Below are 144179 nucleotides of genomic sequence, written 5' to 3' on the forward strand. Positions count from 1 at the left end.
TATCCCCTACCAAACATCTCCAGGACACTGCCCTTGAGGCGGTAGAACCAGGACTAAAGAAATAATAAAACAATCTTGAATAGTAAAAACAATAACAGTAACGTGGAATGAAATGAAGCATTTGACGCAATCATAAAATAATGTAACCAAAAAAAAAAAAAAAAAAAAAGAGTACAAAAGAAAATTTGCCAGGAAAGGGCACCGAGTGTTAAAAATAAGCAATCGGTTTAGCGCCATAAACATATCAACATTGCCTACTGTACGTTACCATGACAATAAGACTCCATTTTTCGCAACAACAGCGCCAACGTCATACTCCACCTAGATCATTAGGCCAGGGGTAGGTGGTCAGATGCCCTTTCTGACTCCAAACCCATTTGAAGGGTTGTATTCACTACTGCGTGTTTCTGTGGTGGTCAGTAATATGATATGATTTATGTAGATGAGGATGTGCATTAAGCCGATCACAGTTACCTAGTCCCCGAGTTACAGGAATTAACCAAACGCGGCTAACAACCCCAGGCTCGGCCGGGGTCGAAACCGCGGCCCTCTGAACCGAAGGCCAGTACGTTGACGATTCAACTAATGAACCAGACTACGTTACCCTTATGTTATAAGTTAAAATATACAATCAAACAATATAATACTAAAATTTGCTACCATTCGGATCAAGAATATGAGGACGCGACACCCAAATTATATAGCCAACCGTGCAATGTGTTTATTCACCTCACATTGGTAGCTTTTCGGCAGTACAACAATAATAATGAAAATGAAAAGCCACAGCCTGTTTCCAGTCATTCGACCAGGTGAGGAATGGAATGAGTGAAGCCCCATCTAGCGGCAAGGATAGGAATTGTGCCAGCTGCCGAAGCCTGTCACACTCCTCTGGAGCAATGATTGATAGATGAAATGAAATGATAGTGGAGAGTGTTGTTGGAATGAGATGTGACAGGGGAAACCGGAGTACCTAGAGAAAAAAACTGACCCAGTTCCATTTTGTCCAGCACAAATCTCACGTGGAGTAACCGGGATTTGAACCACGGAACCCAGCGGTGAGAGGCCGGCGCGCTGCCGCATTTTATTATTATTATTATTATTATTATTATTATTATTATTATTATTATTATTATTATTATTATTATTATTATTATTATTGATTTTACGTCCCATTAACTACTTTTACGGAGACGCCAAAGTGCTGGTATTTTGTCAGCCTCTGTGGTGTAGTGGTTAGTGTGATTAGCTGCCACCCCCGGAGGCCCGGGTTCGATTCCCGGCTCTGCCACAAAATTTGAAAAGTAGTACTGTGCCGTTTCCATGTGGAACGAGGGCGACAGCACCAGTGCCGACGCAGAACTCGAAACCCAAGAACAGTAACCATATGTCAGTTTGGACACCACCGAGGGGGTGCCTAGTGCGGTGCCAGTACCGGTGCGCTATGCCGCGCTCCTCACCTGGCCTGTTTGTGAAAATAAGTATAAAAAGAATAAATATATAGAAGTTGATAATAATAATAATAATAATAAAAATGGTGGAATTTTTACTGTATTGTGGGTGCGGTTATGTGTAATATGGTTAAACATCACGTTATTGACCGTATTGACCATGGCTAGGTGTTAGTAAAATTCCTAAATTGCTTTTGAGCCAGCGGTAAGGGCAAGGCCAGGGTGGTCACCCATCCAAACCTTAGCCACGCCCGGTGTTACTTTGGTTTAGCCGGGCCTTACCGCTGGATTGTTTTGCTAGAAGAAAATTTTATTCACGAGTATCGGCTGTTTGAGATACTTTAAATTTAGAAAGACAGCATATGAAGTTGCAGCTTTTTCGAAACCCAAGAACAGGACCCGTATTCATCTATACATTTCGCGAACGCAAGAAAGTAAAAGTGAAGGAATGGACTTTATATTCATTTTTGAGCGTGAGGATGTACAAATTTATGTACATAAGGTTTATTTTAAGTTGTATGTAGATTATAATGTGTATTATATGAGACGAAACCAAAGGGAATGCAAATAGTTTACTATCATGTAAAATAAAATACCGATAGTTTATAAGTGTGACGGTGGCGACACCTATGTATCGATTGGTAATGATATGAGGAGCATCGTTTCAAAACGTATTAAGTGCAGTCGAGGTCAGAATATGTTTTTTTGCAGTTTCCCACCGATTATGATATGCTCTTTAACGCTGTTGAGTTAGATCGTGTCATTTCGTATTCTTTCCCATAGGAATTCAGTGCTGAAAAACATGATTCGGAACAAATCGTATTATGTGCACCATGGCGAACGGTTCAAAACATATTAAGTTCACGATAATGTTTCCCAGCCTGTATTTATCCCGCTCTTTTGTTGGCTTTTCCCGCTATTTTTTTATATCGTACTTGACATTGTGGTATTGCTTGCATGCTCGTTTACTTTCGATCACCATGGAGAGCTACTTACCTGTAGGAGAGTGTTTCCACGGACCTGAAAGTAAAAAAGTGATTCTTCCAGAACATTTTCCGTACACAGTTCAATATTGGGTTTGGGATACCATCCACGGATGCTTGTAGTTACTGCGCTCGAATGCTCTTTCAGATTAAATATGAAAAAGATAGTGATAAAAAGAACCGTTTACTAAGCTGATGTGGGAGCACATAAAATTCGCTCACAGGCTTTTCACAAACTTATGAGGGAACGACCTGCTGACACAATGTCCTTCTCCTTTTGTTTCGCTATAGGTACAACTGCTTCCTAAATTATCAATTGGCGAAGCGTTCTATTTGCTCCAAATATAATTTTACGCACTGTGTGTTACCGATGTCAGTATTCAGAATCCGAAATTATATGTATGGAATGAGACTGTGGCTGAAAGAGGGCTAAACGAGGTCTCATCAGGTGTTACTTCGTTTTTAGATGAGGTATATTTTGATAAATCGATCACCTGTATCAGGCTGTTCGCAGACGGATGTGGAGGCCAAAACAAGAACATGCATATGATCCATGCTCTAGTTTATGGGTACAAACCAAAGCACCCGCTAACATTTCCATGATCGTTGTCATCGTTTCTGTCATAGAACATTAATTTTTACACGCAGACAAGGTTTTTGGTGTAGTAGAAAAGTTTCTTCGTAAGTGGTCTTACATCGTTACACTCGATTAATACCCAGAGATCTATCAGTCTGTGGGGACTGTAAAACATCTAGGAAAAGAATGGGTTATAAGGGACTACAAGATCCTCGCCAAGCATTTTAACAAATTGGACGGGATTACAGAAACGAAGACGGTGATTCTGAAGAAAAGCGACAAAAGTGGTCAGTACCACGTTACGTAAAGATGGAATCGACGTACAGGTTTGACGACCCCTCAAAGCGATTCGTGACCCTTCTGAAACTAGGCATAAGGCTGGGCCAGGTACATGAACCTCCCGTAATCCATAAACCGAGAGCATTAACTGACGCTAAAAACTGGATTTCGAGAACCTGCTGAAAACCACATTTGGAGACAACTGGAAGGAGTTTGACAGTTTACAATTTTATGTTTCAGCACTAAACATCGGTTCAACGTCAGATACTGGTAGGTCGATTCATGATGACGATGTGTCTGTTTGCATGAGGAAGAAGGATTAATTTCGAGACTGAAAACATCTATAACATTAACAATGTATTAATAATAACTTAATTTACTGTACATGATGCGCTGTAGCTAACAATAAAGTCAATAACAATCCTTGGAATCAAATGAACTTTACAAATCGTATTATGTGAATAAAAGTTTGTATCAAAACGTATTTTGTTTAGCGAATTGGTTCAACACGTATTAAGTGAAATTTTATAATCAGAATGACGCCTTCATGTATTGGGAAATGATTTGAATCATGACTGATTCGGGAACATAACCTCAATACCTAGATTTTGCGCTTTAGAATTTTGACATGTCTTATTTGGTTAGGGAGTAAAACGTTTTTTTAACTTCCTGTAAAATTATAATCTGTGCACTTAATACGATTTGAAACGATGCTCCTCATATGCTCTTTGAGATGAAATATATGTAAGTTAGAATACCTCTGTTCCATGTCTTTGTTATAATGAGAAGGTGGAATACAGATCATTGTTGTAACTTTTTAATAATAATAATAAATAAAATCATGAATAAAAATATATAAATAGAATTACTCAAAAACTTAATAAAATTAATAAGCATAATTAACCGAAATGTCCGTAGTATGGGCGCCAGAGTTCACCGGAGTGGATCCCTCGAATTTAGATAAGAGCATGATAAACTTTATATCCCAGGGCGTGTACATAATGCTGCGTACTGGTATATCTGCTGCAGGCCTTACCTAACCTCCTGAAAACGACTAATTAGGTAGGAACTGCACCTAGGTTCATCAATAACACTGATTCTAAAATAGCTAACTATATTCTGAACAAATTCCGTGCATGAGCACCTCATCAACATACAACATTATACATATAATACACACATAAAATATTGCTGGAAGACTCCATATTTACAACAACAACAACAATAATAATGAAAATCGTGGGAAAACGAAAGCGAGAACTAAGCTACCATTTGTAGATAGTCCGATGAACAATGTACATGTATGAAGATAAATACCCTTCACTGTCTCTATATCAATTCGACTTACCGATTCTCATAATCGGCAGTTATCACATCACACAGATACTGTACCTTGTACTACTGTGTTCACATATTTTAACACTTGTAAAGATATATACACACGTCTGTCGATCCTCAACATAAATTATGGAAAGTCTGAGATAGCTTTCACCAACATATAATGCTAGGCCGCCACAAGTGCTACACTACTTAATGCGCAAGCACTCTCCACAATCAGCCACTTTCCACAAACATAACAAGACTACGCTCCACGAACGTTTTAAGTCCAGTCCATTGCAGCCGTGTCACTCCAGTACCGTGTATCAGCACCACTTCCTTCCCGTACAGTGCGTCAGTTGTAGTTGTAGTTGTCTTCCTTCTCGTTCCTTTACAATCACCTCTACAATCACCCTTACAATGTCCCTTTACAATGTTTCTTTACAATGTCCCTGGTTGCCGCCGTATCATCAACCTTTATAGACATCAACATCCCCCTCCTCTCAGATGATACGCCTGGATTGGTGCTTGCCAGCCAATCATGGGTGGTCCTCTTCTCAAGCCCAAGCCCTGAACTACTTCTTCCTCCCAAGACAATAACAAACTCTGGGGTATATTCCATGAATCACCAAACTTTCCCTGGTACAACAACAAGCTCATCTCATCAGGCTGGGATATATACATGACTCGTGGAATTACCCGACACAAGTACATCACAACAGACACTGGGGTAGCCATATGACTCATTCAAATTACCAGAGTTATTAAAGCAATGTTTTCCCACTCGTGCAAAACAAATTACTCATACCTACATATGTGGATATCTTCCAGCTTATAAATATAAATGACAAAACATACAAATGAAATAACGATAATAATAATAATAATAATAATAATAATAATAATAATAATAATAATAATAATAATAATAATAATAAATCGAATACTGACAATAATATCTCTACCTTCTACATATAATTCGGGGGTGTGATATATGTACTATCACATTGTCATTGTTGTTGGCTTGTTGTCGGCGTGTATGAAGCTTCAAATTGTGGTTGCTGAATTAAGATCTTAAGAGAATGTTTGTGGAAAACTGAGTGTATACTGTCATAGTCTTAAAAAGGAATCATAGTACACGACGGATATTTTAAATCTGTATCATTATTGACAAATATTTAGGAAATATTGGAAGTTGTACGAAAGCCAAGCTATTACATAAAATCAACAACGCATTTAGGGATTTAATGTCTGTATCTTGTAAATAGTTATTTACCTCAAGACGTATATGTTATTGTTGAGTATAAAAATGGTAGTGTGTGAACTTGTTAAACTAATACTAGATTGTTTCAGGTCTGATCTGATTGAGAACAATATGATGGTTTGGAAAATGAATTCCTTTAACAATATGCAAGGCTAAGATGTGAAAGCGGGCTCCAGCCGTGGCAATGGCGTGAGTACAGGGAGGATTTCCTGGACCATGCGCATCCCCATACCCTGTTCTGCAAGTCAGTAAACACCTAGACGTTTGTAATGCATTTTTATGGTAGATTGTACTTCATGTCCTAGTAGTAGAATGTAATTTTGTAGTGACAAGTGATATCCTGAGGTAGTTCGTTGAAACGTGAGAGTAAGTACACAACAAGCGATTAGGTATATTGAATTATTTTGGCATGTAACGATCTATATATACGCGTCTGGCGATGTGATATTAGAATTTACACGGTATTATGTGCGTGTGTGATTTGTTTATTGAAGGGAGTCGACTTCGACGTTGTTCATATTAAGTTGTATCATAACTACTGCTTGATTAACGATTTCATGCGAGCACATGTGACACGTGTTGGTGTATAATCTAGGCATATCTATATTGTGAAGTAAATGCTAGCTACGCATGGGTAATGGTGATATGGTTTGTTGCGTGCAATGTTGTGAGTGAACATCGCGAATCAAATGGTGAATTATCAGTTGAATATTAAACACAGCATGGTTATTAACGATAAGCAAGCAATTACGGCATGTCGTGGTATTACAAGAAGATAATATGCAGGTAAGTAATGTTTTTAATGTGAAGCTACGAATGATAATAATGAGATACAAAAGTTGAAAACTAGAAAAGCGGCTGGAATTGATCAGATTTCTGGAGATATACTAAAGACATTGGGTTGGGATATAGTACCATAACTGAAGTACTTATTTGATTATTGTTGGGCCGAAGGAGCTATAACAGATGAATGGAGAGTTGCTATAGTAGCCCCTGTGTATAAAGGAAAGGGTGATAGACATAAAGCTGAAAATTACAGGCCAATAAGTTTGACATGCATTATATGTAAGCTTTGGGAAGGCATTCTTTCTGATTATATTAGACATGTTTGTGAAATTAATAACTGGTTCGATAGAAGGCAATTCGGTTTTAGGAAATGTTATTCCACTGAAGCTCAACTTGTAGGATTTCAGCAAGATATAGCAGATATCTTGGATTCTGGAGGTCAAATGGACTGTATCGCGATTGACCTGTCTAAAGCATTTGATAGGGTGGATTATGGGAGACTACTGGCAAAAATGAGTGCAATTGGACTAGACAAAAGAGTGACTGAATGGGTTGCTATATTTTCACAAATAGGAAAAGTCCTCTCAGTTTTAATTACTGCGTTGATGGGGTGAAAGTTCCTTTTGGGGATCATTGTAAGTATCTAGGTGTTAATATAAGGAAAGATGTTCATTGGGGTAATCACATAAATGGGATTGTAAATAAAGGGTACAGATCTCTGCACATGGTTATGAGGGTGTTTAGGGGTTGTAGTAAGGATGTAAAGGAGAGGGCATATAAGTCTCAGGTAAGACCCCAACTAGAGTATGCTTCTACTGTATGGGACCCTCATCAGGATTACTTGATTCAAGAACTGGAATAAATCCAAAGAAAGGCAGCTCGATTTGTTCTGGGTGGTTTCCGACAAAAGAGTAGCGTTACAAAAATGTTGCAAAGTTTGGGCTGGTAAGAACTGGGAGAAAGAAGACGAGCTTTTCGACTAAGTGGTATGTTTCGAGCTGTCAGCGGAAAGATGGCGTGGAATGACATTAGTAGACGAATAAGTTTGACTGGCGTCTTTAAAAGTAGGAGAGATCACAATATGAAGATAAAGTTGGAATTCAAGAGGAAAAACTGGGGCAAATATTCATTTACAGGAAGGGGAGTTAAGGATTGGAATAACTTACCAAGGGAGACGTTCAATAAATTTCCAATTTCATTGAAGTCATTTAGGAAAGGCTAGGAAAACAACAGATAGGGAATCTGCCACCTGGGCAACTGCCCTAAATTCAGATCAATATTGATTGATTGATTGATTGATTGATTGATTGATTGATTGATTGATTGATTGATTGATTGATTGATTGATTGATTGATTGATTGATTGATTGATTGATTGATTGATTGATTGATTGATTGATTGATTGATTGATTGATTGACGTTATATGAATATATAAGTGATAATGTGTATGCAAAGTGAATATTAAGTGCCAGTGATGTTGATAATAAGTCAGTGCTGTATGATACTGTGATATGTGATCGAAACTTGTGGTGAGTTTGAGTGTGCTTAACTGGTCCTTATACCGAAATGTGCTGTGTATTGAGAGTAATAGAGATGTGTTGGTAGTTCACTGAATAATCCGCCACGAAGCACTTACCGTTCAGGTGTGTTGTGTGTACTTTGAAGGCAAGCGGTATTTATGGATATGTATGTCACATGTGCAAGTGTATACTAGGGTTAAAATGGCGATGATTATTAACTGTCGACTATTATGGTCTGATTTACTATCACAACATCATGATTACCGTATTGGAGATTCACGTTTCGTTTGTTTATGCATTTCGGCTGGTTTTGAAGCGATATACTTGCGACATTTAGAAAATTCACCACACACATGGCTACGAGTATGTGTACCATGATATCTTGTGTAAATTAAGAGTAGCACTTCATGGACATAGTAGTTAATTAACACGTAGATTGGTTAATTTCCCTGGCACGGGGGTTGGGTGTATGTGTTGTCTTCATCATAATTTCATCCTCATCACGACGCGCACGTCGCCTACGGGTGTTAAATCAAAAGACCTGCACCTGGCGAGCCGAACCCGTCCTGGGATCTCCCGGCACTAAAAGCCATACGACATTTCAACACGTAGATTAGATATCATGTGATACTTTCATTTGATATTTGAATGTGAATATGTCTTGTTGATATTATGTCTTGTCATTTCATCATCCATTGTTTGTTAGGTTAGACAGATCCTCGAAGGTATGTGTGAGGACTGTTGTGCATTTATTTTCGCATTGATGCGACCGTATTCAGGACAACGAAATTTACTTAAGATGTAGTCGAAATCATTTAATTTCAGTTTATTTCAGTCGATCCATGAAAAAGCATTATTGTTTGGACCAAACCGACGAAAATAAATGTAAAGATTCTAAATATGTACGACATGTATGGTAATGAGTCTGACACAATGGTATCAACGACAACGCAATTAGGCAAAGAGTATTATCGTTTACGTTGTTTCGCTCAGGCAGCTTATGTTCAATGAGATCTCATAATGATTGTCAATCCTTGGGTTAATATAATCATTATTGTGAAACGGTGTCCGTATTCACGACTAGCTTTTGGAAGATAAAAATTACGCAACAATAACACTGCATTACATAGAGTTAGATAGATAAATGATTGGTTATGATTGCAATAATTATATGTTGGGGACCGACTAGCTTTTGGAAGATACAAATTACGCAACAATAACACTGCATTACATTGGGTTAGATAGATAAATGATTGGTTATGATTGCAATAATTATGTGTTGGGGACGTTAAATGCTCGCTTTGGTTTCGTCTTGATCTAGTTAGGGACCTTACCTTGAATAAACGTGATCCAATCCAGAATATCTCAATTCTTTTATTATTATTTAGCTGTAAGCAACCATATTTGTGAAGTAATTCCGATCTCATGTTTATAATAAATCATAAGGCAATTCCAACATTAGAGATACGATCAACCTTGTCGCAAGCATCATATGAGTCAAGATCGCTGGGAGCATTGATAGGATATCGATGAACTTGAAGCCATATAACACAACTAGGTCATGTAATCGAATGGATACTTTGGATTTTAGATCTGGAACTTTGGTCGCCCAATAGGATTCCCAACTCGACATCTCGTAATCGATGCATTTCACCACCATCCAAGATCAGGGATGCGAACCATCATAATCACGCACCAAATAAGCACCCTAGCTAGCTGTGGCGTCGCGACTCTCTGAATTGACCCCATAACGAGAACAACCCGTCGAGACCCTGAGTGAAGAGGCTCGTGAGTGCGGGGCGTAACGGTGCCCAACGGTGGGGCTTGATGTTGAGCACCGGAGGTAACCACCCCGTAACGGTGCAGTACGAGGGCTGAAACGGGCACCACTCAGCCTCGGGAGGTCAATTGAGTGGAGGTGGGTTCGATTCCCACCTCAGCCATCCTGGAAGTGGTTTTCCGTGGTTTCCGAGTTCTCATCCAGGCAGATGCCGAGATGGTACCTAATTTAAGGCCACGGCTGCCTTCTTTCCACTTCCTTGTCTATCCCTTCCAATCATCCCATCCCCACCAAGGCCCCTGTTCAGCATAGCAGGTGAGGCCGCCTGGGCGAGGTACTGGTCATCCTCCCCAGTTGTATCCCCCGACCCAATGTCTCATGCTCCAGGACACTGCCCTTGAGGCGGTAGAGGTGGCATCCCTCGCTGAGTCCGAGGGAAAAGCCAACCCAGGAGGGAAAGCAGATTAAGAAAGAAAGAAAGAAGTTATTTTACTTCTTTAGAATCTTCAAGTACCACGCGACGAGCCATAATCGAACCTACCGACTTGAGTTCAGAAGGCCAGCGCTCTACCGTCAGAGCTACGCAGCCCGGAAGTCGTTGCAAAATAAAGACGGTCTTATTACTGTTTCATTTTTGGATCTTTTCTTACTATTGCACTGTAAATTAGGGTGTAGGGACTGTCAGACAAGTGGTGTTTTAATTGAGTCCATGATTACAATCATTACTGATGTTGTTACAGTCATTACTGATCTGCATTTAGGGCTGTCGCCCAGGTGGCACATCCCTATTTGTTGTTTTCCTAGCCTTTTGTTAATTGATTGCAAAGAAATTGGAAATTTATTGAACATCCCCCTTGGTAAGTTATTTCCAATCCCTAAGTCCCCTTCCCATAAACGAATATTTGCCCCTATTTGTCCTCTTGAATTCCAACTTATTCTTCATATTATGATCTTTCCTACTTTTAAAGACACCACTCGAACTTATTCGTCTACTAATGCCATTCCACGCCACTCTCAACTGACAGCTCGGAACATACTACCTAGTCGAGAAGGTCGTCTCCTTTCTCCCAAGTCTTCCCAGCCCAAACTTTGCGACATTTTCGTAAAGCTACTCTTTTGTCGGAAATCACTCAGAACAAATTGAGCTGCTTTTCTTTGGATTTTTCCAGTTCCTGAATCAAATAATTCTGGTGAGGATCCCATACACTGGAAGCATATTCTACTGTAGTTGGGGTCTTACCAGAACTTATATAACCTCTCCTTTGCATCCTTACTACAACCCCTAAAGATCCTCATAATCATATGCAGAGATCTGTACCCTTTATTTACAGTCACATTGATGTGATTACCCCAATTAATATCTATTAACACCTAGGTACTTATAATGACCCCCAAAAGGAACTTTCACCCCATCAACGCAGATGCAATTCATTGGACGCGAGTGCTTTTTTGAAGGTGAATTACATCTGTATTTTCCTGGTGTGTAGTTGAAAACACCCAGGAAACCAACGCCCCAAACGTAATAACAATGGGGGTGGCCTCCGGAGAGGCCTTGTGAGCTCGCGCCTAGAAGTGCCCTGCGCGTCTGAAAGAAGTCCTCCTCCCGAGGTGGCAAAACTCATTTCAGGCACAGCCTCACTGCAGATAATCTGCACGTGCCATTTTTAGCCACATACCAGCCCTCCTGTCATTCTTGAATTTCTGGCAATACCGGAAATCGAACGCTGAATCACGCTTTTTTTTTTTTTTTTTTTTTTTGCTAGTGGCTTTACGTCGCACCGACACAGACAGGTCTTACTGCGACGATGGGATAGGAAAGGCCTAGGAGTTGGAAGGAAACGGCCGTGGCCTTAATTAAGGTACAGCCCCAGCATTTGCCTGGTGTGAAAATGGGAAACCACGGAGAACCATCTTTAGGGCTGCCGACAGTGGGATTCGAACCAACTATCTCCCGGATGCAAGTTCACAGCCACGCGCCCCTAACCGCACGGCCAACTCGCCCGGTCGTGGATCACGGCAGCTATTATTGCTCACTGTTGCACTACGGAGGCGGACACCCCCGATGATAATGCTAGGACTCAAACACTGAATCTGGGTGAATTTCAGCATCCTAACCCTACACTTTAACGCGAGTTAATGAATTCAGATACCAATATACGTAGAATACTGTATTATGAGTATTTTGAAGGAATGCTGCTGGTATATTTTGGTCAGGAGTTATTTCTTCTTATGTTATTATTATTATTATTATTATTATTATTATTATTATTATTATTATTACTATTATTATTATTATTATTTCGTTCATGTTTGTGGGATACTGTAGTCACGTCCTAGTTCGTGAACCATGGGCAACGGCTGAGTGGCCTAGTAAGTGGTCCTGAGAGTCGGGATACCAGTTGCTATGGAATAGGAGTGGGCATTTCGGACATATTCTGAGTCATGGCCCTCCTTGTGCTCACGCGGCTAGGACTATACAACTCACCGGTGGTCCATAACCCGTTAGAGGAGAGATCCTCACTTGGGCTATGTGCAAGTAGGGTAGCATCCTCCTTCATGAATTTACCGAGCTTAGAACATTTTAAGCAAGCCTCGGACCTATGGGAGTAATGGAGTCCCACTCCCATTTGACAGGCGAGGGACTCCTTGGAAACAACTTGGCGAACGAAATGGAATTCGATGGGGAGCTATCAATATTAATGGGGCTTATGGAAGAAAGAAGGTAGAACTGACTGAGTCAGCAAAGAGGATGCATCTGGATGTGTTCGGAGTAAGTGATATTAGGGTAAGGGGAGATAATGAGGAAGATATAGGAGATTATAAAGTGTACTTGACGGTTGTTAGAAAGGGAAAGGCAGATTCTGGGGCAGGGCTCTATCAGGAATACCATTCCACGCAACATAGTTTCTGTTGGGCACGTAAATGAGCGAATGATGTGGGTAGATTTGTCAGTTGGAGGAATTAGGACAAGAATTGTGTCTGTGTATTCACCATGTGAGGGTGCAGATGAGGATGAATTTGACAAGTTTTATGAAGCACTGAGTGACAACGTGGTCAGGGTCAACAGCGAGGATAGAATTTGCTAATGGGCGATTTCAATGCGAGAGCTGGGAATAGAACTGAAGGATACGAAAGGGTGATTGGTAAATGTGGGGAAGATATGGAAGCTAACGGGAATGGGAAGCGTTTGCTGGACTTCTGTGCTTGTATTTGTTTAGCTGTTACGAATACATTCTTCAAGCGTAAGGCTATTCACCGCTACACATGGGAGGCTAGGGGTACCAGATCCATAATAGACTATATCTTAACAGATTTGAATTCAGGAAATCTGTTAGGAATGTACGAGTTTTTCGCGGATTTTTCGATGATACAGACCACTATCTGATCTGTAGTGAACTAAGTATCTCTAGGCCTAGTGTAGAGAAAATGAAATCTGTCTGTAAACGAATAAGGGTAGAAAATCTCCAGGACGAGGAAATTAGACAGAAGTACATGGATATGATTAGTGAGAAGTTTCAAACAGTAGACAGTAAGCAGGTTCGGGATATAGAAAGTGAATGGGTGGCATACAGGGATGCTGTAGTAGAAACAGCAAGGGAATTCCTAGGAACAACTGTGTGTAAAGATGGGAAAAGGCCAACATCTTGGTGGAATGATGAAGTGAGAGCAGCCTGTAAACGTAAAAAGAAGGCTTATCAGAAATGGCTCCAAACAAGGGCCGAGGCAGACAGGGATTTGTACGTAGATGAATGAAACAGAGCGAAACAAATAGTTGTTGAATCCAAAAAGAAGTCATGGGAAGATTTTGGTAATAACCTGGAAAGGCTAGGTCAAGCAGCAGGAAAACCTTTCTGGACAGTAATAAAGAATCTTAGGAAGGGAGGGGAAAAGGAAATGAACAGTGATTTGAGTAATTCAGACGAACTCATAATAGATCCCAGGAAATCACTGGAAATGTGGAGGGAATATTTTGAACATCCTCTTAATGTAAAAGGAAATCATCCTGGTGGTGTTGCAAACAGCCAAGCTCATGGGGAGGAGGAAAATGATGTTGGTGAAATTATGCTTGAGGAAGTGGAAAGGATGGTAAATAAACTCCATTGTCATAAGGCAGCAGGAATATATGAAATTAGACCTGAAATGGTGGAGTATATTGGGAAGCCAGGGATGAAATGGCTTCATAGAGTAGTAAAATTAGCGTGCAGTGTTTGTAAGGTACCTTCAGACTGGACAAAAGCAGTAATTGCACCTATCTATATGCAAGGGAACAGGAAGGATTGCAACAACTATCGAGGTATCTCATTGATTAGTATACCAGGCAACGTATTCACTGGCATCTTGGAAGGGAGGGTGCGATCAGTCGTTGAGAGGAAGTTGGATGAAAACCAGTGTGGTTTCAGACCACAGAGAGGCTGTCAGGATCAGATTTTCAGTATGCACCAGGTAATTGAAAAATGCTACGAGAGGAATAGGCAGTTGTGTTTATGTTTCGTAGATCTAGAGAAAGCATATGACAGGGTACCGAGGGAAAAGATGTTCTCTATACTGGGGGACTATGGAATTAAATGTAGATTATTAAAATCAATCAAAGGCATTCATGTTGACAATTGGGCTTCAGTGAGAATTGATGGTAGAATGAGTTCTTGGTTCAGTGTACTTACAGGAGTTAGACAAGGCTGTAATCTTTCACCTTTGCTGTTCGTAGTTTACATGGATCATCTGCTGAAAGGTATAAAATGGCAGGGAAGGATTCAGTTAGGTGGAAATGTAGTAAGGAGTTTGGCCTATGCTGATGACTTGGTCTTAATGGCAGACTGTGCCGAAAGCCTGCAGTCTAATATCTTTGAACTTGAAAATAGGTGCAATGAGTATGGTATGAAAATTAACCTCTCGAAGACTAAATTGATGTCAGTAGGTAAGAAATTCAACAGAATTGAATGTCAGATTGGTGATACAAAGCTAGAACAGGTCGATAATTTCAAGTATTTAGGTTGTGTGTTCTCCCAGGATGGTAAAATAGTAAGTGAGATTGAATCAAGGTGTTGTAAAGCTAATGCAGTGAGCTCGCAGTTGCGATCAGCAGTATTCTGTAAGAAGGAAGTCAGCTCCCAGACGAAACTATCTTTACATCGGTCTGTTTTCAGACCAACTTTGCTTTACGGGAGCGAAAGCTGGGTGGACTCAGGGTATCTTATTCATAAGTTATAAGTAACAGACAAGAATGATTGCTGGTACAAACAGGTGGGAACAATGGCAGGAGGTTACTCGGAATGAGGAGATAAAGACTAATGTAGGAATGAACTCGATGGATGAAGCTGTACGCATAAACCGGCTTCGGTGGTGGGGTCATGTGAGGCGAATGGAGGAGGATAGGTTACCTAGGAGAATAATGGACTCTGCTATGGAGAGTAAGAGAAGTAGAGGGAGAGCAAGAGACGATGGTTAGACTCGGTTTCTAACGATTTAAAGATAAGAGGTATAGAACTAAAATAATGATGCCACAACACTAGTTGCAAATCGGGGATTGTGGCGACGTTTAGTAAATTCCCAGAGGCTTGCAGACTGAACGCTGAAAGGCATAACAGTCTATAATGATAATGTATGTATGTATGTATGTATGTATGTATGTATGTATGTATTATTATTATTATTATTATTATTATTATTATTATTATTATTATTATTATTATTATTATTATTATTATTATAGATTGTGTTCAGGACGTAAACGTCCACTTGATTTGTATGTCTGTCTTTCTAAAGTTATCAGGGCGTAGACTGGTTGCATCCAAATGTTACGCAGTAATAACAAAACTGCAAACATTGATGGCGATACTATAATTAGGCGTACTAGGCAAAATAATGAGCGTGGCAGTTTGCCATTGCTTTCCTCACTGACTCTATGAGCAGCACTTTTCACAACATCGATACGCACTAGCCGAACCCTTACTCAGCGCCACCCATACCTGAGTAGTTTCCATACCATCAGAGCCATAGATAAGACAGACATCTACCTTTATATTTTATTTTTTGCTTTACGTCGCACCGACACAAATAGGTCTTATGGTGACGATGGGATAGGAAAGGGCTAGGAGTAGGAAGGAAGCGGCCGTGGAGTTAATTAAGGTACAGCCCCAGCATTTGCCTGGTGTGAAAATGGGAAACCACGGAAAACCATCTTCAGGGCTGCCGGCAGCGGGGTTCGAACCCACTATCTCCCGGATGCAAGCTCACAGCTGCGCGCTACTAACCGCACGGCCAACTCGCCCTTAAAATTGAGGTCACGGTCGTTTCTTTCGCACTCCTAATCCTTTCCTATCCCATCCTCCTACCTGTGTCGGTGCGACATAAAGCAGATTATATAATGAAATACAGTAAGGTAGGAGTTATATTTATTTGTTACATTACTGATGTATTCGCTGGCTAAGCGTAAGATAGGTGCAAGTGAACCTAAGTTTGCCTGTTTGAATATCCGAAATTATTTCTTAAACAACAGGCGATTAAACCACCGGCTTTCATGTGTTTTTCGATCACTCTTTCTCCGGGAATCTACTGGTAATATAATCGCATTTAAACATAAATTAGTATTAACAATACATTAAAATTGGGAGATATAGCAATGCTTAATTTCAGTAGTATGACAACGAAGTAAATTAAAATATAAATGACATACAACAGCAAAATTACAACAAACAATCCCATGGAAACCAAATATTACAAGTAATTGTACCGAAAATAAATCACCTATCTGTCCTTTACTTCTTCTTGTTTCGATATAATTTCCATAAGTTCCTGACAAATACATAATGAAGCGCTCCTTAAACTGAACCCAGATACAAGCGTGCTCGAGAGGTACAACCAGTGACACGTATTGAAAATTCGCGGTCCTCGATGTCAGCGACGGTGACAACTCACGCCATCCGCAGGCTGGCGCCATCTATTGAAAGAGTAAGGAACTCTTTGTGGAATTTGTCCTGCTAGTACAGAGCGACTTGATTCGTGGAACAGCAGCAGTGACAAGTCTAACTAAGAGATGGAGCCATGAACGACATATGAAATATATTGATGTGTAAGTTACTTTAAGATAACAACGTTGTCGCAGTAGTTATTATCAGGCCTTAAAATGAATGTGTAGGAATGTAACTTCAATCCTATTTTATTGTTTTTCTTTTGAATATCTGAGATTAATCTGAAACTAAATTAAGCAACGCAAACAGCTGTTTTCTTGTGTTTTTGCGATCACCTTTTCTTCAGAAATCTACTCGTAATATATTCATTTTTGAATATAAATTATTATTATTACTAGTATTATTATTAACAAACACATTGCAGTTAGGAGAACTGGCAATGCTTAATTACAGTTGTATGACAAGGAAGGAAATTAATCCATCAATTTTGCTTCCAAGAGATAGCGGGCTCGAAACCCACTGTCGGCAGCCCTGAAGATGGTTTCACACCAGACAAGTACTGGGCCTGTTCCTTAATTAAGGCCACGGCCGCTTCCTTCTCACTCCTAAGCCTTTCCTGTCCCATCATCGACATAAGACCTATCTGTGACGGTGCGACGTATATTAAAATGTAAAAAATACAACAGCAAAAATATGACAAACAATCCATGAAAACCAATTATTACAAGTATCAAGCACGCTGTAACAAAAGAGAATAAAAAGGAACTGCGATGAAAAGAGAAATTAAAGAGTATGAGTAGTGTAGTATAACAATTAAAATAAATGTGCTTAAAATAAAATATTCTCTTACATATGGCGCAATATGACAATAACATAGACACTAAGGAATTCATCCAAAAATTACAAAATATTCCATTACAAGTAGTGGACCACAATAATAGTTACAACGCAATCACATACAAATTCACACTTACTTGAATATTTCCAATATCACATTAACTCAGAATATTACCTACTGTTCATACGGTAGTGTACAATTAATGCATGTGTAAATACGATGAACATTATCTATTGTACCGGTAGAAATAAAATGGCAGGTCCAGCACATCAGGTTGTCCCTCATATTTTGTTTATTACTGTTGTCAATAAATTAGGTCCTTGGGACGCTTTTGACCATCAGCCCAATAGGCTGACCTGTAGAATATATCTGATGACGTTCGGGTCATCAGTCCATAAATTGATTGTGCCTCACTTATACTTTGCTAATCTACCCATGGCTATAAGCTACATACTCTAATCTAGTTTGGTCTCTACCGTTTTTACCCAATACTCAACTACAGTATTTCTCAACCACCGGGCTCAGCATCAATTACACCGGGCCACAAAATATTCTTCTGGATTTATTTTGCTTTTCTAAAGATTTTTTAAGAAACATATTGCCTAGTGGAAATATTCTTTGGAGAATAAATTTCGTGCTTATGTCTAGAATTGAGAGATACATATATTTTTACGTATAAAATTATACGAATGTGACAAATGTTTCGCCGATAAGTTGACACTCTTCATCTGCACCATCTACTCTAGTCATTCCTGCGGCTAAGTACAGTGCATAATATGTTTTTTCAGTAACATGCTTTTCAAAACTAACATAAAACCATTATAATAATAAGATGAGCAGCATTATAAATTTAAAATATTTTGGTCATCAGAGTGGCAAAATATGTTGATAAAAATTAGTATGATGCTGGCTTGAAGGAACTACAACATACTAGAAAATGTTATTCAACCAATGATTGATAATTAATTTTTTGTCAACATGTCACGTCATCGTATTTGCAACTTTAATTTTAATCACGCAATAATTATTATCTTACTAAAGTGTATGAACGTTAAAGAAATTGGAAAGGTATTTACTAATAAATTAGTTGGTATCGGGCTCTCATGGTACAGTAAAAGGATGTACCGGACTGCGGTCTCCCAATGTTTGAGAACCACTGCCCTACCAGTAATATTCCCTTCCAAAAACTATATAAACGACTTCTGAATGCCACTCTATTAGGTGGCCGTAATTCAATACTAAGCATGCCTATATTATAAATGGCTGATTTAAGATAGGGACATTAAACATTCTGTTTCCATCGTGTAATCCAGGAAACGTATTAACATTGGTAACTACTAATGTAGCAGTTACGTTGCGTTAATGGGCCTCTTCATCATTATCATCATCACAAGGGTGGTCAGTAATCATATCTAAATCATTTTCAGCCTCAGAAGGTCAAGTGAGAAGAGGGGGTTCGATTCCCACCTCAGCGATCCTCGAAGTGGTTTTCCGTGGTATCCTTCTTCTTCCCCAGGCAAATGCCGGGGTGATACCTAACTTAAGGCCACGGCCGCCTCTTTTCCTATCCCTTCCAATCTTCCGTAAGTTCCCTGTTTAGCACAGTAAGTGAAGCCGTCTGGGCGAAATACTGGTCCTCCTTCCAAGTTGTATCCCCGACCAAACGTCTTACGCTCCAGAACGCTGCCCTTGAGGCGGTAGAGGTGGGATCCATCACTGAGTCCGAGGAAAAGCCAACCCTGGACATTAAACCGATTAAGAAATAATAATAATAATAATAATAATAATAATAATAATAATAATAATAATAATAATAATAATAATAATAATAATAATAATAATAATAATAATAATAATAATAATAATAATAATGGTCCACCTCTGTGGTGTAGTGGTTAGTGTGATTAGCTGCCACCCCCGGAGGCCCGGGTTCAATTCCCGGCTCTGCCACGAAATTTGAAAAGTGGTACGAGGGCTGGAGCGGGGTCCACTCAGCCTCGGGAGGTCAAATGAGTAGAGGTGGGTTCGATTCCCACCTCAGCCATCCTGAAAGTGGTTTTCCGTGGTTTCCCACTTCTCCTCCAGGCAAATCCCGGGATGGTACCTAACTCAAGGCCACGGCTTCTTCCTTCCCTCTTCCTTATCTATCCCTTCCAATCTTCCCATCCCCCACAAGGCTCCTGTTCAGCATAGCAGGTGAGGTCGCCTGGGCGAGGTACTGGACATTCTCTCCAGTTATATCCCCCGACTCAGAGTCTGAAGCTCCAGGACACTGCCCTTGAGGCGGTAGAGGGGGGATCCCTCTGAGTCAGAGGGAAAAACCAACCTTGGAGGGTAAGCAGATTAATAATAATAATAATAATAATAATAATAATAATAATAATAATAATAATAATATCCAATAATCGGGAGATAGTGGGTTTGAACCCCACTGTCGGCAGCTCTGAAGATGGTTGTCCATGGTTTCCCATTTTCACACCAGGCAAATGCTGGGGCTGTACCTTAATTATGGCCACGGCCGCTTCCTTCCCACTCCCAGGTCTTCCCTCTCCCATCATCGCCATAAGACATATCTGTCTTGGTGCGACGTAAAGCCAATAGCAAATAATAATAATAATAATGAGAAGAAGAAGAATACTAAGAAGAATAACGATAAATGAATAATAAGAACAAGTTACTAATAATAATAATAATAATAATAATAATAATAATAATAATAATAATAAGACGAAGTAGATGAAGAAGAAATTAATTAATAATCGCCCAGTGGGAATTCACTGCAATCAGCCACCCGAGTATTGGCGGAAAAACCATAACCTTTTGGGTTAGGAGGAAATGCCTACGCACAGCCACGAACATCTCGAGGCACCTCTCGATCTCAACAATCGAGTTGTATTTTCGTGATCTTTCCCAAAAGATCACCACTAGTTGCATTTTCAACTTGTAACCCTAGCATGATGGAACACACGCTACCAATGTAACTACCCCAGGCCCCGGACGCAAGTTCGGTTTCTCCCGATCGTCGGATTCTGGGGGATCGGGAACATCATGCTTCAAAGAAGGATCGGAGCTTCTTAAAATCTCTTCGCCCCAAAAAAAGGAACTTCCTTGGTACTATTAACATCAACACACTGCTGAAAACTGGAAAGCTTAAAAAACTGACTGATACCCTGGACAAATTTGATATTCAAATCCTAGCGATCCAAGAAACCAGATTTCAAGATGAGAACCACTTTGACTCTGAAAACTTCAGGATATTTAAGAGTAAACCAGCCATAAATATAAAAGGGAATTTCTCAATACTTGGGACGGCCTTTGCAGTAAGGAAAATCATCTTAGATTCAGTCATCGACTTTACATCACCATGTGAAAGAATCTCAGTGCTTACAGTGAAATCAAACAACGAAGCATATGCCTCAGAAAGTAGAAGACTTTTGGGAACTGCTTGAAGAAACTACTAGCAAGATCCCTAAACATCAAGTTAGAATCTTATTAGGGGATTTCAATGCACAGGTTGGCAGAGAGAAGAAATACAGATCAATCGTAGGACTTCATCCTGCACATCGGCGGACTAATAAGAATGGATAACGTCTAATAAGCTTTTGTACATCATTCATGCTGTGACTCATGTCCTCGCACTTTATGAGACCTTTACTTAAAAAGAAAACTTGGAGATTACCAAACCCATTGCTAGGGGAATTCCAGATTGATCATGTTGCTATTTCCGTAAAGAATATGCTTGAGATTCAGAATGTTAAAGTACGGAAGGGAGTTGTCGATTCGGATCACTACCTTACGCAAATCAAGGTTAGGTTCCAACCAAACAGATCCAGACCAAAAGGCAACCGATTTCCAAGAGTGGATCCGGACTGTCTGAGGAAGAACGCTGACGTTTTCGTACGTGACACACACAATCAAGATCCTTAGGTGTGGCCAGACATTCGCAACACATTACAGTCATCAGCAATGAAATTCGGGCAGCCACCCAGGAAACGTAAACACAGATGGTGGAACACAACATCTGATGAAGCTATCAATGACAGAATCAAAGCATGGAATCATTGCAATGGACACCGAACAGTCGACAGATGGCAGAATTTCCTTAAGACTCAAAAACTGACCTCAAAAACAATCCGCCGTTAAAAACGTACATACGAGAAGAACAGACTCGCAGAGATAGAACAGGATTTCCAGAAAAACAACACTCGGAGTTTCTACGAGACATTTCGTGAGGACTTATCAGGGTACAAACCATCAACATTAAGTTTTCGTCGACCTAACGGATCACTAGAGACAAACAGTAAAGAGAACAGCAAGATATTGGCTGACTATTTCCAAAATCTACTGAACTGCGATCCACCAATTGAAAGACTACAGTTTGAAAAACCTCCACCAAACCCAGATTCACAGCCCCCAACAACTCAAGAAATAAAAGAGATAATCCAATCGCTCAAAAATAATAAAGCCCCTGGGAACGATGGCATAACTGCAGAGATGTTGAAAGTAGGAGGAGATGACCTCATCAGAAGAATTCATACACTCTTAACAGAAATATGGGAGACCATGATGATTCCGAAGGACTGGAAGAATGCCATTATGCATCCGTTACATAAGAAAAGCGATCGAGCGGACCCCAACAACTACAGAGGCATATCCCTTTTACCAGTTATATACAAGGTTCTATCTAAAGCGCTATTAAACATAGTAGAACAACAAACATATCATTTGATTGGTGAATACTGTACCGTTCCCGTCTGAAATACAGTCTACCGGCGCCAATCGGAGAGCTGCGTGTTCGGTTCTTAAAAAAATTGATCGGGCTAAAAGAAATTAAAAATCTCAGGATAAAATAAATACCATGGGTACATGAACGGGAAACAGTATCATATTTCCGAAATAAAATACAAAATAAAGGGGTAAGATGGATTTATTGACTAATAAACATTATTGAAATTCGAGATAAACAAAAAAAAATGAAAATAATTAAAATATGGCTCAAATAACTGCCAAAAAAATTAATATGTGCCGGGCACATAATTAACATAAATTACACCAATTTACAAAGGACGGGCAATGTCCCGTTTCAAAATGAAAACATTTACAAAATAAACGCAACGACCTGGGGAAGAAATTCACACTTCGCTTCGACTTACGCAGTTAAATTCATTTATAACGCATCCTGACGGATATCATTCAAATTATAATTACAGGGCATACCGCGACAGAATGAAATTATGCTAAATCCGATCCATAATAAAACTATATGTACATCACTTATCATCAAATCAATATTTCAGGGACCTTAGCTTACATCTACACTGAATTTACTTAACAGACCGTTCTGTTATAAATTGGATGGCTTAGAAGCCTGCTTCCCAATAGAATGAGTTTCGGACTCATATTTAAGAACAAATCTTTTTCAACGCTGGCCATGACATAATCAACAACAAACCAAGTAACGCAAATTAATACAAAATACACTCTCGGAGAAACCTGTAAAGACATGCAATAAAAAAAAAATATCATCTGTGTATTCAATATCTGAAATATAAACAATAAGATACTAGACTCCTTCATATAAAAAGAACACCGAACTCCAGGCTCAGCTATCCGTCTGTTGAGCTTTCACTTAGCACGCTGTAATATAAATCACGGAACACTTCTCATGCGCCAGCTATGAAACATCTTACTTCGCCAGAAAAGACTCTAACTAATTGGTTTGGTAAATCTTGCCTGAGAAATTCTAATATATTTGAAAACATAAATTACGCTGCCATTCACTTCTCTGTTCATTTAATTAACACAAGGCCTCGAACTCAAACTAACGCACCAATACACATTCCTATGGCCTTAACTACATATTCCAATATAACACGGCTTGCAGATATGATACTCAACACATCTGGCCTAACACTTTGGGGTCCGTGAGTTCGATTCTCACAATCATAATGGACACTTGAGGCAAATCAAACCTCTCTCTTTTCATGCAGCTGACACCATTATATATTTCCGATATTTATTTCCAGGCACGACCGTCCTGTAATAACACACATTGTAATCTCAGTATCAGGCTAATCTTGCCTTTTTCTCGTAAAAACATAACTCAATACCAATTAGCTAGTTCTATCTGCGGATCTAGAAGATATTAGTTCGACGGTGCACTTTTACGTTGGTCATCACTGCCATGTACTCCTATAAACGTGCTACATGCAGGAAAAAAATACCTTGCTAAATTTTATTCCCAGACCAAACTTTAGGCTGTGTAGCCTTCATACTAAAAGAGTCTACATCTTGTACCAAAATGGAATACACAGTTACCTTTAGACATATATATCCTCATCTACACCTAATCATTTCCCTCTTTCCCATCTTATAAAAAGGAAATAAAGTAATATATAAAAATCAGGGTTCCAAACATGCATTTCCCTGAAACATGACACTAATCTATAAAAATACAACATAGCTCAGTCACAACAAGACTGACATTTACATTTACATTTACATTACACTGGGATCGAATTAGCCTAATTCCTTCTATCTAAGCATGCCTATAATTAAAATGAACTTAACTGGTAGCGTCTCAGTTTCTCCATGATTCCAGGCCACAGCGTCCAGCAAATTACGCCATTATTGCACCAAACTGCATGGCGTTATCAAATACTCTGCAAGTCTTTTCTTCTCTCTTCATCATGTAGTAATAGTGCTTCGCACACACCATTTAATTGTACCGATACGATGACGACGGTTCGTACAAGTTCTTCGCGAAACCGAACGCGTACCGAACACGGTATTTGCACAAACCGTATGCGAATTACGCATACACGGGTACGAAAATATCGACAGTAACTATCGTTTTATTTATATTATCCCGTGTCACCACCGCACTTTGACATACGTGATACCTGATATTATTTATATAGCAAAGGTAATTGCTCTGTTAATATACTATGCACACTCGTAACTGCAATCTATCACTTGCATTCATGTAATGCATATTTTCATAAAGGAAAACGTTTCAGCTTCACAAATTGACTACTTATATGTTCAAACTGGTCACTAAAATAAAAGTTACTTTCCTATACCACTGGCTTAATATCAAAAACACCGACCCGCGCGGTTCACACTTCAAAAGCAGAGTGACTTTCCATTTCCAGAGGCTACTATATACACCAAGCTCCCGGTAGATCGTGTTCTGAGCAAATTTGGAGTCTGAAGACGATATTAAGGACACGCCGCAGTACCACCACATTTGTCACTTTTGTGGACTTTAAGAAGGCGTATGACTCTATCGATAGACAAACTGTTGTGGACATCCTAGCAGAGCTCTGTGTGGAAAAGAAGATCACAGAATTAATCCACCAGACTCTCACAGACACAACATCTCAAGTGAAGTTTCTAGGTGAACTATCAGAGCCTTCTGAAGTACATACAGGAGTTCAATCCTTTTTAACTTAGTGTTAGACAAAGTCATCAGGGAATGGTGAAAAGAAATCGAAGGTATAAATATTGGTACTCGGGGACAAAGAATTAACGTGAGGTGCCTAGCTTTTGCTGATGATCTAGCTATCTTTACCAAGACTAGTGAAGAAACCAGGTATGCCATAGAGAAGTTACATGAGATAGCATCAAAGACAGGCCTCCAAATATCGTATGAAAAGACTCATGTCATGGTTAATGGACACCAGAATATCCAAAGATACCCACTACAGACAAATTATGGAATAATCATACAGGTCCCTTTCTTCAAATATCTAGGAGATATCATTGTACCATTCGGATTGGACAGGAAATCTAATTTATAAAGAGCCACCAAACTCCTGAAAGCATACCGAATAACACGAAACCACTACAATAAAAGAGTGATATCATGAAATGCAAAACTTCGGCATTACAAGACTGTTGTTCTTCCGGAAGCCTTGTATGCCTCAGAAAACACATCCCTAGGAGGCCACTCTAAAATTGATAAAATTGAAAAACAAGAACGAAAAATTCTTAGGAAAATATATGGCCCCGTTCATGTACATGGTATATGGATCAAAAGGAAAACTGTAGATTTGCACAAAGCAATCGACAAGTTCACCGATACCGTACGCAGGAGACGATTGAAATTCTATGGCAACATCTGTAGAATGGACGACACTACATATGCAAACAAGCTGCCTGTTATAATTAAATCAAAGAAGGTCAAAATAAGCTGGTTAGAGGAAATAAAGCAGGACTTGAAAGAAATGAATATCACAGAAGATATCATCAGGGATCGCAAGGCTTTTGGAACTCTGGTTGCAAAGCACACGTTCACGGAAAAGGCTAAAAGAACCACACGGAAGCAATGGACGGAAGAACGCATGAAACAGCATAGCGAGTTCATGAATAAATTTTGGGAGGTGAAAAGAAAACCTTCATCAAGCTAACAAGTTCCAACGCGCTCTGTAAACGGGCATAACGAATAAATAATAATAATAATAATAAAATATGGCCTCCACTACCGCATTTTAATTTGAGACGCCATAGTGTTGAATATCTGGGGATCTGGAATATCTGATTTTGAGAGTCAAAGCAGAAAGTGAAAAGACTCGCTTGTACCCAGATATCAAAAAAACAAAACACCGGACAATATCTTTGAATGCAGCAGCATAGTCAAGACCGACCGATTGTGGTGGTGAGGGGGAGTATGGTTACGAAATGATGATAGAATATAACGAAGGCACTTGTGCGTGTGTGGTGCGCGAATGCACGAGTGTCATAAGGACACTGAAACAAGTAACTTATGTTGATATTCAGATTGAAGTACCGCTACATTACAAAATATCACATTAATATACAGAACAAGAACAAAATGATCAAAGTAAATAGTTTTACTGCAAATGGTATCTTCAGATTACAATCTAAAATCCAACTTTCGAGGCTTCTTAGAAAATAGATTCAATAGATCTGTTGGTTTTACCATTTTCTCTCTATGAATATTCAAAATAGCCAACCCTTTGAGTCGACTTTCACTTGTTTATTGTCAGTTTCTGTTTTATCTTTATATTAAAAGAGTTTACTAAGAATGGCAAATCCATCCGTCCGTTCTACTGGACCGATTTACTTCATGTTTGTTTTATTCTCTCCAGAATTGCCTGCCGGTGAATCATGAGACATTGATAGGTCTCTAAGTTCAGCCAACGTTGAGCAATCATAAAATAAAGACATTAAATGATCACTCCAATGATTGCAGGCAAAGGTTTACCGTAACCCGCAATACATTCTGTACTCAGCTGGTTGCTAAGCGACTAACACTCTCTTCTTCCTGTTTCGTATAGGCCAGTTAAGGACCACGACATTCAACTATTGCATTTTGGAGTGGGCTTTGATGTTTGCCCAGTAGTTGCGCATCCTCAGGCTGTGTTGCTCCTTCCTCTCCTTTGTCCAGAGGGCGCCAGTCTTCTTTGTTGATAGTCTGTCCTGGAACTTCTTATGTTTAAGCATCTTCCTGAGTGCTGTCCGATCCTTTAAGATTCCTTCTGTTATTCCCAGTCCCTGTAGATCTTTATCCACTTCGATCAACCATGGTGACTTGGTCTTCCTATTTTGCCAGTAGCTGAGAATCCGGTTGGTCAACCTGGTAGGATGCATCCTGTAGACGTGCCCATAGAATGCTAGGCCTCTCTTCCTTGCTACATTCGTTATTCTTTCACAGTACTTGTAGAGCTCTTGGTTAGGCCGTCTTTTATAACTGTCCCCTTCCTTGAATGGCCCCAGTATCTTCCTCATTATCTTACTTTCCTGGATTTCAAGTTTTTCCATGAGTCCCTTCCTGTTAAACATTCTGAAGCATATAAGGCTTCAGGACGGATGACTGTCCGGTAGTGCTTCATCTTAGTATTACGAGAGAGACACTTTTTATTATACGTATTCTTGGTCAGTTGGTAGGCCATTTCAAGCCTGTTAACTCGAGTTGACAAAGCTGTTCCTTCAGAGAGATTGGACTCCAACCATTCTCCCAAGTACATAAACCTGTTGGTTTTCCTGATCTCTCCCTGTTCCAGATGCAACGTACAACGAGATTCACCGATGTTCGTGATGAATTGTGTTTTTTCGAGACACACATGTAGCCCAACCTCTGCTGCTTGTTGTCTGAGAACATTTAATTGTTTCACTGAAGTTTCTATTGAATTAGATATAAGGGCCAGGTCATCGGCATATGCCAGACAGTCAACAACGAGCTCATTGCGCTTATGTCCCAAATAAATGCCACTTGGAATCTCCATTCTAGCTAACTCTTTCATTAATATTCTGATACTGTATGTGATTTTCATCCTTAGTAATGTCCTTACATGTAGCAATGTTTGATTACTACCTGTCAAGCCAGAGAGTACACACTTCCTCTGATCACGGAAGCATACTATTCCCTGCTAGATACTCTTTCCAGCTTCCGAATATATTCAAGAGATGGAACAGCGTTCCTAATAACTTACACGCCGCTAAGAGAAAAAAGTCTACGTACAAACAGACCCTATCATGACATACGCCTTAGGCATTAACTGGGAAAACATATCGAAGAATAACCTAGCTACACTAGAAAGAGTGAAGGCATTGTATCTTTTAAAATTTCTGCCTGAAAAAGAAAACGCTCCTTCGAGACTAACCTATGAGGTCACAAGACAACCGTTCTGTACATAAGAACAGTGAAAAAATGCCATTGTTTTCTACGACACAATACCAAAACATCAAGATGTGCAGGATAAATGAAAGGGAATACAGTGTATGGATAAGTTTTTACCAAACAGATGACATGATGACGTCAGAATGGACGAATTCTGACTGCGAACTGCGGCATGCCATAACGCGCTTCTTATTAAATGTTCCTAAAACTATCGAAAAGGGCAGGCTTAACATTATGACTACAACAGGTATATCAAGACGTGCTATCTGACCTGTTTATTACGAATGTTGCGGATCAGCCTGGGTACTCGAATTTTATTCCATGGGGAGGGGGGGGGGTTGTTCTAAACCCAAGTAATTCCCCCTTAGCTACGCCCCTGTTTGAATGACACCACTGTAATCAAAATGAAGAATGAAAGCATAGCAAACGCAGAAGATTTCATGAGAAAATTAATCAATCAATCAACCAACACACATCAGCATCAGGTGACAGGTTCCCTATCAATTATTTTCCTTAGTAAATTATTTCAAGTCCGCCTCTGTGGTGTAGTGGTTAGCGTGATTAGCTGCCACCCCCGGCGGCCCGGGTTCGATTCCCGGCTCTGCCACGAAATTTGAAAAGTGGTACGAGGGCTGGAACGGGGTCCACTCAGCCTCGGGAGGTCAACTGAGTAGAGGTGAGTTCGATTCCCACCTCAGCCATCCTGGAAGTGGTTTTCCGTGGTTTCCCACTTCTCCTCCAGGCAAATCCCGGGATGGTACCTAACTCAAGGCCACGGCTTCTTAATTCCCTCTTCCTTATCTATCCCTTTCAATCCTCCCATCCCCTACAAGGCTCCTGTTCAGCATAGCAGGTGAGGCCGCCTGGGCGAGGTACTGGTCATACTCCCCAGTTGTATCCCCCGACCAAGAGTCTGAAGCTCCAGGACACTGCCCTTGAGGCGGTAGAGGTGGGATTCCTCGCTAAGTCCGAGGGAAAAACCGAACCTCGAGGGTAAACAGATGATGATGATGATGATGATGATGAAATTCATTCAAAGAATTTGGAAATTTATCGAACATCTCCCCTGAAAAAAAAATATTGCAATCCCTAATTGCTCTTTGTATAAACAAATAGTGTCCCCATTTGTCTTTGTACTTTATCTTCACCGATCTCGATAGCTGCAGTCGCTTAAGTGCGGCCAGTATCCAGTATTTGAGAGATAGTGGGTTCGAACCCCACTGTCGGCAGCCCTGAGAATGGTTTTCCGTGGTTTCCCATTTTCACACCGTGCAAATGCTGGGGCTGTACGCATTTTAAGGCCACGGCCACTTCCTTCCCAGTCCTAGCCCTTTCCTGTTCCATCGTCACCGTAAGACCTATCTGTGTCGGTGCGACATAAAGCCAATAACATTTCTTTTTGCTATTTTTCTTTACGTCACAGCTATCGAGCTCGGGAAAGCCAATAACAAAAAAGAACTTTATCTTCATATTATGATCTTTCTTGTTTTTAGAAACTTATTTCAAGCTTGTCCGTCTACTAATGTCATTCCACGCCATCTCTCCACTGACAGCTCGGAACATACTCCATTGTCGAACAGCCTTCCTAGTCCAGAGAGGGCGAAACTATGACGGCTATGACACGCGAACAACGGTGGAGAGCTGGGCTGCTCCAGTACGCTATGAGTGTGCAAGAGATGCACACGTCGGTTGCGCAGGAACAAAAAGCTTTATGCAAGGAAGTTCGTCAGAGACTCCTGCGTCGCTACGAGGAGGAAGGAGAGGATTTATTGCTTCGTATTTTGACTTGTGTTGAAACTTTGATGCATAATTACACCCCAGAGTCAAAGGGAGCAAACATGGAGTAGCGGCGAAGAGACAAAGCAGGTCCGGTCAAGGCCAAAACACGCCCATCTGCTGGAAAGGTACTTGTAACCGTTTTCTAGGACTCAGCGGGCGTTTTGCTGGTGGGTTTTCTTCACGAACAAACGGCAATTAATGCAGCCTATTACTGTCGCGCAACCCCGTTCTTCATACTCCCCCACCAACATCATAGTAGAGCCCCACCTCAGAATTATTACTAACAGCGTCCGACTCGCTGGCTGAACGGTCAGCGTACTGGCCTTCGGTTCAGAGGGTCCCGGGTTCGATTCCCGGCCGGGTCGGGGATTTTAACCTTAATTGGTTAATTCCAATGGCACGGGGGCTGGGTGTATGTGTTGTCTTCATCATCATTTCATCCTCATCACGACGCGCAGATCGCCTACGGGTGTCATATCAAAAGACCTGCACGAGGCCTCTCCGAAGGCCACACGGCATTTCATTTCATGGTCCATTGTCGATATTCGCGGGCCAACGCACGTGGTTGAGCTCTGTGTCGAGGTGTCAGCTAAGGGACACGAGTTGGTCGTCGGCTGGTGAAGCCTATACGGTGCAGTTGCCTCCTTACAGCCCTGCTAGAAATGGGTTTCTGACGCCCAACTTTCAACTGGGCGGTGATTTGACTCACAGTAGCCCGTCGAGCGCCCAGAATAGTTCTGCGTGGTGTCCGTTCGTTAAACACCTGTGGTCTTCCCGTGCAGCGGTTTACGAGGGTGGTAACATTCCCTCTGCGATAATGAAGATCCACCCTCGACACTGTTAACCTCGGAAACCTGAATTCGCTTGTAATCTCCGCAATGCTACGACCCATGCGCCGTACACTGATGATTATCCCACGTTCAAAGTCGGTTAACTCGCGACGTGTGGCCATCTTCACGACACTGGTGTCTGTGACAGACTGCTCAGCCACGCCGCAGCTAGTCGTAGCACTCAGGAGCCATAAACGGCACATTTTCTAATGGGACACCCCTTCCTGTGCCTTTTGACCACTCAGTGTAGTTGATTTTTAGGTTAAAGATTTCGAAGTATTAAAACTGTTTGAACTCTACATTAATTGCAGCCTGTAGCAATTGTAAAACAAGTGTTTCTGTATGTAATGTAGGTGCTGTTCATTAAGTCATATTTTTAATTTTATAGGTCATATTTTTATATTTTAGGTCATAGGAATTCTTCTCCTGCTAATGATATAAGGCTGATGATGGCCGCAAATGGTCGGAACATGTACCTAAGATAAAATTATGTTTTATGATTTACGTGTTAGTCAATACAGTATTGAAGAGCAGCATGGGTCCTCTAATTTTATTCCATGGGGTGGGGGGTTCTAACTCCCAGTAACTCCCCCTTGGCTACGCCCCTGTTTCAATGACACCGCTGTAATCAAAATCAAGAGTGGAAGCATGGAAAACATCGAAAATTTCATCAAAAATCAATCAATCAATCAATCAATCAATCAATCAATCAATCAATCAATCAATCAAACAATCACCACATATCAGCATGGGAAACCACGGAACACCATTCTCAGGACTGCCGACAGTCAGGTTCAAACCCACTATCTCCCAAATGCAAGCTCACAGCAGCGCGCCTCTAACCGCACGGCCAACTCGCCCGGTCCGCTGGATTGACCCCATCATGGCAGACACCGAGATGGGAAGGGAACAACTAAAGGGTGGCCAAATAAAATCATGTTTTTTTTTTTTTTTTTGTAAGTCAATACGGAACCAGAATGCAATTAATTATTTGCAATTCTCCATTACAAACTACTGTATGGCTGTGAAACGTGGCCGATGAAGGAAGTTGACCGAAGGAAGGTACTGTAGATGTCTTCTAACTGTGCTGGAGGAAACTTCCGAGCATTACATGGACCGTTACAATCACAAATAGAGTCGTCCTTGACCGCATCAGACCAAGGATACCTCTGGAGGGCAAAATAACAAAACAACAGCTCTCATATTTCCACCATGTAATGCGTTCTGGTTCACTGGAGTCATCAATTATGCTGGAAAGACTGAGCTGTGGACGAAGACCAGCAAGAATCCGCTGGATTGTTATTATTATTAATAATATTTGTTTTACGTCGCACCGACACAGGTAGGTCTTATGATGACGATGGGATAGGAAAGGCCTGGGAGTGAGAAGGAAGCGGCCGTTGCCTTACTTAAGGTACAACCCCAGCATCTTCTTGGTACGAAAATGGGAAACCGCGGAAAACTATCTTCAGGTCTGCCGACAGTGGGATTCGAACCCACTATCTCCCAGATGCAAGCTCACAGCAGCGCGCCCCTAAACTGCACGGCCAACTCGCCCGGCCCCCTGGATTGACCCCATCCAGGCAGACACCGAGGTAGGAAGAACAACTGAAAGAAGCAGTGCAAGGCAGAGCAGCATGGCGAACCGTGATCGATGAAGTGTCCGGGAGCCGATCTCGACTAAACAGATAGGGATAATTAAACACGATTTTTATCAGAGATCTTCTACATCCCAACATCTGTGCTATCAAGACACACACACAAAAACATTTTAGCCTATTTCGCTATTCCATATTATAAAAAGTAAACTACCCTGAGTCCGCCTCTGTGGTGTAGTGGTTAGTGTGATTAGCTGCCACCCCTGGAGACTCGGATTCGATTCCCGGCTCTGCCACGAAATTTGAAAAAGTGGTACCGTACGAGGGCTGGAACGGGGTCCACTCAGCCTCGGGTGTCAAATGAGTAGAGGTGGGTTCGATTCCAACCTCAGCCATCCTGGAAGTGGTTTTCCGTGGTTTCCCACTTCTCCTCCAGGCAAATGCCGGGATGGTACCTAACTTAAGGCCACGGCCGCTTCCTTCCCTCTTCCTTGTCTATTCCTTCCAATCTTCCCCCCTCGCCAAGGCCTCTGTTCAGCATAGCAGGTAAGGCCGCCTGGGCGAGTTACTGGTCATCCTCCCCAGTTGTATCCCCGACCCAGTGTCTGAAGCTCAAGGACACTACCCTTGAGGCGGTAGAGATGGGATCCCTCGCTGAGTCCGAGGGAAAAACCAACCCTGGAGGGTAAACAAATTAAGAAAGAAAGAAAACTACCCTCAAATATAAAAACAAATACCGAAAAATAGTGCCCAACGTGCGCAAAGAGAATATAAAAATTTAGAAAAAATATGTTGAACTTTCCTTTAAAACAAAGCCGATTTTCACAGTAATGCGAAAGACATATTTTACGAGAACCGATATAATTAAGGGCTAGAGTGACCTTTCTGAAGAAACATACCATTTTTGCCCACCTAATCTGATGTGAAACACATGTACGTATAATATTACATTAAATGAAAGGAAAGAACAGCATAAAACAGTCTCAATTCCAATGGAAGTCCTTGAAAAAAGAAGGAAGTAATAATAAAGTCACATTTAATCTAGTACAGTAATACAATATACTTCAGTAGCATAATATTGAAAATCGAAAACAATATGCACGTAATATAACAATGAATACTAACAATACTAACAATTCTTTCTTTCTTAATCCTTTTACCCTCCAGGGTTGGTTTTCCCCTCGGCCTCGGCGAGGGATTCCATTTCTACCGCCTCAAGGGCAGTGTTCTGGAGCATGAGACTTTGGGTCGGGTATACAACTGGGTGGAGGACCAGTACATCATCCAAGCTGCCTCACCTGCTATGCTGAACAGGGGCCTTATGGGGGGATGGGAAGATTGGGAGGGATAGATAAGGAAGAGGATGTGGCCGTGGCCTGAAGTTAGGTAGCATCGCGCCTGGAGAAGAAGTGGGAAACCACAGAAAACCACTTCGAGGGTGGCTGAGGAGGGAATCGAACCCCTCTATACTCAGTTGAACTCCTTAGGCTGAATGGATCCCGTTCCAGACCTTGTACCACTTTTCAAATTTCGTGGCAGAACTGGGAATCGAACCCGGCACCCAGGGGGTGCAAGCTAATCACACTAATCACTACACCACAGATGCGGACTGTATTATTACTATGATTACAAATGATGATGGTAGTGATGTAATTGACGATGATGATGATGACTATGAGGTAAATGGTATCAATGGAAACAAAGAACTGAGCTAAAATTATGTGCTTAACAATAAGAGTTAACAGAGTGGGATTTTTACTTAGAATAGTTAACAAGTATTTTATTTGTTTACGTTGTTTTACTACGGATGGGCATGTTTTTAATCTTTTTTATTTAGTCACTTTACCGTCCACTTTTGGTTTCTCCCCCGGACTCAGCGAGGGATCCCACATGTACCGCCTCAAGGGCAATGTCTTGGAGCGTGAGACATTTGGTCAGGGATACAGCTGAGGAGGACAACCAGTACCTCTCCCAGGTGGCCTCACCTGCTATGCTGAACAGGGGCCTCGTGCGGGATGGAAAAATTGGAAGGGGTAAGCACCATTCCGAGGAGATATGGGAAGCTGGTGAAAATCACTTCGAGGATGGCTGAGGTGGGAATCTAAGTGTGGAAGTTGCTGTAATAGCACTTACATGATGAGCATCGGCACCTACTCTTCCAGAAAAAGAGCACTGGCTGTACGTAGTCCACGACAAATCTTCCGGCCGTGATCTTGAAACAACCTAGTTCGATATTTTTTTTAAAGACTGCATTCCAGTTTTATTCAAGCATAAATTACTATGCCAATAGTCTACTAGAGTTTAAGCTTACTAGAGAAAACTAAGTCGCAAATATGGATTCAGTGGACGAACAAGCAAGTGACACCTAACGTTTTGACACTGTTGGAGATCCGGAATATATCGTGGGTATACTGCTAAAAAATACTGTACATTTCCATGAAATTCATTTGAAACTTCTACACGATGCCAGGATCAGGTTTTAGATATTTTCTTCTTATTTATCAGTTCATAATTTTTCTATAAAATATTCTTCGAGACTGGAATTTAAAAAATGTACGACGGGAATATAAGTAACGACTTGGTCACCAATATATTTTTTAGGTAATGTGCCTTGATCAAATTTTACTCCTTAAATTTTTACTAGTCCGCCTCTGTGGTGCAGTGGTTAGTGTGATTAGCTGCCACCCCCGGAGACCCGGGTTCGATTCCCGGCTCTGCCACGAAATTTGAAAAAGTGGTACGAGGGCTGGAACGGGGCCCACTCAGCCTAGGGAGGTCAAATGAGTAGAGGTGGGTTCGATTCTCACCTCAGCCATCCTGGAAGTGGTTTTCCGTGGTTTCCCCACTTCTCTCCAGGCAAATGCCGGGATGGTACTTAACTTAAGGCCGCGGCCACTTCTTTCCCCCTTCCTTGCCTATACTTTCCAATCTTTCCATCCCCCACCAATGCCCCTGTTCAGCATAGCAGGTGAGGCCGCCTGGGCGAGGTACTGGTCACCCTCCCCACTTGTACCCCCGACCCAATGTCTCACGCTCCAGGACACTGCCCTGGAGGCGGTAGAGATGGGATCCCTCGCTGAGTCCGAAGGAAAAACCAACCCTGGGGGGTAAGCAGATTAAGAAAGAAAGACATTTTTACTAAACAAAAGAAGTTGAGCTGTTTGAATGATTTCTTTAACAATACAAATGAGAAACAGAAAGTACAATCATACTGGCGCAGATCTTTTCATGTTTAGTCTAATTGTCTGAATATCAACAATTCAAAAATACGTTTTTTGCTTCAAAAAAGGAGCATATTATTAAAGACAAGAGCTAAGACTTAACTGAATAACGCTAGTTGAATCAAGTTTAAACAAACATAATTGTCCAAATATAATTCTCCTTAAGATTCGCTTTGAAAGTTAGCTAATGTCCGCCTCTGTGATGTAGTGATTAGTGTGATTAGCTGCCACCCCCGGAGGCCCGGGTTCGATTCCCGGCTCTGCCACGAAATTTGAAAAGTGGTACGAGGGTTGGAACGGGGTCCACTCAGCCTCGGGAGGTCAACTGAGTAGAGGTGGGTTCGATCCCCACCTCAGCCATCCTGGAAGTGGTTTTCCGTGGTTTCCCACTTCTCCTCCAGGCAAATGCCGAGATGGTACCTAACTTAAGGCCACGACCGCTTTCTTCCCTCTTCCTTATCTATCCCTCCTAATCTTCCCATCCCCCACAATGCCCCTGTTCAGCATAGCAGGTGAGGACGCCTAGGCGAGGTACTGGTCACCCTCCCCAGTTGTATCCCGCGACCCAGAGTCGGAAGCTCCAGGACACTGCCCTTGAGGCGGTAGGGGTGGGATCCCTCGCTGAATCCGGGGGAAAAGCCAACCCTGGAGGGTAATCAGATTAAGAAAGAAAGAAAGAAAGAAAGTTGCCTAATACAAATACAAAAGTGAAACAATCAACATTTTGAAAGAACACTATTAGTCAAAACATTTATTCATTAGAATCGTCTGAGGTACTTGACGGATCTGGAGCATGGTCTTTATTGTTCGTGTTAACACTTACGGGCTTGTACCATCCATGAGATTCGGCTAGAATAAATTTGGTAGCGCATAACCGAGCAGATCTTTCTCTTTTGGAAGCAGGAATAAGTAACAGAGTGTTTTATATACTGGACGACTCTGCCGGAATACTTGGAGGACGACCTCGACCAGTATCTCGAATACGTCTGTATTCCGGGTGTTCAATAGTGTACTTGTGTAAAATAATGTCTGGAAAGGGCTTTATTTTTATTATTTAATGTTATTTCAAACAATTACAACGTACCCATAGAAAAGCTAACACAAGCTCATAATAACATGTCAGAAATACCAACCTCTACACATCATTTGAGATCTGATAAAAATGACGAAGTCATTCCAGTCACCTAGGCCTATTGACATTCAAGCATTTCACATGTAAATGTGACCGAAGTGACTTGTTCAGAACTACTTGTACGTTGATCTATCCTGTAAAAGTGACTAAAGTGACTCATTCACTTTTTACTGAGTAAACCGGGCGAGTTGGCCGTGCGCGTAGAGGCGCGCGGCTGTGAGCTTGCATCCGGGAGATAGTAGGTTCGAATCCCACTATCGGCAGCCCTGAAGATGGTTTTCCGTGGTTTCCCATTTTCACACCAGGCAAATGCTGGGGCTGTACCTTAATTAAGGCCACGGCCGCTTCCTTCCAACTCCTAGGCCTTTCCTATCCCATCGTCGCCATAAGACCTATCTGTGTCGGTGCGACGTAAAGCCCCTAGCAAAAAAAAATTTACTGAGTAATATTCTAGCCGAGGTGGTAAAGGCATGCTCGGTTCACTCGGAAGGAGGTGGGTTCGATTACCTGCCAGGATGTCGAAAAATTTTAGAAACGAGATTTCCACTTCCGGAGGTACTCATAGCGCTGAGGTTTCCTCAGCCTACACCAAAAATGAGTACCAGGTTAATTCCTGGGACCAAAGGCGGCTAGGCGTAGAGCTAACTACTCTACCCCACCAAGTGCCGCGGTTACGGATAGTGGAAGCCTTTACCTTCCACCCCTCCACTTTGCTTTTCTCTTAAGTATTCTGGGTATTCAGACTCGGTCAGAATAGCGACATGTTATTCCTAGTCTACTAATTGAGACACTGACTTTGACATTTTTCTAGATATACTACCCTTTATTAAGCAGATTGTCATTTAATCTCATTTTTGCCAATTATTTTACTTGGTCACTTTTTTCAGTATATCCACAATATATTGCTATATAAAGCAATCGCTAACACTGATCTCAGAGGGAACTAATTGTGACTAAGAATTCGAGGCCATTAAAATGACCGCGAACGTCTCTGCGTTCGATTCATTTCGGGAAGGAGCCAAAACGGCAACCTCTGTAGGCGTTGCCACACAGAGATAGAAACCCTTTCACACGCCCTTGTGCCATGCCCTTATGGAACGGAATGGTAGACATCATAAGAACCGGTCAACAGTTACTGTAGCCCTGAGAGAGAGAGGTTTCAATGTCTATAACTACTACTAGTAAACAAGTTCGGCGGCCCTTCTAGGCGGTAACGCCCTCTCTCAGGCCAGGAGATTTGGCACGGTATGAAGGAGACGTTCGGAGAAGGTTCGATGGTTGGCGGCTGTGGCGTATACTAGGAACTGTCCCGACATTCGCCTTAGTGCAGGAGAATGGAAAATCGTAGAAATCCACTATCAAGACAGCCGACGGAGGGGAGCAGCCCCTCGCCATCTCCCAAGTCCAGAGGCGTAGAGCCTCGGTAGAGCCGTGGCCACCCCTCCTTTTCTCGGTTGGCCGGTCAGAGAGCAGAGTTATCGGACCACGGACTAGGCTTGCCCACTTATAAGCCGAAACCTAGTCTGCAACCGCCGACGAAGTTTATGAGGAAGTAATAAATGGCAGAAGTAGGAAGACTGACATACTTGCCATGAAAAATAAATCCGCTTTGAAAGCCTGCCGACGCTGATGCAGAGAAACGGAAAATGTACGAGCATACCATCCTATACTGCAAGAAGAAGTGCTATCCAGAAGAAATCTCAGTCATCGACCTGATGATGGGAGAGCGTAGATCCATCCCCCACCTAATCGCGGATTTCTGGTGAAATCTTTCTCTACAGATTGACATCTTAAAGAAGGTCACAGTATTGGCCCTGCAAAGATCGATATCAATGTTAAGAAATCATTGCTACTGAAATGCAACCGCAATAACAAAAACAGACCATGACGAATGCTCAAATGTGTAAGGCAGCTTTTTCTGATAGGCAGCCCAGAAATCTCGGGAGTGTAGGTGAAAAAAAAATCCTACTTATATATAAACGAACAGACTTCAGCCAGGGATATACATGCCTTATCACTAGGTCGAAATAATTACAACCTACTTGGAAGACTGCCATGAAGTTAACAGCCACCTACTTTAACCCCACCGTCAACTGGTTGAAATATTGGTCACCATCTCCACCACGACGAACAGTCGATATTAAAAATCCATCCACAGAACTTCCTTCCACCTTCCACGGCAAATATGGAATGATTAAACCGCATAAAAGTGGAGTGGCATTTTCTCTATACAAATGGTGAGGGCCAGTTTCTCTTTGATATGTCTGTTGTGATGAGGTTCACCAGACAGTGAGGCATATCGTACAAGAATTCCCACTTCGAGCTTTCCCAGAGAACATAGAAGATCTCAACTCAACAACGTCCGAGACAGTGGAGTGGATAAGTGGATAGGATATTCACTTGCAGTTCAGCCTGCAGTGCACATATTCACTGTGCAAATAAATTTCTTATATCTGTTTAAATTGATGAATTTGTATTTCCCTTTCTTGTTGCCGTTATGTTTCACATTTGCCGTATGATTAATTTGTAAGAGGTAGTCATATACAGGATGGTCGAAAACAACGTAAACCGGGAATGCGAGCGATAGAGGGTTGGTCATACTGATAAGTACTTTGAAAGAAATAATTTGATATCTCGTACCATTGTCATTTTATCATCTGCTGAAGTTAGCCAATCAGATCGCATCGCGGGCGATTCACGTTCCTTCCTATCACACTGTATATATTATACCCCAAATAAATAAATAAATAAATAAATAAATAAATATGGCAAGAAAGACACTTCAGGTCACAAAATTATCCAATTTCAACGCACGTTCACAAGCGAAAAAACGAAAAATGTGCTGAGTGTTTGCTAAATATAAGGTCATCATTTGATAAAAATACTGTCACTGTTGAACCCAAATGGCAGGAATCTGATAAATAAAAATCCACAGCCTGTTTCCAGTCATTTGACCGGGTCAGGAATAGAATGAACGAAGCAGCTCGATTTGTTCTGGGTGATTTCCGACAAAAGAGTAGCGTTACAAAAATGTTGCAAAGTTTGGGCTGGGAAGAACTGAGAGAAAGAAGACGAGCTGCTCGACTAAGTGGTATGTTCCGAACTGTCAGCGGAGAGATGGCGTGGAATGACATTAGTAGACAAATTTTGAGTGGCATCTTTAAAAGTAAGTCCGCCTCTGTGGTGTAGTGGTTAGCGTGATTAGCTGCCACCCCCGGAGGCCCGGGTTCGATTCCCGGCTCTGCCACGAAAATTTGAAAAGTGGTACAGAGGGCTGGAACGGGGTCCACTCAGCCTCGGGAGGTCAACTGAGTAGAGGTGGGTTCGATTCCCACCTCAGCCATCCTGGAAGTGGTTTTCCGTGGTTTCCCACTACTCCTCCAGGCGAATGCCGGGATGGTACCTATCTTAAGGCCACGGCCGCTTCCTTCCCTCTTCCTTGCCTATCCCTTCCAATCTTCCCATCCCTCCACAAGGCCCCTGTTCAGCATAGCAGGTGAGGCCGCCTGGGCGAGGTACTGGTCATACTCCCCAGTTGTATCCCTCGACCAAGAGTCTGAAGCTCCAGGACACTGCCCTTGAGGCGGTAGAGGTGGGATCGCTCGCTAAGTCCGAGGGAAAAACCGAACCTGGAGGGTAAACAGATGATGATGATGATGATGATGATCTTTAAAAGTAGGAAAGATTACAATATGAACATAAAGTTGAAATTCAAGAGGACAAATTGGGGCAAACATTCATTTATAGGAAAGGGAGTTAGGGACTGGAATAACTTATCAAGGGAGATGTTCAATAAATTTCCAATCTCTTTGAAATCATTTAAGAAAAGACTAGGAAAACAACAGATAGGGAATCTGCCACCTGGGCGACACTCCTAAATGCATCTGCAATAATAATAATAATAATAATAATAATAATAATAATAATAATAATAATAATAATAATAATTGCTTTACGTCCCACTAACTACTTTTACGGTTTTCGAAGACGCCGAGGTGCCGGAATTTAGTCCCATAGGAGTTCTTTTACGTGCCAGTAAATCTACCAACACGGGGCTGACGTATTTGAGCACCTTCAAATACCACCGGACTGAGCCAGGATCGAACCTGCCAAGTTGGGGTCAGAAGCGCCTCAATCGTCTGATCCACTCAGCCCGGCGGGGAAATAATTAATGACTAACAGATGAAATGATATTGGGGGAGTGTTGCTGGACTGAAAAGTGACAGGGAAAAGTGGAGTACCCGGAGAAAAACCTGTCCCGCCTCCGCTTTGTCCAACACAAATCTCACATGGATTGACCGGGATTTGAACCTCGGGAACCAGTGGTGAGTGGTCGGCGCGCTGCCGCCTGACGCACGTAGGCTCTTTGGTAGGAATCTAATATCAGATTCTTTTTTCTGTTTATGCCAGTATATTCCATGAGCTTATCATTCCTTCTCTAAGCAGCTAAAGAGCTGTGATGATGTTGGATAGGCTAGTACTAAATTCTGAGCCCGTTGATTGACAGTAGACTGTTTCGTAATGTGAGAATGATGCAGACCTAAAAATAGTTCGGTTTTGGTGGCAAATTACGTAAACACCGCATTTAGTGTGATATAACATACCTGATAATTACGTAACCCTACTTCGTTAACATGCATGTTGCCATTTCTTGATGGATGTAGTATTTTTGCACCTGTTTCTTGGTACAGACCAGAGCAAAATGTAGCTTCCTCCAAAGTATGTTTCATTTATGGCTGTAAATGCATGGAAGCTGTTGAGAGATGGGTGGATTGAGAAATGAAATTCAGAGCGACTATATGAAAAAAAAAAAATCGCAGGGCGAAATTAGAGAGCAAACATAAATTTGTGAAATAAGCTCACACGCGGGTTACCGATACCACGACCACATGCCCACAGTGGTATATTGGAATACGAAGTGAAACAATAATCTGAGTACACTGAGGCGCACGACATTAGATTCTCAGACGCAGACGAGAGCCTATGTTTAGTTTCATTGTTCAACCTAAGTCTACCGGGCGAGGTGGCCGTGCGGTTAGGGGCACGCGGCTGTGAGCTTGCATCCGGGAGATAGTGGGTTCGAATCCCGCTGTCGGCAGCCCTGAAGATGGCTTTCCGTGGTTTCCCATTTTAACACAGGCAAGTGACGGGGCTGTACCTTGCTTAAGGCCACGGCCGCTTCCTTCCAACTCCTAGGCCTTTCCTATCCCATCGTCAACATAAGACCTATCTGTGTCGGTGCGACGTAAGGCCACTAGCAAATAAAAAGCAACCTAACTCTAAGGAAATGGCTTGTGTTTCCTCGAAACTGAAGGTAATCTATATATATAAAATAGCTTGTCCTGACTGACTGACTGACTGACTGATTCATCATCGCCGAGCCAAAACTACTGGACATAATGAAATGAAATTTTAGGGATATATTCATATTAAGATGTAGGTGCTCGCTAAGAGAGGATTTTTGGATATTCCTTCGCTAAGGGGGTGAAAAGGGGGGTTAAATTTTAAAATGAGTGTATCTATATCTCAAAACTTAAAAAGTTTACAGATGTAAAATTTGGTATTTAGAATCTTCTTTAAAAACAAGAAAACACGTATTTTTTTGTTTTCAGAAAATCCCAATAGGAGGGGTGAAAAAGGGTGAAAATGGGGAAAAATGGGTTGAATGCCTTTAATCAGGATACCGGTATTTATATCTCAGAAACTGAAGATATTACAGACCTGAAAACTGGTACTTTGATCTCTTTTAAAAATAAAGAAACACGTATTTTTCTGTTTTTGGAAAATCCAATTAATGGGAGGGTGAAAAGGGGGTGAATTTTTAAAATGAGTGAATCTATATCTCCAAACTTTTAAAGTTTGCAGATCTAAAAATTGGTATTTAGAATCTTCATTAAAAATAAAGAAACACGTATTTCTTTCTTTTCGGATAATCGCAATAGGAGGGGGTGAAAAGGGGTGAAAAAGTGGTTGAATGCCTTAATGAGGCTACTTATATCTCAGAAAATGAAGATATTACAGACCTGAAAATTGGTGTTTGGGATCTCCTTTAAAAATAAAGAAACACGTACTTTTTTGTTTCTGGAAAATCCAATTAAGGGGGAGGTGAAAAGGGGGTAATATTTTAAAATGAGTGTATCTATATCTCATAACTTTTAAAGGTTATAGATGTGAAAATTGGTTTTTAGAATCTCCTTTAAAAATAAAGAAACACGTATATTTTGTTTTCGGAAAATCCCAATAGGAAGGGTGGAAAAGGTTGAAAAATTGGTCGAATGCCTTTAAAGAGTCTACTTCTATTTCAGAACCTGAAGATATTACAGACCTGAAAATTGATCCTTGGGATCTCCTTTAAAAATAAAGAAGCAGGTATTTTTTGTTTTTGGAAAATCCAATTAATGGGGGGGTGAAAAGGGGGTGATTTTTTAAAATGAGTGTATCTATATCTCAAAACTTTTAAAGTTTATAGATGTAAAAATTGGTATTTAGAATCTCCTTTTAAAATAAAGAAACACGTATTCTTTTGTTTTCGGAAAATCCCAATAGGAAGGATGTAAAAGGGTGAATAATGGGTTGAATGCCTTCAATGAGGCTGCTTATATTTCAGAACCTGAAGATATTACAGGCCTGAAAATTGGTATTTGGGATCTACTTTAAAAGTAAAGAAACACATATTTTTTCGTTTTTGGAAAATCCAAATATTGGGGGTGAAAAGGGGGGGTTGAATTTTTTAAAATGAGTGTGTCTACATCTTAAAACTTTAAAATTTACAGACGTAAAATTGTTAGTTAGAATCTCCTCTAAAAATAAAGGAACACGTATTTTATTGTTTCCTGTAAATCCCAATAGGAAGGGTTTAAAAGGGTGAAAAATGGGTTGAATGCCTTTAATGAGGATACATATATCTCAGAAACGGAATATATTACAGAACTGAAGATTTGTATATGGAATCTCCCTTAAAAATAAAGAATAACGTATTTTTTAGTTTTCGGAAAATCCAATTAATGGCGGTTAAACAGGACTGAAAATTTGGGGTGAATTTTTTGAAAGACTATACCTACAGAATATCTTGGAAACATAAAATGTTTAAAGACGTAAAAAGTGGGTGTTTGGAATCCCCTGTAAATATAAAGATACATAGGTGATTTGTTTTTGGAAACTCCACTTAAGGGGAATTCATAAGGGGTGAATTTTAAAATGAGAATTTTTACAGTATATCTAAAAAAAACTTAACATGTTACAGAAGTGAAAAATTGCATTTTTTAATCTCTATTAATCATAAAGAAACGTGTATTTTTAGTTTTCGGAAATACCACTTGGCTGGAGGGGGGGGGGAATGTGACTGAAAATGGTGTTGAATTATTTTAATAATAATATTAATAATGGTTTTTGTTTTACGTCCCACTAACTACTATTTTACGGTTTTCGGAGACGCCGGAATTTCGTCCCGCAGGAGTTCTTTTACGTACCAGTAAATCTACCGACACGAGGCTGACGTATTTGAGCACCTTCAAATACCACCGGACTGAGCCAGGATCGAACCTGCCAATTTGGGGTCAGAAGGCCAGCGACTCAACCATCTGAGCCACTCAGCCCGGCTGAATTCTTTTAATTAGGCTACTGATATCTCAAAAATTAAGATGTTACAGACGTGAAATTTGATATTTGCAATCTGCTTTAAAAGTAAAGAAAAACGTATTCTCGGAAAATCCAATGAAGAGGGGGGGAGGTGAAAGAATTGAAAAATTAATTGACTTAATTGTATGAGAATACATACATCTAATAAAAAATAAAGTTGTTACAGACGTGAAAATTCGTATTTGGATCTCCTTTAAAAACAAAGAAAAGCGCGTTTTGGGGGGGAAACAATCTTGGGGGGCGGGAGTGTGAAGGAGTTGAATTCCTTTCATAAGGACACATAAATAAAAAACTGAAGAAGTTCGAGTCGTGATAATTGGTATTTAGAATATCCTTTACTATTAAAGAAACAAGTATTCTTTGCGGGAAAACTCACTTGGGGGCGGGGGGAGTAGTGTGAAATGAAGTGAAAAAATTATTTTTTTTATGGGGATACTTATATCTCAAAACTGAAGGTAATAGACGTGAACATTGGTGTTTGGAATCTCCTTTAAACATAAAGAAACACGCGTTCTTTTGACTTTGCGGGGGGGGGGGGGTGCGGTAAATGAACTTAACGGCGGTGGGGTGTAAAAGGAGGTTAGACCAATTGATTTTACTGTTCTTAATGTACTTATAAGGATCCTCCGTTGCTCAGGCGGCAGCGCGCCGGCCTCTCACAGCTGGGTTCCGTGGTTCAAATCCCGGTCACTCCATGTGACATTCGTGCTGGACAAAACGGAGGCGGGACAGGTTTTTCTCCGGAAACTCCGGTTTTCCCTGTCATCATTCATTCCAGCAACACATAATAATAATAATAATAATAATAATAATAATAATAATGTTCCGGACCGTCGTCAAATGTGCGGACCGCGCTTGAAACGGCTCCTGGACGGGTAATGACTAAGAATGCAGTCCGGCCGCGGGTTCAGTGCCGCCAAGGCACTCAATATGACACCACGCCGGATCTCCTGAAGGATTTTATCCATATTAAAAATGATTATAGGAAAAGGTGGCAAAGATTTACGGACCCAACTGACCGGGAGGAATACCTGAGCCTCGCCCGGGAAGTACGAAATCGATTGCTGGAAAAGAAGATTGAAAAATGGGAGGAAACGTGCCGTAATCTAATAGAAAACGAGTCAGATCGGGAATTTTGGTGGATTCTCGCAGAAAACGAGTCAGATCGCGAATTTCGGCGGATGATATATCTAAAACAATAAGCATTCAATTATAAATTTCAGTATGATACCGTAGCGAAGCACGGGTATCTTGCTAGTCTATATATATAAAATGACTTGTCCTGACTGACTGACTGACTGACTGACTGATTCATCATCGCCGAGCCAAAACTACTGGACATAAAGAAATTAAATTTTGGGGATACATTCATATTAAGATGTAGGTGCTCGCTAAGAGAGGATTTTTGGATATTCCGTCGCTAAGGGGGTGAAAAGGGGGGTGAAATTTTAAAATGAGTGTATCTATATCTCAAAACTTTAAAAGTTTACATATGTAAAAATTGGTATTTAGAATCTTCTTTAAAAACAAGGAAACACGTATTTTTTTGTTTTCAGAAAATCCCAATAGGAGGGGTGAAAAAGGGTGAAAAATTGGTTGAATGCCTTTAATCAGGATACTGGTACTTATATCTCAGAAACTGACGATATTACAGACCTGAAAATAGGTAATTTTGATCTCTTTTAAAAATAAAGAAACACGTATTTTTTTTGTTTTAGGAAAATCCAAGTAATGGGAGGGTGAAAGAGGGCTGAAATTTTAAAATGAGTGTATCTATATCTTAAAACTTTTAAAGTTTATAGATGTAAAAATTGGTATTTAGAATATCCTTTAAAAATAAAGAAACACATATGTTTTTGTTTTCGGAAAGTCCTAATAGGAAGGGTGGAAAAGGGTGAAAAAAGGGGTTGAATGCCTTTAATGAGGCTACTTATATTTCAGAACCTGAAGATATTACAGACCTGAAAGTTGGTATTTGGGATCTACCTTAAAAATAAAGAAACAGGTATTTTTTCGTTTTTGGAAAATCCAAATAATGGGGAGTGAAAAGGGGGGTGAATTTTTAAAATGAGTGTGTCTACATCTTAAAACTTTAAAAGTTTACAGATGTAAAAATTGGTATTTGGAATCTCCTTTAATAATAAAGGAACACGTATTCTTTTGTTTTCTGTAAATCCCAATAGGAGGGGTGTAAAAGGGTGAAAAATGGGTTTAATGAGGATACATATATCTCAGAAACTGAAGATATTTCAGAACTAAAAATTTGTATATGGGATCTCCTTTAAAAATAAAGAAAAAAGTATTTTTTTGGTTTTAGAAAATCCAATTAATGACGGTCAAACTGGAGTGACAAATTGGGGTGAATTTTTTGAGAGACTATATCTACAGAATATCTGAGAAACGTAAAATGTTACAGACGTAAAAAGTGGGTATTTAGAATCTCCTGTAAATGTAAAGAAACATAGGTGATTTGTTTTTGGAAACACCACTTAAGGGGAACTAAAAAGGGGTGAAATTTTAAAATGAGAATTTCTACACTATATCTCAAAAAGCTTAACATGTTACAGAAGTGAAAAATGGTATTTTTATCTCTATTAAAAATAAAGAACCGTATATTCTTTTTCGGAAATACCACTTGGATGGAGGGGAGGGGGGTTAAGCGTGACTGAAAATGATGTTGAATTCTTTTAATTAGGCTACTGATATCTCAAAAATGAAGATATTACAGACGTGAAATTTGATATTTGGAATCTGCTTTAAAAGTAGAAACACGTATTCTGGGAAAATACAATGAAAGGGAAGGGGAGGTGAAAGAATTAAAAAATTAATTGACTTAATTGTATGAGAATACATACATCTAATTAAAACTAACGTTGTTACAGACGTGAAAATTGGTATTTGTACCTGCTTTAAAAACAAAGAAAAATGCGTTTTGGGGGGAAAACCTCTTGGGGGGCGGGAGTGAAAAGGAGTTGAATTCCTTTCATGAGGATACATAAATCGAAAACTGAAAAAGAGTCGTGATAATTGGTATTTAGAAGATCCATTACTATTAAAGAAACAAGCATTTTTTGCCGGAAAATTCACTTGGGGGTGCGGGGAGAAGTGTGAAAGGAAGTGAAAAAAGTGAATTATTTTTGTGGGGATACTTATATCTCAAAACTGAAGGTAATAGACGTGAACATTGGTGTTTGAAATCTTCTTTAAACATAAAGAAACACTCCTTATTTTAATTTTTTTTTGGGGGGGGGGGGGGTAAATAAACTTAACGGCGGTGGGGTGTAAAAGGAGGTGAGACCAATTGATTTTACTGTTCATAATGTACTTATAAGGAGCCTCCGTTGCTCAGGCGGCAGCGCACCGGCCTCTCACAGCTGGATTCCGTGGTTCAAATCCCGGTCACTCCATGTGACATTCATGCTGGACAGGTTTTTCTCCGGATACTCCTGTTTTCCCTGTCATCATTCATTCCAGCAACACTGTCCAATATTTCATTTCATTCGTCACTCATCGATCATTGCCCCAGAGGAGTGCTTCGGCAGCCGGCACAGTTCCTATTGTCGGCGCTAGATTCCATTCCTGACCCTGTCGAATGACTGGAAACAGGCTGTATATTCTCGATGTACTTATTCTGATCATAAACCTATCATTTTTAATCTTTCCTAAGTTCGTTTTCAACAGCCACCTTTTCCTTCGGAGAACGTTCTTAGATTACAGTATATTCTCCTGACATAAATAAACGCATTTGAAATAAACGATAGGAATGTGATTGACCGTCAAATTGTTCACCTCTATAATAAGGTTGATAATGCACGGAAGTATGTCATTCGTATCGCCAGAAATCCCGCCCACTTGCCTACGCGCGACAATGACAATGGCAGCAGATGTAATTTACCGCCAAGTAACGACTTGCATCTTTCTGTGGGGACCAGAACATTTATAATAATAATAATAATAATAATCTGGACCGTCGTCAAATGTGCGGACCGCGCTGGAAAGGGGACCTGGACGGGTAATGACTAAGATTGCAGTCCGGCCGCGGGTTCAGTACCGCCAAGGCACCCAAGACGAAGGAATCCTGAAGGATTTGATCCATATTAAAAATGTTTATAGGAAAAGATGGCAAAGAATTAGTGACCCAACTGACCGCGTGGAATATCTGGACCTACCCCGGGAAGTACGAAATCGATTGCTGGAAAGAAAGATTGAAAAATGGGAGGAAACTTGCCGTAATCTATATAAATAAAATTGTAGGGGGTCCGCTGTCTGTAATTTCTTTTGTTTTGCCAATTTTTCAGATATTTATCCGTTTTAGGTCAACTCAAGACCGAATCGGTGGTTTTTACGTTTCGTGTCTGTTTGTCTGTTTGTCTGTCTGTTTGTCTGTTCCACCATCACGTCGAAACGGCTGGATAGATCTGAACCAAACTTCATATTTAGAGTATACTCATCCCGGGGAAGGTTTCGATATGAATATCATTTTAAAATCTTTGAATACACGGGGGGTTTATAGGAAAACCAGAATGGTTTTTCCACCATCACGTCGAAACGGCTGGATAGATCTCAACCAAACTTCATATTTAGAGTGTACTCATCCCGGGGAAGGTTTCGATATGAATATCATTTTAAAATCTTTGAATACACGGGGGGTTTATAGGAAAACCAGAATGGTTTTTCCACCATCACGTCGAAACGGCTTTATAGATCTCAACCAAACTTCATATTTAGAGTATACTCATCTCGGGGAAGGTTTCGATATGCATATCATTTTAAAATCTTTGAACAGGTAGGGTGTTTATAGGAAAACCAGAATGGTTTTCCCACCATCACGTCGAAACGGCTGGATAGTTCTCAATCAAACTTCATATTTTGAGTATACTCATACCGGGGAAGGTTTCAATATGCATATCATTTTAAAATCTTTGAACAGACGGGGTTTATAGGAAAACCAGAATGGTTTTCCTCCATTTTCTCTTATACTATTGATTTTCTGTAAACTTCGTTTACCGTATGTGAAACGTCTCTTCATTATAAACAACTTTCGTTACGTTCATAATTTACCTTACTCTTCACATGACGGAGAAATTTACAATTTTCCACTGGTATCATGCTCTGCATTGAGTGACCGACAGACCGTCGACGAACCTACAGGTTACCATGGCAACGCCATTTTCCTCATCATGCTTTTAAATTCGTGGTTGTTCCTTGGGTAGAAGGCAAGAGAGGCGTCAATCGGCCTATCTGCGGGATATTGGCGGAATATCGTTGGATGTTATAACCGCCCTCGAATAGGTTAAGTAATAAAACCATTAGTCATCTTCTTATTATTTGTTTACCTAGGAATCACTGGACCTAAATTTCTCCTCTGTTACCGCTTTATTATATCCATAACTCACACTAGCAAAATTTATTGAGGGGCATTTGATTTTCCAATACATTTACAAAAACGTTACCCTGTTCCACGTTTCTAACTCAATCTGACCCAAGAATAGATGACATATCATAGGACCAGCCATTTAAGCCACTAAATCCGGCGTGTCTTATGGTATAATTCTTTGTCGATATGACGTACGTTTAGTAGCAGTTAATCTGTAAATGAAGGTCTTCAATATTGTAAACACGCATACATTTTCGTATGTCGATCTGTATATATTCACTGATGTCGATTTGTAGCGATCGAGAAAGGGTGGGTCTGCTATTGTAATCAGTACTCCCCACACCGACTTTGACTGGCAGTATGAAAGGGTTCCTTCTCCAACTCCTGTGTAACTGTCATTAGTAAGGAAGGTCTACAATTGTAATGAATAGTTCACTTCTCGATTTGACTTGCAGAAGGCAAGTGAGCATGCAGTTTTGTTTAAAACTCCCCTACCCGATTGTGTTTGGCAGTAGGCAAGGGTGCCCGCCATTATAAAGAAATGTCCTCATCTAAAACGTGACTGGCATTAGGCATAGTGGCCTGCTATTTTGATGGAAACTCACCAACTTGGTGTGACTGGCAGTAAGCTGGCTGGCAGTAGGAAAATGGGCCTGGCATTATAATGATACCTGCACAACTCAATTTCGAGTGATAGTCGGGTAATTGCTTGCCATTATAATAAAAACTCCTCAACTGTAATCTGTCTGGAAGTTGGAAAGGGGGCTGCCATTTTAACGAAAACTCCCCAAATCGATTCTGTCCGCGTAGTAGGCAATGGGGCCTGCAATTATAATGTAAACTTCCCAACTCGATTGTGAATGGCAGTAGGCAAGTGAGCCTGCCGTTATATCACAAATCCATAACAAACACTTTACATTGGAAACAACGTACGGGGACCTCCCCATGCCCTTTCTCGGATAACGCTAAGAGACATGCAATTTTAAAACAAACTTATTTACTGCATGCACACTATTTACTTCGATATTCGAATACAATGTAGAATACCGTAGCGAAGCACGGGTACTTTCGCTAGTCTATTAGAAAACGAGTCAGGTCGCGAATTTCGGCGCATTCTCGCAGAAAACGAGTCAGATCGCGAATTTCGGCGGATTACATATCTAAAACAATAAGCATTCAATTATAAATTTCAGTATAATACCGTAGCGAAGCACGGGTATCTTGCTAGTAATGTATATAATTTCGTGTGGCTATTTCTAGCCGAGTGCAGCCCTTGTAAGGCAGACCCTCCGATGAGGGTGGGCGGCATCTGCCATGTGTAGGTAACTGCGTGTTATTGTAGTGGAGGATAGTGTTATGTGTGGTGTGTGAACTGCAAGGATGTTGGGGACAGCACAAACACCCAGTCCCCGGGCCATTGGAATTAACCAATGAAGGTTAAAATCCCCGACCTGGCCAGGAATCGAACCAGGGACCCTCTGAATCGAAGGCCAGTACGCTGACCATTCAGCCAACGAGTCGGACGAAACTGAAGGTTAAAGAACTAGTGTGTAACGTATATATGTATATGCAGTACGAAGCAAATTATGTTATTCAATCTATATACACTGACTGACAGAGCAAATGCAACACCAAGAAGGAGTGGTTCGAAAGGGATGAAAGTTGGGGAAAAAACAGAGACGGCACGGACGAATAATTGATGTTTATTTCAAACCGATATGCATGTTACACAATGCGCACGGCATCATCTCAGTAGGATGTAGGACCACCGCGAGCGGCGATGCACGCAGAAACACGTCGAGGTACAGAGTCAATAAGAGTGCGGATGGTGTCCTGAGGGATGGTTCTCCATTCTCTGTCAACCATTTGCCACAGTTGGTCGTCCGTACGAGGCTGGGGCAGAGTTTGCAAACGGCGTCCAATGAGATCCCACACGTGTTCGATTGGTGAGAGATCCGGAGAGTACGCTGGCCACGGAAGCATCTGTACACCTCGTAGAGCCTGTTGGGAGATGCGAGCAGTGTGTGGGCGGGCATTATCCTGCTGAAACAGAGCATTGGGCGGCCCCTGAAGGTACGGGAGTGCCACCGGCCGCAGCACATGCTGCACGTAGCGGTGGGCATTTAACGTGCCTTGAATACGCACTAGAGGTGACGTGGAATCATACGCAATAGCGCCCCAAACCATGATGCCGCGTTGTCTAGCGGTAGGGCGCTCCACAGTTACTGCCGGATTTGACCTTTCTCCACGCCGACGCCACACTCGTCTGCGGTGACTATCACTGACAGAACAGAAGCGTGACTCATCGGAGAACACGACGTTCCGCCATTCCCTCATCCAAGTCGCTCTAGCCCGGCACCATGCCAGGCGTGCACGTCTATGCTGTGGAGTCAATGGTAGTCTTCTGAGCGGACGCCGGGAGTGCAGGCCTCCTTCAACCAATCGACGGGAAATTGTTCTGGTCGATATTGGAATGGCGGTTGACGTGGCGTGCGGGGCTGCCACCGCTGGGCGGCGGATGCGCCGATCCTCGCGTGCTGACGTCACTCGGGCTGCGCCTGGACCCCTCGCACGTGCCACATGTCCCTGCGCCAACCATCTTCGCCACAGGCGCTGCACTGTGGACACATCCCTATGGGTATCGGCTGCGATTTGACGAAGCGACCAACCTGCCCTTCTCAGCCCGATCACCATACCCCTCGTAAAGTCGTCTGTCTGCTGGAAATGCCTCCGTTGACGGCGGCCTGGCATTCTTAGCTATACACGTGTCTTGTGGCACACGACAACACGTTCTACAATGACTGTCGGCTGAGAAATCACTGTACGAAGTGGGCCATTCACCAACGCCGTGTCCCATTTATCGTTCGCTACGTGCGCAGCACAGCGGCGCATTTGACATCATGAGCATGCCTCAGTGACGTCAGTCTACCCTGCAATTGGCATAAAGTTCTGACCACTCCTTCTTGGTGTTGCATTTGCTTTGTCAGTCAGTGTACATATAGATATGTGTGTGCTATTTACTAGCTGATAATCATTGTTATTTTTGTTGTTGTTGTTGTCGTCGTTTAGGTCATCAATCCACAGACTGGTTTGATACAGCTTTCCATGCCACCCTACCATGTAATAATCTTTTCATTTCTACGTAACTACTGTATCGTACATCTATTCTAATTTGTTGGTCATATTCATACCGTTCTTACCACCTACACTTCCCTTAAAAACTGACTCAAGCCCTGAATGTCTTAGCATGTGTCACGTCATTTTCTCCCTGCTTTTGATCAAATTTCTCCACATCGTTAAAGAGCAAGTGAGCTATGCTCTTAGGGGCGGGCAGCTATGAGTTTGCATTCGGGAAATAGTGGGTTCAAACCCCTAGACCTTTTCTGTCCCATCGTTGCCATAAAACCTATCTGTCGGTGCGACGTAAAGCGACTTATAAACAAAAAAGGCAAAATTGTCGCCTTTAATTTCAACTTTATCTTCACATTTCAAAAAACCCCATTCAAGTTTATTCGTCTAATAATGACATACTATGCCACCTCACCACCAACAGCTCGATATATACCGCTTAGTAAAACAGTTCATCTCCTAACTTACAAGTTTCCCAGTCCAAAGTTTGCAACAGCTTCGTAACACTAGGCTACTATTTTGTTGGAAATCACCCAAAGCAAACCATATTGCTTCCCTTTGGATCTCTTCCAGTTCTCGAATTAAATAGTTCTGGTGAAGGTCCCATACACTGGAACTGTACTCTTTGCTTCTTTACAAAACCAAACCTAATGGTGTGACAGCCCCGAACGACCTTGGCCTACCAAGCGACCGCCGCTCAGCTCGAAGGCCTAAAATGTACGAGGTATCGTGTGGTCGGCACAATTCTCTCTGCCGTTCTAGACCGGGGCTGCTATGTCACATCGTTCTCCCAGCTCCTCAATTGTAGCCACGTAGGCTGAGTGGACCTCAAACAAGCCCACAAATCCAGGTAAAAGTCCCTGACCTGACGGTGAATTGAACCCTGGACCTTCACGTAAGAGGCAGGTAAACTGCCCCTACAGCGCGGGACTCGCCTGTTCATCCTTACTACAACCTCTAAATACCCTCATAAGCATATGAAGAGATCTGTAACCTTTACTTATAACCTCATGAATGTGATTACCCCAAAGAACATATTTCCTTATATAAACACTTAAGTATCTACAGCTATTCTCATGACGTACTTTCACCCCATCAGTATATTAATTAAAACTCTCCAAGAATTTTAATGTTCATAACAAGGTAACTTCGAGCCTCCGTGGCTCAGACGGCAGCGCGCCGGCCTCTTACCGCTGGGTTCCGTGGTTCAAATCCCGGTCACTCAATGTGAGATTTGTGCTGGACAAAGCGGAGGCGGGACAGGATTTTCTCCCGTTACTCCGGTATTCCCTGTCATATTTCATTCCAGCAACACTCACTAATATAATTTCATTTCATCTGTCATTCATTAATCATTTCCCCAGAAAAGTGCGAAAGGCTTCGGCAGCCGGCACGATTCCTATCCTCGCTGCATGATGGGGGCTCCATTCATTCCATCCCTGGTCCGGCTCCTGACTGGAAAGCAGGTTGTAGGTTTTCATTTACAACAGGGCAACTTGCACGGTAGGGCAACGCAGTTTTGAAGTCACTACAGACACAACTGTCATCTATGCTCGTCCTTGCGTTTACAACAGAAAATAGGTCGTCAATGCCTTAGGTACTTTGCTACTGGATTCAAAAATTGAAGAAGTCATTAAATAATTTTCAAAATTGAAAAACTTATGTTACGGTTTACGATTTGCACCATGCGTGGAACAAAACGGGAAAATGCCGTACTGTTCCGGCTAGAACAGTATTTTTGGCAAGTCTATATAAGCTTTTAAACCATAGTTGAACATTTGCTCACGAGTTACGCCGGTTCGAAGTTTACTGAGATCGCCAAGAAGCGCCGTTTACTAACCACCCCTTCAGTGGCCTTAAAGTGAGGTTAAATGTTATGAAATGCCAGAAACCATTTTTCCTAAACTCATTTTTTATTTTTTATTTTTGCTAGGGGCTTTACGTCGCACCGACACAGATAGGTCTTATGGCGACGACGGGATAGGAAAGGCCTAGGAGTTGGAAGGAAGCGGCCGTGGCCTTAATTAAGGTACAGCCCCAGCATTTGCCTGGTGTGAAAATGGGAAACCACGGAAAACCATCTTCAGGGCTGCCGATAGTGCCTAAACTCATTGTCGTCATTACCTACAACATGAATTTTATACTAAGGGTAGAATCTGATGATGATGATGATGATGATGATGATGATGATGATGATGATGATGATGCTTGTTGGTTAAAGGAGCCTAACATCTACGTCATTGCCCTTAAATACAAGAAGGTGCGTTCAGGGGCACGCGGCTGTGAGCTTGCATTCGGGAGATAGTGGGTTCGAATCCCACTGTCGGCAGCCCTTGAGATGGTTTTACGTGGTTTCTCATTTTCACACCAGGCAAATGCTGTGCCGGTGCGACGTAAAGCACTAACAAAAACATGTAATGATAATTAAAATGTATCCACTGACAAGAATGGTTACGAATAATGATGATTATGCTGATGATGCTTGTTGTTTAAAGGAGCCTAACATCTAGGTCATCGGCCCCTAATGGTACGAAATGAGACGAAATGGAATGACAAATTAGAAGTCCAACATCCTCCACTGACCAGAATTCAAAATGTGAGGACGAAGAACGAATGGATGAATATGAATTTAAAACAGTCAGTGGATCCGATCGCCAATGTCTCGCATTCACAGAAACTGACGTGAAACAATAGTATTACTGACCAGGGGGCTGCGTCTATGGCATAATAATGAATCGATGATGCTCTTAGTCTAAAGGGGTCCAAAATCCAAGTCATCGGCCCCTCATAATAGTACTTTTCGCTAGGAAAGAAGAACCGTGGTATTTGTCATATTGCGGTACTAATCAAAAGTAGCGTAGACTCGCGGTATTCCACACAGTATGGTACTACTCACAGCTAATGAAGTTCGCATATGGAATACAAACCTATGGCGTTTCGCACATTGCGGTGCCATTTACAGCCAACGCAAACCTATGATGTTCATCACATACGTGTACTAACGACAGGGACCCGCACTATCCCGACGTGTTTTTCATATAGTGGGTACTAATCATAGGCAAGCCAGAACCATGGTGTCGCTCCTAATGTGGTACTAATCTCAGGTACTGTACAAGCCGACAACGCACTCTGTTGCTACTAATTACAAATCTATTTGGTACCTAACATAGTGGTACTACGCGCAAGTAAAAGCGACCCACGGGGTTCCCCGCGTGGTGGTACTAATCACAAGTAGTTTCATGGTTCTAATACAATCATCCCTTGGTCGCCCCTTTTAGCCGCCTCTTACGACAAGCAGGGGATACCGTGCGTGTATTTTTCGTCTGCGTCCCCCACCCACAGGGGGTTGTGTGTTTGGTCCGCGAGAGGTATCTTATTTCCCTCAAGTCCGCCGGCAAGCCGGTTAGGACTCCCTATCTGCCACCTGGGACGCGCCACGTGGGAGTATAACCTCTCGCCCTGCTACGCCAGCGTAGTACGTTCGTGGGGTTTCGAATAATGGACATGAATTTAACATTATCAACGGATGTAATTCGCAATGCATTTTGTACACAATTTTCTAAGGAAATAAGATTAAAAAATACGGTAAGGCATTGCTTTTGAAGGTATAATAACACATTCCTATACACAAAGACTAACTAAAAGAGAGTCAATAGAATGAAACTTAGTTAACAATAAAATAAAAAACCAATAGATAAAAAGTACACTTTTATACCGGTACACAATAAAACAGGTCACTATTCCTCATAAAACGGATGACGAGGTGTGCTGACTGCTCGTAATCTCGTACGATGAAGGAGATTGTACTCTGAAATTTTTGACTACAGTGCAGATCGGCCATGTCCACGCACTCCGTAAGAATGTGTACCAAGTAAGGTAACCACTGCATGTGCACACTGAAGAGGGAGAGCTTCTCCCTTCAGTAAGTATAAAAGGAGTGCGTTACTATACCGTGGCCTATCCAAAGACTACATAATACCACTCCTTTCCTCCGAGAAACCAGAAAGGAAATCCTACATACCTTCGTAGTTGCTTTTTCAGCTTATTTGGAAGACTGGTAGCCTGCCACTCCATATTCCAATATGAAGAAAGTATTCTTCTGTTACCTCTTTCATGGGGCGAGATTTATTTAAATATATTCAAACGATTCTTTTGTCCCTTGTTTCATAATCTTCCAAACGACCTGACATTTATTTTCCTACTTCAGCAATAGCGGTAGAGTAGGAGACATAATTGAGTGATACGTCCAACGACTCCACTTGACCAATTGAGATGTTCAAATGGAAAACCATGAAAGTGCCACAAAAATCGAAACTGGATTTTTTAAATGGGAATGAATGTACGTGACATGCTGAACAAGGTGGAAAACTGAAAGTGTATAAAATTAGTTGTTACAGATATCGCAATGAGGCGCTGCTCTTGCATGTGCCGTGTATGTGTCCAGCGTTGTAAAGTGAATAGACAATGTACCACTGCCTTTACAGCTGGTTGCTCTGTTTTCCTTAGTTGTAAAGAGATTTCTTCATATAAATGAAAATGAAAACCTACAACCTGTTTTCCAGTCATTGACCGGGTCATGTATGAAATGAATGAAACAATATATAGGCTGTTATTAAATGGGGTCGCCACTCCCAAGGTGATTTAGTAATTAGTGATAAATGCTATGAAATGACAATGGAGAGTGTTGCTGGAATGAAAGATGACAGGGAAAACCGGAGTACCCGGAGAAAAACCTGTCCTGCCTCCGCTTTGTCCAGCACAAATCTCACATGGAGTGACCGGGATTTGAACCACGGTATCCAGCGGTGAGAGGCCGACGCGCTGCCGTCTGAGCCACGGAGGCTCTTTCTTCATATAAAGACGGTTATTATTCAGTAGGCTACATTAAATGCAATGCGATAATGAACGTTAGTGTTCATAATAGTGTGTTTTTCTAACTTTCAGCCATGATCCATATGCTGGTAAACCATATTAAGTGCCAAACTCCACCGGAAATAGATTTTTCTTTAATACTGAACAATATTGTGTTTGGTATGTACAAGGTTTTCCATTTGAACTTCTCCATTGCGTAAAGTGACTAATTAAGTGTTCAAGAAGCATTCACGCCGAAGGCTATGTACTGTGGTAGAGGAGAGGGAAACAAAGGTTAAAGAAATAAAAATTAAAATTCATTGAGCTTGCATTTCATCTGTGGGGTTTATTCACCAAGTTGTTACATTTAGCGTGCAGTAATAGATCCACAACATTGCATGCAGGTGCATTGATCTACACTAAGAATGGGATCCCCTGATAGCCAATTAGTTGAATACTGATAACCAATTAATACTGACAACAATTCACTAAGCTATACATTTGTTTCAATCGAGCAAAGTTGAGACAACTACTACATGTACTTTTTTTTCAAATTTACATGATAAATAATACAGTGATCAACACTGTGCATAAGACATGGACTATTAGAGCACATGAAACAATGAAACACGCTGAAATTAAAATATAAAACGAAGAACAATAACACACACGCACACAAACATACAATAGTGTACACTATATTTAATTTAAAACAGAAAATAAAATACATTAATATCGATCGTTTCTCAACGTAGGCAGTCATTCTCTCTACGTACATACATACGATTCATTGTCGGTGCAGCCTTCTGCATGTGTCACTGGTAATAAATTAAATTTGCTTGTATAGGCAACTTCGCCTATCGTCATAGTTCATTATAAATGAACTTATTTTAAAGACCCTCTGCGATTGAAACGTGAAAACATAGGTTTTAATTTAACCTAGGATAAAATCTATCCGTAATTAAGAAAGCCTCTTTGTGACTTTGCTTAGGAAATACTCGCGCTTATAATTTTTAATTTCGCGGGATGGTCACCAACTTCTTACATGGTTTTTAGATGTCTATATATAAAAATAGAGTTGTGGATTTTACCATCGATTAAAAAATCGAACAATCGATTTTAGAAACAGGGGTAAACGCTACCCCTGATCCTTACAGTTAAGCATTTCCAGAAGATGCGAGATACAATGAATTTAACAAATGAGTTGCTTTCAATCACGTTAATCAATCTCAACGTGTAGTTTAGTTCGGAGGGGGCCTTTATTTCATATGTTCCTTTCTTTGTGAAAGAGAGAGTCATGCAGAAAACTGCCCTTGTTCTATACAGATAATTACACAATATACAGAATGAGGCGGCACACCTACGACACCAGAACGGGTCTCGGGAGGAGTCAGTTCCCAAGAGGTTGCGTGTCGTTATGACTTGCCGTGGCAGGTATGTTACCAGAACTGAACATGGACACGTAACGAGACAGTCGCGTTCAGCTTGGTGCCCGCCCCCGGGCGACGGGGAGGCTCTCCGATATAAAACCGGCAGCGCCCCGCCGCGCGGGATCAGCACGTGCCGCCCCCAGAAGCGGGGGAAGAACTAGATAGGATAGGAAAGTCGTGACGAAGCCTAAGGTTACTAGCCGTCTAACCAAACGTCGTCCTCAACTTGGACAGTGCGTTGTTCAAGTGCAGGATTTCTAGGTTGAGCTGGCTCATTACGTTCTCTAGTCTTTCCACGGAGTCCAACACCTCGATGCGCTGTGTGTGGGGGTTGTATCGGACTTCGAAGTTCCTTGACATTCCAGTGGACACCCACCGTCTGAAAAAAGGAAACCATATTGTTAATCAAATCTGTCCGCAGGAGCTTTAACATGGGGGCAAGATTCTATAACAGATATATTTTAATGTTTACAACATCATACTTAAAAATTAATATTATTAATGAGTGAAACTTTGGTTGAGCGAATCCTGATTTGTCTTACGATGATGCAGGAATGGCCATAGGCTATAAGAGATTAAACTTTCTATTTCAGTGCAATGCAACATTATCAGCCGACTCTTTACAAAGGAGAGAATATACCACTCTTGAGAAAGTCTCTGGAATCGCTATACAAGAGAGCACGGAGGCGAATAGACATCACAGCCTTTCAAGCAAACTAAAAAACTGCATACACTAGATCCAGCCTTGAGATTTGAACTGCATCCAGACCAGCCACAGGAGGTTGATAATGAGACGAAGGCTATCTAGGAACCTACAGCGCCATACGACGAAGGCTATCTAGGAACCTACAGCGCCATACTATATAAATAAGTACAACCTTGAACGTATTGAGGTGAGTGAATTGATGGTGGGTGCTCCTGGAACATACCGACACCTTTCGCAAAGACCTGCAAAATGCTAGGCATCCTTTATAATACCATAAAATATATCGCAATTTTAGCAGTTAAAGGATCTGTCGCGATTTTACGAATTCACTTCTATGCCACATAATGTGATATTGTCCCTAATATCATCTCTTCTATTTTCCTACCTTTTATCAGCAATTGGATAACCATATCTTGTGCCTTTGTTATGCTTTGTCTCTGAGGCAGCCTTTATAATTTTCAGGAAGCTAATAAAATAATAATCTACTTTTAACAATCTGTCAGTGAGGAGTAAATGAAACTCTTGTACCTGTAATATAAATGTTTAAAGTCCTCCTATAGGAAACTTATCTGGTGATAGGATAGGAATTTAGTGACCTTTCACTACTACGTTTTCAAACCCAGTCCTCAGCATTGATCTGTACGGTAAATTCATGCTAAAAATGGTCATCATGGCCGATTGTGTACAAGTTTCTCCTACCAACATTAGAAGGTTACTACAGCTCACAGTCTTGGACGAATGTATTCAATTAGGATAGTTAAATTATTAGCAGAAAAACAATAAGTTTATCAGAATAATATTATACGAAAAGTGAAGATACAGTTATAAAGAAGTATGTCGAGAGTTTCAATCAAAACACGTGAGGTGCTACACTAAACCATACAGTATTCTATTTTAAAGGCCACGTTGAAAACATTCGTAGTATTGGTTTGACCTTAGTTATTAAACCAAACAGTAAATGTAATAAAATAATCTATTACTGGAACCTGATTCTCAAGGATTCTTCTATCTTTCTTCTCTGATATGAACCAAGTTTAGTATCTAGAGAAGTTGTGGCAAACACTGGTCTCCAAGCACATCCTTACCCACGTGGAATTACTTCTTCCTTTTCCTCAGTTCGCGTTTCCTGTTTTCTCCTGTTCTATCTAGCACTCGTTTTCCTGTACCCAATATATATTCTATATTTCCTCCTCTCTATCACATGCACTGCTCCACAGTTTCCACTGGGCCATCACAAAGTTCTTACCTCGTCTGAGATTAAGGCTGTAAGGTAGACAAATGTCTCAACTACCTCAAGTACAGCCAGTGGGGATAGAAGTCCGTTCGTATAGCCATTTAAGACGCCTGCATGGTATGCATAGCCACTTAACGGTGTGGACAGACAAGTTGCCGGCTGAACTCCTAACCATTCCAACGCACAGACACTTGTATTATCCTTACTGTAGAGCGGGTCGTGGCAACCCCAGGCTACGTGGATTATAATGCGAATGAATTTACGTCCCCACCAAGTTCTGCCTTTACAGTTGGGAGACTTGTTCACTCTATCCACAATCATTACTTTTATTGGCACCTTTTACCTCAAGACTATTCTCTGCTCGCACTCAACTATTTTTCCTACTCTAATACATTACTCGAAATATTTATTAGATGAATTAAATTCAGTCATAATTAGAGTTTTACGAAGGTGACTTACCTGAACTTGTCCTTAGCATCCTCGAAGCTCTCTGCTACGTAGTAGATGGGTTGCACGTCCTGGTCCTGGTAGGGCTGGATGGCTGTGAGTGCGGGCTCGAATGGGCGGTGCTCGGGCTTGTCGGATACGGCGTTCAGAAGCTCCCGGGTGGAAGACAACAGACCGGCGCCGTAAGCCTTCAACTGGCCCTTCTCCTTGCACAGACCGAACTCAACAGTAAACCAGTACACGGTGGACAGCTTCTCAATTTCTGCGTCACTTGCACCCAGAGAGGCCAGCCCAATCTCTTGGGAGAACTGGGCGAACTTAGGGTCAGCCAACAAGGGCATGTGGCCGATCATCTCGTGGATGCAGTCTCTGTAGAGCAAAGAAATAGCACACGTCAAGACAGCTCCTTCCAGAAGGTACAGACTACTGTAGATCTAAAAGGATACTTTTGACTCTTGAGTCGTTAGTGTAAATACCAACATAAAAACTGTAAAGTTAGATCATTCTTATCAATTAATTTATCATACTGTCCGATTTTTAGAATGTGAATTAAGGTTAACGAGCGTCAGTGTACGTTTGAGAGACTACGATTTACTTTAGCGCAGTTACCCTGGATACCAACGAAATAACCCTTTAATTTCCTTCAATGTGAAGCTAGAAGCCAAGGGAATTAACTACCTCCTTCAGGCTCCATCTGCTCTGTTTAGTATAAGAATGGATATTGAAAGCTTCGACAACTAACCGAGGTAATGCAAGTAGGTGTTTCAATTATTTTCCTTTTTGAATTAATAATAATACTGAAGTTCTGCAATCCTATGGTTAAAGGTACAGTAACTGAAACAAAAGAATAAGCTCTTGGGATTGTAAAGTTCCTCGTAGTAGGCCTATACCATTTTCAGAACAAGTGAACCTATAGATATGTTTGTTGTAGGTGTCCACATGGGAATTTAATTATATTTTGATAGTTAAAATAAAATATGATGAAATATTGCATGCGAGGAACAAAATATTATCCACTCATTCTTATTCTGAGCGATTATACATATCTTAAAAATATCGGATCTCTTTTTAGGACTTAGATCTTGCATCAGACATAAGCTAGGATGCACTAAGTGTTTTTTAATAAATAAGGAGTTAAAAATTACAGGAAGTATATTTTGAAAGATTTGATGAATTACCAAAGGACAATCTACTCCGATATTATTGGGACATATGTCCAGGATAAACAAATATCCTTACTAAATAAGTGGTCCGAGTACGTAATGATATCAATGAGAATTTATTTTCTGTCAAAGTCAATGGTTGAATTCCGAATCGCAAGTCGTTAACAGTCCGATGCAAGGATGCTCTAGACAAGATTAGTTGACGTCTTGAAAAATCTATTTCAAGTTCTGAGTTTGATTCCCTTTCATTCCGATCAGAAAGGAGGAGATAGAATTAAAAGTGGGTAAACTAAAAGTGGGTAAACCAGTCTTAATCACACAATAATTATCATACTGGTTTTACGATCCAATAACCACACTTTTATGGATTTTAGGTGACGTGGAGGTGCCGGAATGTTGTCCTGCAGATTTTTTTTACGTGCCAGTAGATCTACGGACAGGAGGGCGAGTTACTTGAGCACCTTCAAATACCATCGGACTGAGCCACGTTTGAACCTTCCAAGGTAGCACTGAAGAAAGTCAGTCCTCTACCCCACCTGAAAACTACTAGACACGCTAATCGCGCATAAAATTAACTGGAAGTGGGCGATTATATCTCGTGAATACATCGGTCAGTATTATCCTCTTTGTAGAGTTCATGTGAAAAGGACGACCATAATCATGAATAAGGTGCAATAAAACAAATTTGATCCTCGCTTAGATCAATGGCTATTTAAGGAGTTTATATGTGACAACCCGTTTCTCTGAAATTAAAGAACGTTTTTAGCATAAAATCCTTATATCACGGTGTCTCAAGACAGCTATTACAATGAACGTTAAATATATTACATTATGTACGATGAATTTTGAATTTTCATCTCGAATGCTAGTTTAACTTTAATATCAGTTGTCACGAAGAGCCCATGCGTAGGGATCGGGGAGTGATTTAGTTCCCCGTTGCTTTCCTCGTAGTTAAATTATGAAGTGTTATTCTTAAATATTTTTTTAAATATAACAAAAAATGTAGTGAGTCTGTTTTAGAGGTGTTCATTACTTTCATTGTTAAAACAATATTGTCTTTGAGAGTGAAGTACTCATAATGTGTTAAAGAGGATTTCAAACTCCAACAATACTGCAACGTTATGGTAAACTCTCCATTCCACTTCTCCCCTTGCGGGATGACGACCCGTGCAACCCTTGTCGAAGCACATCCTCGCCTGCCCAGCCGACTGCTATTACGCCAGTACAATTGAATTAACTCTGTCCGTGTAATAATAACGGTGCTAAAAGCTTTGAGTTAATTGCCAGTCACTATCGAACAGGGTGGATCCATTACTCCAGCTAATGCTATTGGTCGTGACACTTGCCACGTGTCTCTGCTTCAATCTCCGAACGGTAACGTTGAAAAAGAGGAAATATAAGAAGTGAGAAATTGCCCCGCGATGGACTTGGTCTGTAATAGAATGCAAGACAATTCACAGTTCATATCTCCTCAAGTGAATGCTTGGTGTGTGTGCAGCCCAGTGAGAGAGTGCGGGAACTGCCGAAAAGCTTGAAATAAGTGAACACAAAGACTATTTTATTTTTAAATCACTCATGCGGGTTTACAAATCACGATAGGACTGGAAGTTTAGATACATCACATTTCGCACAATACAACACCGTGGTCTGCTTCTTACCCGAAGGGCCCGAGTTCAATTCCCAGCCAGGTCAGGGATTTGAAGCTTAGTTCGTGCCTACCTGATTGTAATTGAGCAGCTGCCTGACTGTGAGACAACGGTCCCGGTCTAGAAATTGAAGAATAATGGCCGAGAGGATTCGTTACACCGACCACGCTTCACTTAGTAATCTGGAAGTTGTGTGCTGAGCAGCGGTCTATTGGTAGGCCAAGGGCGGTCAGGGCTGTTATTGCCATTGGATTTGGTTTATATTACTACAGTATAATGGAATGAGTTTGAAAGCAGACAAGGGCCGGAGTTGGGGGTTTCCGTGAGTTGAAGAAAGAGGCAAATTCCAATTGTCCATTCCCGGCAAGTCCATACCAATTCATGCAATAAAAATATCTTATGAGGCTGGAATCAAACCAGGTATTTGCTGACTAGTAGGAAGAAGGTGTCACGAGCCCCTAATATGAATAAACAATTTGCTACACTTAGGAGTATGGCTTATAGGTATCTGTCAGTGTCTCGTTCTGCCACACGCAACATGACCTCAATTTACAGAAGTGGGTAGAAATAGAAGTCGACAAACTCTCTGGTGACATTCTCCTACGATTTGAAGATTCTCCTTACGTACTACACTTTCGCAGTTTACTGTTCACGTTCGATCATGATATCCGACAGTAACAGCTTTACATGTACACAGAGAAATGCTAACTAAATCATTCCCCTGGTATATTACAATTACTTTTGTACTTTTATGATACGACTTTTCCCATGTCTCACTTCTTGTTCATGATCAGTTATTGTTGACGAGTAAAAACGTGGAAGACGGATTGATGAAACCAGAGATTATGGGTCCATACAGACTGGAAAATTTGCAAGTAGCTATCCACTAAATAGTTTTATGTACGGTCTCTTTGCAACAGATTACACTGACAAAACTGAACTACAATTCATTATCCCAAAGCAGCAAATTCACAAAGTTCTACTTTTCCCCCCTCTGTTATCGGGTATCGATCGTTCCGTTATTAACTTTATCGTTCAGAAAGGTGAAATTTTATAGAATTTTGTTCTCGGAGCTCTATAAGATTAAAAATTAGAATCCCGACAGCAACAGTCTTATTTAATCGCCTTTTTATTAGGAGTGTTACTTTAGGCGAGGTTTGACTGCACGCATAGGAACACTTAGTACGTTTACATGGGGATTGAGATCGATTTGAGTACACCTACCGTATTGAATACGATCCCCGTTTACATGTAGTAGACTATTTGAGTATCGTATTGAATCCGCAAGGCAACATCCACGTATACAGACGATGCAGAATTGTAGTAAAATCGATATCACCTCTTATAATTGAAAAACGCGAAATGACGTAGAAGTCCAGGAGGTAACTTTCAGTTTTGAAAGTATGTGTGGTATTCCAAATGTAATTGGTACAATAGATAGAACGCACATTCCAATTTTACCCCCAACAGAAGGTTGTCGTGATTTACTTAATTGTCAGGGCTGGCCGTCTTATGATATGATTGCAGTTCCTGATCATTTATACAGGTAAATATATTTACTGGCTTATTATATTTGTTATTTCGACAGAACTTTAATGATGATGATTTTGTCAGAACAAACAGAGTGTGTGCGCAGTCGTTTTCAATAAGATCTCAGTACGATCCGCGTTTACATGGAACTCAATTCGAAACGAATACGATACGATCCCAGATTTTACCGTATCGACCTTGAGACTCAATCCGAACCGAGTCCCCGTTTACATGGCGTTTTCAATACGAAAGTGTACTCCGATCTGAATCCTGCATGTAAACGTACTAACTGAAGGAGAGCCAACGAACTAAAGGGAAGGGAAAAGTACTAAAATTGTTGTTCCGTTAGCGCATCTACAATGTTAGGTTATAACATCCGACAGTAAGTCTATGTATTACGTCGAGTACTGCTACGTAATTTTATGTGAAGACTTAGTCCAACTCTATGGCTGAATGGTTATCACGCTCGTCTTTTGATCAAGGGATACTGGGTTCCATTCCCTGACTATTTGGGAATTTTAGCTTTCAGTTGTTGATTTCTGACTTTGGGACAGGGTGTTTATGTCATTTTCAACATTAGAATTCATCTCAACGGGTGAGTTGGCCGTGAGGTTAGGTGCGCGCAGCTGTGACCTTCCATCCGGGAGATGGTGGGTTTGAGCCCCACTGTCGGCAGCCCTTAAGATGGTTTTCCGTGATTTCCTATTTTCACACCAAGCAAATGCTGGGGGTGTAAATTAAGGCCACGGCCGCTTCCTTTCCACTCCTAGGCCTTTCCTGTCCCAACGTCGCCATAAGACCTATCTGTGATGGTGCGACGTAAAGTCAATTAAAAACAAAAGAAGTCGTCCCATATGGATCCCATCCTCAGGCACGGTGACATTTTGGGTGGCTTGTCAACTAGGTAACCGCAGTTCGAATTTTTTATTTTAAAATGAGAAGTAATATCCCTTTGGTTCGAATTCCTCGTGAAACTGAAGATACCATAGCTATAAACATGATAGTAAGTCTCATAAAACAGCAAGCATTGCATAATATGAAGCATCAAATAGCTCAACATTGTTTTCACTTCCTCTACGTTTTAATCAATGCAGAAGACCAGCTCATTCTTCGATGAAAATTATATTCCCAATCTCGGACACTTGAGTGTCCGTGTCTAAAGCGAGAGCAATATTCCAGAACACTTTATCCTCTTTTGTAACCTCGAGAACTAATTAAATGACTCTGCGGACGGCGGATCAGAGCAAACCGTTACCATGGCTGCATGGGTATTCCCAGGGGTTATGGGATTTGTTGCTCCAACCTCATCAGAAATTTGAAGACATTTCTTCTCGTGCTATCTCTCGATAAGTAGTCCTGCACCAAAGGAAATAAGTAGACTTTCTTGAACTCTTTAACTAGATTAAAATCCACCTGTTTCCCTCGATCGATTGTGATGAAATATAGACTGTGATGAGTAGCCCAATTTCTACTCCAACCCCCTGACCGTACTCGCGTACTCCTAAATACAGAGCAAGTGATGGTATTATATTATATATATCATTAACTTGAAATGCATGATGAACGTGCATTCAATTTCAGCGATTACAGTGTTAACGAAAACTCATAACTGTTAAATCAAGGCTTCGTAGTGCGTTAATCGTCGGTACAATTCTGCGCTGGTACAAGTACTTAAACATTAAAGCTACTGGCATTTATTAATCGTCGATGGGACATGAAATGGAATAAATAGTGAGAAATTATTGTTACTTGTTTACCACTGCACTATAAAACTCCTTTCACTGCAGAAAAAATATAGTTTCATAACCTACAGTATTATGTCCATGTAATACAGTCTTACAGAGATATTTGTGACAATATAAATTAATTATTTTGGAATAATATTAATAACACCACTCATAATTTGAAAAACTACTTGTATCTGCATTTTCCTGACGTGACTGAGGACTATGTCGATAGGACTTGCCAACGTCTGTTTTACTCCAATGGTACAGGTTGGACCTCTTAGTTTGCATCATCACTGAAAACGATACGGGAGTAGGTAGTGTGAAGAAAGCTCACATAGTTGAGAGCGAAAGGAGAAAAGGGTTACGGTCAACATCTCCTTACGTAATGCGTGAAAGGTTACTGGAGTTCAGCTGACTAATGAGATTAGGAAAAGGAGTTAAATTTCGATATAACATACTAATGTAAATTGACTACGATACTTCAATATTGTGCGCAGTTTAGCACGCGGAAGTCAACATCATTTTAAGGTCAGTGTTATCCAGGAAATATTTGTACCGATGAAGTGGGTCTAGAAAGTATCGGTAACTTGTTTATTAGTCAGTTCTGAAAATCTAAGTGTTAGCAGTTTACTGTAATTCAATGGGATTAAATAACACACGTCTTGTTCTTTGTATGAAAAGAATCTCGCAACACAAATTTTCTCAAACTGAATTATAAATTTTGATTAACATTAATCGCACTAACAAGAATTTGAAATTTTATTAGTCAGGCTAGACAAAAGCGAAGCTAATTGTCTCGTCATTTTTCCCTGCCACTCTGCAAGGTAAATTCAATTAAATAGTGACTCAAGTGCATATCACTTCAAGCAGGTGACTTCATATAAGATACGCTTGAGTTGTTTAAAATCTGTCTTAAAATTTAACATCTCGATTTTATTTCACCGTATCGGAAATGTCATCACAGGTGATACCTTCCCCCTCCGCTTGTATTGCGAGTTTGAGCAATCTCGTTGTGTTGGATAGATCAAAATATTAAGAATGTTATGAAGACAAATCTAGTAAAACAGAGATAAATGAAAAGAGTACTTACGGCTCTGGAGTATGATTGGGTGACGAGATGTGTCGCACATACTGTGTGCTCTGGAAGACGCGGAACGCCAAACTAGCGAGGAAGTCCCGTGCTGTAAGCAGACCAGCGGCAGGACGCAGAGAGAAGCCAGTGTGTTCTGAAAAAGAAGAAACAATATGTATAACAAACAGTATCAGTCAATCAAGGTTTTTTTTTGCTATGGGCTTTACGTCGCACCGACACAGATAGGTCTTATGGCGACGATGGGATAGGAAAGGCCTAGGAGTTGGAAGGAAGCGGCCGTGGCCTTAATTAAGGTACAGCCCCAACATTTGCCTGGTGTGAAAATGGGAAACCACGGAAAACCATTTTCAGGGCTGCCGATAGTGGGATTCGAACCTACTATCTCCCGGATGCAAGCTCACAGCCGCGCGCCTCTACGTGCACGGCCAACTCGCCCGGTCAATCAAGTTTTCATGATGTGAAAGTGCACTGGGATACTTTGCAAGTCTTCCCATTTATATGCATATTACAAGGCATTTATTATGGAGTGATTATTGAGTGTTATTTTTTTTTCAATTTACGGAAGGTCTTATCATTCAAAGAATATTCTAGCGTGGCTGTCTTATAGAGTTATTACTACGGAATCCTCGGTTCAAATCATGGGAACTGCACGAGTTACATTACAGTAAAAGATGATGCAAGACTGATTTTTCTAATTTTCACTTTAATTCCATTCATTGGCCATACTTTGTCATACCCACGAAGTGTGAGCCGGGCCTCATCACGTGCCATTTTGACGCTAACTAGCCTTCCGCGCCATGATCCAGCAATCACGTCGAGGAGATTAAAAAGCAATAATAAGACTGTAGAAAATGTTTATTTGATATTCACTATAGCAATCTAAATATGTCCTCAAGTCATAGCTTTTCTATGTCTGCGACGACTTGTGTACGCGATGAATTCATCATGCTGCCTGTACAATACACATTATGAAGAAAAGTATGTCAGGGATATAACAGGTACCCTCCAGATAAACATGTTACAACACTCGTACATTTCCGTCCAGTTAATATATTCGTCTTCTACTTCCCTTCTTCCTAGCGACTGTTTACATGCTTTTCCAGAGTACAGGCTCAGTGATTCTCGTGAAGTTATGAATGAAATGCTAACTTGTACCGGAACATGCTCTGTTATGATAATAATGACTAATTTTAGGTTACAAGATCTACAACCGCTGTAACTAAACTTCAAGGAACTTCCAACTAGTTATATATGACTATGAAATTTTATCAGAAGGTTACAAAGTTCATTTTCAGGCATTTTTTTTAATTTTAGATAAATAATGTTACGATGGCAGTGAGATTTCTTGAGATGTCCTTTCATCATCACGAAGTACAGAATGCTACTGAAGTTAAAAGGCTCAATTTATTATCGTTTTAACAGAAATCCCATGAAGTACACGGGGCTAGGTAGCATTAAAGAAATAGAATGATTAATTTATTTTAAAGGAGGCAGATTATTTCGAGAACCTAACGATTGAAATAAGTTCTACTCTAGGCCTATACTCGAAATAAGGGACACACACGCAGGCAAAATAATTTTTAATTGTCCGAAAGGTAACAGTGAACTGTTCGATGGAGTGTTGTGGTACGATACGAATATCACATAAATGATATCAACGACTATCTTAGATATAGTTTTATCAATATCCGTTGTAGCCTAGAAAATCTGCCTAACAGCGTGCCGAGGATAAAATATTAGAATGTATCGTTTTGAAAATAAATCAAGAAGCATTGTTTAGATTTATAAAAACCGCTGGCAGGTTGAATACGATCATTAGATAATTATTTGAAATTCGTATCTTTGAAGATAGATTGCCATTTCGTCAACTAATCGACTGCTGATTGAAGTTTTTATCGAGATGGCCTGATTGACTAAATTATTTGCAAGCTTCTTGAGGTACATAATTCGTTCTGTTCTCCATCAAAGGCTGCTATTGGTATCCGACAATTTTGAGACACACTTATCCAATAATACCCAAGTCAAATTCATTATCAGTAATATACATTACTGTTATGAATTGAACAATGGTGAGAAAAGTTGACGAGTTTACAGATCTCTACCGTCTTATCTACTGTCTTAATGATTACTAGATAAATTAATGCTTCTACAGGAACATTAATTATCACTGCAGGTAGACTTGACGAAAAAAATGGACAGATCATGTGTGTAGCACCGGTGGTATATTCCCTATTTTCCTGTGGGCCGTCCTGTTCGGTACAATAAATATTAGACAGAAAAGTTCTCATATCTACTACAACAATTCGGAAGACAAACAGTCACATAAAATACGGAGCAAGAAAAATATTTTGGAACTCCGTCGCAATTAGGCTAAACAATCCTTTCCCGTTGAAGTCTTTTACATCCTGAACTGAAATCAGAATAATTTCTGAACTTATACACGACATATCGTTGTTGCGTCTGCGAAAATTGCTTATGAGGCGATATCTGAGAAATACTAACGCGCAGCACATATCCCATAAAGAACGAAATTATTTCGTTTTAGTCTCGCAATAACGAACCCTCGCAATAACTGACCTTAAATGACAGAACCTTACCGGTCTAAATTCTAAGCCGAGATATTTCAGATAGCGGTTTTCGCAGGTATAGATGAAGGTATACTTACTTGTGAGGAAAGCGGACATCTCTTCCAACTGAGGAATGCGATCAGGTGTGAAGATATTATCATCTTGCAGCATCTTGAAAACTCTACGGTATTCAGCGCAAGCGTACTTTGGCAGAAGTTCCATGGTGTTCATGAATACTGTTCTCCATGTAGCCGTCTCTTGAGGAGTATATTCGACCCTTGGGATTGGATCTCCGCTGGAAAGAAAGAAGGAAATTATGGAGCTGAACTACGAAACAAGGACTTATAACAACATTCTACTCCAATAAATTGTGTTAGAGTTCAACACTCTTGAATTATTACGATGTGAATGACAAAAGTGCTGGTCACTTTAACATTCTAACATGTATGTTTGCGAGTGTTAAAAAAATGTCGTTGTCGAGTTTCATTCAACCTACAGGGCAGTACTTCAAAAAAGGTACCCGATGTTGTTTGAGAGAATGCTGATCCATTCTAAAGGTACGAATTTTGCAAGGAACTATAGTGGTGTTTGATTAGATAATAGTATATTTTAGGAAGCATATAACACGAATTATTCTACTTTGTTTCTGAACTAACGTGTGAAAGTATAAGCAGTGAATAAGTAAAAATTATAGTCCAATCAAGGAAATCATTTCCGAAAAAATAATTTATCTGCCTCCAACAGACTTATGGATATTGGAAAGCCATTTCTGAAAACTACAGAAGAAATTAAGTGCACGATGTAAATGTAAAAAAGAAGGAGAAAATAATTTTATGGAATTTTTCGTCGGAGAAGAGGACAAATCTTCAAACATTTTAGTCCTGCTCACTTAGTTTTCAAGGGAAGTATATCGGATATGAAGGGGCAGAGAGAAATAAAGAACTAATAAACCTGAATAGATCAGATGCAATCTACAGGAGTTTCGTGCAGATGTCTAACTCCATGGCTAAATGGTTAGCATGCTGGCCTTTGGTCACAGGGGTCCTGGGTTCGATTTCCGGCAGGGTCGGGAATTTTAACCATCATTGGTTAATTTCACTGGCATGGGGGCTGGGTCTACAGTATGTGTCGTCTTCATCATCAATTCATCCTCATCGTGACGCGCAGGTCGCCTATAGGAGTCAAATCAAAAGACCTGCACCTGGCGAGCCGAACATGTCCTCGGACACTCCCGGCACTAAAAGCCATGCGCCATTTCACTTCATTTCATTTCGTGCAGATTAAGTGGATAGCAGTGCCCTGCGCCGTATCAGACGAGTCAGTGGATCGATGAACCGAGCATGTTTTCTTTTTCCGACTTTCCATATATCTAGGGCACACTTTCTCTGCGAGCTAACATTTTAGAGAAAGGGTGTGAGGAGGAGAAATATCCATGTTTAATGTCGGGTCGTACCGTGGACCATGCTCGGGAGCAACTAATTACATGGCTCTAATCAAGTAAGCGTATATCAGACTTTCTACTATTGATAGCGTGTTTTACTCGCCTAAGTGAGAAGTGATAGAACCACTTACTGCTTGTAGGAGAAGGCGACCTCAGCGATCATCTTTCGCCTCTCCCTGTAAGCTTTGTCGGCGAAACCTGGATGGTTCATGTCCAATTCCGGTTCGTACTTGGTCATGAGGTGGTTGCAGTTGTCCAGGTCAGATGCATGACGAGGAAACCAAGGATCTGAAAATAAAACAAGACATTCATTAATGATGAAAATGATCATTTTCATTAGAGCATTACATTTCTACCTGCACTCTAGAGGAGTGATATTTTAAGTAGTCTTTAGCTTGTCTGAGAAAATGACATATTTTGGAGCTAGTTAATACTATTCAGAGAAAGATAAGTAGTAGATAATTGAATCGAGTTGAGGGGGGAAATTATTGACACATACTTATCTATGGCAAATACCAGATTAGTTCTAAACAAATTATTTTCAGGACATAATGTATTGGTCGCTAATAGAAATGCTTAAGCTACTATTTTCACACCGAGACCGTGTGAGAGATTTTCCGGTTAGCACAATTATCACCATTTCCTAGACAATATTTAACACGCATTCATCAGCACCAGTAGGCCTACTCACAAAATTAATTTCTTCTTTAAACTGATGATCTTCTGGGAAGAATTAGTTAATATTATCTAGTTAAATGTAATTCTAAGTCGATAATTGTACCGTATGTCAATCTCTTACTTATTGTCTGTGGAGTGCAGTCGCTGGTCATCATAGAACACCACATTAATGGATTTCGAAATCTGAGACTAAAACTTTTATTCGAAGTTCTTTACTTTACCCTTCCTCCAATATGTTGTGACTAATATTTGATATTTTTGAGAACTCCAGAAATGGCCCATATTTATTTCCTTTGAGGGTTGAAGATTGGTCGGTCAATGGCGCCTGACTATTATGTCATCAATTAAAGAAATCAAGAAAGAAGAGATGAATACCATGGTATTGTACAACCTCACAACAGCTGAAGGCTTCTATAGAGACTGCTTATGATTGTACTAAAAATCATACTGCCAACGTATAGGTCCTAATTTTCCCAACCATCAGTTTTTGTGGTCAGCATCGCCAGCAGTCTCATTCGTATGAAATAGGACCTGAATGTTTTCACGAGGCTGTTTCCACCCTATTTCGGACCTGATTGACAAGTAAATCTCTGCTATCTGGGGCAGTCTGTTAACCTAACCACTGGATCAAAATCCCTTTATTAATCTATTTAAGAATTTTTCAAACAAAAATTGTCTAGGGAAGAACTACTTACCCTTGACGCTGACACTGTTGTCGGCGAGGAGAGTGACGCAAGCAAGAGACGAGCTCTGACGCAGAGAGCGGAGAAGAAGCAACAGGTTCTGGCGGGACACTTCTACTTTTACTAGAACGTCCAGGTGCATGCCTGGCTCCTTGGCAGGGCGCGTCTCCATGTGAGTGACTACTCCCTTCAAATTCTCGATGGTCTTGAGAACACGAGACAGAGAGCCGTGATCTTCGCGCATCCGAAGGACAAGAGCGGCCTTCTGGATAGCCTGAGCGGCCTCAGGACTCTCAGCGGCTGCGTTAGCGATGATCATCTCCTCCTCTGTCAGCTCAGCGTCTGTGACAGGAAGAGAACATTCTTAAACAACCACACTATGAGAATGTATAGGAAGATTAAATTAATCTGTCAGATAAGTCTCACTCTTCCGATATTCACATTTGTGAAAGTAAAGAAGTCTTTGGAATGGGCTATTGAAACAAAGACATAGGTTTAATGGACACTGGTACAGGCACATTGCCTTTATTATTGATGCTTTGGAGGGGAAAGGTGACGAAAAAGGAGGAAGAGGCAGACCAAAATTGTAGTTCATCAGCCACATCATTGGTGATGTGAATGCAATAGTCCATATTTAAATGATAAACTAATACAAAACCAGAGAAATTATCTATACACATTTTTAAAATATTCAACCCGGCCGGGAATCGAACCCGGGGCACCTCGCCAGACGACCAGTACGCTGATCATTCAGCTAAATAGCCGGACATAAAATCTGCTATCTATAATCATATGAATTACTAGTAGTAGAAGTAGTAACGCTGAACAGGGAGAACGAGACGAATGCGCTCTTAAGACTTAATGTGAAGCAATGCTGATATGACATCTGCAGCTGGGACGACGCCGCGTGCCAGCTGTCGATGTGGCAACGTATTGTCCACGAGGAACCATAATATTTGAGTAACAACAACGAAGGCACGAGTACAACCATCAAATTTAAAAAGAAGTTAATAGCCATAATTTGCACTTCATATATAGCGCTTTTTTCGGCCAGTGCTTGCACGGATTTGGGGGGTGGGGTAATTAGCGAGTGTTCATATTTCAATCTGAGTTGCATCGTATTGTAATAAATCGAATAATAATGACTAAGAAATCTTGACCTTTGCAGATGTTCTTTGGTTAAAGAGCATCGTACCAGCATTCTCTTAATGATCATTTTAACTTTGTTTCCTCCACAAGAAGTGAGTCTGAGGGTCCCCTAATTGTTCTGAGTGCTCTTCTACAGCCGCGAGCTGGTTAGATGCAGTTAAGCATTCTGCACGCCAATTGCTCTCGCAAAAGGAAATGCTTAAGAGCACGTCACAATGGCGATAATGGCAGCAAGGAAGGGAATTTTCCTTGCCTTCTGACGCAATTCTTTAAAAAACTGCACGTCTATTTCAGTCGTATCCCCCCTTCCGCTGTCCATTTATTCTCTTTTCGCACTCTCTAGTTCTTTTATTGCACGGTTTCTTTTTAATGCTGTGTGAGCTATTGAAGAATAGCTTTCCCATGTCCTTTATAAACGCTACAAATTGATAAAAACTTGTAAGCTTGTGTAGTTTTACAAGAGTACTGATATCCTGATCATGGTCAAAGGTCGTTTAAGTTTACCTGGAATCCGATACGTGACTTTTCATTCCAAAAATCCCACTTGTGGTCAGGATTCAGACTGCAGCCCTTTAAGTTAGAAGTTAGTGAAGAAAAATGTAATTATCATGCCCCCGAATAGACTACCAAACGTCCCATTAATTGCTATGGACTTAGAAAGGCGCCAGGGTGTCTGAATTTTATCGCTCACGAGTTACTGAATGTGTCAGAAACCAACTAAACGGAATTATCAAATTTAAGCCTCCTCAGCGAGGAACAGAAAGTTGAATAACTAATTGCGTGACTGATATAGTCATTCCTTCACATGTCAAATGTGTCTCATATTTAAGCACTGTCCACTTTTACACCTCATTTGGTTAGTTTCTTCGATCCTGTACTGAATTTCTCCGAATCGAACCGAAACTCTTGTCAGTTGATATTAATTTAACTTTTTGCAGTCCATTTTCCAACTCCTTGTTCAAATCACACTGATCCTACATTTCCTGCAATTTACTATTTTTAATTCTTCCCCTGAGTGATAGATAAAATTTATTTCATGCCGTGAGCAAGTGTGTTCCAAGGAAATTCGAAGATATATTTACGAGATATCTAGCAGGTTCGGTACAAAATTCAACGTCTAATGAGAAATATTATTTCTGTATCAAGACAGATTTCATAAGAAGGCGCATTTACAAATGGAAAGTAATATCAAGATGAAAAAAGTACATATCTAGAATGTTACAAAGAACAAAAAAAGAGTGTCTTGCAAGATTCGTTTTCACAGAGTGCTTTAAAAAAATATTTTCAAATACCGTGCCTTTCATAAGTATGTTTCAAAATCCATGTGTTTTCTATTTAAAACTTAAGTATACCTACATGTTTAAGATTCTAAATTTTATCCACCGAAATGTAACAGTAGTAGAAAACCGAATGGAAAGGGTTGTATGTGCTTTGTTTAGGACACCCGTGTCTGTAGATATACTGGCGCATTAAAGAAAACTTTCATATACAGAAGTATAATCAATGTAGTAAAACACATCTCAAATACTCGGTTAAACATAAAACAAACAGAGACACAGGTAAGTGCAGTGCAATCTCACCTTTAACATCGTCTTGTGCAATAGGCAGTGCCTCGGCCTCTCCAAGCTCAGGTTCCTTTTCAGGCTCCTCTGCAGGTTCTATACTGGAAGCTACCTCATTCTCCACGACGGTTTCAGTTTGGATTTCTGTGTGCAATATTACATATGACAACTCGTGCAATACAACACAAAGCGTAAGTGCAAAAACAAGAAGGTAACTCACGGACCACAACACACACATTTTGGATGTAAAATGAACGCGTATTTTTTATTTTTAGTATATCTGGCATCGAAGGTAGATTTACCTAACTATTTCCGTTTGAAGGTGATATTTAGTCTAAATTACCACTCTGGAAATATTTTGACTTAAATATAATGTTTAAAAAGAATATTCACGAAAATTTGATCATCCAAACCATAAGGATGTGATTTTCATTTCAAAATTTTGAAATTTATTTTCCGGGATTCGAACCACAACTGCCTTGGTGAGAAGTTGGACTGTGCCATCTGCCTAGCACGCTCCTCCAGAATTAGAATACGTAATTCCTCTATTCTTGACCTACTGATTAATCGCAAACTTTTACAGTGAATGTGGGGACTCAACTTGTGTTTTCACACAGTAAAATAACGAGTAATTAAGAACTCCCTTTTAAATTTCTCTTCAGATATTGGTTGAGCCGAAAAGCAATCTGTTTAAGAGTGATGGAAAATTGTTAAATCCTCGTCATTACTGGGGTAGTTCTGCTTTTTGCGCGTTGTATGTTAAGTAACTTTTCTTTTGTGAAGCTAAACAGATCGAAGATACATTTAACGGTGTAAACGCATTTATGAAATGAACAAATCCGTCACACAGGAGCTTACAGTAAAGCAAAGCAAAGATCTGCAGAACTAGGCTGATTTCAGACTCTCATACTTGACTAGGGGCCAGAAACTAACCCTGTACAACCCTTAAGCCACTCTACGAAATCAGGGCATTACAACATGCGCGAGAATTTGTGAAACTTTCTATTTCGTCGTTTACAGAAGACTTCATTTTACATATACAATACGACGTGAATTATTTTTTAATTTATGGTAGTTCGAAGATGATGCGAGTGTGTGTCCGTGAATTATACCATATATAAGACGTGCATACCTTCAACGAACACTTCTTCTTCTTCTTCCTTCTGGTGTTCATCATCATAGCTGACGGGAACATTCGAATCGTCGACCACCTGACAGCTTTCGGACTGATAATCTACACACAACATGCAACACAACATGCCTCAGCAACACAGAACAAAAACATAAAATATAGCAAGTGAACAGGCCTACTCTGGGCGATTCCTGAAATTTTGATAACGATACCAACACGAAGAACTAGTTTTACAGCTATGTAGAGAAGTTACACCGGTAGTGATCCAATTAATAATGTATTAATAAAAGCTGAAGAATAATATTCTTCCACCAGAAATTTTGAATCTATACATAATTAGTGTCAAGAATTTACGAGAAAGGTGATACAAACACCTATTTATAGACTACAACCTTCCGGGGAGACTCGCCAAAGCAAGGCCAGGGAAGCTCTTAGAAGACGAACATAACTTTCTGTAACCAGTGTACTAAATGGGATAATCACAGCCTTTGTCCTCATTTCTGGTGTAGATTGGCTGAGCCTTCAAGCCTCTTCAGTAGTGGAAGTACAGTTTTTAAATGTTTCGACTTCGTGATTTAGAACCCACTCCCTCCCAGGCAAACCAAGCACGCCTTTACCAGCTTGATCAGGCTAATAAACAATATTTGGCAAGTTTCAGTTTCCTGCAGTCCCCAGTCCTCGACAGGATGAAAACATTTGTACTAGTAAGCAATATATAAATACTATCATTGTCCTGACTGAACAGTATTGTTGAGAAACAGAAAAGTAAAGCCACTAATATTGATCTTAAAATGGATATCAAATTCTTCTTTACCATTTCGATATCCCTGACTTGTTTAGAATTTGATGGAAATGTACACTAAACTGAAGATAGCCGATTCTGTAGCTCGCCCAGAGATAAATTTTACACAAAATAAAAACATCACATGTGCAAAGCAAAGACAATTGTGCAACACAACATGCAACACAAAACAAAATTATCACACAGTAATACACATGCACACAGAAGCGTTGCAGTCTTCAGGTGAAAGACAGCTTGTGGTAGTTTTGCTGATTACACGGAAGCCCTAAGTGACGTGGTTACAGTTAATGAAGGTGTTGTTAGCATCATCCTTGTTGTGCCCTACAGGTAAATTGAAGACAGATGTCAAAAACTTCAGGTATTCTGTACGTGGTCCTTGGAGTTGAAAGACGTATCATCCAGGATATTATTTTATGTCTTACACTTTGGTTAAACTTGGAATTTACTCTGATTTATGTACCAGCATCCACGTAAACTACTACAACTTCCTAGTGAATACAATTTTGTGAACACTTCAGCAAAGTTGACATTTTTAAACATTCGGTGACTTACTTTAAATTATCACCTGCAGTACTCCTAAAGCATAATAGTTTAGTAGTTTCTTTCAATATTTTTCAAATTTTCGTTTTAAACGTCAATTTTAAACATTCAGGATCCTTCTGGTCATTCGCGCTTTTTGAACTGAAGTCAGTTGGAATACATGCACCCATAAGATCCGGAAATGAATGTAAACAGAACAAATATTTCTAAAAATGTTTTTCTTCCTGATGTTTCAGGATTCTTTAAGCGAATATTCCAACACGGAATTTAAACTTTGGCTGTCCGAGAACAAATCCAGCAGATAGGCCAATGCGTTATTTATACCACCAAAATAATGTCTAATTAACAATAGCAACAATAATATTATTACACGGCCTTAGCTGTCCAAACGTAAGTCTTTCGAGTTGACAAACATCCCGAGCTATTGGTGAGTGAATTTCTACCTCTTTTTCTCATTAATATGTCATCCCACTATACAATAATTTGAAAACTCCATGTAGGAGGAGTAGAATTCTGTAGAAACCTTTCAAAGACATGGCATGACATGGGTTTTCCCATCTCGGGAGATCCACTGTATTCGTCCGGGACTGAAACAGTTGTCTTGGCTACAATAAGCTAGCACACCAACTTCTTATTCATTGGTGAGTTATTAATTAACCAAGTGACTTACGTTTCTATCCGTAAACCATATCTGCATTTGCACCAAGTTCTTTGTTAACCATAAGTCCAGAATACATTATTAATGAACGTACCAAACTTACTCATTTATTCTTTCGAACGCGATTAACTATTGGTGAAACATCAAAATAATATAGGGTACATAGTGGTGGTAGTTACCATTGGACCTCTGGCGAGCCTCCTCGAGTACGCTCTGTTTTGTTTGTTTCACAACAAGAGTTTCGAAGCGGGCATCATCCACCAGCGAGCGACGGCGGGAGGGATATCCGTTCTGTAACACACAGAAAAAGAAAGGTTTATTAGTTTCATAAATATTATAATTTTTCGAATGTATTTAGTCTTAAAAGTAACAAAGTATCAGGATTGTTTTAATAACAAACCATTATACCTACCTTTACGAGTATGTGAAATGAAAAACTGATTTAAAGAAATTCTTAGAATAGTTCATATTGGTCATAATAATCAAACAGATAATTTAAGTTGCATTGCCTTGGAGAGAATGTCACTGCAAGACCTTGAACACGATCTTTTAGTACGAACTTCAATTTATAAAACATTTCAACGTTGGGATAAATAATGTGTAAAAATGTGGCTTTCTACCAACTGAAGGGTGTATAAAAAACGCAATAGCCTATGAGTAAACTACTGTCTGTTAAGTATCATTATTACAAAGCCTGGCATTCTGAAGACAGTTCAACATTCCACGTAGGCCCCAATAGTTCTCTTAAATATGCGTGGCTCCAAAGTTCCCTTGCATTAATACGATTTAATTAATGGAAAATACATTATTTAAAAGGTGTATATTTTATACAATATTTGGATCTTTGTACAAAATATCATAACTACTGCCTTTCTGTAAGAGAGTTTGTGCAACTTTGTTAACGCCACTCGTATTCTTGGTGAATTTTAAACATGATTAACTATGCGATATCTGTTCAGCTGTACCTGTGCATCTTTGATGAAATGGTATTAGGATTAAAAATATAGTGACATCACGCTCTTTTCCGGTATTTGCCAGCCGTGAACTGGGAAGCCAAAAATATAGAATGGTCTAGACTGGGATTTTTTTTTTTACAAAAATCAAGGCTGAGTGTACACTGTTCAGGATGTATGTATAGAAATTCTTCTAGCCAGGATCCGAATCCTGGGCTACGAGCGGTTCGCCAGACCACATCAGAGACAAAACGAATTAAATATTTTACACATTAATCATGGATTTTGTTTAACGGGCATATTATGTGATCATTAAAGTAATCTGGTGGGTAAGAGTTAGCTGTGGGTGACAGACAAGGTGATAACACTGATAACTGTAAAGAAGTGGGTGTGACACTGCAGCCGAGGACTGGCATTGTACCGAGGTGACAGAGAGCTACACTCCATGTCACACAGGTAATTAGGTTTGCTGACCACACGATCGGTTATATAAGTGGCATTGAGCACGGCGGAGCTGTACAGGCGGCTAGATGCATCTTGAGCAACTGGGGCTGCACATCTGCACTCCAGAAACCTTGAATAGTCTACTCGTTTACAGTTGCTTAACTGAATATGGTGCGTTTCATTCTCTATTAATTCTCTTTTATTAAACAAATTTGTTAATAGTAACAGTACTCCAATTATTGTAACAGTGGTATAAAATAACTGACTATCATAATTGGAGTTCGGGGTCGTGTTAGTCGAGTGAATTTAAATTAAGGAATTTAAAAGAAATGGGAAGTCACATCCCTGTGGTCTGGATCCCATGCTGCAACAATGGAAACCCTGTGACTATGAGAATGATATCAACGGTCACAGACCTTCTGTCTTCACGAAAAATTGTTTCGAATATGCTATTCTTCAACTAGGACTGGTTTTTTAAATAAATATAATACTGTTTGTTTCATCCCTGCGATTGCTATATCGGGTCGATGACAGGTGTTTGTTCACGTAAAACAAGCATCGTCATCATTAAGTCTTAGGAGATGCTAGGCTGTCTGAATTTTGTCCTACCCGAGTTCTCCATCTTGCCAGAAGGCAACAAAATTGAACCATCGCATTTAAACGTGCTAAAATACCACTGTTTTATTTTTAGGGTTGAAACTAACTTGCAAACAGAAGGTTAAAAACAAACTGACTGCGCCAGCAAGGTTATATATCCCGCAGCAAATGCTTTACTTTCCTTACTTTAGAGTTTGATTTATATAAAGGTATTAAAGTTAGTTAAAATTTACTTAAAGATAACGCTTTTGCCCGCGCTTGAATTTAACCGTTTAAATCACCGTTATATAACATCCTCCTGCTCAACCTAAGCTGACGTGGGATAGAGCAGGTGCTCGAGCAGTAGTCTGGCTTACGAGACGATTGTGTGTTATTACGTTGGACTCGGAAGGAAGGAAGGAAGGAAGGAAGCTCCAGGTGCGATATACATCAGCAAGGACTGCAAAATAATTGTGAAAAATTTCCATTGATATTAGTGAAATTACTTCAGAAAGAAATTATTTAAGAATGAGTCATCTTGTTCTATTTTAAAGGGGTGGAAAAAAATTGGGTGAAAATGATCTAAGAATACTGATTAAAGCTGTGCTTTCTCTTAGGCACCATACCTCCTTTTTTACTATGGTTCCTCGGCTGAATGGTCGGTGTCGTGATCGTCTGTTCATACAGCACCAGGTTCGATTCCCAGCCAGGCCGGGGACTTGCAAGTCGCATTAGGTTACTCCTTCTAGCTCTGAGGTAGAGGTTGTTAATCTTAATAAAACATTGTGAATACTACCCTCCACGTAAGGTTGGAGTCAGGACGGGCATCCATTCGTAAAAACGGGCCAAATTCGCACCAAGAGCAGTCTAATAAATTGGGGAAAAGTGCGAGAAAGTAGATTTTACGTCCCAGTAACTACGTGTATAGTTTTTAGAGAAATTGAGCTGCTGGAATTTTGTTCCATAGGAATAGTTTCATGTATCGGAAAATATAGACACTCGAAGTTGGAGTATTCGAGCTTCAGAATCGAGCCCCTGCTTGATCACTAAAGCTCATGCTCTATCATCTCAGCCAGTCAGCCAAGTTCTAACCGTAATTTTTCAGTTGGCCTTATAATAACTCCCTTTTAATACTTAAAAGCTATTTTCAACAATCTGATTTCATTATATCCATACATGTACACCATCTACTTCAAAAAATGAAAATTATTGTGAATAAAAGAAAAGGAAATCGCACGTTAAAAATGTCTAGATAGTCAATTTTATACATGAACGCCAATTCATTACTTGTTCCGTTAGTCAAAGGTTTTGTTTGATCACTCCATTATCAGTGCACTTGACAGGTCTTCTTGGAAATGTGGGGGGTGCAAAATCCAATTTCCTTAGCCGGTGCGATGCGCGTTATCCGCATGGTCAGACTACTTAATGGATCGGATGTACCGTAACAGACACGCCCTTGCTGCCTGTTTGTTAGCAAATTAGCTTCTTCAAAGACTCGTTCTAACACTTGATATTACTGTCTTCTGAAAGACGAGAAAATACTATACAGTAGTTGAAAATTTTCCTGCACACATGCCGGATAAACTTTTAATCCTCTATTATTTATTAATATAATTATATATCTCCATTATAGACTTGTGTCTTTATGCCTTTTAGCGTTCAGTCTGCAAGACTCTGAATTTACTAAACGCCTCCACAATCACATCTGTAACTAGCTCTATGGTCTCTCTTAGTTCTACATCTCTTATCTTTAAATAATTTGAAACAGAGTCTAACCACCGTCGTCTTGGTCTCCCATTACTTCTTACCTTCCATGACTGATTCCATCATTCTTCTAGGTAACGTATCCTCCTCAATGATCCCACCATCGAAGCCCGAGTATACGAGTATAGCTTCATTAATAGAGTTCATCACTAACTTGGTCTTTATTTCCTCATTCCGTTTACCTTCCTACCATCGTTCCCACCTGTTTGCACCAGCGATCATCCCCGCTATTTCCATGTTCCTTACTTCTAACGTAGGAAAAATATCTCTTGAGTCCACCCAGCTTTTACTCATGTACTGCAAAGTTGGTCTGAAAACAGGCCGGTGTAAAGACAGTTCATGCCGGGAGCTAATATTTCTTACAGAATGCTCACTGCATTATATTCGCTGCAGATTCATTCAATCTCCCTTATTATACCACTACCCTGGGAGAATGCACATCCTGAATACTTGAAATAATCTGCCTGCTCCAATTTCGTAAGTTTATTCCCAACCTGACATTTCAGTGCTCTTATGCTTCGTCCCTGCTGACATCACCATAGTCTTGGAAAGTATGATTTTCATGCCATGCTGATTGAACCTGTTTTTAAGTTTCAAGATATTAGATTGCAGTCTGCCATCATCATCACGATCACCATCATTATTATTCAATTAAACCTCTGTTTATCTCCTCAACTGAGGCTTGCGTCAGGAAAGGCAAACGGCTGTAAAAACTTGCCATTTAGTTTCATCTCACCCTACCAGACACCTTTTCAGGACACTGGACTGAGAAATCTTTCTGGGTAATACCGAGGTGCGCTAACTCACTTGTTGCCCTTCTGTGTACTTAATACGATTGTAGAATTTCCGTATATACAGGCCACAGACAGCTGAAAGCTGGGAAATACACGAGCTCAATACTCCTGGGTAAAAATAGTCTTACACATTGGTAGGGACATTTCCGTAATCTCGGATCTACTTCTGGTAATGCACAGTGTTTGCACACTGTACTGAGCCTTCGAGTATGAACTAACAAATTTGTCACTTTCATTGAAAATTAAATGGAAATGGCGTATGCCTTTCAGTGCCGGGAGTCTTGATATTTTGATTTGACTTACGTAGGCGACCTGCGCGTCGTGATGAGGATGAAATGAGGAAGCCACATACACCCAGCCCCCGTGCCAGCGAAATTAACCAATTATGCTTAAAATTCCCGACCCTGCCGGGAATCGAACCCAGGACCCCTGTGACCAAAGGCCATCACGCTAACCATTTAGCCATGGAGTCGGACAATTTCATTAAGTGGCTTTGGACGTGGCCAAGGCATGAGCACGACACTTTGCTGGTAAATGAAGGATCACCTCTATATCAATAAAGTGGGTCCTGGTTCAAGCCGTGAACATTAACTCGTGCATACAGCCCCCTGAACAGTATTAAACTCCAGCCGTTTCGATAAGACATTTTGAAGTTTTATTCTCATGTTTTTTTTCAAGTAATAATGACACGTATTACTGTTCTGACCTTCTTATGTCTTTATTATAAACTGCCTCATGCCAGTCTTGAGCCTAGTTCACCTTCGATAAGTTACAGAATTCCATAACAATCCACCCCGCAATTACCGGGTTTAATAATTCAATGACAGAGACTGGTTCTTGTTGCTAGAAGTTCAAGTGCATATCTTCGGAGTGTTTGGAACAATTCCAAATGTCACACGCGTGTCTCTGGAAAGTACTACAATGTAAATTCGATGAATGACTTGGGACGGTTCAATCTGATCGTGATTCAATTCTCGAGAAAGAGTGTGCATGCCGGGAAGAAGTCCCGAGGGATAGACATCCCCCACCTGAGCTCCAAGTGGAGAGCGGATCAACTCGAGATTGTCTCCCACATGGCAATCGAAATTTATAGAAGCAACAGTTCCCTGTATTTGAGGTTATTTCTGAAAGTAAAGACTTTCTTCCTCCATGCGATTATCTCGGTAGGGCGATAAATCGATAAAATGTCGTCCCCAGTGAGTTAAGTCTAGTGTGAAGCTGCACCATTGTACAGTTGGGAGTTGTGCTTTGTGAGTGGAGTCGTGCGTTCCTCCGCAGGAAATCATTTGTGCTACAAGTCTCTGCCTTTAGAGCTCATTATCCATCAACGTTATACACTCCACTTCTTTATCAGACGAATATAGAGCCCATGTTCATCTGCATCGCTGAATGGTTAGCAGGCTGGCATTTGGTCCAAGGGGTGCCGGGTCCGAGGCAGGCACGCTACCCACACACCACGGGGCCGGCACAGGTCTCTCGTAAAGTCAAATTCCCGCAGCCTGAGTCAAGCCTCCATCTCGCAAACTTTAGCGTCAAACCAACTGCACTACTCAAAATAGAACTTGAAATTTCAACCTATCACGAGGTGTAAATGATAGAGACTCATTCTTACTAAACTGATTGTCTGGAGATAATAATTAGGTAAGTTACTTGTCCTCATTCAGTTCCACAAGGTTTCGCCAATGGACGATAATTTCTTGTTTGCCTTTCTGGCGGTTAACCTGTTCGATGGGAAAGATTTAAACCAGTTCATGTTATTTTTGATTCCAGACAGCTGTCATTAATGACAAGACGTATTTCACCCAGCCTTATTCAAATGTCCACGTTGATAATTACCCGTTCATTACAATAGATTACCTTATACGTATAATTGTTGGAAGGTAATCACGCTTTAATTTCTACAGACATCCTTATTCAAGTGATGACATTCAGCTCATTAAGGACTTAATTACTGAACAAATTATTAAACCACGCTAACACTATCCAAAGCTTCTCTGGTTTCCTTATGCAAACAAGCGTTTAAGTAAACAGTTCTAAGAATAGTAATGTTTTCACAATAACGGAAGCAGCCCTTCGTAAACGACAATGACAAAAACCCTGACAAGTGTTCGTAGATGTCAACTGGAGTATTAGATATTACAATGACGATGTGTTATTTATCGAGTTCAGTTCCTTGGGCAAGTGGTTAGTGTAGTGGTTATCAATTCAGAGGACCTCTGGTTCGATTCCCGGGTGGGCAGTTTTGTGCGAGTCTTAATGAAGATCCTCACTTACACACAACGCATCGCACACACCTACCAACCGCCACAGAATCATACAGTATTGAATACATCTATTCACATAGGTTTGGTGTCAGAGAAACTGGGATCATTCCTCACGAAATGCTGAGCCCAAACAATTTTGAATAGACCAAGACGAAAAGAACAAGGACATTTGAGTCGATCATTTTTCGAAATGACAAAACAGGAATTCATTTGGAATTTGGATCACTTGCAATACAAAATGAGGTTTGTAGTTTTAAGATACTTTTTATATTGTGATGACATTCCCGATACCACCAGTTTATGTGGAATCCGAACCACAGAGACTTCAACTTTCATCACAAATGTCCTTGGTTTGGGCGGGATTCAAACCGCAGTTGCCTTGGAGAGAAGCCAGTGGCGATACCACTAGGCTATCACCCCCTCCCCCCCCCCCAATTTTATACTCGATGCCAATCAGACTTTCTAAATTCTAGTAATTAGAGTATTATAATTAAATGAGTTGATTTATAATATAAGGATTTTTAACATAAAAGTAAATGCATTTGAAGTAGGTGCTCAAAAATCATTGACTATGTATACGCTATGTGACATAGGAGTGGAACGATGTGTTCTAGATTATGAAGAGGCCGGATGCCCTGGAGTTTACGTAGCAGAGCGAGAGACTGCCAAGGAAGCGACCTAACCACTACGTCAACAAACATCCAGCTGTTTAAATGCCACCCCTCAGAAAGCCAACATAGCAACTTGAACCATCTTCGCTGAAGTGTCGATCAACAATAGGCTAAGAGAAGAGGAGCTTTGGCATATTTAGCTTTAAAAACCTCGACAGGAGAGATTCTTATCAACAGTAAGCTACGTGAAGGAATGTGTACATATTTGTTTAACCTCATCAGTCATCAGTTACACGTCAGCCTCTAGAAAAGAAAAATGGAAGGAGATTCAAGTAGATAGTCTTAGAAACCTGTAGAACATTTCCACGTAATAAGTGAAAAATCACAATACTAAATGAACTATTATAGTTAAGAGTTTGACAACGATTACGTAATTTTATAGTTACTCTCCCTCATGACGAGTACATTTTGAAGAAATATCCTGTGCCTTTTGCAGAAACATACACGTGTTTCACAGTGATCTGCGAAACAACCAGATTGGCACCTAGAATAATATGAACGCTACTTTTAATAAGTGAACATGCAGTATTACTTATCGATTTTATATTTACAGAACATAGTCATACAGCTAGACTTGACATTTTAAAAAGTAATTCACGATTACATTGTACTGGAGAAATTAAGCTTGTATTCATCTTTTAAAGGTTAATTAGTTCACAGAGTTCACCCGCTTGATGAATCTTAATTCAATATCTTCAGCTATAACAAGAGAAACAGATCTACTAGATCTATTAAGCAACCCATATTACTTTAGCACTATTTCTGGATAAGTAATAATTCATCAACATGCAGCAAGCCCTTGAGAGTTCACATGTCGATATATCTAAAAAATTCGTTTGCTTCCCATTATAGAATAACATTGATACAATGCATTCGTCAGGTAGACTCCAGTGAATTTAGAAGGGTGGAAGGAACAAGGAGACTGCCAGAGGAGCACTACTAATGTCGAAGTCAATTAGTCACCAAGGTTATTAATGAATCCTTGTGCGTTACACCCCAAGTGAATTTACTTGTCGCTGCCTGCCTGATGGCGGGTTGATTTATAGTCCACTGTGCGGATGAACTCCTTGCCCTTTTAGAATTCTATGCATTACAGGATATTGTATATCGAATTATTGCACAATGATTACTAGCTGTTGACGTTCGAAGAATATCAAATTGAAGAGAACATGAAAGACAAAGGAAACAAGTCTTAAGTCGACATCATCGTAAGAAAATTTAAAAAAATGAATAATTTACATCATTTCATTAAAACCACCGTCAGGCCGTTATTTCGTGTGAAAATAAAGCCAGCCTAATATTCCGTATTTGCCTACGAACTTCAGACCCCGCGAGCGCCTATGTCCATTGACCTCTACGTTATGCAATACTTCCTACGTCTACGTCTGGCGGGTTACATTACTTCAGGCGTTCATAGGCCCAACTGGTATTATGCAGGCTTTTAATAAAAACACCCCGAACATAATATTCTGAATCTTTTATTTCTTTCAAATAATTAAAAGCGAAGAGTCAAATTCATTATTATCAACAGAGAAACTAAACTGGAGAGGTAAAATTATGATCTGTAATGTTCGTGAATGACTGAATCAAGAATATTTTAGCGTGTTGATGCAATGATTTGGAGAAAAAAATACAGGTATCGTAACCTATTTACATTTTCTCAACATTAAGCAAGAATAACTGGGTGAGGGACAGCGCATGGAACCTTTCTGAACCTATTAAATAAAAAAGCTAAAGAATGGAACGAAGAACAAATGTATCTCAAGATTGTATTCACTCGTTCTCAGAGAACTATTCCCTTGATAGTTATGGAGAACCGAGAAATAGCTGTCATTTGAAATTTATTAACCAGAAGAAACATTTCTGTAGAAACTACCCCACCTGTCTGTAAGCCATAAACACTGTATACTCAAATCATTTCATACATTACGTAAAAAAGTTAAAATATGGTATGAGCCTTTCAGAAAAATTTGAGTCATTACCACAATCTACTTGAATATTTTAAAAAATTCTCAACATCAGGAATCTTGGATGGCACTTTTCAAACTTAATTTGCTATAGCAGAGGTATAAGAGGATGAACTAAGTTACGAAATGTTATCTTCAGAACAATGTTTTACTTTTCCATTGTGACTATAAAAGTAATGGAATAATACTGGAAGTATCATGATCCTTTCCTTTTATGTATTTATATAATTCCATTAAAACCACAACCAGGCAGTTATTTTGCGTAAAAATACATTCGGCCTGATGTTCCATATTTGTCTAGGTACTGTACTTCAAACCCCGCGAGCGCCTTTGTCCATTGTTCTCCACGTTATGCAATCCTTCCAAATTTAATTTTTCGAGAACCTATAACCTATCACAAATTATTTTTAAAGAAGATTTTATATATTCAAATTAATGTTAACCTTTCTTATATAACGTAAGTTCTTCAGGCAGCCAATTTAGACCAAACCAGATGATTGTAATGGCCTCGAACCAGATGACGACCTTGTACAAAACAGACCACTAAAGTATAAGCTACTTATGATCTGCGAGAACGTATCGGTTGTTAAATTGTACATAATTACCGGTTTTCAAGACTAAGAATGGTGAGGTGTGTCTGAACTTCGTTCAAGGTACCAATTTGGTATTTGCCTGGAGCGAGAGAAAAAACATAACAGCAAATTAGCAACAAGATGGCTGCACTAATTCGAACGGTGTTCGACGCTCATTCCTTTGAAAGGGTGAGGTCCATGGCAATGGGAATTACCGCTATGGATCACATCTGTGCATTGTGACCATGATACCAGCCCACGCATATCATAGGAAATGATTCAACTAATTCTAAAGAACTGAAGAGATGTTGCTAATTACTTGCTAAGTCCTCGTGCATAGAGCAGGTTTGTGATCCAAGGCGAAGGAACGGGTCTCACCTTGACGGACATCGCCGCACACACACACGTAAAGGCCACCACATTTCCCGAATAGAAAGCTTCTACAAGGCCACTCACATACGGCTTATTACTGCCACCAGTTACAGCCAGAGGTCCTTGATACAGGAGTGGCCTTTGGAAAAATAAAGTAGTTCACTACAGCCAAAGAAGCGGAAATTTAAATCCGCCGGATTACAAACATATCCGTAATCTAAATATTAAGGAAGTAGGAAAATTATTTATTTTAATGGAGAACAGACCTTGTAGCAAAAACCTCTTAGTTGAAAGATGAACAACAGTTTATAAATACATCATTCACTTCGAAATATTTACCATGTGGTATAGTAATTATGTCTGAAAGGTTCCTAAGAAACCTAAACTAGATTATTCCTTCCTTTCCCATGTTTTTCTACCGGTTTCAGCTGGTGATGTATTGATGTGCATTACATTCCGTAAGATAAGATGGATCAAAACATTGCCATAACTATATATGAAAATGGTGGAGGTCGAGTAATGAATTAAGATTCAAATTTCGTTTCGCGGGATATCACTACTCTCAATCCAATAAGTTATAGCCTGAAGTTAAAGAAAACTTATCCCACTTTAATGTTGGTTGATTATTTAAAGAATTTTGATTTTATCTGGTGAATATAATGTAGATATTCTAATTTAAAACTGCCAGCGGTATCAGTTTTGCCGATTTCGTTTCAATCTGCTATATCTGGGTATAATAGGTCTTCCTCTTTCTGTTAAATGATTGTTGGTAATCTGCGGCAATTATGGCAGATATCAGATTAATTTGGTATATATGAAAGGCTAGGACGTGTGTTCTGTATTTGAAATATCATACCGACGTAATATTGATCTACAGTAGGTGCAGGAAATACAGGGGATATCAGAAAGTGATCCTGGTTAGGGGCTGAACAATTCAACATTGCTTATCCAGTCTAGTTTTAGAGCTCTGCGACCTGGTGGTCTGAACATTCTAATGCAAACTGTGTGTTATAGACGAACCTTTCTACTTCCAGTAGTTAATCCCATTACTAGCGGTGCGATACCCGAGTGATCTTGTCTCCAGTTTCTCATCGATGTGGACACGGTTCAAATCCCAACCAATGCGCGTAGATTTTAAAAAATAAAAATGCTTCCATGTGGTTCGTATTCCACGTAAAACTGGAGGTCCACTGACTATGATCACAATATGAACTGTCGATAAAAAGTGTAAAAAAAATCTTGCTTGCCCTTAATTTAATCTCCTCCCTTTCATGTAAATTTGAAACAATTAGTACTCCTCTCTAGGTTTTCTCTTTAAGTCTGACTTATTCTTGAATGAGATAAGCATTACTGGATACTGGCGAATGTTCAAGAAGCATTCAATAGAATAAGTATTTCTCCCTTCTGTTCCTACTGCTATTAAGTTCCAGTTAGTTTCTAATTCCATCCTCTGACTTTCCTGCAACATAATGTAAGACTAACGGAATTACCTACGAATAACTTTAACCATGCATTTCCTAAGAAAAGCCTTACGTTTGAATAAATAAAATATCCCCTTACTCGTAAGTAGAAATGACGGTTGCATTCGCTGATTTTTATTCCTGGGGCCCTACGGACGTCAGAAACAACTCCATTCATTGGGAGAGTTTATAAACATTATTCGAGAAGTAACATAGTAAATTAAAATCCCGGTTGATTTTATCACATCAATGATCACAACTAAGATAATTCTTATCCATTCTAGTGTAAACATATGTATGTGACGTCTATTTTTGCTTGACAAAAAACCTATCGGGTTTAAAACAACGTCACCACTCGATGTCATAGCGGACTGGCGGGCAATCAACAGCTCTTGCGGCGCGTCGAGAGCATTTCATTGGCGAAGTTAAACGCTAACAATAGAACGCGTTATGAGTGGTTACCTACATTTCATATGAAACGTGTCTTTTAGGCACAGACAGTCTCCTTGAAACTGTTCTTGCTGTCACTTATAGTTAAGAAGTTTACAGAATCAGATAGAATCTAGGTCGCAAGTTATTTACCAAGTTCTGCGTCACTAAAGACTAGTGGCTGGGGCGTAGTCCACCTTCACAAAAAGCACCCAGAGAAACACTCAGACTGCCTGCAATTGCCCACATGTGTATCCTGAAGGTCATATATCCTACGACTTGATTTCAGAGATGCTGTAAATGAATTCATCAAGTACTGACCTATCTTAGTCGAAAGTAACAGACAGAAACTTTTGATATCGTAATTAGTTCACGACGACTTTGTTCTTCCTTAATACTATTTTAAACAATGAAATTATGTAGCTTATTCAAAGTCAAACTTTCCGATGGCGATAAGTATTTAACTGTTAGAATAAATGTGGGATAATTTTTAATAGAATCTCCGTAATCCATTTTTCATATCGGCGATAAAGTCGCTGTGCATTTATATAATAGAATGAGTAGGATGAAAGTTATAACTTTCAAAATTAAGAATATAAAGAAGCGTACCAATTTAAATAGTGCACAAATCCAACAAATGCCTGATAGATATTATGCTAAGGAACATTACATAGCCCGTAATATCCCTTGCACCGTTTTCTTTTCAATTCGCTTTATATCGTTTGATAACCAATACCTGATTTTATAACATCTTGAAAATATCTCGATTTAAGTTAGGCAAAAAACTTTTTAGTATACTTTGCCACATTTAAATAGGAGTAGAATGATTTATACAATTATGATGAAGGGATTTACAAATATCACACGTTTCCCAATACTTATTGCAAAGACTTTGGAAATAAAAATCAAACTAAACATTACTCTTCCAGGCATTTCAATCAATCTTGGAAGGAAATCCATCCGTAAGACAACGTTAACTGAAAATGCCTAGAATCATGTGAAGTATTGTTTAGAGAAATGAACTAGCTGCTAAGATACAATACAAATTAGTCTACAAGAAACGACTTGTAGCTGCTAAATTGTATACAGAAGCGTTTTTCACTGATACTGCTCAGGTGCCGACAAGATAATGGTGCGGCGCGCTCCTGGGCATACGCTTCCGCCACGGAGGAAGTCCGCAGTTCAGCTGGACTGAAGACTGCGAATCTCACCATCTACACCAGCTGGAGTTAACAGAAGGTTCATTGTAGTTTTTCTACGAACAAAGCAGTATCCCTCTTTGGCAGTACCATACATGCTCTATACCACGTTCTCCAGGAACTTTGAACTAGAGCTGGGTAATATGCAAGGGTGGGCGGTAATTTTTCGATTGGAAGGCGGCATATTTTCCGAACTTAATCCTTTGTTTCCTGTTTAGACAAAGTGCTTTCTTGAATTAATTCTAGTAGAATTTCGCAGATAATAGTGTTCTGTAGACCAGGATCGTCACTTTTACGTTAATAGGCTTCTGATACTCTGCAAAAACCACCACAGGCCCCTACTTATAAATAAGTTCTTTACAATTGACTCTTGTTACTCAATAATACTAAATAATGGAATTTTCTTGAAAATAACATTATTGAAGTTCAACACCAACTTGAGATAGACACATTTTCGAAGGGGAATGGGAAGGAATAATCAATTTTGGCTATCATTAGAAAGAAAACTGTTATAAGTACTGTTTGCTTTGCAAACCAGGGGCTGCCTAGCCGATGGAGCAAAGGTGTGTTCGGTTTACTTAGCAGGACGTGGGTTCGATTCCCCGCCAGGAAATAGAAATATTTAAAAAGCAAGATTTTTCACTTCTGGAGTGGCAAATTTCCCTGAGGCTCAGTCATCCTACACCAAAAGTGAGTAATAGGTTATTTTATATGGGCTAACCACTCTATCTCACTTAGTGTCGACGGTACGAATAAGCCTTTACCTTCAACACCTCCAAGGTCCTTCATGGCCTTTATGGAGATAGCTTTGGTTCGCAAACCGAATAAAACTAAATCTCCGTGACCTAATTCCATTCCGCGACAGTTGAAGAAAAATAATGAGGCTAGGTAAGCTAACAATGAAGTGTTTTAAGAAAGTAACCGAGGAAACACAATGAAGCGCGTCAAAGATTATTTTTGTAGCTTAATCGGATTTCTTTGTTAATAAACATAGTCTTAAGCCTCCTTCAATAATTTCAATCTAAGATAACAGAAGAGTTAATTTTTTATGTTATTTGTTTCTGCTCACATGATTATATCGAAATAGAAAGAATTAAACTTCGTCGCTTATAAATTGTTTTAAATACAATGGGCGTAAGCGTTTCCATGAATGTAGCATTAAAACAGTACCAAACAGGCTACAACCAATTCATTCACAATACTTCTCCATTTTAAACAAATTCAGGCACACACGCCACAGATAGACTGGTGATCACGAGCCTCTAAATTCGTTTCAGAATAGAACAATGAGGAATCTTATCCTCTATTAGGAAGAGAACCAAATGCTCTTCAGCAAATGGGCCTCCACCATGGAAGTCAAAATTTATTAAACACTCGTAATAATGCCACAGAGATTTTCCACAAGCTGTGTCTAAAATGAGTGTCATAATAATTTCGTGTGGCTATTTCTAGCCGAGTGCAGCCCTTGTAAGGCAGACCCTCCGATGAGGGTGGGCGATGAGTGTCATAATGTTATTACAGAAGAAAATGAATGTCTAGTAGGGAACGATTCCTGTGAGAACTAATCATCTAGAAAATAACGTTCCACCTTTCTAATGAGCGAGTTGGCCGTGTAGTTAGGATCACGTAGTTGTGAGCTTGCGTTCGGGAGATGATGGGTTCGAATCCTACCTTCAGAAGCCCTGAAGATGGTTTTCCGCGGTTTCCCATTTTCACACCAGGCAAACGCTGGAGCTGTACCTTAACTGAGCCCACGGCCGCTACCTTCCCAATCCTAGCTCATTCCCATTCTTTCGTCACCAAACAACTTCAATGAGTCAGAGCGACGTTGAAAACACTAACAAAAACATGCCTTTTTATCCAGTATTCTCTGCGCAGTTATCCTACGTGTTGCAGTTTCAACTGAATGGTCCTGCACCCTCAACACCGGCCTATAAGTTTCCGCATATTGAAGAACGAAACACCTTTCGTCATTTAGTAAACTGGTCATCCATCATGTGGTGAGAAGTGAAGTGTCTCCGGGCTTACATAACTCAAGAAGGAATGCCCACTGCTCTCGGCCGGACCTAGGCCTACATTCAGAACCAGGTAATCTCACCAACAACTTTCGCTCTTTAATTGGCCAAGTATAAATAACTTGAGGGAACGACCATGAACAACTAGCGTTCACAGCTACACCCGTCATGTGAAACAGAAGGTCCCGTTGTCTTCCAGACCAACGACACTTCAGTAACGTGAATGCTATTTTAGTGATTACATAATCAACTGTTTGCGGTCCCCATGTCCATCTTGGATTGAACATCTACTTATCACGACTCCACCTTCCCAACTTGTTCAACAAGTGTCATTTCAACTGCCTGGCCTCTAGGAGCGAGCTCCATTTGTTGGCACGTTTCCAGGATCGCTCTAGATGACAAGAGTTCGGTTGCATAATCATCAATATATTTTATTGTCTTCACTGATTCTTCAGGTGCTACAGGAAATAAAGACACTGATCAAGCACGTACGTGATAAATGCGAAATTCAAATAAGAGGGAAATGTAATAGATCCTCCTTACTAAAAAAATAAATTAGTATCTTCGCCCCGAGTTGGTGCAGCTGTTCAGGCACACTCCCAAATGGAGGGGAACTGCATGTGCCATTTTAATCACATACCGGCCCTTTTTCTCATTCTTAAATTTCTGGCAGTACCGGGAATCTAAACCGGTTACGCTACAGAAGTGGAGATCCCGGTTAGTGATTCTGATAGAGTATTGCGAAATTAGAAGTCACACTCATGATTGGTGGAGTAGTCCAAAAATGTGACATTTTTATGCCAGGCCAATGCTGGGGCTATACCTTAATGAAGACTAGGCCGCTTACCTTCCCAATCCTTCCGTCGCCAAAATCCTTCGATGTGTTAGTACGACGTTAAACCAGTGGCAAATGAGAATAAAATATATTTTTAAAATTTATAGTAAGGTCTAACAGACTACTATTGGCCTATTTATTGAACAACTAGCTTACCAGGATGAAATTCTATAATATTAACTACTTTTTAAAGGTTTTCGGAGACTCCGAGGTGGCGAAATTTAGTCCCGCATAAAATTAGTCTTGAATGCCATAAAATCTACCGACACGAGGCTGACATATTTGAACACCTTCATGTATCACCGGACTGAGCCAGGATCGAACCTGCCAAATTAGGGAATTAACTTCTGCAGCGGATACTTCCCTTATTTTATTTAAGTTCAATAAATAATATATTAAAGTTTCGAATTAAAAACCTATTGCAGTTTAAATTTGCAACAGAGAAACTTCTTGGACAGAAATCTTAGCTGAAAACATTATTCATCAGTGAGATTGTGATCGTGATTTTTGTTTTATAGGGTTTAACATCCATGTCATCGAAATGTGCTTCGTCTGAAGCATGAATTTGTCATGAAGCAACTGCCAAGGTAAAATTTTCCATCTCAAGCAAAAGAGTTCGCGAGGGAACCTGTTGCACAAAGAGAGCAGTCAAGTGGGTAACCTGTTTGATTCTCGTGCACCAAGCATGGCGGAGCAGTGCACAACTTGATCTTTGTTCTTCACGTTTCGATAAAAAGCAGATACATTCTTTGGCTCGACAAGAAACCCAACTGTTAATATCTAGTTACACAATATCATTTTATTTCTTATTTTCCCCGAAGATTTCAGACATTGTTTATGGATCAAAACTGATTTTTAAGAACCGACAAAAAAAGTGTGTGAAAACTTTAACTGCCACTTTACACTGAATGGAGTACGTTTGTCAAGCATTAGAAATTGGTGGACCCAAACGCGATAAGTGTTATAAAATTCACAAGCCATCGCGAACCCCGGACTGACTCCGTCCGAAACTTAAGTTTGTCGTAAACTATCACTGAATGAGTTAAATTTCACTTTACCTCAATGCTGTAGCTCTTCTTTATGGCGAACATCTCACGGTTCTTCTGGGCGGCTGCTACTGCCATCATCGTGGGGGCTGGTCGAGGGATATAACTGTGGCTAAGAACACCGAACGCTGCAAACTCCAGCCTGTAGATAATCTGCACTAAATCCCCGATAGTACACAGACAACTAACTGTTGATAGAAACAAGTGGACGTTCTAGTGCACGACTCTGACTCCAAAAGTCGTATCACACACCACTTGCTTACTGAGCTGGCTAGCAACGTAGGCACCCTGCTGACAGAACACCAGCTCTTAAATACACTCCTGGATGAGCTATCCCCACTCTCTCACACTTGTTCCTTTTACGTTCGTGATTATGAAATTTTACCGAAAACTTTTCTACCGCGGCAGCGCTGTGAGGCTGACTTTTCCCGCCGGTCGCACGTCACCGCGAACACGCCCACCTCGGCGCTCGCCATTGGCTCTTTCTGCGGGGCGCCCCCTCTCCAAAGCCAATCGCTGGCTGACCTTAGAGAACGCCACTTGCTTATGTCCCAGGAAACGAGTGCACAAGAAAAAAGAAAATATTCATATGTCAATGTAAAAAGGAAAGAAACTTTGCTCGGATTTCCCATTCTCTGAGTCTCTCTTACTCAGTGCTTCCCCTCTTCCTCTCCGCGTCCATCGATCGTAACATACTTGAGGCTCTCTCTCTCTCACTCGCGAAGAACCTTGACAGAAAAATCAACGTTATTTGAAACTACGCTATTATTCACGGAACTGCCTGATTATGCTCTGAAAGTCATATGAATTGTCTTAAAATGATAACAAGTGATGAATTATACGCGCAATTTTCTGGAACTCTGACTAGTTCAGTAAATTGACAGGGCATTCCAATAAATGATTCACAGCCAACTACGCTCATAAACTGGTCGACTGGAAGAAATAAACTATAACATCAAGAAATAAATTGAAAGGTTTACTTCCAGTCAGAACATGATCAATCGCACAATTTAGGATTAATAATAATAATAATAATAATAATAATAATAATAATAATAATAATAATAATAATAATAATACCGAGAGAGTTGGCCGTACGGTTAGGGTCGTGCAGCTGTGAGCTTGCCCTTTCCTATCTCATCGTCGCCATAAGACCTATGTGTGTCGGTGCGACGAAAATCAAATTGTAATAATAATAATAATAGTCTAATAATCCTACCGAGGAAGTGGCCGTGTGGCTTGGGGCACGTAGCTATCAGCATGCATTCGGGAGATAGTGGGTTCGAACCCCACTGTCGGCAGCCTGAAGATGGTTTTCCGTGGTTTCCCATTTTCATGGCAGGCAAACGCTGGGGTTGTACCTTAACTAAGGTTACAGTCGATTCCTTTCCACTCCGAGGCCTTTCCTATCCCATCGTCACCATAGCCTATCGATGCGACGTAAGGCAAATTCAATAATAATAATAATAATAATAATAATAATAATAATAATAATAATAATAATCCTATGTAATCTCTCTTCAAGCGTTATCAGTTACTTTGAAAAAGAGTCTCAGGAACTTTTACAGACACGGATCCCTCACAACTAAGCACACGTTAAAACCAACTGACTGAGCTTGAATTTGATCGTTTCTAAAATCATGCATATAACTTATAACCTACTTTAATATTGCTTTTACTGTTATCACAATGTTGTCGTCGTCGCCATAAGACTTATCTGTGTCGGTGCGACGTAAAGCAACTAGCAAAAAAAAAAAAAAAAAAATGTTGTCTAGTTTAAACACCGGGCGAGTTGGCCGTGCGGTTAGGGGTGTGCAGCTGTGAGCTCGCGTCCGGGAGATAGTGGGTTCGAATTCCACTGTCGGCAGCCCTGAAGATGGTTTTCCGTGGTTTCCCATTTTCGCACCAGGCAAATGCTGGGGCTGTACCTTAATTAAGGCCACGGCCGCTTCCTTCCAACTCCTAGACCTTTCCTATCCCATCGTCGCCGTAAGACCTATCTGTGCCGGTGCGACGTAAAGTGATGTATCACTATTGTTTGTATCTATGGTGGTTAATGAAGTTGGTGATGAAGAGAAAGTTTATTGAGACAAATACAACAAACCCCTTGTCACAGAAGAACTAACTATAGGCCTAGATGGATAAAATCCAGAATCGAATCCATGGCCTTGACCCGAAGGCCAATACGTTGATCATTCAGCCAAGGAGCCGGACAATTCTACACAATTATTATTATTATTATTATTATTATTATTATTATTATTATTATTATTATTATTATTATTATTATTATTATTAGGCCTAAATACAATTGTTTTTCAAATCATATCAAATAAAAATAAAGTATACGTATATCCGGCTCTTTGGCAGAGTGATCAGCGAACTGGTCTTCGGTTTTGAGGGCTCCGGGTTCGAATCGCGGCCAGGTCGGGCATTTTAATAGCGTGGAGTTAATATGACTTTCGAAATGGCATGTCACGTCTGTGTCTGTGTGATTCGGGTTCCACGTTTGTCTAAAACTGGAGATCAGAGATTTTGATTCTGGAGGGGGGTTCAGATAGATTGATGAGTTGGCTGATTTGAGAGGCAGTAGACTCGGTCAGGACAGGCAAGCAATAAGGTTGAGCATGTCGTCACGCTGACCGTGTGCTACTCCAATATCTGCCTACCATCGGGATGGGCAGTAGTCATCTTTGTAGATCCAGGCACAAATGGGCTGTTCCGTCACAGGTATATTCATGTACCTACTTTTAGGTTTTTTACATATTTAGGGGACAATTCAGACTCCCTAAATTGTGACACAGATATGGGAGGGTAGATTTCTAAACGAGACTTTAAAAGAACTCATGAAAGTTGCGATAATCATATCGACGTACATATACCGTTTGAATATAGGAATGGACATTCAGAAGATTTGCTATATACCCATTTAACCGGATTTACTGTCCGCCTCCGTAGCGTAACGGTTAGTGTGATTAGCTGCCGTCCTCGGGGGCCTGGGTTCGATTCCCGGTACTGCCAGAAATTTAAGAATGTCAGGAGGGCTGGTATGTGGTTGAAATGGTACATGCAGCTCACCTCCAATGGGGGTGTGCCTGCAAAGAGCTGCACCACCTCGGGATGAGGACACGAGTTTACTTTACTTTACCGGATTTACTGCCTGCTCCCTGGCGGACGGTACGAGAAATATCTCATTAATATCAACAGTTTTCCTGATACACAGTTAAATATGGAAACACATTCGTCCGGGTGTAGCTGTGGCACGTGACATTCTAATATGACTCAATTTACTGTGCTCATTGCTCATATTCGCACGTACGTATCACTCATTCTTTCCGCGTGCGAATTTCCTCAGTATATCTTAAAGTAAATAATAATGATCGATTGAAAATGTTTCATGCATTACCTGATTAGGCCTAGTTCTTGTTCGAATTGCCGATCTTACTAAAATAGTTACCCAGTCGTTGGCTTGTTGTTCCTAGATAGTGGCTCGATCCTGACTCAGAATGGAAACATTAAGGGTGGTTAAATGTGACAGGCCGGGCTGAGGAGCTCAGATGGTAAACCGGTGGCATTCTGAGCTCAAGTTCGTGGGTTCTATCCCGCGTCCGACCGGTGGTATTTCAGCGAGCTCAATTACCCCAGCCTCGTGTCAGTAGACTTACTGGCATATAAAAGAACTCATGCGAGACAAAATTCCGGCACCTCGCTGTCTCTGAAAACCCTAAAATTTGTTACTGAGACGTAAAACCAATAACATCAATTCAAAATGAAATTCGACCATTCCGAGTGATTGATTTCCATCACGTTGAAGAACTGCTGCAGTGTAATTATTTCTCCGTCATACTAACAACCGAAAATCCGTCACAATCCGTCATAATTTTTTAACACAAAAGGCCTCCCTTCACCCGGTAATGAAAAAGATATTTCAACATTTTTACTTACCGATATCGAGTAAAATTGTAATTTATCCACATTATCACCACCAACATCATCATCATCATCATCATCATCATCTGCCTCTAGTTCTGCAGTTGATTTGGTCTACTTTGCGGTGCGCTGCAATCGTATCATTTGGGTGAGAACATTTTCTGGTAAGGTAAAATCGTAACAGCATTCTTTCACACGCTTATGACCGGCACAGACGGTAAGGATTGAATTCACAATGCTAGTTTTAGTTGTTCCCCATTTTCGCGCCAGGCAAATGCTGGGGCTGTAACTTAATTAAGGTGGGAAAATGGAAAACCACAGAAAACCATCTGCAGGGCTGCCGATAACGAGGCTTGAATGCAAGGTAACAGCTACATTGCCCGAAACGTGCAGCCAATTCGATCAGATTATTATTATTTCAGGTACTATAATATATAATGTAACTTCCATCTGAAACACTAATGTACAATTTACTTGATATGAAACTGAGAATATGAAAAAACATCTTCAGTAAAAAGCAATAGAGTTGCTCGAAGTTACTACCTTCCGAATGCAAGCTTTCAGCTAATTGACAGGAGGTCCGGTTATGTGGTTTAAAAGGTACCAAGGCACCTCACCTCCACTGGGGGTACGCCTGAAAAGAGCTGCTCGACTTCGGTACCGGGCCTCGAACTTGCATGTTCGACGTCATTGAGGAAGAATTTTTGTTAGGAACGGAACTAAGATTCTACTTTATTATTGTTTCTGAGGGTATGCACCTGTCATTGTCCAAATATGATACATCTAACAAACGAATTGAAGGTAAATTATAATTATTTTAATTGTATATGTTTTAAAGATCGGTAAATGCCGAGTATATTGGCCTGGGGTCAATTCCAGCCTCCGCCACATGTTTTATAGTGCACATTCTGAAAGCGTGTAACAAGGTGCACACAGCCTCAGGTGACACAGCTGAGAACAAAAGTGAGCTAAATCTTAGTCTCGAACAACCTTGAATTGGTTTTCTATGATTTCTTCATTTCAAAACTAGACGAAGGCCAGAATGATAGCCTACCTTATATACAACCCACAAACCTTTTCTTCCAAATTCGTTAACAGAGACAGCACAACCTCAAAACAGTAATTGGGTTGACTCAGCATTCATGTTTGAAAGTTGTTTTTTTTTAGTTGGCTTTACGTCGCACCGGTACAGATAGGTCTTATGGCAACGATGGGATGGGAAAGGCCTAGGAATGGGAAGGTCAAGCTCACAGCTGCGTGCCCCTAACCGCACGGCCAACTCGCCCGGTAAGTTTGGAAGTAACAGATATGACAGTAGTGATAATAATTATCTGGTACAAAAAGATGGGAACAATAGCAGGAGGGTACATGAAGGTCACTTTACGAGTATGAACCGGCTTTGGTCGTGGGGACATGTGAGGCGAATGTAGGGCTGGTTACCTAGTAAAATAATGGATTCGGGCATGCCGGAAAAGAGAAGCAGACGAAGGCGAAAATTAAAAGAAGTCCAGCTCATTCGCAGAACGGTCAGCATAGTTACTTTCGGTTCAGAGGGTACCAGGTTCGATTCCCGTTCGGGCCAGGGGGTCTGGCTGCGTTTGGTTAATACCCCTAGCTGAAGGGCTAATACACATCTTCATTTACACGCAATACATTTCACTACAAACCAACACAAAAATATGAAACTGTGAATACATTTCTCCACATGAGGTTGGCGTCAGAAAAGGCATCCGACCGTAAAACTAGGCTTAATCCACATCAGTGCCGACCCAAGATAATTGGGAGAAAATATAGAAAACGAGACCACAGAGCTAGTTACAAATAGCGGATTGTGGAGGCATTTAGTTCATTCACAATGGTTTACTGATTGAACGTTGAAAGGCATAACTGTATTACGGAGACACATACATGAGGGAGCGGAAGAGATAAGGCTCGTCAAAAGAAAAACCACAATTAGTGGAGTTTTAAGGAGAGCAGCAAAATGCCCGAGACAGGAACAAGGAGGAAAAGGCTGGTTCACGTTCCTTCCGCAAACCACAGAGCACTACTGTGCGCTGGAGCTGGCTTCTTACGTAAGTTGCAGGGCCACCACAGAGTTCCAGCACCTGCTGTATGCGTCAGCACTCCGTGGCCTGCCTCATTTGTTGACCAGACCGACAGTAGCGGTACTGTCGAGAGGACTAAGGCAAAACAAAATTTGTTGGAACAAGGTGGGAGCGAGGCCGGAGTGTAGCGCTGTGGAACACGCTCCGTTTCGTTCGAAACACTAGTGCGATACAGAGCTGTCCGCAAGACTTCTCGCCAGGAGAGTGTACAGTTTGAAGTTCAGTTAACCTAATGGTACATGGCTCGCAGAAAACACGTACGTAATTGGCTCCAAATGTGACGTTCATTGCGCCTGTTGTTCAAGGGTTCAAAAGTGACGATTCTTCGTAGGTCATTATTTATTATTTGCTAATCGGCCAACTAAAGTTTCATTGTACATTTTGGCGTTTATTCATTTTTCGTTTGATCCCACTGGTTTTCATTAGCTCGCTGTGTCTTTCAGGGCGTTCGTCCAACTATTTTACACGAGGAAAATCTTGGAAAGTCCCAAAAGTCATGATTCTTGTTCTGAAAAGTTCTAGTTTGTGCGCGTCTTCTGGCCGTAAGCAGTTTTCTTCGACGTCGTTCTTGACGTTAATGTACCAGGGAACTTTCTTTTTTCGTTATGAGTCAATATTTTTAAAATACACTTTGTCCATCGAGAGTCGACCATCCGCCGTAGGTGCCCGTAGAAACAAGCTCTTAGAGTAGTTTACCTGTCTGGATTTCCTTATGTAGATCTCGTTTTTGTAGGTTGGGTCAAGTTTGTTCTGGAGGTCATTATATCATAATATGTTAAATTCAGTTATGAGCTGTTTGTGGCATTTACAAATTTGAAATTTGCAGTACCGTAATGGAAGTTCAGGAAAACATGTTGAAAACACCTGGAATCCGTAAGAACTCATAAAAAGCCAGTGTTTCACGAGAGGTACAGTTCTCACCGAAGCAGTTGTGTAAAGAAGTTCTGAATAGAAAGGAATAGATTGTATATGCAAATCTAAGCTTGTAAACGTCATATTTGATTAGCTTCTAGAAGTGAGGAGTGCAAACAGGTAGTGAACAAGTGTTTGCTGTTTGATAAAGTTATGTACTATCTGCGCACTTTTTAGTGATAGATTTACACTCTAGTGCTGAATGGGTCGACTTCGGTTATCTTCGAGATTCGTATTGGCAACCTATGAAGCACAAACTAAAGAATCGCTTATCATCGCTGTGCGACATCTGGCGTACACTTTACGTACTAGTACTGTTGTTCTTTACACAGCAAAGCCAAACTATAGAATTCATGCTAGGAACACGTTTCGCATCGGGAATATTATATAGTATTATATATTGTGTGTGTGACACAGTTGTTGGCGTTAAGATAATAAATGTTTAAAAAAATTCATATCGATCGATCATATTATCGATTCAATTCAGATTTCATTTCCATTCAGTTGGCAGTATTTACCGGAACCGGCAGTGCTCCCGTCTTACTCCTCAAAAGAGTACAAAATCTATCACTAAAAAGTGCGCGTACAGTATATTATCTGCTGCGAGGATGAGAGGCATACTCTACCTTTTGTAAGATGAAAATACGTTGAAACAATGTCAGCTTCAACCAGTTTGGCTTCTTCGCTGAAACGTCAGAGTTGAGGTCTTCGGTTCATATGGTCCCAGGTTCGAATGCCGAGGGGTCGGGGATTTTTTTCGCATCTGATTTAGGCCTATTCTTCTGTCTCGGCGACTGGGTATTTGTGTTTGTCCCAACGCACAACACTACCGACCATCACAGGAACATGAAATAGTTTTTTCTTACACGTTGCTTTACGTCGCACCAACACAGATAGGTCTTATGGCAACGATCGGAGAGGAAAGGCCTAGGAGTGGCCGTAGCCTTAATTAGGGGACAGTTCAAGAATTTGCCTGGTGTGAAAATGGGAAAATACGCAAAACCATCTTCAGGGCTACCGAGAGTGGGGTACAAACTCACTATCTCCCGATTGCAAAGCTCAAATCTGCGCGACACGCAATAGTGAATAGAAACCTATACATAGGGTTGGCATCAGACAGGGAATCCGACTCCATCTGTGTGACGAAGTTCGCATCCGTGACCCCACCAGGATGTGAGAAAAACGGTAGAATAATAATAATAATAATAATAATAATAATAATAATAATAATAATAATAATAATAATATCAGATTCAATCCCAAGTTGAGACTTCTTGTATTGGGTAGAATAAGACCAGGACATTTTTATGGACCTGTTGCAATGATTTGTTAATGTTCTTTGGAGAAACCTGTGTTAGAGAACAATATTTGTTATTGTGCCCATTCACGGAAGAATCTTATCTTCCTTTCTATTTAAAAAAGTAGTGAAGGCACTCATTTGTCAAATTCGTTCTTGTATGTGCATAGAAAAATGTTAATTGAGGTAGATTTGGAAAGCTGTTAAGGGGCAGAATCTCTTCAAATTTTGTATTTCAGCCAAAACAGACGTAACTTCTGGAGTCAACTACAGCATGTGCGTGTGTTCTACGAGCCGTATGCCATGAGCTGTGCCGCGATGAATGGCTCAGATGGTAGAGTGCTAGCTTTCAGAGTCCAACTTAATAGGTTCAGGAACGCGGGTTGTTGTTGTTTTTTTTTTTTTTTTTTTTTTTGGTCACACAGATTGAAAGTGTATTTTTATACAACGATATTTTCAACCAGTTGTTTGAAATTTTTCTAAAGACTCTATACAAGCAATGTCTTCCTTTACATTTTTAGGGACTGGGACTTCCACTGCCCAAAGTAAACAAGATTAAAATATCATAGGAATGGTTATAAAAATTGTTTGCTGTTTTGTCAGTACGTAACTTTTAGTTTCAATTAGCAGTCATACACAACTGTTTGCCAATAACAGTTAACATGCTGCAAGCTTGTTGAAGTAAGGCATCTTCTTCACGTACTGATATCGTGTAATTAATGCCTGTTAGTATTCCGATACATATTATCTGACTTTATATTTTCCTTTAGACGCGTATGATTTTTTTTCATAGAATCATTAACGAAATCGATTTTGAGGTAGTTCTCCGCCTGAAATACATACTACATATCAACAGATGTATAAATGTCTCGATGTGCTAAATATACGTTTGAGACGTTTGAGTTAAGTCTGCTTTGAAAGGATTCGCAAGCGTTCGTTGATGGGGGGGGGGGGATAAACATCTTTACATTTGTGCAATACTGTCAATCAATCAGTCAATACTGATCTGCATTTAGAGCAGTCGTCCAAGTGGCAGATTCCCTATCTGTTGTTTTCCTAGCCTTTTCCTAAATGATTTCAAAGAAATTGGAAATTTATTGAACGTCTTCCTTGGTAAGTTATTCCAATCCCTAACTCCCCTTCCTATAAATGAATCTTTGCCCCAGTTTGTACTCTTGAATTCCAACTTTAACTTCATATTGTGATCTTTCCTACTTCTATAAACGCCACTCAAACTTATTCGTCTACGAATGTCATTTCACGCCATCTCTCCGCTGACAGTTCGTAACATACCACTTAGTCGAGCAGCTCTTCTTCTTTCTCTCAATTCTTCCCAACCCAAACTTTGCAACATTTTTGTAACGCTACTCTTTTGTCGGAAATCACCCAGAACAAATCCAGCTGCTTTTCTTTGGATTTTTTCCAGTTTTTGAATCAGGTAATCCTGGTGAGGGTCCCTAAACACCCTCATAACTATGGGCAGAGATCTGTACCCTTTATTTACAATCCCATTTATGTGATTACCCCAATGAAGATCTTTCCTCGATAGCTGTAGCCGCTTAAGTGCGGTCAGTATCCAGTATTCGGGAGATAGTAGGCTCGAACCCCCCTGTCGGCAGCCCTGAAGATGGTTTTCCGTGGTTTCCCATTTTCACACCAGGCAAATGCTTGGGCTGTACCTTAATTAAGGCCACGGCCGCTTCCTTCCCACTCCTGGCCCTTCCCTGTCCCATCGTCGCCATAAGACCTATCTGTGTCGGCGCGACGTAAAGCAACCAACTAGCTAGAAGATCTTTCCTTATATTAACACCTAGGTACTTACAATGATCCCCAAAAGGAACTTTCACCCGATCAACGCAGTAATTAAAACTGAGAGGACTTTTCCTATTTGTGAAACACACAACCTGACTTTTAACCCCGTTTATCAACATACTGTACATTGCCTGCTGTCCATCTCACAACATTTTCGAGGTCACGTTGCAGTTGCTCACAATCTTATTACTCTATAGAGAATAACATCATCCGCATAAAGCCTTACCTCCGATTCCACTCCTTTGCCCATATCATTTATATTAGAAAACATAAAGGTCTAATGATACTGCCTTGAGGAATTCCCCTCTTAATTATTACAGGGTCAGATAAAGCTTGACCTACTCTAATTCTCTGAGATATATTTTCTAGAAATAAAGCAACCCATTCATTCAGTCACTCTTTTGTCTAGTCCAATTGCACTCATTTTTTCCAGTAGTCTCCCATGATCCACCCTATCAAATGCTTTAGACAGGTCAATCGCGATACAGTCCATTTGACCTACAAGATAATCACAGGTTTCTCTACCAAATTCCCTAAACTCAGTAGTAGATCTCGTATCACTGACAAGTGAGCACACAAGAAGCAGTACAATATTTCGCTGTTAAATGCTCTCTCTAGACAGCAATACTACAAACCCACAGCCTGTTTCCAGTCATTCGACCAGGGTCAGGAATGGAATGAATGAAGTCCCCGATCTAGCGGCGAAGATAGGAGTTGTGCCGGCTGCCGAAGTCTGTCGCACTCCTCTGAGGCAATGATTAATGGCTAACAGATGAAATGTTATCTGAGAGTGTTTCTGGAATCAAAGATGACAGGGAAAACCGGAGTACCCGGAGAAAATCCAGCCCCGCCTCCGTTATGTCCAGCACAAATCTCTGATGGAGTGACCGGAATTTGAACCACGGAACCCAGCGGTGAGAGGCTGGCACGCTGCCGCCTGAGCCACGGAGGCTCGACAGCACTACTGCCACCTGAAAATCATGTACACTCAACCCCATAAAAATTGGCCGTCGCAGAAGAAGACTTTCTTTGAAAATCCTCTTATTTAAAATGGAATGAAGATATTGTGCTGATGGTACGATTCCAGGTATCACCTCTTATTCGGCCACCAGCTATACACAGTTTACGAATATCCTCGCATTTCGAGAAAGTATAAAATTATTTTTATGCCGGCCAATTGTTGTGTTGTTGAGTGGAGATTAGGATAGGAACTAGCTTTTATTGCATTTATGAATACCGTACGAAAGTTGCGATGTTTAGCCATATGAATATCGTGCATATGACCACATGAATTGCATTACTTTGTTTATGAATACCCTGTCCGCCTCTAGCCGCCACCCCCGAGGCCCGGATTCAATTCCCGGCTCTGGCACGAAATTTGAAAAGTGGTACGAAAACTGCAACAGGGTCCATTCAGCCTCGGGAGGTCAACTGAGTAAGGGGGTTCGATCCCCACCTCAGCCATCCCTCTTCTTCACTTCTTCTTCATATCGCTTCCTTCCTTCCTTCTTCTTTGCCCATCCCATCCCATCCCAACCCATCCCATCCCATCCCATCCCATCCCATCCCATCCCATCCCATCCCATCCCATCCCATCCCATCCCATCCCATCCCAGCTCCTGTTCAACATAGCAGGTGAGGCCACGTGGGCGAGAAACTGGTCCTCTTATCCAGTTTCATCTCCGACCAAATGTCTCACTCTCCAGGACACTGGCCTTGAAGCAGTAGTGGTGGGATCCCTCGCTGAGTCTGGGCGGAAAACCAACTCTGGAGGGTAAACGGATTAAGTAAAGAATTGAATACCCTGTCTTTGCTGACCGAACACAGCGTTAGCGGTGTTGTGGAATGGGCCACATTTTATTTTACTTGCTTTGACCTGTCTCAGTATCATCCTTAGCTTCGACAATATGACTAAGGTATGAGCGATGCTAGAACTACTTTTCCTAATGCAGCCAGTCCCTGTTATAAATGGTGAGGAAATGTCGCACATTTGGTGCGTGCGTTGCGGTGGGTTTAGCAGACTGTTATGTAATAGCAACTGCTGGCTCGGTGAGGAAAGCAACGGGAAATTACTTCACTCCTCATTTCCTTTGTATGCTTTGTCAGTGACGCCTAGGTCATCTACGAGAGCTGATGGTGGAGCTGTTGAAGATCCAACCAGCCTTCGAGCTGAATACTCACCATACATACCATACATGTACTGTTATTTGAGATGTACAGTCATATCTAAAATTATGACATAAACATCCTTGAAAGTTACCCGAGAGAAACTTACTTCAACAAGAGAAAGGAACAAAGTAGCTTGGCTCAAAAGGATTGTACTAGCAAGTTAGTTTCGTCTCCGTACGGTGGTAGTAGAACGTGATCTAACCTCTTGTCGACAGATTAATCGAAACGTAAAAGAACTCCTACGAACCAAATTCCGGCACCTCGGTATCTCCAAATAGGGTAGAAGTGGCTAATGGATCTTAGAACTAGTAACATTACTATCATTGTGCGATTGTAACGGGACTATCAGCCTGCACAATTGACCTACTCTACAATCCACACACTTGCCTTGTCGGTGGAGGCATTACGGACGAATTATAAGCCCTACTTCGATAATTATAGTCTTTATGTTCAATAGACTGCCTGCTGTCATTTCTTGATGAATACAATACTTTTGCATCCATCTCTTGGCACAGGCCAGAGTAAAGTGTAGCTTCCACCGAAGTGCCAGTCAACATCCATGGCTGTGACAATATGGAAGTTGCTGGGGTATGGGTGGTGCTGAGTAATGACATTCAGAGCATGACTAGTGCATCTGAGTGTTATGAAAGGTGCTGCTCATAGGGTCAGTCGTCCTGCAATAGTACTTTCTGACCCAGTGAGGAAAGCAATGGCAAACTACCTCACTCCTCATCTTGCCTAGTACGTCTCATTTTGGTGCTGCCATTGGTTTTTGGGGTTTCCTTATAACCGCATAACCTTTGGTGGTGCTATTTGAGGATACAACCAGCCTCTGGGCTGATGAACTAACAGAGAGACATGTTCAATAGTATCTTACTTCTCCAAAACGTATTGCGCAGGTCTAGAGTTTCTGATGCAATGGACCAGAAATAATGTACTGCAAAAATGGAAACAGGCATTAAAGAAATACCTTTGTTTTTAAGTGTGCACAATTTTGAAACTCGTCGTCTGTCCTTCTTTCCTTTTCTGACTGTCTTACACTTTGGTGAAAAAGCTGTTTTGCTGGCTATATAGCTGTTGTGGACGAAGACCAAAATTATGAAATAAAGAAAAATAGTCTATCAAACCAAACCAAACCCCATGGCACTACAGCCCTTGAAGGACCTTGCCCAGCCAAGCGACCGCTGCTCAGCCCGAAGGCCTGAAGATTACGAGGTGTCGTGTGGTCAGCACGACGAATCCTCTCGGCTGTTATTCTTGGTGTTCTAGACCGAGACCGCTATCTCACCGTCAGACAGCTCCTCAATACTAATCACGTAGGCTGAGTGGACCTCGAACCAGCCCTCAGGTCCAGGTAAAAAAAATTCCTGACCTGACCAGGAATCGAACCCGGGGCCTCGGGGTAAGAAACAGGCACGTTACTCTTACACCACGGGGCCAGCATAAAATAGCCTACATTGTACTATATTATAAATGTTCCTCTCCTTGCAACATCTAAGACCGATGCTACCAAAAAAATAAATATTTATTCAGCTTGTCCCATTTATTTCTGTGGTCACTGGAGCCAATCACGTTCGTACTGGTTGTGGCTGAAGTTTAAGGCCAGATGCCCTTCCTGACGCCACGTGCTTTTTCAATTGAATATTACAACCCATGAACTACCAGGATTCGAACCTCGCACATGATGGTGGAAAATGACTAGCTAAGGCAATGAATTAATCACGCCCCCAAGATTGACGCTAACAATATCAGTGTACATAGACTTACATAACAAATGTTTACAGTAAATTACAGAAATCATTCAGAATACTGATATAAGGGGTGAGAAATTCAGTGAATTAATATATAACCCTAGACAAAATTAACACGTAATATAGGTATAAACAAGGAAGAAAGAATGTCCGAGTGATTTGGCTGTGTGGTTTGGACTCTACCATCAGAAGCACTGAAGATGATTTAACATCATTTCCCATTTTCACACGAAGTAAATACTGGGATTGTACCTTAATTATCACCAAGGCCGCTTCCTCACCGGAGCTAGCCACGTGGAGGCGTGCATTTGCCTTCCCTTGTGTCTATATTTCTTCCATTCTTTTACTGTGGGCTTCCTTTCTGTCTTCATACCATGTTGAACCAGTCTTCTTCTATGGTTTTTCCTCTTGGCCATTTCTGCCATCCCAGCATCGTCCAAAACACTCTGAGTCCTCGTGACGTTAAATTACTAGCAAAATAATGAAAATGGAAACCTACAACCTGTTTTCCAGATATAGGCTATTAGTACGATGGGGTCGCCACTCCCAAAGTGATACATTAATGACTGATATATGCTATGAAATGAGAATGGAGAGTGTTGCTGGAATGAAAGATGACAGGGAAAACCGGAGTACCCGGAGAAAAACCTGTCCCGCCTCCGCTTTGACCAGCACAAATCGCACATGGAGTGACCAGGATTTGAACCACGGTAACCAGCGGTGAGAGGCCGACGAGCTGCCGTCTGAGCCACGGAGGCTCTGTAGCAAAATAATATATAAATAAAAACTAATAATAGGGGACGATGATCTCACCTTTATCTCTAAAAAAAATCATGATAGACCTAATAATAATAATAGTCCGCCTCTGTGGTGTAGTGCTTAGTGTAATTAGCTGCCATCCCTGGAGGCCCGTGTTCGATTCCCGGCTCTGCCCCGAAATTTGAAGAGTGTTACGAGAGTTGGAACGGGGTCCACTCAGCCTCAGGAGGTCAACTGAGTAGAGGTGTGTTCAATTCCCACCTCAACCATCCTGGAAGTGATTTTCCGTGGTTTCCCACTTCTCCTCCAGGCAAATGGCGGGATGGTACCTAACTTAAGGCCACGACCGCTTCCTTCCCTCTTCCTTGTCTATCCCTTCCAATCTTCTCATCCTCCCGCAAGGTCCCTGTTCAGCATAGCAGGTGAGGCCGCCTGGGTGAGGTACTGGTCATCCCCCGTCCCAGAGTCTGAAGCTCCAGGACACTGTTCTTGAGGCGGTAGAGGTTGGATCCCTTGCGTCCGAGGGAAAAACTAACCTTGGAGGCTAAGCAGATTAAGAAAGAAAGAAAGAAAGAAAGAAAGAAAGAAAGAAAGAAAGAAAGAATAATAATAGTAATAATAATAATAATAATAATAATAATAATAATAATAATGACATATGGCCTCGAGATAGACCCTACTGCAGATTCTCCGAGCCGACTCCCACGCACGAGAGATTTACTGACAAATTTTGAATGAAGTCTTATACGCCAAGAACAGCGAGGCATTTTTTTTTTCTATTTGCTTTACGTCGCACCGACACAGATAGGTCTTACGGCGACGATGGGACGGGGAAGGACTGGGAGTGAGAAGGAAGCGGCCGTGGCCTTAATTAAGGCACAACCCCAGCATTTGCCTGGTGTGAAAATGGGAAACCACGGAAAACCATTTTCAGGGCTGCCGACAGTGGTTCGAACCTACTATCTCCCGAATACTGGATACTGGCCGCACTTAAGCGACTGCAGCTATCGAGGCATTTGATTTCGGAATGATGAGCATAAGAGACACTACTGTACGTATCTGCTAGTAATTTATAAACACATCCAACTGTAGGCTATTGTACAAAAGTTCTAACATTCACCCTCCAAGAACCTTCGTAACTTATCTGTTACTCAATAGATTTGTTGATATTACACGTTTCGTATCATTCATTTTTCCTTCAGCCAAATGAAGAAAATGTAGTGATTCACACTGATGACCACACCGGTTTTCCCTTCCGTGACTTGCACTTTTAGGGTGTTCTCATATTTCCGTGATGATTTGCTTCATATGCTGTAGCATCTTCACTGGCGTCATTGTGAACGTAGTTTCATTATTGTGGGTTACAAAATTGTAAGCTGATTTTAATGACACGGCTGTCGTTTTGCACTGCTTATTTCCAATCTGCCCGGTTGAATGGCTCAGACGACCGAGCTCGATAGCTGTAGTCGCTTAAGTGCGGTCAGTATCCAGTATTCGGGAGATAGTGGGTTCGAACCCCACTGTCGGCGGTCCTGAAGATGGTTTTCATGGTTTCCCATTTTCACACCAGGCAAATGCTGGGACTGTACCTTAATTAAGGCTACGGCTGCTTCCTTCCCAATCCTAGCCCTTTCCTGTCCCATCGTCACCATAAGACCTATCTGTGTCGGTGCGACGTAAAGCAACTTGTAAAAAGAAAAAAAAAATGGCTGGTCTTCAGATCCCAACTTGGCAGGTTCGATCATGGCTCAGTCCGGTGGTATCTGAAGGTGCTTAAATATGACAGCCTCGTATCGGTAGATTTACTGGCACGTAAAAGAACTCATGTGGGACTACATTCCGGCACTTCAGCATCACCGAAAATCGTAAAAGTAGATAGTGAGACGTTAAGTCAATAACATAAAAATTATTATTATTATAATTATTCAATCTGCTCTTTATAGTCAAAAATGTCATTATTAGAGTGAATTAGTCATCATAGGCTGGTCTTATAGCATCTTCCTGTCTGGACATTTTGGAAATTAGATTCATGCTTTAGTTTTATATCGGATCATGTGGTTGAACGTTGTCCACCTCTGTGGTGTAGTGGTTAGTGCGATTAGCTACCACCTCCGGTGGTCCGGGTTCTATTCCAGGCTCTGCCATGAAATTTGAAAAGTTGTGCGTTGGCTGGTACGGGAACCACTCAGCCTCTGGAGGTCAATTGAGTATAGAGGGCTTTAATTCCCACCTCAGCCATCCTCGAAGTGGTTTCCCTTGGTTTCCTACTTCTCCTCTAGGAAAATGCCGGGGTGGTACCTAAAGGCCACGGCCGCTTCCTCCCTGTTCCTTGTCTATCCCTTCCAATTTTCTCATCTCCCCACAAGGCTCCTGTTCGGCATATCAGACGAGGCCGCCTGGGCGAGGCACTGGTCCTCCTTCCTAGTTGTATCCCCAACCAAATATCCCACGCTCCACGACACTGCCCTTGATGCGGCAGAGGTGGGATTCCTCGCTGAGTCCGCTGTAAAAACCAACCCTGGAAGATAAACGGATTAAGAAAGAAAGAAAGAAAGAAAGAAAGAAAGAAAGAAAGAAAGAAAGAAAGAAAGAAGTGATCGATAATCGGAAAAAATTTGAGTTTAATCTGTTTGTCGGTTATGACATCGTAACGAAATAGTTGAGTGTTATCTACACTATAATAATAATAATAATAATAATAATAATAATAATAATAATAATAATAATAATAATAATAATAATAATAATAATAATAATAATAATAATAATAATAATAATATTTTAATGCGGCTATTACGAACATATGCAGACTTTTTAAGGCAGACACCTGGGTGACAACTGCTTCAATGGGAAGCTGCAGGTAATGGTGGTGGAGGATAGTGTGTGAGTTGCAGGAATGCTGGGGACAGCGCAAATCATCCAGTTCCCAAGCCGGGGGCAATAATCGTTTACAATTAAAATCCGACAATCCAGCCGGATATCGACACGGGGCCCCCAAGTAAAAAAAAGCCAAGACCATTCAGTCATAATAATAATAATAATAATAATAATAATAATAATAATAATAATAATAATAATAATAATAGTATAAAGGAATATGATAAGGCTAGTGCCGAGTTTAGCTGTAAGAGGCTAGATGGATGGATTGTCAGCCCCAAGTGAATAAATAGCGCTCTAGCTCCATTTTCACTACACATTCTGAAAATTTACCGAGAAGCGCAGTCACTGGTGTCCTACCCAGGTGGATGAGGTTCGAGTACGGCTATTGCATGTGGGATTTTTGACAGTAAATATCGCGTCCTTGTGGTTTGAATAGCACGTAAAAATGGAGGTCCCATGGCTATGATTACGGTATCAACAGTCAGCTTGTGTTGACAAATGACTCCTAAGCTATTGAGGAAGAGAGCCATTCCTGTCAAATAAAAGAACAAATCCCATGGAACTACAGCCTTGACAGGACTTGGCCTACCAAGCCACCAGTGCTCAGCCCGAAGGCCTGCAGATTATGAAATGACGCATGGGCAGCACGACGAATCCTCTTGGCCGTTTTTTTTTTGTTTTCTGGACCGGAGTCGCCATCTCACCGTCAGATAACTCATCAATTTTAATCACGTTGGCTGAGGGGACATCGAACCACCCTTCAGGTCCGATAAAAATCCCTGACCTCGCCGGAAATCGAACCCGGGGCCTCCGGGTGAGAGATAGGCACGCTACTCCTAGATTGCCGGGCCGTACATTCCTGTCTAAAATATGATTTCTAGAGAACGTCTTTTCGTCTTTGTTATTCCTTCATTCTCTCGCTTTGAAGGCGTATTTACACCACATTCTTTAGCTAATTACCTGAAAACAGATCTTAATCCGTTACTCCTGGCACAGAGGTGCTCAGCTGGGTGCCCGTTGAGACGCTTGCTTTTGCACAGTGTTGTAGTGTTATGTGACTTTCCCTGCTCATTGAATTTCTGAAAATATTATTTAAAACATCAGGCGTCCGATGATAATAATAGCTAACCTCTAAATGGCGAGGAGGTTTCATCCTGAGTGAGGACATAGATGTTTACTATTGAAGATTGAAGTACAACAACAATGTGAACGCATCTACCTATTAGATATGGGCCGATTGCAGAAACGGTGTTCAGACGATGTCTACGGTTAAACAAAGCCTAAGTATGGCTGCCGCATTGCAGAGACGTTATTTATCACTTAGACACTGTTTTAAACCGATGTTCAACCGGATATATTTAAACACTGCCGAGAGAACTGTTTAACCTCAAATGAGAGGAGTGAATCACAATCAGAGGTTATGTACCATGAAACATGTAATTTGTATCATCATATTGAGCCGATTCCGGGAAGAAAGGTTAGTCCGACGGCCTCTCTGTGGGTCGTCTGCTGCGAAATCGGACCAATTCATTTGACATGTACGGGGATTCTGTCTGTCTGTTAGGTCATCAGCCCAGAGGCTGGTTGGATCCTCAATTAGAACCACCAAAAGGTTATGCGGTTATAAGGAAACACCCAAAACCAATGGCAGCACCAAAATGAGGCGTACTAGGCAAGATGAGGAGTGAGGTAGTTTGCCATTGCTTTACTCACTGGGTCAGAAAGTACTACTGCAGTACGACTGACCCTATGAGCAGCACCTTTCATAACACTCAGATGCACTAGTGATGCTCTGAATGTCATTACTCAGCACTACCCATACCCCAGCAACTTCCATATTGTCACAGCCATGGATGTTGACTGGCACTTCGGTGGAAGCTACACTTTACTTTGGCCTGTCCCAAGAGATGGATGCAAAAGTACTGTATCCATCAAGAAATGACAACAGGCAGCGATAGATCTTAAATTAAGGTTTCGCTTTTAAAGAGACTTGTTTCTTGAGACTGACAAAGGGACAGTCCGGTAACTGTCAACTTGAATACAATTCTTGGCAAGCGATATGTTTTATAACATGCATAGGGTAATTTCCATGGAATTCTGGGTCACTTCGACTACATACATACCGTATCAGAATTAGGTGTCCCGATCGTCAGAGGGCTATTCACGTACATCAACCGGGAGGGATTCAATTATATTTACTGCCAAGTAAACACACATAATAGTGAAAACTAAAGAGTAGGTTGTATGTGGTTTATATATATATATATATATATATATATATAATCGTATGAGTTTTCGCAACTATCAGATAGGAAAAGGCAAGTGGTGGTGATGGTGGTGATTATTGTTTAAAGAGGAGTACTGGGGAAGAAGAGGCGGGGCCCATAATAACGGTCCTAATATTTGCCTGGTGTGAACATAGGGATACTACGGAAAACAATCTTCAGGGCTGTCGATGATGCGCTTCGAACCTACGATCTCCAGAACGTAAGCTACAACACACTCGGTTACACATTACTATTGCTTCATCTTCCCTTCGTCAAAGCTACCGTATTTATGAGTATATTACACTAATGCCCGGTTGCAGAAACGTCCATCAAATCAGTCCTTAATGGCAGATCAGCTGATTGCCAATCAACTTTAATTCCAGAGTGCGTTGCAGAAAACCTAAACTCCGAGCAGCTTTCTCCAATTTACTGATTGAAGATCCTAGAAGGAAATAAATCTGGCAACATTGCAATCAGTGACCACTGCTGTTTGATTCGTTAAGGATGGTATCTATTTTATCTTTTTTTTTTTTTTTTTTGTATATAGCAAAGACATCAAAGTGGCAGTGAATCAGGGAACAGCTGAGCCTGATCGTGTTTGAAAAAGGAGAAGAAAGGGCGGATTTTGAGGCTTTCGTTTGATTTAATTAATTTTCGATAATATGAGTGATATCCCTACTAAGAAAGTGAGAAGGTCAAAATTTTAATTTAATGATAGAGCCCTCTTACTTAGCGTAGTTGAGGGATACTTGTATATAATTGAAAATTTTAAAAAATCGGATGCTGTATGGGCAAAATTACAAAAGAGTAAACAGCCATGCTGCAGATAGGTTGAAGTTTTGTCACGTTGGCGTATTAATTCTAAAAAGTCTAGGTTTACATGGATATAAATATGCCAGAGATAAGTATTTATTTCAAGATTTGATTGATATAAATTAACTAGTTCCATGTTCAAGATTGAGGTTATATATGAGAATAATTACTACGGGAAACAAAATAGCACGTCACTCAAATCGCACTTCCTACATGAGCTTGAATTTATTTATCATTGAAACGTTTAATCATATGTATTTAATGAAAGAAAAGCATTCTTGAGTTTAAAGACTGCAAGCTCTGACTGGAGAATCAGTGCTTGATCACCATGAATTTGCTGGTCAGATCTGATGTGAGATTGATTGTCGATCAAACCTTAATTGCTGATTCTGCAACTCACATTAAGATGCTTGCCAATCAAACCCACACTGATTACCAGTCAAATTCCAGTCAAACTTTGATTGGCTTTTCTGCAACCGGGCGTCACTGTAACAATGCTATAATCAAGCTACACTTCCCCGCACGGTGGCGTGTCGCTTTAGTGTCGATAATATTATGCGATTTAATTTCCACTGAAAGCGATACTCTTATCTGTGGGCAAGTCATGCTCATGCTTAGCCATATTTGAGTAATGTGTAGGAAGAAAAACAGCTGACTGGCGTTCGGCGCGCGCACCGACGAATTTCATTGGTCGCAACAAGCAAAGAGTTGCATGAAAGATACTTCTATCTCCATTTTCAAACCAAAATTGAAACTTTAAACGATGTCTTGTTAAACACCGGTTGAACATTGTTTATGCTATGGAAGATCGTGTTTGATTTAGATGTTGTTTAGGTAGACTTTGTCTAAGGCTTAAAACTAGTCATTGTTTCTGCAATCGGCCCTTTGTCTTCAAATAAATAACCCAACTGATGTAATCCGGGAGAGCATGATCTGTATAAACTGCAATAAACAGAAATTACGTATTTCTTACAACGTAAATTGAAAGGTTTCTACCCTCTTTCTTTCATTATTTTCTGTCTCCATTTCAGACTCGCGTATCGCCATAGTGAAAATGAAATGGCGTATGGCGTATGGCTTTTAGTGGCGAGAGTGTCCGAGGACATGTTCGGCTCGCCAGGTGCAGGTCTTCCGATTTGATGCCCGTAGGCGTGATGAGAATGAAATGATGACGAAGACAACACATACACCCAGCCCCCGAGCTAGCGAAATTAACCAATGTTGGTTAAAATTTCCGACCCTGCCGGGAATCGAACCCGGGACCCCTGTGACCAAAGGCCAGCACGCTAAACATTTAGCCACCGAGCTCGGTAGCTCAAGTGCGGCCAGTATCCAGTATTCGAGAGATAGTAGATTCGAACCCCATTGTCGGCAGCCCTGAAAATGGTTTTCCGTGGTTTCCCATTTTCACACCAGGCAAATGCTGGGGCTGTACCTTAATCAAGGCCACGGCCGCTTCCTTCCCACTCCTAGCCCTTCCCTGTCCCATCGTCGCCATAAGACCTATCTGTGTCGGTGCGACGTAAAAGCAACTAGCAAAAAACATTTAGCCATGTAGTCGGACATCGCCGTAGTGATTGAGAGCGACTGGGAGAACGCCGCCCTAACGCTACGGCCACACTTGCCAGTATATGCAGTTCGCCGTAAGCAGTTCAAGGTCTTGCTGTTGAAGGGATAGGCCAGAGCCCATTTCTTTCACTGCCTAAGCTGTTGGACAGCGGCCGCAAGAGACTGTATTTACTGCGTATTTCATTTTCGTCGTAGCCTCCGTGGCTTAGACGGCAGCGCGTAGGCCTCTCACCGCTGGGTTCCGTGGTTCAAATCCCGGTCACTCCATGTGATATTTGTGCTGGACACAGCGGAGGCTGGACAGGTTTTTCTCCGGGTACTCCGATTTTCCATGTCATCTTTCATTCCCGCAACACTGTTCACTATTATTTCATTGTCTGGCTCCATCGCTAAATGGTTAGCGTGCTGGCTTTTGCCTACAGGGGTCCCGGGTTCGATTCCCGGCAGGGTCGGGAATTTTAACCATCATTGTTTAATTTCCCTGGCACGGGGGCTGGGTACATGTGTTGAACATCATTTCATCCTCATCACGCCTACGGGCGTCAAATCGGAAGACCTGCACCTGGCGAGCCGAACACATCCTCGGACACTCCCGCCACTATCTATTCTATCCTCTTTGGGCTACAGGGCGAACGTGCTGATAAGCAAATAACATACGAAGTGAAGCACCATTCAAGAAGGTGCGTGCTTCTACATATTGCTACATTCACTCATTGACGTATATCTTATGGGGAATAAAGATTGCCCATAAAATTAGATTATGATAATATGCTATGAAAAGGACAAAGCCTTTATCCGTAATATTCCCTGCGTATTGAAAACCTACAACCTGTTTTCCAGTCTTTGACCGGATCAGGGCCAGTAGCCAGTATCCAGTATTCAGGAGATAGTTGGTTCGAACCCCACTGTCGGCAGCCCTGAAGATGGTTTTCCGTGGTTTCCCATTTTCACACCAGGCAAATGCAGGGGCTGTACCTTAATTAAGGCCACGGCCGCTTCCTTCCCACTCCTAGCCATTTCCCGTCCAATCGTCGCCATAAGACCTATCTGTGTCGGTGTGACGTAAAGCAACTTGCATAATAATAAATGACCGGGTCAGGGATGTGATGAATGAATCATACATAGGCTATTAGTACGATGGGGTCGCCACTCCCAAAGTGATTTATTAATGACTGATAGATGCCATGAAATGAGAATGGAGAGTGTTGCTGGAATGAAAGATGACAGGGAAAACCGGAGTACCCGAAGAAAAACCTGTCCCGGCTCCGCTTTGTCCAGCACAAATCTCACATGGAGTGACCGGGATTTAAACCACGGTATCCAGCGGGGATAGGCCGACGCGCTGCCGTCTGAGCCACGGAGGCTCCCTTCCCCGCGTATTACCGGAAGTATTTCCTCCCAAGGCAGTACTTCTGTATCTTGTAACAACCGCACGTTTGACGCAAAACGTGTGAATATGGTAATATTATTCTTACAATGTCATGCTTTGGGCGGCTAAGACAGCTGTGTAATAACGCGACAGGCGAGGTTCTGCCTCTATCCTCAATGTTGGGGTGTTTGAATCCACTCCTTGGGGGAGAATTACCCTTTTTGCTCGTATAGAATAATTTGAGTAAGAAAGGATTGACATCTCATCAATCGTGTACACAAATAAATTTATATTATTATGGAACAATATTACTGTCTAATTGCAGATACCATCTCGTGGTGTTAAAAACCCCGACGCTGCCGTGAATCGAACCCGAGACCCCTGTGACCAAAGGCCAACACGCTAACCATTCAGCCATGGAGTCGAGCGAGAAATGTGTCACCAGCTGAAGACAGAATATCATGTATTTTTAGTCTTATAACCATTCAAATATGTAACTATTTTGACACGTGTAATGGTTTCCTTTTTCTGCCCAAATAACACATTTTAGTAGACAATTGTTTTATTCTGATGGAGGCATTTGTAACGAATCATCAAATAAACACAAATTTTGAGTGTCTCCAATATACAGATATGGGTCGAAATTATATAATGTACAAAAGGACACGGGGTCCGCCTCTGTGGTGTAGTGGTTAGTGTGCTTAGCTGCCATTCCTGGAGGCCCGGGTGCGATTCCTGGCTCTGCCACGAAATTTGAAAAGTGGTACGAGGGCTGGAACGGGGTCCACTCAGTCTCGGGAGATCAACTGTGTAGAGGTGGGTTCGATTCCCATCTTAGCCATCCTGGAAGTGGTTTTCCGTGGTTTCCTATTTCTCCTCCAGGCAAATACAGGGATGGTACTTAACTTAAGGCCACGGCCGCTTTCTTCCCACTTCCTTGTCTATCCCTTCCAATCTTCTCATCTCCCCACAAGGCCCCTGCTCAGCATAGGAGGTGAGGCAGCCTGGGAAAGGTACTGGTCATCCTCGCCAGTTGTATTCCCCGACGAAGAGTCTGAAGCTCCAGAACACTGCCCTTGACGCGGTAGAGGTGGGATCCCTCGCTGAGTCGGAGGGAAAAACCGACCCTGGAGGGTAAGCAGATTACGATACGATACAAAAGACACGGAATTAAGAGTAAACAGAGCACGAACCCGTACTGTCCAGCATAATACTCTTACACATCCTTCTCAAGTTTTCTGGGTGTTCGTAAGAGCAAGGCGCTAGGTTGCGGCGCGCACAAAAGCTCGAGCAAAGCTCGAACTTGTTCGAACACTGACGTCATCTCTTCGAGCAGCTCGAGCTGGGCTCAAGCACATCACTAATTTACTGCCTCGTGTGGCCTTAGCCTCACTACACGGCCTGTGACGTAACTGCAACGTCACTGTGACTGAATAACATACGCTCATCGCCTGCCAGCCCACCCGCTTACAGTGCTGTGCGCCCACGGGACGAATTGCCCAGCGCGAGCACCTCTGTCCTAGCAGTTGAACTTACCGAATACAGTGTTACGGAATCATTACAGCGACAACTTTTCCCAGTGACGCGATGACATCATCATTACCTTAATTTCTCTGTAGGAATTGGTGGTCATTTTGCTGCAGGAAATATATTGTAATTGGCTTCCAATCTCACTGGTCAGACTTCCGTGGGGAACCACAGAAATTAATTCCTTTCTGCAAAAATAAAAGAATAAGAATGAAGACATCAATGAATAAGTGTTATAAAAGGGAATGTCCTGTAGTAGCTCTTAATTACACCGAAGCGGTAGCTTCTGATGAGGAAAGGAAGAGAGATATTTCCTGTATCATCTCTTTAAAATTAATGAACTATAATGTTGCATGGCCTCCAGGGAGGTCTGGTATAGGTCTTTCGAAATGAAGCTTATAGGTGACTTGCATGTGTATTAGGATGGGGCTCACACTATGATGTATTCTAATGCTGAAGACGGCACACACACACCCAGTCTCTGAAACAGAGATGTTAACAAATACGGTTAATACCCCCAAACCGGACGGGAATCGAGCCCTTGGATGAAAGGCCAGAGCACTAACAATTTAGCCATGGACCTGGGCAAATAATAAACTCTACGTAGTCGATACCATCAGTTTAATTTCCAAATTAGTTCTGGTTCGAAAGAGCACTGCATTAAAAAATAATACACAGAGCCATTCTTTCCTGCTCACCGCTTCGAGGCTATGGAACATGTTCCCATGTGACATTAAGAACTCTAGCACTTTTAAAGCAGCCTGCCGTTAAATGTGCCAACGGCATTAGCCGTGTTGAAACACCGGATCCCGTGAGATCTCCGAAGTTAAGCAACATTGGGCGTGGTCAGGAGTTGGATGGGTTGCCACGCGCTGTTGGTATGGGGTAAGGGAATGGAGGAGCGGAAAGGAAGTGGCCACCCTACCGATCGTAAAACTCCGGCTCAGGAACACCTCTGCGGAGGTTCGGACCTGCCTTCGGGCAGTATAACCCTTACTTACCGTTAAATGTTTCAGAGTACAGTGGGCAGGGTGACTAATCGTTGAGCATTTTAAGGTATTTTGCAAAAGCCCCGCAAGGGACGTCATGTGTCCAGCAATTGTTTCGTTTTCTCTCTGAACGATTTCTTGTGTTACTGACATCTATATATTTGTTACAGGCAATTGTCCTGCCATCCAGTTTCAACTAAACATAACGTAACCGTTGCCAGCAATATAATATTTGAAAGTGGAAAGAAGGCATTTTAGGAGAAGCATTCCGGATGTACCTTCCGAATTTCGAGTTATCGTTAGTTCATGGTTTCGCGTGGCGTGTGTGTCCATTCTGTAGCACGAAGCGCATCAACATAGACGTGTTGTATTAACTGGAGTTCTTATTTAAGATTTTGTGACTTTTTTGAAATGGATTCGGCGTCAGATAGTGATACCTGTACTTCTACTCCGTCACAAAAAAAAAAAAAGAAAGCCATCGTTTAAACCTGAGAAGGCCAAAGGAAAAAAATAAAAGCGTATGTAGGCCATAACTCTGTGGTGTAGTGGTTAGAATGATTAGCTGCCACCCCGGAGGTCCGCGTTCGATTCCCGGCTCTGCCACGAAAATTTGAAAAGTGGTACGAGGGCTGGAACGGGGTCCACTCAGCCTCGGGAGGTCAACTGAGTAGAGGTGGGTTCGATTCCCACCTCAGCCATCCTGGAAGTGGTTTTCCGTGGTTTCCCACTTCTCCTCCAGGCGAATGCCGGGATGGTACCTAACTTAAGGCCACGGCCGCTTCCTTCCCTCTTCCTTGTCTATCCCTTCCAATCTTCCCATCCCTCCACAAGGCCCCTGTTCAGCATAGCAGATGAGGCCGCCAGGGCGAGGTACTGGTCATTCTCCCCAGTTGTATCCCCCGGCCAAGAGTCAGAAGCTCCAGGACACTGCCCTTGAGGCGGTAGAGGTGGGATCCCTCGCTCAGTCCGAGGGAAAAGCCGAACCTGGACGTAAACAGATGATGATGATGATGTAGGCCATAAGATCACCGGACAAAAAATTTGTCACCCTAGTGCGCAAGTGCAGATGGATCGTCAAGTCTGTACAGATGGCGCAACGAACGAGTCACGTGCTCAACCGCACGCGCACTGCCTCTACGTGAGCATAAGGCAGTAGCGATAAGTGAGACATTGAAGTTTCAAACGAACAGTGTAGATGTAAGAATGTGACAGAGTGGCCATAAGGGTCAATTGTGTTTGGCCGTTCCCATGGACATACGGTGCGTGAAGTTGCTGGATTTGTTGGTGTTTCGCAGCGGACTTTTCGACGTGTCTACAAGCAGTAGTGTACTACACGTGGTCACGAAACACGACGTTTGAATTGTGGTCGGAAAAAGATCCTGACTGAGAGAGACCGGAGACGCGTTTCACGGCTTGTGAAACAAAATCGACCGAGCTCGATAGCTGCAGTCGCTTAAGTGCGGCCAGTATCCAGTATTCGGGAGATAGTATGTTCGAACCCCACTGTCGGCAGCCCTGAAAATGGTTTTCCGTGGTTTCCCATTTTCACACCAGGCAAATGCTGGGGCTGTACCTTAATTAAGGCCACGGCCGCTTCCTTCCTACTCCTAGCCCTTCCCTGTCCCATCGTCGCCATAAGACCTATCTGTGTCGGTGCGACGTTAAGCAACTAGCCAAAAAAAAAAGAAACATAATCGCTTCCAAACCCGACAGGATTTGCTGCAGTCAGTGCATGAAAGTCCTTCCTAACCTGTTAGGGAGAGAATTGCAGGAATTGCATGCAATGTACATTCGGAGTTGGTCACCTCGCAAGAGGCACAGCAATGTGGACAGTAGGTGACTGGCGGAACGTAATGTGGTCTGACGAATCACGTTTTTTGTCTGTATTCCAATGACACACGTCGTCGAGTGAACCGAAGTCCAAATGAAGCATTTCATCCTGGTTGTGTGCAAGGTGAGGTTCAAGCCAGTGGTGGTTCTGTGATGTTTAGGGAGTGTTTTTCGTATCATGGATTGGACCCGTTCACTGAGGTGACCATTAACATGAACCAGCATGTTTATTTAATATTCTGGACGAACAGGTGTTGCCTTTCAGTCAACATCTGCATGATGAATATGCTATTGATACCCAGATTTTTCAAGATGACAACAGCAAAGTTCATCGGGCTAGACGCATATGTGACTGGTTTTATGGACACTCCTACACCCTATTACATCTCGATTGGCCTGCAAAGTCACCTGACTTGAATCCCATTGAAAATATGTGGGACATGTTGGAACAGTGGGTAAAACGCCGACATCAGCATCCCCGCAATTTGGTGGAATTGCGCGATCAAATCCTCAGCGACTGGCTTAACCTGGATGCGACATAGCTGCATAACCTTGTGGACTCACTTCCTAACCGAAACCAGGCGGTTATCAAGTCCAGAGGTGGAGTTACACGGTACTAAATGTTGCTTATAATGATTTCTCCAGCGGTGTCTAATTCTGTTGTCCTTGAGCTCATAATGCAAAGTGGGAAGCCGTCACGCCATACTTATCTCCTGATCGAAGTAACGTCCAAACTGCGTTTTGTAAATTTTGCAAGAAGACGTTCAATGTTTTTCATGGATGAAGATTCTTAAACCCACGGACAGGGAAAGAAATTGTACAATAAAGATGAATGAAATGTATTTTTGTTATTTCTTCAGTGAGAGTACACTTAATCATAAAAGAGGGAAACTGGCAACACAATGCTTTTCAAATATTGCAAATTTTGTCGATTTAAAATTATAGCTAAACAAGTAGCTCTCCCCAAAAATTGTGGACCTGTTTAGGTGCACCTAGAAGAAAGTCATCTCAGTGTAAGGCCACACCTTTAAGCAACCATTGCCCATAATTCGGAAGTCGGTCGGCTGTTATCGACCAAGGTGCACACCAAAACAGTGGTGGTAACCCAATACATCGTAAAGAATGTCATGAGAAAGTCTCATCTAGGCACCTAAGGAATATACTGCGGGATGTGGGAACTCCAGAACACCTTATAAATGTAGGCAAAGCACTTCACGGCAACAACAGGTCCTACGTTCACGTCAAAGATACTCTCTCAGGGCCATTGAAGGCTGAGGCTGGTGCCAGAGACGGGTGCATCCTGTGCTCGAGGAACTGGACAGATACATGCCAAGTTATATCGTACTGAATGAATGCTTGAAATAAGTAGATGGCAGGAAAGATGGACTATTCAAATGGGATACGGGACGACGAGAATGTTACAACCGAAACAGCCTGTCACCAGAATAAGTAAGAAGGAAGTGGGGACAAGACGAAGACATGCTTGACAGCTTGCGCAGAAGGGACTAAGACATACAGCAGCAAGCCAGATTCAACAAGATCCACAGAGCCCAGTACTGCCAAATATATACGAATATTAGAACAACGGATCTACCTCAATACCTACGCAAAAGAGTACACAAGCAACACCAAATCATCATTGCCAGATTCAGGTGCGGGAACCAAGCTTTGGTGGAGAAAGAAACTATGATACATCTGTTATACGAGTGTCCACGAATAAAGAGGAATGAAGAAGGAATAATTCACCAAAAGGACGTTTTTAACGAAAGAAAGGGGCGGAGAAACGTGGATGAGAGAAATATTAAAGCAACGAAGGGCGGGTCGGGCCCCTTAAACGGTGACGCAATCTCTCGGGCCAGAGCTGCGGGGAGAAGGGTGGTGTGATGGGAAGAAGATGACGGAAGGACGAAGTGAGTAAATTGTATGGGGTGTACCCGGTGTTAGGAATGATAGGGTTTTTGTGAGAGAGGCTGCGTAGAAAATGAGTGGGGTTATACAAGAGTGCCAGGGTGTAGTTGATTGAGGAGGAGTGTGGCGGCGATCTGGTTTAACGAAGTTGTGAGGAGTCTGAGAAGGGCGGCTTGCAAAGGCTGTGTGAAGAAGGAATAAATTGAGAGAGGAGGTGAGCGAACAGAATAGAAATATTGTGAACGAGGGGTTGGCCGGGTGCGACGTCGTGTGGGTCTAGGAGATGTTCGAGGAGGGGAGCGTGAGGGTTCAACTCGATGTCGATGCCTGAAGAGATATACTCCGTTGACGAACAGATGACGGACGTCTGCTTCTGTAGATAGGTGAATTCGAACCAGAATCGTGGGTCCAGTGAGGTTCTTAATACGAAAAACTCTGCGTGCCGGAATTCGTGCAGCGTGGAGTTCTCGTAGGATGGCAGATACCGAAATGGAAGGGTCGACGCAGCTATACATGCCGGAGTTGGCACTAGTGACGATGGTAGAGGTGCGTCGTCAGTCATAACTGGTGATATGGCAGGGGCGTCTTGAAGCGACTGACGTTGAAGAAGACTGGGCGTCGAAGGTAGAGGTGCATTGGCAGTGGTAACTGGTGGTGCGGCAAGTTCGTCTTGAAGCGGTTGAAGATGACTGCGGCGGTCCGGTGGCGTGAGGAGGAAAGAGGACATGATCGGAGAAGGATGAGAAGGCTTAGACGAGGGAAGAGAAACAAAAGGACAGATGTGGACGGAAGTTGTGGTGGTATTGATGGTAGTGGTGGTGATCATGTTAGTAGGAAGAGAAAGGATCGTAGATGGGGAGGCCAACTGCCAGTGCGAAGTCAGCCTATGTGCGTTCTTGAGGTCGGTGGTAGATGCAAGTAAAGATGAAGAGCCACCCAGCCGAGCAAATAGAAGGAGTTGCGAAGATTGGCGATGCCCAATAACAGCGATGTCGATGAAAGACCTGTATAACGTATTTCGGTTTTTGTATATAGACCTATAAGCATCGCGTATTAGTTGAAGGTTTTAGGTACCGGATTTTATACAGTGTATACTCTATTAACGTTGTAAATGGAATATTTTCAATGCCGAAAGTCAAGAATAAACTTACTACTACTATAATATAATACTAAGAGGACATAATGAGGAAGACGCTGAGGGGTTGGGAGGGAAGTATTCGATTAGGGGAAAAGAAGATGAGTAATCTGAGGTACGCAGATGATACGCTTATAATAGCTTCAAACGTAGCGAGATGGAGCTCATCAAGGAATGGCTCATGAGAGCAAGCAACAAGCAGGGAGTGTGGACTGGATATCAACTTTGGTAAGACAAATGTCATGATTGTGAACCGGGCGAACAACAACTTGCCACAACTGAAACAAGTAGCAGGCTTTTCGGTGGTGGACAGTTCCGTTCATTTTGATGCAGTGATAACCAGCAATGGGGGCTGCTTGCGTTAGGTCAACAACGCTTTGCACTGTGACGGCGAAGCTGACCAAATGACAGACGCGTCACTAGCAATAACAAACTGAAGCTGGTAAATGGTCTGGTTTTCTCCATCGCCATATACGGGACCTAGACACGGGCACTATTTATAAACCGATAGGAGGAAAATTGAAGGGGTGGATTTGTGGGTGTACCGCCGAATCCTATGATGTAACAAACTGAGCATAGAAAAACGGTTCTATCCTAGAAGAGCTGAAAAATATCAGCCAGGGCTATTTGAGATATTTCGGTCACATGTCGAGGAGAACTGGAACTATGGAGAATTTGATCGTGGAGGGGCCGCCATCTCACCGTCAGATAGCTCTTCAATTGTAATTATATAGGCTGAGCGGACCTCGAACCAGCGCTCAGATGCAGGTAAAATTTCTTGACCTAGCCGGGAATCGAGCCCGTGGCCTCCGGGTAAGAGGCAAGTACGCTACCCCTACACCGCGGGGCCGGCTGGAATTTTGCTTTAATGTGCCTATATCTCGTTGGACTATAGAGAGTATATCCCCATACCATCCTGTGAGCTTGAGCGGACATTTTCTCAAGTTACGAAATATTATTTTCCCGGCTGGGTCGGAGATTTTAACCAAGTATGGTTAAATCCTTTTACTCGGGGACGAGGTTTACACCAGAAAATCTTGAAAAATACACAGTACTCAACTCTAAAATACAATGGCAGCAGCAATCCTCGCTACCACATCATCACATCATTGAGAACCCCTGCAAGTGCCCAGATAGTTTTTCCCTTCCCAGACGGTAGTGGAGGACGCTAAACCGAATTAGGACCGGCCAAGGTAGATGTGGAGCCACTCTCTTAAATGGGGATGGAAGACATCACCGCAATGGGACTGCAGAGAAGAGGAGCAGACAGTGGATCACATTGCATTTGAGTGTCCTTTGCGTGCTTATAGAGGCTCTATAGAGGACTTACACTGTGTCTCAAGCGAAGCTCCTTTCTGGCTCTCAAGTTTTGACATGGAACTTTAGTTATGAACTTGAGATGGTAGTTGTACATGTTGTACATAATATTGTATTCATCATACGCTAAATAAATAAATAAATAAATAAATAAATAAATAAATAAATAAATAAATAAATAAATAAATAAATAAACTCTAAAATAGCTGGAAAGTATACTCTTTCAGTAGTTTCAGTACAGTTTAATTCTGTCATCACAAAATTGAGATCATTAACAAACCGTCACTTCCAAATACAGTAAGACACCCACATATTTAAAATTGTTCAGGATACAATTCAATATAAATAGTTAAGAAATTAATATGTCCGCCTCTGTGGTGTAGTGGTTAGTGTGATTAGCTACCACCCCCGGAGGCCCGGGTTCGATTCCCGGTTCTGCCACGAAATTTGAAAAGTGGTACGAGGGCTGGAACGGGGTCCACTCAGCCTCGGGAGGTTCGATTCCCAACTCAGCCATCCTGGAAGTGGTTTTCCGTGGTTTCCCACTTCTCCTCCAGGCAAATGCCGGGATGGTACCTAACTTAAGGCCACGGCCGCTTCCTTCCCTCTTCCTTGTCTATCTCTTCCAATCTTCCCATCCCCCACCAAGGCCCTTGTTCAGTATAGCAGGTGAGGCTGCCTGGGCGAGGTACTGATCATTCTCCCCAGTTGTATCCCCCGATCCGATGTCTGAAGCTCCAGAACACTGCTCTTGAGGGGGTAGAGGTGGGATCCCTCGCTGAGTCCGAGGGAAAAGCCAACCCTGGACAATAAACAGATTAAGAAAGAAAAGAAATTAATATAAATTATGGATCCTTGGCTGACGGGTCAGCGTCGCGATCTTAATTTAGGAGAATGTCGGGTTCATTTCCCGTCTGGGTGGGAGATTTTAACCAAGTATGGTTTTATCCTCTGATTCTGGGACTGGGTGTTTGTGTTTCTTTCAAGAAAGTCCTCTTTCATACACCCGCAACAGACCACAAAAACACGATATATTGAATTCATCCCGTGACATAAGCGTTGACGCTGGGAACGGCATCCGTACTTTTGTGACTCGTCTTTCATTCGGTGCTTAAGCTGCAAGCTGAAAGCCTGCTTTGATCATTTTGTGAACTCTGACGATGACCACTCAGTAAGACGTAACTCCTATGTTCGACAGGTCATCTTATTCAGACGCAGAAGATTTCGCACCACCCAAAGGTAAACTTTCAATTGTTCTCCTGTGGGCAAGGTATTTTATTACAGAGCGAATTGACCTCAAGGTTCCAGTTCCGAAAGCTGTGAACTTGCCTTCCAGAAATGGTCTGTTTGAATCCAGTTGTTGGCAGCCTTGAATATGTTTTCCATATTTTCCCATTTGTTGTTGTTCTTCTTCTTCTCTATCTGTTACCCACCAGGATCAGTTTTTCCCCCGGACTCAGCGAGGGATCCCACCTCTACCGCCTCAAGGGCAGTGTCCTGGAGCTTCGGACTCTGGGTCGGGGGATACAGCTGGAGAGGATGACCAGAACCTCGTCCAGGCGGCCTCACCTGCTATGCTGGACAGGAGCCTTGTGGGGGGTGGGAAGAATGGAAGGGATAGACAAGGAAGAGGGAAGGAAGCGGGCCGTGGCCTTAAGTTAGGTACCATACCGGCATTTGCCTGGTTGAGAAGTGGGAAACCACGGAAAACCACTTCCAGGATCGATGAGGTGGGAATCGAACTCACCTCTACTCAGTTGTCCTCCAGAGGCAGCCCTGGTACCACTTTTCAAATTTTGTGGCAGAGCAGGGAATCGAACCCGGGCCTCCGGGAGTGGCAGCTAATCACACTAGCCTCTACACCACAGAGCCGGATGCCTACTATACTAACATTGTTTATTAACATTACTCTCTCACTTTCCACTTCACTACACTCGAATATTAAGTGGTCTACTCTTTGGGGTCCTCTCTTGCAGGAACACTCGGGACTGCCTGTGCAGATACGATGCGATGTTTCTATGGTCGATTACTATTGTTGTCATATTTGGTGTTAGGTTGATTTTGGTAGTTCGTCTACACTCAACTGTCGGAAAGAATTCCTTTGTAATTGTACATTTTGCAGTTTCTTCCCATTTTCGCTGCAATTCGTTAATAGATTCTCTCCTGAGGGTACTTTTAACTGTGTTGATGGATAATTTGTCATAACTTATTTCGTTTAATTTTACTGCTTCCTTTGCTAGTTTATCAGCCAACTCATTGTCTTGTACACAGATATGTGTCTTAACCCATTTCAATGGTATGTTCCAATTATTTATTTTAAATGTTGCTATAGTTTTCCTTATTTTCTCAATTAGGTGGTTATGGTTTTTGTAATCCACGATGGAGTAAATTGTTATTCTACTGTCCGTGTGTATAGTTGCTTTTTTTTATCTTCATCATCCTCTACCAGTGTTCCTAAAGATTTCAAAGTGTTTATTGTGGCGAATTGTTCCGCCTGATTGTTCGAATATCTGTCGTGGAGTTTAAAGTTGAGTTGGTATATTAACTGATTTGATTTGTATATAGCTACCCTGCTCCCACTCTTTAGTCGCTTTTATTATTATTATTATTATTATTATTATTATTATTATTATTATTATTATTATTATTATTATTATTATTATTCTCTCGTTTTTGCCAACTGAGCACCAGGTAATTTAACTGTTTATGTCCATTTCTTATTCTTCAATTTTTACTCAGAACTCCCATTATATTACCGGCGTTATTCTTTTCTCTTCTCAGCTCATAGTTTTCATGTCTTTTTTTTTTTTTTTTTTTTGCTATTTGCTTTACGTCGCACCGACACAGATAGGTCTTATGGCGATGATGGGACAGGGAAGGCCTAGGAATGGGAAGGAAGCGGCCGTGGCATTAATTAAGGTACAGTCCCCAGCATTTGCCTGGTGTGAAAATGGGAAACAACGGAAAACCATCTTCAGGGCTTCCGACAGTGGGATTCGAACACACTAACTCCCGGATGCGAGCTCACACCTCCGCGCTCCTAACCGCACGGCCAACTCGCCCGGTTTTCATGCCTTTAGTTTCGGTATTATTATTATTATTATTATTATTATTATTATTATTATTATTATTATTAGTACTAGTAGTAGTAGTAATAGTAGTAGGCCTAGTACTTGTAGTAACCAAGCGAGTGTCTACGCGAATTGGGTTCGTAGCTGTCTGTTTGCATTTCGGAGACACCGAGCTCGATAGCTGCAGTCGCTTAAGTGCGGCCAGTGCCTGACTCGTTGGCCGAATCGTCAACGAACTGGCCTTCGGTTCAGAGGGTCCCGGGTTCGATTCTCGGCCAGATCGGGGATTTTAACCTTCATTGGTTAATTCCAATGGCTCCAACATCACTGCAACTCACACACCACACATAACACTATCCTCCACCACAATAACACGCAGTTACCAACACATGGCAGATGCCACCCACCCTCATCGGAGGTTCTGCCTTTCAAGGGCTTCACTCGGCTAGAAATAGCCACACGAAATTATTATTATTATTTAGTGCGGCCAGTATCAGGTATTCGGGAGATAGTGGGTTCGAAACCCACTGTCGGCAGCCCTGAAGTTTTCCAAATTCACACAAGGTAAGTGCTGGGACTGTACCTTAATTAAGGCACTCCTAGCCCTTTCTTATCCCATTGTCACCATAAGACTTTATCCGTGTCGGTATGACGTAAAGCAACTTGTAAAAAATAATCGGGAGATAGTTGTGGGTTCGAGACCCACTGCCAGCAGCCCAGAAAATGGTTCCCGTGGATTCCCATTTTCACGACAGGAAAGTAAATGCCGCCTCTGTTGTGTAGTGGTTAGTGTGATTAGCTGCCACCCCGGACGCCCGGGTTCGATCCCCGGCTCTGCCACGAAATTTGAAAAGTGTCGAGGGCTGGAACGGGGTCCACTCAGCCTCGGGAGGTCAACTGAATAGAGGTGGGTTCGATTCCCACCTCAGCCATCCTGGAGGTGGTTTTCCGTGGTTTCCCACTACTCCTCCAGGCAAATGCCGGGATGGTACCTAAATTAAGGCCACGGCTGCTTCCTTCCCTCTTTCTTGTCTATCCCTTTCAATCATCCCATCTCCCGCAAGGCCCCTGTTCAGCATAGCAGGTGAGGCCGCCTGGGCGAGGTACTGGTAATCCTCCCCAGTTGTATCCCCCGACCCAGAGTCTGAAGCTCCAGGACACTGCCCTTGAGGTGGTAGAGGTGGGATCCCTCGATGAGTCCATGGGAAAAACCGACCCTGGAAGGAAAACAGATAAAGAAGAAGAAGAAGAAAGTACCTTAATTAAGGCCACAGTCACGTAATTCCAAATACTCGTTCTTTCCTATACCTTCTTGACCATAAGACCTGTCTGTGTCGGGCTGAGTAACTCAGAATGTTGAGCGTTGGCGGGTTCGATCCCTGCTCAGTCCGATGGTATATGAAGGTGTTCAAATACATCAGCACGTAAAAGAACTCATACTGGACAATATTCTGGCACTTTGGCGTCTCCGGAAACCGTAAAGAGAATATTATCGGGACTTAAAATCAATAACATTATTCCTAGACCTGTCTGTGCCAGTGCGACGTAATACAAATAGTAAATTTTATTATTATTATTATTATTATTATTATTATTATTATTATTATTATTATTATTATTATTATTCTGCACGAATGGGTCACTTAGGACCAAACGGAATCAACATTTGTTGAGCTTTCCTCCCTGCCCAATATTTCTTCATTTTCTTTGATTGTTGATATTTCTGTTCCTCCGACCACGTACATCGTGTTGGTTCTTTCTCGTCTTCCACAAATCCCCTTATGTGAACAATTTTCCTTTTTTTTTTTTTTTTTTTTTTTTTTTGATATTTGCTTTACGCCTTAGTTAAGGTACAGCCCCGGCATTTGCCTGGTGTGAAAATGGGAAACCACGGAAAACCATCTTCAGGGCTGCCGACAGTGGGGCTCGAACCCACTATCTCCCGATTACTGGATACTGGCCGCACTTAAGCGACTGCAGCTATCGAGCTCGGTAACAATTTTCCTAATCACATTTCTGTCCTGTAGATTTGGTGATCCTAATTCAGTGAGGTCTTTTTCTACTTGCTTATACCAATTTGATCTCGTACATTTGATTTGGAAAAAAAGTGTATTTGATAAGTCTGTTGTTATTCACTCTTTCCAAATGGCTTATAAATTGCATATTATTATTATTATTATTATTATTATTATTATTATTATTATTATTATTATTATTGTTGTATGTATGTATGTATGTATGTATGTATGTATGTACACTGACTGACAGAGCAAATGCAACACCAAGAAGGAGTGGTCAGAACTTTATGCCAATTGCAGGGTAGACTGACGTCACTGAGGTATGCTCATGATGTGAAATGCGCCGCTGTGCTGCGCACGTAGCGAACGATAAATGGGACAAGGCGTGGGCGAATGGCCCACTTCGTACCGCGATTTCTCAGCCGACAGTCATTGTAGAACGTGTTGTCGTGTGCCACATGACACGTGTATAGCTAAGAATGCCAGGCCGCCGTCAACGGAGGCATTTCCAGCAGACAGACGACTTTATGAGGGGTATGGTGATTGGGCTGAGAAGGGCAGGTTGGTCGCTTCGTCAAATCGCAGCCGATACCCATAGGGATGTGTCCACGGTGCAGCGCCTGTGGCGAAGATGGTTGGCGCAGGGACATGTGGCACGTGCGAGGGTCCAGGCGCAGCCCGAGTGACGTCAGCACGCGAGGATCGGCGCATCCGCCGCCAAGCGGTGGCAGCCCCGCACGCCACGTCAACCGCCATTCTTCAGCATGTGCAAGACACCCTGGCTGTTCCAATATCGACCAGAACAATTTCCCGTCGATTGGTTGAAGGAGGCCTGCACTCCCGGCGTCCGCTCAGAAGACTACCATTGACTCCACAGCATAGACGTGCACGCCTGGCATGGTGCCGGGCTAGAGCGACTTGGATGAGGGAATGGCGGAACGTCGTGTTCTCCGATGAGTCACGCTTCTGTTCTGTCAGTGATAGTCACCGCAGACGAGTGTGGCATCGGCGTGGAGAAAGGTCAAATCCGGCAGTAACTGTGGAGCGCCCTCCCGCTAGACAACGCGGCATCATGGTTTGGGGCGCTATTGCGTATGATTCCACGTCACCTCTAGTGCGTATTCAAGGCACGTTAAATGCCCACCGCTACGTGCAGCATGTGCTGCGGCCAGTGGCACTCCCGTACCTTCAGGGGCTGCCCAATGCTCTGTTTCAGCAGGATAATGCCCGCCCACACACTGCTCGCATCTCCCAACAGGCTCTACGAGGTGTACAGATGCTTCCGTGGCCAGCGTACTCTCCGGATCTCTCACCAATCGAACACGTGTGGGATCTCATTGGACGCCGTTTGCAAACTCTGCCCCAGCCTCGTACGGACGACCAACTGTGGCAAATGGTTGACAGAGAATGGAGAACCATCCCTCAGGACACCATCCGCACTCTTATTGACTCTGTACCTCTACGTGTTTCTGCGTGCATCACCGCTCGCGGTGGTCCTACATCCTACTGAGTCGATGCCGTGCGCATTGTGTAACCTGCATATCGGTTTGAAATAAACATCAATTATTCGTCCGTGCCGTCTCTGTTTTTTTCCCAACTTTCATCCCTTTCGAACCACTCCTTCTTGGTGTTGCATTTGCTCTGTCAGTCAGTGTATGTTGGGTATTGAGCTCGAAGGCTGGTTGGATCCTCAACAGCTCCACCATTAGCTGTCATAGATGACCTAGGTGCCACTGAAGAGGCGTACTAGGGAAAAGAGGAGTGAGGTAGTATCACGTTGCTTTCCTCACTGAGCCAGAAGTTGCTATTGCATATATGTCTGGCCAAGCCCACTTTTCACACAATTTATTATTATTATTATTATTATTATTATTATTATTATTATTATTATTATTATTATTATTATTGTGTGAGCCTCCGTGGCTCAGGCGACCGCGCGCCGGCCTCTCACCACTGGGTTCCGTGGTTCACATACCGATCACTCCGTCTGAGATTTGTGCTGGACGAAGCGGTGGCGGGATAGGTTTTTCTCCGGGTACTCGAGTTTTCCCTGTTATCTTTCATTCCAGCAACACTCTCCAGTATCATTTCATTTCATTAATCATTCATTAATTTTTTCCCAAAGGAGTGCGACAGGCCTCGGCAGCCGGCACAATTCGCATCCTCACTTCTAGAAGGAGGCTTCATTCATTCTATTCCTGACCCGGTCGAATGACTGGAAAGAGGCTGTGGATTTTCATTTTCGTTATTATTATTATTATTATTATTATTATTATTATTATTATTATTATTATTATACTTGCTTATAAAGTTCAAGTACGGCTTTTAAATATCCTGTTATCTTCGTTACCTTCGTAGCTATAGAATGTTTCCGGCGCCTGTAAGATTCGATGTCTTAACATTAGAGCGTAGGCTGTTTTTCTTGGCCTTTACTTTAAGTGTATGTAGAGGACTATCATGATGCATCTTGTACTGTGTTGATAGACACAATGACTGAGTAAATAATGGATCAATTCGTTGAGAAAATTATGTCACCTTGTTCCCATGTAGGCCAGAAATACGATGGGGTATGGAGATCAAGGCTCCATACTTTCTATATCGTGACTAGATAAGATAAAGGTCGTTAACATAGATTCCAATTGGCTAATGCAATCGAGTGTTAATTTCTAGGACTTGTTTAGGTTGCAGGATGAGCTAATCTCAAGAATCAGATAGGTACCTTTGTATCAGTGGTAGAGTGTTCTCCTTCAGATCCCCAGTGGCAGGGTTGAAACCCCAAGAATCATAGTTAGATTTTTAAAGAATAGAGAGAAATCTATCCGGCACTGTATGTTGCATGTTGTATGATGTACAAGATCTCTAATAACACATTTGTTACCTGACAAAATGAATTTGAACTCAGCTATAACTCACTGATAGATTTCTGTTCTTTCTACATTCTATTAGACTAAAACAGAACGATGAAATTAACATGCAGGTTGCGCAAATGGTGAAGGATCAAAATTTATGCACACAGTGGTTAGGACCAACTTTTTTTTGCTATTTGCTTTACGTCGCGCCGACATTGAAACCATGACCTTTGTGCCCTAAGAATTTTAAGTATGAAAGTTACTTCATGAGGTCCCATGTCAATGGTGATGAGGAGCTTGAACATAGTCTTAGGCTCCTATTACACTAGGCCGCCAGGCGGCGCCACCAGCTCCGCCACCGGTGACTCTGTTGGCGACACGTGCAGGGCAGCCGGTGGCGCCGCCAATAACTCGTTCGGTCCTACCACGGCCGCCTTGATGTGTGGCTCAATTAGCTTCCTACGATAGTTCGGTAGTTATCGCAGGCAGAGAAGTCTGGTCTCTGTTTTTCTCTCACTTTTCTCTGCGCATTGTTTTATTTACGCGAGTCCGATGGAACAGCATCCTATGCAACAGAAATACATGCCTTCGCCAGGATTCGTGAATCAACAACCACAAATTCATTTCTTCCAGACTCAATTTCAACAACGCCAAGATGCTAACATGCCCTTACAATTTCCTCCATCTGCAGACCCTTCAGTCACATCAAATGAAGATTCTGATACTCAAAACATTGAACCTTTGCTGTTCAATGTGTAGTATATGTAACTTACTGTACATACAAACACTCAATATAAACATGTAAAACAATTTGTCTTTTTTATTTCATTTTGGAAATAAATGTTATTACTTTTAGTCGCACTTTGGATCAATATCCTTTAGACAGAACAGGGTAAGTTTGGTATTAACATACAAAACTGCATTCAGTAATATTAATGAAAGAGGAATAGAAGTATATCTTCAATAAGAAATATTGAACTAAAATATTGATATGCTGTTAATTTTTACTGTTTCCAAACTAGTTAATATTTCCTAATGCAATGAAATTAATAACTTAAAATACAATTTATTGTTTTACCTCAAAGTGACTACAAGCTTTTCTTCTGGTGTGATGCACTTTCTCATTTTGGTATCTTCCCCGGTAATATCAACTTTTATCAACGACAATAATTCAAAGAAAGGCGATTTATACATTCTTAAGTAATTAAAAATGTATTGTCGTCTGAACACAGTTTATAAAATAGAGTATAGTACAACCCTCTAGATTCCCTCAACGATAACATAGAGTATACATGGATGTTTCTCTCCCTTCGCCTTCTCTTCTTCATCAAAAGAAAAAGGAGGAGCATATAAGTATATTTGTTGTCCGACATGTTCTCTCATCACTATTGCACAGTAGACTGACCACGTGGTGGTCAAACCGAGTGGTGGCGGGACTGGTTGCGCCACCTCGCTGCCCAGTGTAATAGGCTCGGTATGATACAATGCCCCGCCACGACTCTCCGCCACCCGTGGCTGCCAACGCGGTCGCGGGGCATGGCAACCAGACAACAGCCAGTTTGTGGCGACGCCACCGGCTGCCCTAATCTAATAAGCTCCATAACAGCCAATGCCCAATGACGAGCAGCGCCACCGGTGGCGCGGCTGGCTGCGCCACCTGGCGGCCTAGTGTAATAGGAGCCTTAATATCACGGAAGCAGCACGTGGCCAGAGGGTGGCTACCTTCATTCCCACGCCGGGATACGTGACGTCGTCCGCACGTGTGGGCAGTGGAAGGGTACAGAAGGAAGTGTATGCCGAATGAATATAATTAAATGAAAGAATTAGTGGTGAACGCAATATAATGAGGGTCCTGTATTTATCTATAAAACAATGGGTCTTTAGTAAGACGGATTTGAGACTACTAAGCCATTTCCGGGGATTATTTCAGAAGGGCGCGTGTGTCTAGCGTCCCCACGCGAAGTCGACAGAAAAGTAGTGCCTCTGAAATGAGGTCATCTAACCAGTTAATTTAATGTGCATAAATTTTAAATGTCCGGGAACACTACCGATAGCCATGTAGCATGTATGTGGCTACATCCAAAACTCTTTTAAATACGGTTCATTTAAGTCAGAAAGGTTACGCAAATTTTCTTGGCGGCAAAGGGAAAATGCCTGGAGAGAGGGGGTACTGTCTATAAATATAGAAGGGACGCCATGTTGAAATCCCTGCATTTTGTATCGTGAGGCTGAAGACAGAGGGTTGAACTGCTCTGTAAATCGATCGACAAAAGTAGACTAAGTCCAACCGACAGATTTTAGCCGATGTGGCTAGGGTCTTGACTCCATGTGGAGATAGTTTTTCTTTGAGCAGAAGTAATTGTATAAAAAGGACGGCCAAGATAGAGGAAGAAGTTTTTATATATTTGTGTGTGGTAAGGGAAGTAATTCGTGTGTGGGAAATAAATACTATCAGTCGGGTGCGATCAACAAAATCAACAAGTGAAGGGTATTTATCTTTTTTATGTTTTATTCCAGGAAAATAATATTATGATGTACAGCCAGAAATGTAAAATGGCTAGATAAGCGGCGGAAGGTCACGGGTGAGCCGAAGGATGGAATCCGACGTAAATCTAAGGTAGGTGCCTTGCCATCTTACCACCTAATATGTCTTGTTTTGTGATGTCAAACTTATGTGTATTTGAAATGGGTTTTTATGACGCAGTTGGTCACCCCTATGTTTTTTGGTGAATGTCAAAATATGACGAAAGGTCATTTGTTTTATTTTCTGCTTGGATAAATTTAAAATATTGCGAGTGCCTTGTGACATGTGAAGTTATTAGTGAGGGCTTCGAAGTGATATCACGTTCAGAGTAGATCGTAATTTCCGTGAATTTATTGCCTATACTTTTGTGATGTCAAATTCAGATATTTTACCTGACGTAAAAATTTTCTGTTTGAAATTTGATGGAATTAATGTAAGAAGTCCATGGTTACCCATTTTCAATCGAGTGGAAGAGCGCTGTCGGATTGAGAAATTTGGAGTGGTGAATTCTGTCACGAAGGGAAACGTTATTCTATGTCCATTTAAACTGTGTCTGACTGACGATAAATAGTAGAATTTTGACCCTCATTTTGTGAAATCCAGTTTTGGAAAATACGAGAGCATTATGCGAAGTGTTCATTATTAATGTATTAGTGCGTATTATGCGTCATGGATTCTAAATATTTTATTCCATTTCTTTGTTAGTGAGAGCCGTCGAGTTGAGGCAGAGTTCAGAGTTGTCGTATGAGGTGAGATAGGATTTGTGAATCAGGTGATTGGAAGCCTGTAAATGTGCCGGGATATGTTTAAGCCCGAGGGAGATTTTGTGTAATGTTTGGGATGGAAAGTAGAACTAGAGAATCCATGTCTGTATTAATTTGCGACGTGTACAATTATTGTTGGGCATTTTGAAGTATAATCTATGTGCATTTTGTTGGTCAGAAATATCGTATTTGTTTAATTATGTCGGCGAAGTTAAAAGTTTCATTCTGAGAGGCCAGTCAAGCAAGACGAAACAGATTTTTCATATCACAGCAGAGCGGGGGTCGTGTCTCAATGCCGTCAGCTGATAGGAGTTTGCAGCTCGAATAACGGAACGTGCAGAGTGTGTTACGCATTGAAACGAGATCGCATTTCTTGGCAGTGGATATCAACAATTACGGAATCTAGTTGAAATTTTCATCCGGGAATAACGTGTGTGTTATTAGATACTGTAAATTTGTTTAATTGAGATTGTAATGTACATTCGAGACCACGAACTTAGAGTATAATGAGCGAGGTTAGCCAATTTCAGGGTTGTCCAAAATATACAGCGATGGAAATTATGATTATTTTGTTTGTGAGGGGCGCACAAAGCTTCGCGGAAATATTATGACAAGATATGACATCGTAATCGGTTTACATTGTACGGCGAGTTACTTATGGTTTTGTACTTAATTATCAGTGTTATCCAAGTAGTCATAATGGTTAGTATTAGATTAAATTAAAGTGTGATGTCAGGAAACAAGATAAATACTGGAAATAAGTGATGTAACTTTTTTCCAGCTACCGACGATATACATCCAACATGATTAAAAAATGAATTACGTCAAGACGTTAAGTAGGGACTTGTGAAAGAAACCATTCGTCCGTGGAGATATAATTTGTTGTTCATTAAGATTTCATTAAATCAGTTTTTATTTATTTAATTATTAAATTCAGTGGAAACCGTATTTTGAAATAACTTTAAATCAAGCGAATAACTTGAAGATGCCTTCTGGAAATCTTAGTTTATTTTTCAGGGGAATATGTAAATGTTAACGTAACGATTAAGGGGACATATCCGAAGGTAATGGATTTTACTGCCAAAAAGTGTTGTGAGCATTGTTGTTGTTGCATTATTTGACTTTGATTGATTGAGCAGTAAATGTGTTGGGGTTAGTAAAGTGTAAACTTTGGTCATCAACCCATGTAACTTAATTGTGTTTAGCCTTCAGCTTAGAAACTTGGATGGTCATGGGGTCATCGACCTCAGTGACTTAGAGTAGGGCCATATGCCACCGTAGCATCATTTTCCTTGCGGTCATCATCCACAATGACTTTAAAGTAACTTAGAAGTTTAGATGTCGGTCCATGACATAGTCGCAGGTCACATCGATTCAATTAAGGGTTCATGCCGTATAACCACTGTGTGGCACACACCGATTGGACTGCCTTAATTATACCCAGAGTCCAGAGTTCGTGTTACGAGGACTGGACCATAAAGAATCACTATGATGGTACATGCAGTCTCACATGGAATCCAAATCTAAGGATTTCCAGACTTTCTTTTCTTGAATTAATAATTGAGACAATGGTTTCTACTAAGGATGCCCATCAGGCAGTTACGTCAAAGGCTCACACCAGTGTTCTGACCTTCTTTGTTAAATGATTGTGGTGTCCAGTTGACACGATTGGATCCCAATGATACCGACGATAAATGATTAACTCTTCAGAGAGTACTTGAATATATAGGAATATTTTTTAGACCTTTCATTTGGGTAGATGGATTAGAATTACTGAACCCTACCTTTACCTCAGCAAGTGACGAAGAACCCGATACGACCCAAGAGACATATCTTATGAAATTTTGCTGATAGGTAAGGAAGGTAGGTATCCTTCATAGTGGACCAAAAGGGTTCAATATGTTGTCCTCCTGCATCCGCAAATTTCTGACATCGTCTTAGGACACTCCGATTAACACACGTAAGTTCATCTGACGTAATTGAGGCTATTTCTTTCAGCATATGTTCTTTCAGTTCATCCAAAGTGTTTGGATTTCTTGCATACACTTTATTTTTTAAGCTCCCCATTAATAAAAGTCACAAACAGTTAAATTTGGGGACCGTGACGGCCGTAAGTAAGTACTAACAACAAGATGTTCAAAAATTTCCTCAATTAAGTTTAATGTATCATTAACTGTATGAGTGGTGGCAAAGTCTTGCTGAAAATATCTATTTCGACAGTCAGTGCCAGTCAGTTCGTTGAAAAGCGGTTTGAGTATATTATCCCTGTATTTTTGTGCATTAATTGTGCCCCGAAAAATGATAGGTCCTATAATTCTCTATCCATTCACTGCGCACCATACTCCGATCATGCAGAGGAGTTTCGTATATGTCACGGGGGTTTCTGTACTCCAGTATATGTTATTCTGCATCGAAACATACCCGTGTAAATAGAACCATTCATCGTCAGAGAATAATATTAAGCGTGGATCAATTATTTCGTTTCGCAACATCTAATTACAAAAACGTACCCGCTTATCATGATCACATGGATGCAGTTCGTGTACTACAGTTACCATGTGTAGTTTCAATGTTAACATTTTCGTAGTCCACAGGGTTTCATGTCCAAGTCGTCTTAGGGATTTTGTAATCTTTCTGCGATTTCATTTCCTTTTCCCTCGTTAAGTACACGTTTCTTAACACTTCGCTTCTTATCGAGTAAAGAACCAGTTCCTCTTAATTTGTTTACGAGTTTCCGCACGGTCTCTCTGTGTGGAGGGCGTACACCTGGAATTGGTGTTTTCACATAATTATCGTACATAAATCCCCTTTCCTCTACCGTGTACATTTGTGGAGGCTTTTGGAAGTAAAACTTCACAACACGAGAACAACTCGAGCGACGGATAAACACTTATTACACGTTCTATGCACGGACCTGAACTGCAAGTGCGGGCATTCCAGCGCTGTCGCTGTGCTGTGCAACGGTAAGCGATGAGTCGATGGAAGTCAGGTAAGCTGGACGCGCCTGCCGGCCAACCGATGAGTAAACTCACTGTACTATAACGGCTGGCTCACTTGCTACTGCCATTCACAATCGAGATGGGGAGTGTTCATTATAAAGAAAGGCTCCTTTTCCTAAGGCCATTCACAATGGGTTTGGAAAGAGTTGGTTATAATATAGAAA

At 41.4% G+C, this 144179-nt stretch overlaps 1 protein-coding gene across 3 annotated transcripts; it reads right to left on the reverse strand.

Moving 5' to 3' along the window:
* Window positions 1-58228: 58228 nt before the first annotated feature.
* ple (tyrosine hydroxylase ple) lies at window positions 58229-97750 on the reverse strand. Of its 3 annotated transcripts, XM_067156376.2 has the most exons (10): window positions 97464-97750; window positions 80270-80381; window positions 78091-78192; window positions 76977-77102; window positions 74260-74589; window positions 73018-73174; window positions 71544-71740; window positions 68876-69011; window positions 61732-62088; window positions 58229-59711 (listed from the first exon to the last, which is right to left on the reverse strand). In XM_067156376.2, exons 1-10 carry the CDS (start codon window positions 97530-97532, stop codon window positions 59537-59539), a joined length of 1761 nt encoding a protein of 586 aa, XP_067012477.2. In that variant the 5' UTR covers window positions 97533-97750; the 3' UTR covers window positions 58229-59536. The 3 variants fall into 3 exon arrangements, with proteins under 3 accessions (XP_067012477.2, XP_067012484.2, XP_067012491.2); XM_067156383.2 differs by lacking the exon at window positions 78091-78192; XM_067156390.2 differs by lacking the exons at window positions 76977-77102; window positions 78091-78192.
* Window positions 97751-144179: the final 46429 nt, after the last annotated feature.

Source organism: Anabrus simplex, chromosome 1 (assembly GCF_040414725.1).
Source record: "Anabrus simplex isolate iqAnaSimp1 chromosome 1, ASM4041472v1, whole genome shotgun sequence".
Taxonomy (NCBI): domain Eukaryota; kingdom Metazoa; phylum Arthropoda; class Insecta; order Orthoptera; family Tettigoniidae; genus Anabrus; species Anabrus simplex.

Bases quoted from the DNA above. Each gene is read 5' to 3' on its own strand.
- ple (XM_067156376.2), bottom strand. From the start codon at position 97,532: ATGATGGCAGTAGCAGCCGCCCAGAAGAACCGTGAGATGTTCGCCATA. The intron at 80,382-97,463 runs GTAAAGTGAAAT...TGTGTGTTACAG, and splicing joins AGAAGAGCTACAGCATTGAG to AACGGATATCCCTCCCGCCG. The intron at 71,741-73,017 runs GTAAGTGGTTCT...CTTTCTTTCCAG, and splicing joins GTCGCCTTCTCCTACAAGCA to CGGAGATCCAATCCCAAGGG.